Source organism: Ursus americanus, chromosome 9 (genome assembly GCF_024610735.1).
Source record: "Ursus americanus isolate L20-20 chromosome 9, mUrsAme1.1.p, whole genome shotgun sequence".
NCBI lineage: Eukaryota > Metazoa > Chordata > Mammalia > Carnivora > Ursidae > Ursus > Ursus americanus.
Window position 1 is genome coordinate 33,510,491 of NC_142135.1, and position 121,896 is coordinate 33,632,386.

The following is a 121,896-nucleotide window of genomic DNA, read 5'->3' on the forward strand; positions in this document are numbered from 1 at the left end:
GAACCTTGCCCCCCCCGAGAAAAACGTTAAAAGAACTGAGGATCTTTAAGCTGGAAAAGAGCTTAGTGGAAACATAACTGACTTTAAGTGTTTGAGGAACTGTTACCAATCTTAAAAAGACGGTCATGAAGCACGGTCATTAATATGTTGTCATAATGGTGATCAGTTATTCACTTCGTACCATGGGTCACACACCGCACAAAATGCTTTGCACGTTTTCTAATTTTATCCTTCAATAACCCCCTAAGACAGTATTATTCTTCTGATTTTACAGTTGAGGAAACTGAGGTGGAGTACTGTTAGCTAAAACTCTGTCCAAGGATATACAGTTGGTGAGGGGTGGAAACAGGACTCCAGTCTCGATTGGTCTGACTTTGGAAGGTAGAATTAGAGAGCAGTTTTGTGGAAGCTACTGTGACCCCAAGACACCGGCTGTTTGACCTTAGACAGTGTCATCTGTATGACCTGTGCTGTTTCTAAGTTGCACTTAATACGTTCATATGATGAAGTTTATTAAAACTCAAAAATGACAACATTATTTTTAAGAAAAAATTAAGGTTTATTCTTCTGTGGCCTGATCCCATTTGTGAATCTGAAACCAACAGGTGCCTTGGGCCGCCCTGGAGATGCCAGCACAACTCCAGGGATCCCATCTCTTCTGAGGCCAGGTGGGGACCCTCCCCGGCAGTCCGGTGTATACAGTAGGCCCCGCCCCTAACCTGAGCTGGGCCAATCAGGTTCTCTTTCTCAGAAATTAGGAATTTTGAAGCAGGAGAGCCAGCTCTTGCACTGTTACGTAAGCGGCAGTTCTCTAAAAATAATACGTTGCTGCTACGTGGATCCCCAATTTCTGTTCCTTCTGAAATGTAGTTGGTCAATTTTGCCTGGCATCCTCCCCCACCAAAAATAATAGTGATCATTTGTTCGTTTCAGCTAGCTCTAATTGAATTTTGCTTCTTGCAACTAAAAGAATCTTAATTCCTAGGTGTCATACTTGAGATCCCTTTATTATTCACACAAATATCAGGCCATAAGTATTCTGATCTTCTTCCCAGTGGTGACCTCTTTTATGGTCAGATCTTAAGAGCAGGAATATTGGCTTCAGTCAGACTGATTTCCTTCTCAGCTCTGCCTCTTGAAGCCCGAGTTTCCATATGGGGTAAGTGGACACTTACTGCTTTTGCAGGGGATGGAGGGCTTTAAATGAGGGCCACACGTACACAGGGCTGTTTCTGCACACACCACCCGCTTTCCGCCTTGCATTCTGTCTCAAGCCAGAAAATATTGGTTCTTCTTTATTAACTCATGGTTCAAAAAACCTGAATCCCACTTTGCAAAGACAGTCTATATATTTCTCCATGCGCTTCTCACATTTTGTTTCTCTCCCCAAATCCCAACGTTTGATTTGAAGCATGTGTTCAAGGCCTTCAGTTTCCTATCCAGGATTTCCTGGACCTTAGAGGTGTGTGTTAAGTTTCTTCTGACATAGAATTTGTGTCTTGCATGAGTCCCTAACAATAAGTAGTGGTTAATGGGATTGGAACATCTTTGGAGGTGCTTTACCAACATCCCATACATTTGATCTGGAAATAGTAATAATTACTGAGTGCTTACGATGTGCTTTGCTTGAGTTATCTTGTTTAATCCTCATGCAACTCTATGAGGTAGGTGACACCATTCTGGCCATTTTACAGAAGAAGAAAGCAAGGCTCAGAGTGGTTAAATGATCTGCTCAATTTTACATAACTAGTAACCAGTAGAGCTGAGTCCAGGCCTGTGTGCTTAACTGCTAAGGGTGCTACATTTACTGCCTTTATGTTACTTAGGACCAACTTCCTGGCCTGCCCCCAGGGAATGATGAGTCAAGCACCATGACATGCCTGTTCCTCGTGGGCCCAGAGCAAAGTTCTCTGTATCCAGGGGCCTGAGGGTCCTTACTTACAGTGCCTTGGAGCACGCCATGCTGCTCCTCCCCAGAAAGTCCCGGCTTGTGTTGCCCAGCCTGTTCACTTAGAATTACTGCTCCTTCTTCTCCTTATCTCTCTCATCTACGTGCCATCTACATCCTCAGCTTTTTTTACTTCTCCTTATTGAGCACTTGCTGTGGACCTCATGAATGTGCAGAACATAATTCACAACACATAGCAGCTCTTATTTTCATCATTAGGGTTCACACATACACTGGGCTTCCAATGGCCGACATGGCGCTGTGTGATGCCGCCGAGCCTCCGCCCTGAACCCCCTCCTACCCCCGCCTTCCTCACGGGCTCCAGCCGCACTAGTTTCCTTGCTGCTGTGGGAATACTCCCAATCATGCTTCTGCGTCAGAGACTTTGCACTTACCATTCTTTCTGCCTGGCTTGCTTACCCACATCCCTCAGGTCTCTACTCAGTCCTCAAAAACTGTGCCATGCCCTCTTCATAAATGATGTCCTTTCATCCTCAACAACCCTAGGAGGTAGGGACCATATTGGGTTAAGCCCATATGAAATTGCTGATATTTGACCATTTGACTTACAGGAAAGCAATGTCATGTTGTTCAACCTAATATTTTATTTTCCTTATTTTATAGTGGAAGGAATTGGAGCTTAAATAATTTGGCAAAGGTCACATTGTTATCAAATAGCAGAGCCAGGATTCAGTCTTAGCCCTCTCTGTGTCCCAAAGTCCACAGTCTTAATGTCTAACCATTTGCCTCCCAGACGTTCCCTGTTTCCTTCTTGGAATTTTGTCCTTCCCTGTTGTCCAGGAGCATGATACACCCTCTATTAAGCTGGGGTACCAAGAAACAGAAACACTAATATTTCTACTTTAAAAGCCCTGAGCCTTTCAGTCAACACAACACAGAGGTTGCCTGCCTGGGTGACTCATATCTCTGCTACCATCCCACTCCAAGCCCCCGGTAAGACAGCCCAGGCAGCCAAGGATGTGCTCTACAGACCAGATCTGTGCTTCCTGAAAAGTGCAGAGACATTACAAGCTATGAGGCATTGGGCACCTTGCCTGAAAACAGAAAAATGGCTCAGAAAATATGGAAGAACAAAGAAACCTGAGCACTCAAGAACACTAAGAAGGCAAAGACCTGTAACTTTCTTCTACTATAACTCTCTCACCCGCTGAGCAGAAACCTCCCTAGGTAGTGAGCCTACAGCCGGGGACCTGGGGAAGTGTGATAGTCAACATCAGAGGAGCGTACACTGTTAATAAGCACAATGTAGGGCCTTTGGGGAGCACCAACCACCATCACCTCTCGCCCCAGCATACAGGCAGTCTGAAGGCCAGATCTGGCCCAGGCTTGGTTTTGTTGCTGCCATTTTGAACATCATTGCCAGAGGCTAGTGTGTGTTACAGACTTTACCAGTTATAGCAACACTCCTCAGAAGTAAAGTGACTCCCATCCTCTGTTTAGCGCTCTGGTTTTCCAGTTTTACCTGAATTTGGGCCTATCTCACAACTCATTATCCCCCCAGGGTCTTTGATACTTTGAGGATTCTTAGAGAATGTACCATGGAGGGTCATTCCAGAGTCTAGCTCACTGCATTACTGAACATGGAAGTGCATTAAATGTTCTTACGCGGAGGAGTCACATAGTATCAGAACTTTTGCTTTGTGTTTTCAAAGGTGGCTGACAGCTGTGTGAAGGATGGTTGAATCTGGGGCAGAGTCTGAACAAGGAAGATCATTTCAGAGGCCATTGCTTTAGTCCCAGTGAGAGATGGTGTTCGCTTGGCCTGGTCTGGAGAGGCGGCAGTGGAGGGAGATGGAAAAGAACCAATTCAACAGGTATTATTTAGGTGTCTGTACCTGCTCACAAGCTGCCTCTGAGGGTGAGCTGATCAGGGAGAAGGTACTCAATGGTCTGTCCTATAATATCAACCACATAGCCAGTGGACCCAGTGACCCTAAAATCCTTCCCAACTTGATGATTCTCTGGTTTGGTATGGAATAACAATGACATGGCTATGGTGATCGATAGCAGTATACGGTGTTTAGAAGTTGTGATCTATTCCCATGTATGTGGTCTTATTTGACCCTCATAGCAACCCTGAGAGGTACACGTTATCTTTCCTATTTTAAAAATTAGAAAATCCGGGCTCAGAGAGTTTAAATGATGGATTCAAATACTAATCAGATCCAATGGCTTTTGGATCAAAGGCGAGTCTTCCAACTCCAGAACTTACCTGTTTCTTTTATCATGAGAGTAGGTAAATCTGAGCAAAAGTGCCAAGGAGACCATAAAGTTGAGACTAATAAAATCAATAAATCCAATGCTATTATTTTAAAATAAATAAATATGCATGTTATTAAATTGATGCAAGTATAATGATAACAATACCCAATATCTGAATGCTTACTATGTATTAAGAACTAATTGAAACACCAAGTATATAATCATAATTTGGTCCTCACAGGAACCCAGAGAGGCGGATACTACTATGATCTCCATATTATACTCGGAGAAACTGCAACACAGTGGCTAAATATATCGCCCAAGTTCACAGCTTGTCAGCTGTGGAACTGGCATTAAAACCCAGGTCTCTTAGACACCTGAGTCCTTTGGGGTAGATGGTCTCCCAAGAGAGAATATATACACAGGTGCTATTCTATGCATGGGAAGCTTCTGAAACTCCCTGTAGGAAGGAAGACCAGAAACTAGAATGGTGGGGGAGGATACAAGTTCTCATTGTCTGCCTTTTCTTATCATTCAAATTTTTTACACTCTAGCTGGCCACCAATACCCATTCTACCCTTCTTACTTTAATTATAGAAATCCTGAGTGTTAGCTGGGCGTGTGGGAGCCCACCTAGAAAGTGTACTTCCCAGCCTCCTCGGTAGAAGGTATGACCATGTGACTAAGTTCTAGCCAGCAGAATGAGGGCAGAAAGGATATGTGCAAATTCTGAGCCCTGTCTTTAAAAGGAATGGATAAAGATTACCCTAACATTTTTCCCTCTGGATTGCTGGGATGTAGACATGATGGCAGGAGCACAAGCAGCCACCTTGGACCTAGAGACAAAAGGAATATATTGAGAATAAGAGAGCTACCTTATCAAATCTGGGGAGTTTATTTTTCGACCTTTACCTGAGGGAAAAAAATCAAATTTCTATCATATTTGTTTATTTTTTAAAATATTTTATTTATTTATTTGACAGAGAGAGAGCACAAGCAAGGGGAATGGCAGGCAGAGGGAAAGGGAGAAGCAGGCTCCCTGCTGAGCAGGGAGTCCAATGCAGGACTCCATCCCAGGACCTTGGGATCATGACCTGAGCCAAAGGCAGATGCTTAACTGACTGAGCCACCCAGGTGCCTCAAATTTCTATCATATTTAAACCACTATACTGGTAGATCTATTTTTAACAAGCTTCTACTGTATCTAACACACATGCATATATTGCCTTTTCCAATGAGAAAACCAATTTAAAAAATCATGACATAGGGAACATAACCACAGTTATATATTTGAGACAAGTATTCAGGGAAATAGTAGTAAGTGTTTATTTTTTATTATTTATTTATTTATTTTATTTTATTTTTTAAATGATTTTTATTATATTATGTTAGTCACCATACAGTACATCCCCGTTATCTATTTTATTTTAGAGAGAGAGAAAGAGTGTGAGAGCTGGGGGTGGGACAGACAGGGAGGGAGAGAGAGAAACCCAAGCAGACTCCTAACTGAGCACAGAGCCCAAATTGGGGCTCAATCTCACCACCCTGAGATCATGACCTGAGCCAAAACCAAGAGTTGGATGCTTAACCAACTGAGCCACCTAGGCGTCCCAGTAGCAAATGTTTAAAAAATAGCTCTTCTGGGGGCACCTGGGTGGCACAGCGGTTGGGCATCTGCCTTTGGCTCAGGGCGTGATCCTGGCGTTACGGGATCGAGCCCCACGTCGGGCTCCTCTGCTGGGAGCCTGCTTCTTCCTCTCCCACTCCCCCTGCTTGTGTTCCCTCTCTCGCTGGCTGTCTCTCTCTGTCAAATAAATAAATAAAATCTTAAAAAAAAAATAGCTCTTCTGGGGCAGGGGGTGGGGGAAGCCCTGACCTGTAGAATTTTCCAATTTCCCTGGTGTAAATACTCCTCCAGGGCTGATTTCAAGCTACCAATGTGAGGTCACTGGGTACAGAGTTGGGAAGTGATGGTACACAGTTGGCTCCCAAGAGTTAATATGAGCTACCTCTAGCATACCATTGCAATGATCCCTGTAACCTTTGGAGAAAATGCTTTAAATACGAATTGCAACAAACTCTGGACATGATCAAATAGGATTCGCAGGAGCCTCTAGTGTAGATAAATTAGAAGGATTTTTTTTTTAAAGGTGTTTCCTTAACTGTAAGACATTGCTTAAGTCAGAAAACTTTACAAAACATGAAAGATAGTTTTACTTATCAAACTATGGGTTTGAACTCTCTATAAGTTTCAGACTTACTATAATGGTAGTATAAAAAGATGAAAGCTAGAAATGATGCTGAGAACACATAGTCCTTTAACAAACATTTATCATACCTGCTAGAATGGGAGGGCAAGAGGGAAATTGAACATGGCCCCTGCCCTTGAAACATTGGTGGTTTCTCTCTCTCTCTCTCTCTCTTTTAAGATTAATTTATTCATTGTAGAGAGGGGGTTCCAGAGGGAGAGAGAAAATTCTGAAACAGACTCCGCTGAGTGCAGAGACTGATGAAGGGCTCAGTCCCAGGACAAAGATATCATGACCAGAGCTGAAATCAAGAGTTTGCTGCTCAAATGACTGAGCCACCCAGGTGCCCTGAAACACTGGGGGCTTTAACAAGCAGTGTCTAGAAGTGAAGCTTCATTTATCAGTTGGTAAGATTTCTGATGGTTATACCAAAGAAGAGTATTTCTCTCTGTCCAAAACCACAAATTAAAATGAAGTCTTCCCTGTTAGTATTTTAATTTAATTTTACATGAATTCACTTCCCCTCATCATAAGAAGCAGTGGCAAGTTCTACCAAGAGCATACTCCACGGGAGGAAGTAGAAAGTGGGTACCGTTGGGGTGCCTGGGTGGCTCAGTCAGTTGGGTGTCTGACTTTTGGTTTCAGCTCAGGTCATGATCTCAAGGTCGTGCGATTGAGCCCTGTGTCGGGCTCTGTGCTGGGCATGAAGTCTCCTTAAGATTCTCTCTCTCCCTAGGGCCCTCTCTCCACAGAGAGCTCCCTCTCTCTCTCTCTCTCTCTCTCTCTCTCTCTCTCTCTCTCTCTCAAATAAATAAATAAATCCTAAAAAAAGAAAAGAAAAGAAAGTGGGTACCCTTGGGAAGGGCTGACCACACAGAGCAATGGCCATAGTTACAATGTTTTTAAACCTGAAGGACAGTGAGATTACAATAACAAATGCTGGAAACTTATGGGGCTTCAAAAGTTTCCCTAAGGAAACGGTGGAAGCCCTCTTGCCTCACCAAGTCTCACAGATAAATTTCAAAGAATCTGAGATCATAAACATCAGCTTATCAAATTTCCACAGGTCTTTTTCCCCATGAACCAGTGTCAAAACAAAAATACATCTGGGTGAAAATAGCTGAAGAAATGCTATATCATGGTCTGAATTCTTCTTTTACTTGAAACAATCCTCTACACCTAGAACTTGCTTTATTTAATCTAGAATCAAGTGTTTTAATCCATGGCTCTGACTACAAGGTCTGGTTGGGACGGGATTCATACATCAACTGAGACCCACATGAATAAATGTTACTGCTGCATTTGAAAGGGTAGGAGCCATCTCTACTCTCTAGGAGCTGCATAGAAAGGAAAGGAGAAGCATGTTGGATCCCAGGCTGTCTCGCTGCTGGTGTCTGGTGTCATTGCAGAGGTCACCTGTGGCCCAGAGTAAGTCCAGCTGGCAGATGGTTGGATAGCCTACAGGGCTACCCTGGGCTTATCTTCTTGGCTGCAGCGTCTGAGCTGTGGGGCCGTGTCTGAGCTGCCGGATTCCATACCAGCAGGGACTTATGCCACTAGTGACATCCAGCCAGTCAGCAATGAGCTTCTGGGCAATTCTTTCAAAGGACTGGATGGACACCTGGAGCCAGACTTTATCAGACTTACTGAAGTTTGACCCTTATAAACAGTTCAGTTTTCCAGAGTTTTCTGGCTTGCATGTGGTTGGAAGTGGGACTGTGCCAAGTTCTGAGTCCAGCTTTGAAATGTTTATCCTCTACCACCTGCTCCAGAGCACGAGGTGAGTAAGTGGCCAAGGCTCATGGGCTGGGTATGTGTGGGGCTGCCTGACACGCCAGGGTCACATGTCCATACAGATGGCCACCAGCCATGCTTCTGGGCTTTTAGCTCCTGACAGTTTCCATTTTGGCTCCTCTGACAGGCTGTGGTTCGGGATGATATTGGGGGACTATGTTTTCTTGTGCCTACTGCCATCAGGAAAACTGCATACTTTGTGCCTATAAACATCGTTCTTCAGAGTTCCCTGGGACTCAAGGGCAATGACAATGATAAAACCAACTTGAACAGTTTACCTGAGTTCAGTTTACCTGAACCCCAGTCAGCAAAAAATTACTATTGCCTTCTAAATACAAGGTACTGTCAGGGCACCTGCGTGGCGTCTGCCTTCGGCTCAGGTCGTGATCCCAGGGTCCTGGGATGGAGCCGCACATCGGGCTCCCTGCTCAGGGGGGAGCCTGCTTCTCCCTCTCCCTCTGCCTGCTGCTCTGCCTACTTGTGCTCTCTCTCTCTGTCAAATAAATTTTTTAAAAATTAAATACATACATACATACATACAAGATACTCTCCTGGGAAGTATGATGTGGGGGAGACACTAAAAGAAGTAAAACTGGGTACAAATACAAAGTAAAAAATGTGGTCCTTGCTTTTATGCAGCAGAGGAGGCAAGATCTGAAACAGTACTTCCTGTGTCTCTCCTCCTCGGTGAAGTCTGATCACTGCCCCCAGCTCAGTCCGAAGTATTTAGGTTAAACCACATTTGTGGATGCACCATACAAAACTGCTGTTTTTTCAGTCAAAAAGGTAGAATGTCAGCAACTTCATTTGGTTCAACCTAATAATCAGTTCTCCCAAAACACTTTGCCTATTCCTGTGTGTGTGTGTGTGTGTGTGTGTGTGTGTGCATGTGTGTGTGCGTGTGCGTGTGCGTGTGCGGTGTTCCAAGCAGTGTGCTGGCGCTGTGGATGAAAGGCTAAATCAACAAGGTCGATGTCCATGATGAGCTTGGGTCTCAGTGAGAGACACAGAGAAAATTTCATACCATCAAGCAGGGTTCGAGAGTGGTACTGTTGGCGTTTCCGATCAGGTAGTTCCTTGTCGTGGGGCTGGCTGAGTCATGCCTTGCAGGATGGGCAAGCAGCGTCCCTGGCCTCTACCCGCTAGATGCCACTGGTATGCTGTCCACCCCCTGACCCAGTTGTGATGATCAAAAATGTCTCTAGACGTTGTCAAGTGTCCCCTCAGGAACAAAATCACCCCGATTGAGAACCACTGCAATAGATGTGCCGGATGCCAATTGGTGATTCAGAGAAACTTCCTGGAAAGGATGACACCTGGGGTAGGTCTTGAATGACGTGTAGGAACTAGCAAGGTGAAGCAAGACAGAGGCCACGGCACAAGCAAAGACATGACATCTCACCTGCACTTTACCTTCACTAGGCACAGGTGTGGCCCACACATGCGTGAAAGCCAGCTTTCCAAGGTGAACTCAAACCAGAATATTAGCCCACATACGCACTCTTTAAAAAGTAGATCTTGCCAAGTCTTGGTTTCCGATATAAACTTCTTTCCATGAATTCCTCTACTTTCAACAATGCTTGACCCAAACATAGGACCTTGATGAATTAAGTGAGGTCCCTCAGAATGGTTTTAATACTTGTGCAGAAACAACTTCAAGAATTATAATAATACTATCTTCTTTTGTCAAGGTACTTTACAGGGCTTTTTTTCTCTCCACTATTTTCTTTTTGCATTAATGTTTTAAGTGCTTAAGATGTTGAATACATACAAAAGAATATTTTTTTGTTTTTTATTTTAATTCCAGTATAGTTAACATAAATACAGGGTTACATTAGTTTCAGGTATACAGTATTCCTGTGTGTGTGTGTGTGTGTGTGTGTGTGTGTGTGTGCGCGTGCGCGTCTGTGTCACTTCTTTATCTATTCGGTGCTCATCACAAGTGCAACCCTGAGTCCCCATCACCTATTTAACTCATCCCCCACCCACCTCTCCTCTGCTAACCATCAGTTTGTTCTCTATAGTTAAGAGTCTGTTTCTTGGGGCGCCTGGGTGGCACAGCGGTTAAGCGCCTGCCTTCGGCTCAGGGCGTGATCCCGGCGTTATGGGATCGAGCCCCACATCAGGCTCCTCCGCTGGGAGCCTGCTTCTTCCTCTCCCACTCCCCCTGCTTGTGTTCCCTCTCTCGCTGGCTGTCTCTATCTCTGTCAAATAAATAAATAAAATCTTTAAAAAAAAATAGTCTGTTTCTTGGTTTGTTTCTCTCTTTTATTTTTTCCTTTGTTCATTAGTTTTGTTAAATTCAACATATGAGTGAAATCATATGGTATTTGTCTTTCTCTGACTGACTTTTTTCACTTAGCATAATACCCTCTAGCTCCATTCATGTTCTTGCAAATGGCGAGATTTCATTCTTTTTTATGGCTGAATAAGATTCCATGGTGTGTGTGTGTGTGTGTGTGTGTGTGCGCGTGCGCGTCTGTGTCACTTCTTTATCTATTCATCTATTGATGGACACTTGGGCTGCTTCCATAATTTGGTTATTATAAATAATGCTGCAATAAACATAGAGGTGCATATATCCTTTCGAATTAGTGTTTTTGTATTCTTTGGGTAAATACCCAGTAGTGCGATTACTGGATCATAGGATAGACCTATTTTTAATTTTTTGATGAAACCCCATATTGTCTTCCAGAGTGGCTGCACCAGTTTGCATTCCCACCAACAGTACACAAGGGTTCCTTTTTCTCTACATCCTCGCCAAAACTTGGTTCTTGTGTTTTTGATTTTAGCCATTCTGACAGGTGTAAGGTGATATCTCATTGTAGTTTTGATTTGTATTTCCCTATGATGAGTGATGTTGAGCATCTTTTCATGTGTCTGTTGGCCATCTGGATACCTTCTTTGGAGAAATGTCCATGTCTTCTGCCCACTTTTTAATTAGATGATTTGTTTTTTGGGTGTTGAGTTGTGCAAGTTCTTTATATATTTTGGATACTAACCCTTTATCAGATATGTCATTTGCAAATATCTTTTCCCATTTAGTAGGTTGTTTTTTAGTTTTGTTGATTGTTTCCTTTGCTGTGCAGAAGCTTTTTATTTTGATGTCTCAGAAGTTTATTTTTACTTTTGTTTCCCTCACCTCTGCAGACATATCTAGAAAAATATTGCTACAGCCGATGTCAGAGAAATTACTGCCTGTGCTCTCTTCAAGGATTTTATGGTTTCAGGTCTCATATGTAGGTCTTTAGTTCATCTTGAGTTTTAATTTTGCATACAAGAGACTATTTAACATGCAAACACACAGAGTACTGATGAAGCATGTAACTTCCAGGCAGCCATAGACCTAGAATACCACCTCCACCTTTGACGTCTCCGCGTGCTCCTTCCTGATCCCATTCCTCCCTCTACCTCCGAGGGAGAAAGATTTTTTTTGTTCACATTTATTCATTCAACAGACATTTTCCTGAACACCCCACTAGCTATGGGTCAGGCTCCGTGCTTTATAGTAGTGGACAAAACAAAGCCTTCCCCTCCATAACTTAGAACACCTTCATGTCAGCCATTTCTATTTGATTTCATGGTCTTAATATTCCAATGAGATACATATAAGCAACTAGTAATTACTCTTTCCCTGGCCTGCTTCACGGATGAGGAAAGGGAGACTCAAACTATTGACTTGTCCCAGGTTATGCCATTTGTAAGTGGCAGAACTGGAGCAAGAAGACAAGTGGTTGCATCCCTCCTTTCCGCCTCCTTCCATTGCGCCACATCTTTCCTCCTCCTCTCCTGGCTTCACCTGATAGCACGCTGGGGGTTCGGCTGCTGCCAAATGCCAAGCTTAGCAGCTAATGTGAGGCAATTGCAGAGCAGGGAGGTGGGTGGGGTCCAGAGACCCCTAACAGCTGTGATAGATTCAAGACAAACCAGCCTGCATGTTGGGAGGGGAGAGTCCTCTGCAGTGAAACAGCCCCCAGTGGGGCCAGACATGTCCCCAGGCATTTGAGTCCATATCCAACCCGCATCTGAAAGTTGCACTGTATCATACTCACAAAGCCATCTTTTTGCCTTTTCCATTTGGGGAAAAAATGGTCCATGTGTGTTCCTTTATTGATTACTTAAGTTGGATAAAGTTGGGGCCGTTTATGTATGATTCAATTTCTGCTTCCCTTGTTGGTATTCTTTGGTGAAGGCCTCCAGGTAAACAAAATGACTAATGCCTTGGATGGCCCAGACGACAGGAAGACAGCTCTTGGAGGCTGCCCAAGGGTGAAGAATGGCCTCTATCTAGTGTAGCTGCTCTGCACCATAGGCAGTAACTATCTGGGGTGTTTGTTGTCTTGAGAAGGTTTGAGGACCATAATAGATTAGCAGTCATGGGCTCTGGAGAATGGAGCGGGGGCTCTTACATCACATATTTTATCAACCCTGAGTGGCCTGTGATTAGTCAAGATTAACCAAGAACCAACAAAGGCCTCAGACCAGAGGGGACTACGGCACCCAGTAACTGGCCTATCCCTCTGTGTGTGAATCACATACTCAAAGGGAGGCAAAGATCTGGTTCCCGGTTCCAACCCCTTCAAGCGAGGATATAGCATGATAAGAAAGTCCCAGCTCTAGAACCAGATGTGACCTCTTGCGACATAATAAAACATATATATTTGGCTTCTGTCTGCAATTCCTGACACAGAGCTCCTAAAACCTTTATAATCTCCTGAATGGTAAAGATGCTAGGACATCTTTTGCTCTAATATTTGGTCTTTGACACTAGTTCCTGACAGAGCTCCTAAATCTCTAGGAGTTTCCTGGGTGACGGGAGCATCTTTTGTTCCAATGAGGTGACTCTTGGTGAGTTCCTAGATAGCTTCAGGATGGGGGCTGGTGACCAGAAAGACCACACCATGATTAGAAGCTTGGAAATTTCAGCCCCACCCCAACCCTCCAGGGAGGGGAGAGGGACTGGAGATGAGTTAATAATCCATCATGCCTATGAAATCCCCCATCATGCCATAAAAATCCCTCAACTATGGGGTTTGGAGAGATTCTGCACTGGTGAACACTTCCATGTGCTGGCCACCCTAGGGAGGTGCCCCAACTCCATACGGACAGAGCGTCCTGCACTAGGAATCCTTCCAGACTTTACCCTATATACTGCTTCATCTGGCTGTTCATCTATATTCTTTACATCCTTCATAATAAACCAGTTAATGTAAGTGTTTCCCTGAATTCTATGAGAAGGTCTCAAACCTGAGGAGAAGGTCATGGGAACCCCTGATTTATGGCCAGTAGGTCAGATATAAAAATGACAACCTGGGACTTTTGATTGGTGTCCAAAGGGAATAGAGGAAGACAAGAGTTTTCCTTTAGCTCTGTTTGACTCATTAACTCAGTCCACAAATATTCATTTCATGCTCTTCTGTGCCAGGTGCTCTGCTGGACACTGGGGATCCAAAGGTGACCAAATCAGAGACCCTATCCTCGGGGTGCTTGCTTACTGTCAAGTGGGTAAAACAGACATTAAATAAATAGTAACATTGAAGTATGGTGAGGGCTATGATAGGGGAAATGAAGGATCCTACCAGAACTTGGTCACATGGGTGGTCAGGAAAGGATGGCTGCCCTCAACACTGGTGGCAGAAAAAATTGTACAATTGTGCAAAGAATCCCTATCCTCCCCTGAAGCATGTTGGTGAGGTTGTTTTGTGACCTGCCTGTGCTTGATGATACCAGGAAAGCAGTTAGAGGCTGGACTCTTTGAACTAAAGGGCAGAATAGGTACCGCGGGCCACTATGAACAGTTATGCAGGTTACGGCTTGCATAGGGGAACCAGCTAAAGGGAAAAACAGGAGGAAGGAAAGGGTGATTTTACTAATTCTGCCCAAAGAGGTCACCTTTTCCCAATTTGCCTGAAGTCCTATATTTGCCAGCAGAGAATGTAGGGGAACTGTATTTGTCAATTGCCCTGTAATCCTGGAAGGTAGGACTGATTGGATTACCTTTTAGCTGCTTTCATGGTGTCTACACCATAATATCCTTTGGATCTAAGTGGACATTTACACACTTCTTTGGATCTACATGGAAGGCTAATTCCCAAGCGTTTCTTGACTGGTCAGTCAGGGTTTATTCAGAGAAGCAGAAGCTGTGGGTTCTGGTATAAGGGATTTATGATAGGCGTTAGCCTAACTCGACTGAAGGAGAAGCTGGAGAGATGAAGGCTCAGGAGGGCCTGAGGGTCAGAGAAGGAGCCACCAAGCACTCAGACAAATGAAGTCGACCTGCCACTGTGGAGGGAACAGAAGGAGAAGCCTGTGGGAGGTCTTTTGGGGACTGTGCCCTGTGTGGGTCCCTCTCTGTAGATACGTCACCGAGCATCTGAGAAAGTGTCTGGGGCTGTTGTCAGGTCTAGAATCAGCAGTCAGTAAAAGAAGCTGGATGTGGAGTGGGGGAGAATGAGGACAAGCGGGAACCTGGCACTAACCCTAAGGACCTTCCAAGAGTAATGGCCACTGCTTCCCTTTCACCTTCCAGACCCTGTGCAAATTCCTCCGTCAGCCAACTCGAACTCAGAACCACATGGGAAAGGGGGTCCGGGAAAGGTAGTTCCATTTTAGCCAAGTTGCCAGAGTACAAAGCACCACACTTGAAGAAAAGGCCGTGGGTGAGGGCAGCTCCCACCCTGCTTTAATAAAGGAACAATATAATAAATTTAATAAAGATCCTGGCTTTAATAAAGAAACTAACACTGCAGAAGTTCCTACTTCAAAGCACCAGAGGTTCTGAGACTCACGTGTGTGGCTGAATTGCTTGCGGAGCTGTTAGAAAGACCAATTCCCAAGACTTATCACTCCAGATTCCAACGTGCAGCTGGGCGCCTGTTTCAACAAGCTCGGTAGATGATCCCGATGGGCATGAAAGCTTGAAAACCACGGTCCTCAACCTTACAAGCAAATAAATAGGTTTTTAATCAATTCAACTCAAATGGCCTTCTGTTTGAAGCCCTCAATCAATAACCTGACGTTTAGGGACACTGGGATGGTGACCCAGATGTCATCACTACCCCAAATTCCCTCCTGAGCCGGACTTGATGGGTCCTCCATCTCCCTGCCTGAGCCCTTTCAAAATCAGAGTCAAGATTCACCCCTGAACTCTTCTCGAAGGAAGCCAGGTGTGGCCGGACAGCAAGAGGAATCTCATGCTGATACTGCCAAGGGGCTGATGGATTGGGAAAGCCGAAGGTATGCTCCACCCTGCAAACAGGGTTTACTGGTAATCACACAATTGATTTATTTCATTCAGGTGATCACATTAAACAGCATGCATCTGGGGGCGCTTGGGTGGCTCAGTCTGTTAAGCATCTGCCTTCGGCTCAGGTCATGATCCTGGGGTCCTGTGATCAAGCCCTGCATTGGACTCCCTGTTCCTCGGGGAGTCTGCTTCTCCCTCTCCCTCTGTTTCTGCCCCCACTTGTGCACATTCTCTCTCTCTCTCTCAAATAAATAAATAAAATCTTAAAAAAACAAACAGTATGCATCTGACACCTTGAAGTACATGGGCATCCACGCAGGGTACTATGTGAGGCAAGTAAAAATGATAGGTGCCTGCCCTGGAGGTCAGGGATGACCAGACTTGCAGACCCTCCCACGTTCCTTGTTGGCCCTGGGGCTCTCAGATCCTCGCCCAGGCACATATCTACCCAACTTGCTCCTCCCCAGCACCACAGAAACTTTTGACCTTCCAAAGCTCCTGGCAGTGGCAGCCTCTCACTCCTTAGGGAGGTAAGGGAGGCGACTCCAGAATCTCAGAGGAGGATGGCGCAGGGCCTGAAGTGCTGCAGCTAAGGCGCAAGCAGAGCTGAGAGAAGATCTTCCGGCAGAGTTCCACAGGGTCGGAGTCAAGGCCAGCATGCACCCCTCAGATTGCCCCCTTCCCATGCCTGCCTTTCCTGCCTTTGCAAACAGAATCACAGAGGAACTGAAGCACAGTAAAATGCCCTTCTCCCCCTTGGTCAGTTTTCGCATTGCGGACTGAGCACATTGGTGAGGGGGCTCAGATCCTCACCCTGCAAACTGCCCTGACCCGCCAGGGAGCTTGTCAGTGATGCACATTCCTGAGTTCCACCCTCAAGAAACCTGACTCAATGGGTGAGACTGGGATGCTGCGTTTTCAATAGGTGTCACCAGGGATTCCCACTGAGGTGGTCAGAGAGAAGATTCTGGACAACACTGTCCTGGGCACACTGCCTGTGGAGGTGGGGTGAGCAGACGAGGATGTGCAGAATATGACTTCAGCCGAGGTGGGAAGGCAGGTGTTACACAAATGAAAAAGACTTAAGGATGGACAACATGCACAGCCTCACCTGGGTTCACCTGGATCCGTTCATCTGGGTCTGCTTTGTTCACGGTTATATAGCCAGCAGCTAGTAGAGTATAGATAGACAAGGGGGAGGCAAGCGAGGCACCCAGGGCACAACATTTAAGGAAGCTCTCACGCCCAGTTTCCGGCCCTGCATTTGCACAGCCCTAGAGAGGGCACCTGCTAAATGTTGCCCCCCAGCATAGCCCAGGCACCTGCAGCCACGCCTGGCGCATAGTAGGCACTCTGTAAATATTTGTTGAGTGAGTGAATCAATCTATTTCACAGGCATTTCCTGAGTGCAAGCCTTTACACTAGGTGTAGGAGGTTGGGTGTGGGGGTGGGTCCAGGAGAAAATCACAGCCTCAAAATGAATAGGACACAGATCTAGCTCTGAAAGAGGTTTATGATCTGGTAAGTTTGGCAGGCCCGGAAATAAAAAATGCGAGGGAACAAAGGCTGGTGGAAATGGAAGTCTGGGGGCAGCAGGGAGGGGTCTGATAGATGCCTGCCAGCCAACACGCTCCGTGAGAACAGGGACCCTGGCTCCTCTGACAGTCTCTGTTCCTGCACAGCGCAGCTACGTGGCGGACACAATATACATTTGTCAAGCGACTGAATGCTAAGTGCCAGCCCCAAAGTTCTGGAGATATACCTTGGTGTGCTGTGCAGTTTTATAACTGAAACTAAGTCCAGAAAAGCCAATGCTTGGAATTAGGTGAGGCTTATAACAAAGGCCCCACTAACAATCCAGCCTAGTGGTTGCCACACTTGGCTGATTATCCAAAACACCTGAGGAGTGTTTGGAAAATAATGATTCCCAGGCTGTGCCCCAGAGCTACCAAATCAGGATCTTTAGGGCCAGAACTCAGGGATCTGTATTTGAACTCCCTAGGCAGTTCGTGAGCACCCAGGCTTGGGAACTAAGGCCCTAATGGCTCTAATCAGGACTAAAAACTCCAGCTTTTATTATTTTTTCAAAAAGATTTTATTTATTTGAAAGAGAGAGCACAAGTAGGCAGAGCGGCAGGCAGAGGGAGAGGGAGAAGCAGGCTCCCTGATAAGCAGAGAGCCTGACGAGGGGCTCGATCATGACCTGAGCCAAAGGCAGACACCTAACTGACTAAGCCACCCAAGGACCCCAAAACTCCAGCTTTTAGAGAGCACTGGACCCCAGCCTCCAGGAGTGGCCACAGCCCTCACACAACCCCAGGCCAGGTGAGGAAGCAGAGGCAGGCAGGGCAAGGAAGGCAGCCTGCCTGGGCTCAAACCCAGCTGGATGACTCATTTTGGCCTTTAAAATTATTTATTTAATAGAAATTAGATCAGAGTATTCATGATTAGATTACTAATAATTATTTAGCGTTAATATAGTAACTATTAATATATAACAGTAGATAATATTATTAAATTAGATCAGCATGGATCATAGTACTGGTGATTATATTAGCTATACTTATTGGTTATTAATGTATTAATTGTTATTGATGCATATATTAGATAATTACTGTAATTAGATTATTAATAGTTATTAGATTATTAATGTATGCTGGAATGCATTTAATGGTATGCTTTTTTCCTTTCCCCCCTCAATCTTTTACTGTGATAAAATACTCATAAAATTTACCATCTTAACCATTTTTAGGTGTACAGTCGGCGGCATTAAGGACATTCACGTTTTTGTGCAGTCATCACCACCATCCAGTTCCAGAACTCTTTTTTATCTTGCAAAACTGCAACTCTTCACTCATTAAACAATGATTCCTTGTGCCTCCCCTTCCCCAGCCTCTGGCAACAACTATTCTATTCTCTGTGAGTTTGGCTACTCTAGGTACCTCATTGTTTCAGTCTGTTCAGACTGCTCTAACAAGACACCATAGGCTGAGTGGCTGGAATAACAAACATGTATTTTGCACAATTCTGGAGACTGGAAAGTCCAAAACCATGAAGCTGGCAGATTAGGTGGCTGTGCGCACCCACTTTCGTTCCATAGACAGCCATCTTCTCACTCTGTCCTCACGGGGCAGAAGGGGTAAGGTAGCCCTCTAGGGTCTCTCCTGTAAGGGCACTAATCCCATTCACGAAGGCTCCATCCCCATGACCTAATCACCTCCCAAAGAGTCTACCTCCATCACCTTGGGGGTTAGGTTCCCAAACATATAGATTTTGGAGGGATATATTCAGTCCATACCATTCATACAATTGGAATCATACAGTATTTGTCTTCAAGTTTCATCCATGGTGTAGCAGAATTTTCTTCCTTTTTAAGACTGAATAATATTCCATTGCATGTATAAACCACATTTTACTTATCCATTCATCTGTTGATGGACACTTGGGTTGCTTCCACATTTTAGCTACTATGAATAATGCTGCTATGAACACAGGTGTACAAATATCTCTGAGAGGCCCCACTTTCAATTCTTTTGGGTACATCCCCAGACATGGAATTGCTGGATCATGTGGTGAATCCTTTTAGTTTTTTGAGGACCCACCATACTGTTTTCCACAGGAGCCGCGCCATTTTACTTTCCCACCAATGGTGTGCAAGCGCTCCCATTCCTCTGTATCTTTACCACACTTACTTTCTGGTTTTGCATTTTGTTTTGTTTTATTTTAATTGCAGCCATCTTAATGGATGTGAGGTGGTATCTCCTTGGGGTTTTGATTTGCGTTTCCCTAATGATTAGTGCTGTTGAGCATCTTTTCATGTGCTTATTGGCCTTTCACAGATCCTTGTTAGAGAAATGTCTGTTTGAGTACCTTGTCTATTTTTTAACCAGGGTTTTGTTGTTGTTGTTGTTGTTGCTGCTGAGATTTAAGAGCTCTCTATATATTCTGGACATTAATCCCTTATCAGATATATGACTTGCAGATATTTTCTCCCATTCTGTGGGCTGCCTTGTCACTCTGTTGACAGTGTCCTTTGATGCACAAAAGTTTTCAATTTTCATGAAGCCCAATTTGTCTATTTTTGTTGTTGTTGCCTGTGCCTTTGGCTTCATATCTAAGAAATCATTGCCAAATCCAATGTGCATGAATTGCTTTTAAATTTCTTTCCATGTGTCTCAGTTCCTTCTGCTGTACAAAGAGAGGATACAGGTAGCTTGAATGAAGCTAAGGGAGGTAATCTTCATAAAGATTTAGCCCAGGGTCCGGTGGTAACATGTGGTCATTGTCGTATGTGCCTTTCTAGCAACATACCCAGCTTCTCAGTTCCCTTTTCTCTTCTCTACCAAAGCCAGAAGTAGCATCAAAGGATTGGATGCCTATGGTGGAACTTCACTGATGCTTGGAAGCCTTTGCAGGGAGTTCCATCTGGGACCCAACTGAGGCTCAGAAACCTGATTTTAGAGCAGTGCTAGTCTTACTGACGTTTTCTTTCAAACACAGCTGCACCCCTGTGCACTGTTCTCCCCTCCGGCTCCTTTCTGAGTCCTCTTCCAGCATCCCTGCTCTTCCTGCCCTGCACCCTCATCTGGGGTACCTGGACATAGAGGGGATGGGACTTGTGACTTGGGGAATAGCCAAAGCTGTGGGCCCACAGGGCAACCTCAGCGGGCCTTGGTTCCCCTTACAAGGAGGGGAGCATCCTTCATGATGCTTTCTTGGGCTGGTTTCTTCCCCCAGGTAAATGATGAGGAAACGGGGGCAAAGGAAAGCCCCTGCGTTCCCAAACCTGGAAGCATCCTTCAACTTCAAAAATAAGAAAACCCAAGGATGACCTTCTCCCTTCTACATGCTGTCCACCAGCCTCTCCCATCTTCATCCAGGGAAATGAAATTGCCAAGAGGCTCCTTCTTCCACTGTAACAAGCTCCTTCGATTTCTAAAAGGGAAGAATCAGCCAGATGGTAGCTACCGAAACTCAAGTGCCATCTCTTAGAGAACCTCTGCTTTGAAAAGAGGTCAGTTGTCAAAACAAGCTAATTCAGAAGCGCAGCCCCTGGAGGCTCTCAAGCTGTAGGCAGAGTAGGAAGGACGCCTGGGTGAGGCCCTAGAAGTGGATTAACAACCTGGGACCTTGCTTTACTTCACTCCTATTAGGAGTTCTAGACCCTTTTACATAGTTGTCTGGGGTAGGGGAGACACCCTTTGTTTTGGAGGATTATGCAAACACTTCTTCAAGTGATTTATTGGCCTGTGTTTAACCTTTACTTAATTGGTCCTAATTCACCTTTACTTATTGATGCCCAATGCCAAGAAAAGCTCTGGTTCTAAGTTTACAGCCTACTGAAAAAGTGATTAAGATGTGTAAACACAGCAGGAAGATTCTCACCACAGTTCAGGTGACAAGGGACTTCAAATACAGGAAGGGCATCCCCACAGAAAAGGAGCTTTATTTGTTTGGGGGAGGAAGCCCACAATGGCAGAACTGGGAGTAGTGGGGATGGGAGCTACAGGAAGGAAGATACCCACTTGATACAAGGAAAAACTTTTGAACAAGTATAATCATTTTAAAATAAAAATAAAAACAAAGTGCTGTGGGAGGTGGTGAGCATCTGAGCACTGCAGTGTTAAATCAAGGGGTGGAAAGATCACCTGTCAGGATGCTGGGAGGGGGTTGAGCTGAGGTCAGAGGAGGTCCAACCCAGGTCTGGGATTCTGTGATAAAGGTGTGGGCTGGAAAGCTATATATCTTATCTGGGCAGAGTTATCTTCTGTCTAGGGCCAGGGAAATGGTTTTCAGACTGGACAAAGGAGAAGGGATTTCTACCTCTGAAGACCTGTTGTAGAACATTCCCAGTTATTTCAACAGGTAGTTACCAAAATAGAGCATGCATGTGAACTTGTTTACAAAAAGGAGATGGTACTATGCACCTCAGCCACAGGGCTGCTGTAGATCCCAAGTGAGAAGATACGGGATTGGGCTTGGAAGGGAGCCTTGGCTCAATACGAGTTAGTGATTACTATTAGCATTATAATAATGCATAAAAACTAGCGGTCAGTTTCTTTCTTAGGACACAGTTATTAGACAACTAGAGAAACTACTGGAAAGAGGGGTGCCTGCCTGGCTCAGTTGGTAGAGCATGGAACTCTTGATCTTGGGATGGTGTGTTCAAGCCCCACGTTGCGTGTAGAGCCTACTTAGGAAAAAACAAAAGAAATTATAGTAATCTATGAAAATTGCCAGTGGTAGAGTATGGGGAGGGAGGTTTTTGAGTTTAGAAACTAAAATTTACAATAACTTATGTTACATGGCATATACTTTACAATGTACATTTACCTCTTTTGTGTATATATGGGGACATATGGGATAAGTATTTATATGTATATTTATATATATACTCAAGTGTTCATTATCCAATTCCTTAAAGTTAGGAAGTTGAGTAGTGAAGATATATTTTAATAAACAAATCACTTATAAAATTGGTCCCTACTAAAACATTTCTCAGCTAACACTCTTATCCTATCAATAAGGTGTATGTGAATCAGTCTCTTGCTATTTAAAAAATTTAGCCAATATAGTACAGTAAAACTGCCAAACTTGCAAAAGATGCAGGATTTCATGAAGTTGGACAAAAATACTATTGGTGAATTGCTTGCATCTCAAGCAAAGACATTGGCAAATAAAGAATTGACATTTTAAAACCAGTTTACAATTGAAAAACAGAGCTTTGAGAAAGGCGTGCCATATAAGCCCTTCAGAAGAAAATGATTTAAACATCAAAGGATAAAGAGAAGCTTTAGGAAAAATTGATAAACTTCAATATTTTGCAAAAGCAACAAACAAAACCCCAACACCCTACCTCTTCTATGACAGGGCTTTAAGTCAAAGTGAAAGTTGCTATGGTATATAATTTTGTCAGCTGAGAAAAATAACTAATACCTAATTCATTCTTTAAGAATCAGTGCAATAAACTGAGGGTTGCTAGAGAGGAGGGGAGTGGGGGGATGGGGCAACTGGGTGATGATGTTAAGGAGGGCATGTGATGTAATGAGCACTGGGTATTATATAAGACTGATGAATCACTGGACTCTTTCTGAAACTAATACACTATATGTTTATTAATTGAATTTAAATTTAAAAAATAAAATAAAATTTAAAAAATGCCAAAAAAGAATCAGTGCACATTTGCAATTATAACCTACATTTGTTGAACTCAAGAAAACATGTTTTAATATCATTTAGTATCATTTTTCAATATGAATTTTCAATCAAGCCCCCCTGACCTATTACCAAACCGTGATTCTCTTTTTAAGTGGATTCATATTAAATGTCTTTGATAGCAATTATCCCCAGATGTGGGAAGAGAAAGGGAGGGATTGTGAGCAAGCACTAGAGACCTTTCTCAACAGTTGCCCAATTTTTCAGCTAAGTAGCAATGTGAGACAAACAGACCCACTGTCCTTCCTTTAAAGTCTTGTGAAATGGAGGCAGAAAAACATTTACTAGAGAAAGCCCTAGAAAGTTACCTGGGTTCTTTGACCAGACTTGTGCTGGTCAAACTCTCCCAGAGTTTGTAGGGTGAGTCTGAAGTAGATAGCAACATTCAAGTCAGATACTTAAAGACATTTCAGGTTGACTTTCAACTGCTATTTGACTGTATTCTTAGAACTTCAGATCTAGAAAACCATTTTACAAAATGACCCCTAAGGGTCAAAACTGTTGCTTTTGGTCAAATACATTTGGAAGCAATCCTTTCATTTCATAGGTAGAAAACTAAAGAGAAAGTGAATATGTGACTTCCCCCAGACCACACTGGCTATTAATGGCTTGATTAGAATCAATCTTCTGAATCTAGAGCTGTGGTTCTCAACCTTGGTTGCACACTGGTGTCACCTGACAGCTTTTAAAACTACTGATGTCTAGGTCTCATCCCCAGAGGTGCTGACTTAATTCATCTTGAGTGCAGCTAAACTGGGTATTTTTAAGTGTTCCCAGGTGATTCTGACATCACCTGATGTTGAGATCCTGATCTTTCCTAATTTTTGCTCTAGCAAAATGACCCATATCACTTTCCACTATAGTCCTTCGTATGCTTCCACTCTTCCCTCCCAATTAATCCTTTTTCTTCTCTAGTGTTGTCATATCGTAGTAATGATTAAAGCCCAATGCTCGAAAAGGAGAGCTGTGGGACCACAGATCAGCGGGCACCTAGTCGCCTCACCTGCTTACCCTGGACAGATGGCGAATTGCAAAGCCGAATGTAGCACAGAACCAATGCCACTCTAGCAGCAGCCGTATACCCAAATTTAAGTTTAAATATTCTGCATATGCTCGGTTTTGGATTCTCTCCTGGAGCTGCAGGCAGCAGAAGGTAACCACCCAAGTCCTAGCAGATAGCAATGACTTTTGGAGCTAAAAACTGCACACTGCTGTGGCAACGGGAGCATGAAGCCAGGCCTTGGAACAACCCATTTCACCACCTAATTGCCCTTCCCTCAGCTGTGAGGCGGTCTTTTCGTTCCACTTAGCTGGGTATATAAAAATGAGTGTTGGATCCCTGCACAAGAATAGCAGTGGTGAGGGGCGCCTGGGTGGCGCAGTTGTTAAGCGTCTGCCTTCAGCTCAGGGCGTGATCCCAGCGTTTTGAGATCGAGGCCCACATCAGGCTCCTCCGCTGGGAGCCTGCTTCTTCCTCTCCCACTCCCCCTGCTTGTGTTCCCTCTCTCGCTGGCTGTCTCTCTCTGTCAAATAAATAAATAAAATCTTTAAAAAAAAATAGCGGTGGTGAAAAAGCAAACCTAAAAATTAATCTCTTTTTGAGAAAAGTGATCAGTACAAGGAGACAAACCCATCCCAGAAGCCCAAGCCCTTGCAGGGTTGGGTTTTGGGCCCACGTTGATCATAACCGTAAGCAATCTCTCCACCCCACTTTGAAGAGCACCAGGGCCAGGCTCTCCAGTCTTGTGAGAAGATCTGACCCCGCCTCTTGGAGAACGAGCCAATCAGAACAGGCCCGCTGTGGTCGGCCCTAGTGTGGTGGATTCCCATGATGCTCTAGCACAGAGACCTGTCCTCAGGAGGTCGGTGCTGATGGCTGCTTTCTGTTCCCGCCACTTGGAAAGTGGAAGTGCAGGCTTTCCAGTGAACAACCAACCAAATACCCGAACTGCTGGCCCTGTGCGCTCCAGACCTCACTGTACAGAAGGTAGCTTCCATTTTCCCCAAGACACAAGGGCCCACTGATGAATACCCACTCCTTTCCTGTGTGGGCTTTCACCTTTTCGGCGATTCGGATTTCCATCCCAAACCATGGGATTCCAAGAGTTCACCTTAATGGTATTCAAACTCTCTTTTTCGTTTTATCCAGTCATTTCTGGAGCATTCATTCCACAGTTTCTTGAAGGATAGGAAAGTAGAGACGGTACTTTAATGCCTCAGGACACAAAAACTTGAGCAACAGTCATATATTAATTTTGTGACATATCCTAGGACCGTAATACAACGCGTAATATAAACTCCCACCAATTATAGTTTTGAATTAGCTCCATAAGCTAATCAGAGGCCAGATTGCTCCACGTTTTGGTTTGGGGGTCCAGAGAAGCCATTTCTCAAAGCTTATTAGAGAGGTGCCCCTTATGTGATTAATTCTGGACAGTGGACACAGACGAAGTTCTGACCCTCCCTGAGTTTACAGCCTAATGGAAAACAGATATCCTTGAATTATAGATAACCACGCTGTGTGGTAGGTCCTGCAGGAGAAAGATGCACGATTAAATGACTTTCTAAAGTTCTCTGTCAAATCAGCGGTGTCACCCAAAGCTCAGGAAAGCAAACCCCCTGACTTAACATAGCCTAACATATCTTTGGCTAAAGTTGGCCACATGGCATTGGGACACAGTCCCTGTCTGCTAGGGACCAATTGAAGGTGAATGTTGCAAGAGGCCCCGGTGAAAGGAAGCGACTGCAGCCCAAAAGATGTCAAAGAGAGGATGTTGTGATGATGTTGTGACCTGTTGTGGGGTAACTGTGAAGAAGATGGCACCTGAAATGGGGAGTTGATTTGGGGTTAGGTCATGTGGGGCTGGATTGTAAAGCCTTTATACATGTGGTAGAGGAGAGTTTTAGGGGGTTTTGTTTGCTTTAATCTTTTTGGGTTTTTTTTTATCCCAGGTGAAGAAATTTTAGTTAGAAACTCAGTTTTTAAGCAATTCCTCATTAATCTATGCAAGATTCTTCTCTTATTTTACTTTTTCTTTTTACTTCCAAACCCTGCTTTTATTTTCCTTTGCCCCCGTAACACCCACTCATGTTTAATATATCTTTATATGTACATGTATACCTTCTTGCAAAAGGTATATCATTTTTATGCCAGTGTGTCTTTACAGAGATGATAATGTGCTCTAAATCCCACTCTGTTTCCTATATTTTCCCCTTGATGCTAGGTGTTTAAGACCCATCAAAGTTGCTGTGTACCTCTGGTTGACGCTTCTGTTACTTAGTTTTCAACAGTGTGCATCTGCCATGTTTCACTCATTCCTTTCTCCAGTGATAAGCATCTTCATTGCTTCCAATATTCAGCTACCCCAAGAAATTCCATGATAAACATCTTTACAGGCCTGTGGGAGAACTTCCTAGGAATATAGATTGCAGAGTTTTCCCACAGATCATAAGGCATGTGCATGCTTCATCTCAACAGCTGCCAGATTCTTTTCCTGAGTGGTGGCACCAGTTGGCACTCCCTCCAGCAGTGCTCCAGAGTTCCATCTTCTACATTCTCAGCTGCACCATTATCTCCCTTCTGACCTTGCCCATTCTTAGACATTCAAATACAGAGCTCAGAGTAGATGGAAACTATCTAAAGCCTTCACCTGTGAGTGCCATGAGAAAGAGGATGCTTTGGAAAAATTGTGCAGGAATGATCTGACTTGCAAAACCAAAAAATGCAACATAAACATATTCTCTGGGAAGTATAGGAGATATTTAGCATTACAAAGAAAAATATTTTCTACATATACTTTTTTTTTTTTGTACAAATATCCTATTCAATATTTGCTCCCACTTCCCATGTTTGGTTAGTTTGTATGACTTGGTTTGAAACCTGATTTGACGTGGCCATGGCCAGTCTTCACCATGGCTGGTAGTGGGAGGCAGGCAAGGGGAGGCAGAGCTAGGAGATCAGAGTGTCCCGCTGGACAGAAGCCTGACCTCACTTGATGAGCTGTGCCTCCCTCCCTATCTTTAGCTATCATTCTCCTCGTGTCGGAAGGTTGGGTGGAATATTACAGTGATAAAGAGTAACAATGAACATTTGTAGAGTACTTGCTACTCAAAATGTGGCCCTCAGACTGGCAGCTTAGGCATCACCTGGGACATCATCTTGGATCCCACTCCAGGCCCACTGAATCAGAATCTGCCTTTAGCAAGATCCCCAAGGGATTTTATGCACATTAGCACTGCTTCAGTCTTTGCCAAATATTTTCACCTAGACTGTCTTGTTTACACTCTTCCCAACACCCCTGATTTCTTTGGGTATAGCTATTATGTACTTCTCATGTTACAGTTGAAGAAACTGAGGCTTGGCAGGTTAAAGTGACTAGCCCAAGAGTACCAGAAGAGCCCAGAGCAAACAGATTTTCAAACTCTGCAACTGCTCTCAAGGTCATACTTTGTTTATACTCCCATCTCCCCATGCCCGTTTTCCCTCTTTCCAAAAGGAAAACACCCAGCAAGAGCTCATTTCAGAGCCAAACAAAAGTGGAGTGGAGGTGAAGCCTCCCAGTCTCCCCAGGGATGTAAACTGCTACTGAGACAAGAAGCAATCACTGCTGTTCAGCCTCGTTCCTCCTCCTGCTGCGTGGCAACTTTGAGTTAAGGGAGGCAGCCAGATCTTCACTGAGTATGAAGTACATGGAGATATTGGTGGGTTCCTCCCTTGAGTGAAGTGTACCAAATTCCATTTTTCCTTCTTAAAAGCAGGCCAAGCAGGGGTGCTTACTCTGGGGTTCCCCAGATCCCCAAGGCATTCGTGGGTAGAATTGAGGAGTCTGGGAACTTAGCCTTTTCTGAACCATAACTAAAGGAAACAAACCCACAGCAGCAGCAGCAGGACCTGTGACTTTGTAACTAACAGAAATCACAGATATTTTCATACTGAGTTGCAACTGTTGCACATCTCCAAAGCTCGTTTATGCTCATCGTGACTTCAGTATTAGGTATTAGACCCACACTAGATCTTGTTATTGAATGTGTTCAAGAAAGGGCCCTATATTGCTTAATGACAACTGTATTTTTTGATATTTTGGTAATAGTATATCAATATAGTGGTTTTCTTTGTGATCTTACAAATTTCATCTATGAGCATAAAAACACTATTCTGAGAAGGAGCTCACAGCCTTCATTAAACTGTAAAAGGACGCTGTCAGATTTTGGAAACTATCACATCCCTCAGTCTGGTTTTGGTTGGTTTGGTCACCCCCCTGTATGTGTTTACTGGTAGCAACATAGCACCTAAAGCCAAAAGGGACTATGTGCTTGTCTTCAGGGTTGGAAGAAAGGATTTCCTGAGAAGGCTGTACTCCATTGCACAGCCAGGCTTGGTGGGAGTGAGGGCTGAAGAACTCCAAGGGAGAACATTTATGACTATTCTGTTATTCTAGAAGATCTTCTCAACATTCAGAAGATTTCAATTAAAAATGCCATTCCACTTGCTGGGCAGAGGGACCATTAACCTTAGCTTTCTTTGGTCACTTGCTCTTCTGCAGGTTTGTGTTATGGTCTCGATTATAATCGACAAAGAAGCTGGAAGATGTTTGGCCTTTGAAAAGGAGGACCCTTGTTTCATACCCATGACATTAACCAAGATTACCAGGATTCTGAAGTCTGAAAAGGTAAGTTAGTAACTGGCACTATCCAGAGAAAATGCAAGCTCAGACTTTTAAGTAAGCTGTAAGAATTCTACCTTGATAATTATCAATGTGCAAAGAGATGTCCATGATAGATTAAGCCTTTTTTTTTTTAAGGCAGGTTACAAAATAGCACGTTTTATTATATAGAGAGAGGGGAAAGTGAGAGGGCAGGGCAGAGGAAAAGAGTCTGAAAAAATAAATATCAAAATATCAGTTGTTAATTCTGGGTAGTGGAATGATAGGAGATGTTCATCTTTTATTCCTTTTTGTATTTCTTCCTTTTTTATGATCAGCATGTATTACTTTTGTTTAAAGAAAAAGACAAGGCAATGAGGCTATTTTCACTTTGTAAAAGTCAAAATGTTTAATGACTCTTTTACTGCTAGTCGGAACCTTGCAGAGCCACTTAACCACTTACCTAGCTTCACACCTCTTAGGGAGATAAAAAAGAGCAGAATGGAAAGTGGAAAAAAAAAAATCTGTACAAAAAAAAATTCTAACATAAAGTGCTGTAATATACCATGGACTTTGTATAGTGGGTCAAATTAGGTCCCCCATATTGTTAATACACCAGGCAGCCACTGGTACATAGCAAGCCCTCCATCAAAGTGAGCGCCCTTCCTTCTTACTATTACACGTTTATTTCCATCACAGAGCACTCAGTAGAGTGCTTGGATTGGGGGGGGGGGCTATATTTTCCCTTCCAGATCTACATACTTTCCATTTTTCCAAGTTATTTCTTACTCCAGTTGTTCTTCCTTTCCTATTTCATCAGTTTTTCTAGTCCTCCTTCCTGGGCCTTTCCCCCAGCTGTTTTTACTTTTTTTTTTTTTTTTAAGTATTCTTATAAGATGAATATTTTGAACACTGTGGCTGCCACTGCAGAGCTGATACAGTCACACACCCACTGTTTCAGTTATTTCTTGTGGCACAGCAAACCACCCCAAAACCCAGGGACACTCCTACAGGCAGAAGGGGGGGGTAGTGCCTCTCTGGTGGAGGGGAGGCAGGAAATGCTGCGTGGGTTGCCCCTCCATATATCGTTCATGATTCTTTGGGTCAGGAATTCAAGTAGAGCTCATCTCTGCTCCAGGCTGTGTCAGCTGGGCCTGCTTGGCTGGTGCTGGAGGGTCCCAGGTGGGCCTGCTCATGCATCTGGAGTCCTAGGCCTGGCTGTCAGTTGGGGGCCTTGGTCTCGGTAAGGCCATTCTCCGTTCAGATGTTCTTATTCAGTAGTTCAGTCTCTGCCTAGTGGCTGGTTTCCAAGAGGGTGAAAATGGAAACTCCAAAGGCTTCTTAAGACCTGTGCATGAAGTCCCACAGCACCACCCCCCTGATTCTGTTGGCCAAAGCAAGTCACAGGGCAGCCCCCATTCATGGGGTTGGGGAAACAGATTTCACCTCTTAATGCAGGAATAGCAAAGTCACCTTGGAAAAGGTTATGCAGAGTGGAAGGGGTTGGTGTGACCATCTTTAGAAACAATCTACTCCACATAAAAAGTTCAAGATTTTATTATTCTCATTTTTATTTATTTATTATTTTTAAAAATTAAGCTGTATACCCAGTGTGGGGCTTGAACTCACAATCCCACGATCAAGAATTGCATGCTCTACCTACTGAGCCAGGCACCCCTGAGAGTTCAAGATTTTTTTTTTTAATTTTAATGAGCTTAAAAACCATGGTAATTAGTGTAATGAAAATAATACATAATATTCATTAGTCAGAGAGGATGTTTTTCCTAATCTGTGTGACACTTTCACTTTCTGAATCAGCCCTTGCTTGCCTCTCACCTCTACTTCATGTCATAGTAGGCCAAGAAATCCTAAGTTCTGGGTATGGAAGAGAAGTCCTTGTGTGTCACCCTTCGCCAGCATTTCACCACATGGCTGTTGCCTCTCAGCCTCGCTCCTGAGCCTGTAGTTCTCCAGAGACCCACCCTCAGTTCTCTTACCTCTTGTTTACTCTTCCGAGGGGATTGCAGCCACTCCTCTGGCTTCGGCTGCCACCTATACCCTGATTACTCCCAGATTTTAATCTCTGGCCCAGATCTTTCCTGGGCTCCAGACCTGAAATTCCAACTGCCTCCTGGGCATCTCTATTTGGATGTCCCACAGGTAATCTTATCTTTATATGTCCTAAGTCAGATTTGGCATTTTATTCCTTTCCACCAAAACCTACCTCCCTATGGCCTGTTGGTTGGGCAACAGGGTTCTGTTTCATCCAGTGAATCAAGCCAGGACCTGGCAATCCTCCACATCTCCCTCTTTCTCATGCCTCCTTCCAGTGAATTGCCAAATTCTGTTGTTTCCTGCTATTTCTATTCTGTTTTTTCCATGCCTGCCACTGTTTCCTTCATTTAGGCCAGCATCATCTTTGCTGCCTACATGACTGCAAAAGCCTTCTCACTGGTGTTAGACCTCCACCCCTCTGGTCCATGCTCCACACCGCTCCAAAATGGGCTTTCTATACCATCATTCCTTGCTAAAATCTGTCAGTAGGTCCCCATTATCCTCAGGATAAAAGTTCTACTTCCACATTCCTTAGCATGTCAGGCAAAGGCCCTTTGTGTTTGGGGCTGCTTCCCTTAACACCCTAAGCTCCTCATCCTACCTCACAAATCTGTGATCCAGACAGTTCCAAGCATCCTGAACCCCCAACGGTCTCTCTAGTCTCCACCTCCACCCCTCTTCTCCTCTCCTTTAAGGATCAGCTGAGGGAAGCCTTCCCTCATCCCTTTCTTGGCCCTCCTAGGACACTTGATGCACACCCCCTTTCCTAGCATTTACCACACTCTGTAGTCATGTTGGCCTCATATATTTACTTCTCCTGCCATACTGGAAGCTCCTTCCACGTACTTTTATTATTTTTCCTCAGTGTTCAGTTAGTGCCTGGCATATGGTGGGGCGATGGATGAATGGCGATGATACCCACTGACTTTAAGGAGCAATGAGAAGATGCTGTCAGTTACACCATGTTTTAATTCCATAACTACACTGAGGGCTCTTTACATGTCAGCCCCACCGCCACTTCCTTCATTATTCTGATGGAAGGAGAAATCAGCACCATCAGCAGGAAGGGTCAGCATCTGTCTGAGTACTGCTTACTATTGCCCAGAACTCTTTTTTAGTCATGCCCAAGATGACAGCTTTGCATGTGTGTTCCTAAAATGATGCAAGCTAAGGGTAAGGTATAGAAAGATCTATACTTCTGCCCTAGGTATTTGTCCACATTCTCTCTGTAACTCCTTTGGGTCTTCAAAGACAACCTACAATTTTATTTCCTCCATTAAAAAAATCTTGAGTGCCTTGTATAGAACAGACACTGGACCAGAGAGATTGTGACGTGGCCACCACCTTGAAGGAGCTCAGATCTGGGTGTAGTATGAGCAGGTTTCAATACTGTAAAATACTTCTTGCAATAAGATGTGATACATGCTCCACACCAAGCATGGAGTGTGGACAAAGTGCTGTGGGAACAGAGAACAGTGGATCCATCTTGAAGTTATCAAGGAGGGCTTCAACAAGGTGGCAGTAGAACAAAGGAAGCCAAAAGAGCCTTTCAAAGATAAAAATATACATTTCTTCCAAGATACCATGGCTCCTGTTACACTTTAAAGAAAAGCTGTATTTCACGCTGTGACCTATAAATTCCTCAGTAATCTGGCTCCTCCTGCCTCACTCTCCAGCCCTGCCCTCCGCCATCCCCCACTTCCCCCAGCACCCTCTAACCTCCAGCCACAGTGCATCACAGAGCAAACTTCTTCCTGGTAGGACGCTGTCATAGCTGTTCCCTCTACTCAGGCACATTCTCACTGAATCTGCCTGTCCTCTCACTAGGTTTTCAGCTTAAGTCTCTTCCTCAAAGCAAGATTCTCTTATCTCCTAAACCAAACCACAATCATAGGTACAATCATATTATCCTCTCACCCCATTGCAATTCTGTGTGTTGTAGTTAACTTCACCTTCATAAGTGATTTTATTTTAGGGGCGCCTGGGTAGCGCAGTCGTTAAGCATCTGCCTTCGGCTCAGGGCGTGATCCTGGTGTTCTGGGATCGAGCCCCACATCAGGCTCCTCCGCTGGGAGCCTGCTTCTTCCTCTCCCACTCCCCCTGCTTGTGTTCCCTCTCTCGCTGGCTGTCTCTCTGTCAAATAAATAAATCAATAAATAAAAATCTTTTTTAAAAAAAGTGATTTTATTTTATATATATATATAGAGAGAGAGAGAGAGACAGAGACAGAGACAGAGAGACTTGTCTTTGTCTTCCCATCTAGGCTTTTTGAGAGCAGGGACCTGGACTGTTTTGTTCCTTGCAGTTGTCGGGGTACCTAGAACACATAGTAGGTGTTCAATAAATACTTGTTGAACAGACTGGATTAATGAGAAACACAATCTTTACTGAATGAGGACGTGGCTTAGAGATGTGGAATTGTAGCATGTTTGAGGAACAGCAAGTCATTTGCTATGGCTTTGGGCAAGGGTATGTCTGCGTGGGAGAGGAGCTTGGAAGGGTCGGGAGAGTAGTTGGGGGCAGACTATACAGCTTTGAATGGAATAGCCTCTTATCTCCTAGGCAACAGGAGCCAAGGATCCTCTTTAAGTAGGGAGTGTCATGATTGGATCGTGACTTTCAAAACCCCACTCTAGTGGCAGTATGGAGAGCTTGGGCCCTAAAAATCAGCTGGGGTGGGGAAATTGCAGACTATTTAATGCAAGGGAGAGTTGATACCAACTGACCTAGAGTGACAACTGAAGGACAGAAATGAAAAGTGAGGAAAAGATAGTATAGAGGCAAAACTGTCGGGATCTGGGGACAAACTGGACCCAGGGCTTTGAGGGAGAAGGTGAAGGCTGGATGGGAGATGACGAATCCATACAGGAAGGAGCAGAAATGATTTTAGTTTTGGTAATGTTGAGTCTGAGGTGCCTAAGGAACATCTTTCTCTGAATCTCTAGGAATTGTGCCACCACCACACTGTTCCTCCTACCCCTTTTCTCTTTTCTTTCCTGTCTTGAATCACTCCCACAAGCCATGAATGCTCCCTGCTTCTCAGCGTGCTGGGGCATCATGCCAGCAGGCCCCACATTCCTGAAGAAGGGACTAGGTCCAGACCTGGAGGGGTGGCTGGCTGTGGCCACCCGAGGGGGCGGCTCCCTGACAGGAAGGAAGGCTGGCCTGCTGGTTGGGCACAGAGGGGAGCTTCCACTCCTGTAGCAGGTGCCCAAGGCCAGCTGCTCCAACCCCTCAGGCTGGGATCAACAGGATGGGACAGCCCAGGGGGAAGGAAGCCTACAGGAAGGGACACCCCTGCAGACAGAGTGGGGGCATGGGGTGGAGGGGAGATAGGAAGAGCTGCCTGGGGTGCTGAGCTGGCACCCCTCCAGCTGATTCAGGAAAGGCAGTGACAGGCGGCCATTCAATCCCCAGCCCTGGTCAGCTGTATTATTACTAGTGTTGTTGGCTACCCTGGGCCTTAGCTACACCAGAAGGAATCACTGGAAGATGTTCATGGATTTGCCAGTTTCTAAATTCCCTTTCTATGCTCATTCTGTGGTTATTGGGAAAGAAAGGTCACTTGAGTTAGCCTTTCAGTTACGAGAGGTGAGACAGCTTGAAGGAGGGGCAGTGATTTTTGCCACGTGTTCAGCCTGTCCAAAGGAGGTAAAATCTCTAGTTTGCTTTAAGCCGGGTTATCACTGCCCGACTCTCCCAACAACAGCTGCTGTGAACTGGCACCCAACGGCCAAAAGGGGGCAAATTGGGAACGAAAACAGAGTCACCGGCTCCAAATCTGAGGCCCTGGCTCCCCTCAGACCAGCTCAGGGGGTCGGAGGTGGGGTTGAGGGGATAGGAGGGCGGGTGGCACCTTAGAGGGGGTGGTGTGTCTTTGACTAGGCGGGCGTCCCCGCAGCAACCCCACCCCCAGGCGCGCCCGGGCGGGCGCTGGGCGACCCTAAAAGACCCCTCCCCACAAACAGTTTCCAGGCAGGGCGTTTCCGGAGGCCTTGGCCCGGGGTGGGGGTGGGGTCTACCTTTGAAACAGCTTGTAGACTGCAATTTAAACTTCCATCGAGCTCAAAACTCGATTCTGCAACCGAGAGTCGGCGCCACAGAAGGATAAAAACTCGGGTCAACAGCCCCTCATCACCCCATTGGTCCAGTTCTCAAGGATTCCTGCAGTCCCCACACCGTTCTCTCGGCTGCCTGGAGGAAGGATGGGCGGGGAGGGCAGGGGCGGGCACTGCTGCCTGCAACCTAGAAGGCGAGGGCGAGCCCGCGCCGGTGGCCGGGGCGTGGGCGGGGGGCGCAGGAGCAGGTGTCGGCTCAGTGACAGGGTTCCCACCCCTGCCCTCCCCGCCTCAGTGCTCCCCACAGCTCAGGGAAGCAAAACCCAGCAAACGCTCGAGAAATGCAGCTCAGTCGGTCAGCGGGCTCTGCTTTCTTGCCAGACGCCTAAGAGGACGGCGCTTCCAAATGCAAATCTCTTGGCTCGGGTGCCTTGGCTAGCAGCCGCCGCCTCCCCCGCCCGGCTGCCCGGCGTCCCGCCCACCCCGCGGCGGGCCGAGATGGGGCCCCGAGCGGAGGGGACGGGGCGGAGCGGGCATCCCTCCCCACCTCCCACGTGGGGCCGGCCCTCCGCAGTGCCTGGGCGCGCCACCGCCGCGCCTCCGGGCTAGGCCGCCGCCCGCGGCACCGCCCCCTAGGCCGGGGCGGAGGAAGGCAGGGGAGGGTGGGCGAGGGGTGGGGGGCGTCACTGAGTCAGGTGGCGGCGGGAGTTCCCTCGGGCAGGACTGAGGGAACACGCTGCCGGGGATTGTGTACACGCTCCACTGACACAAGCTTCACGCTGCCGGGCAGCCGCTGATCACGCGTGGCCCCGGGAGCCCATTGGCCGGCGCCTCACACACCTTTGTCGCTGATTGGCTGGCCTCAGGCCCCGCCCCCACCCCCGCCCGCGGCGAGGGGCAGGCGGAGAGGCTACCTGAATGGGGAGGGGGCAGACGGCGCGGAGCGCGGCGGCGGCGGGAGCGGCGTCGAGTGTCTCCGGGCGTCCGTCTGTGGCCAAGCAGCCAAGCAGCATAGCAGCCAGTGAGCTCGCCGCCGGCGGCCAGGCAGCCAACCATGCTCAACTTCGGCGCTTCTCTCCAGCAGGCTGCGGTAAGTCACCTGGGGATGCCCCTGTCCTTCCCTTCCTCACTGCGTCTGAGGGGCCAGCCCGGGCACCAACCCCGAGCCCTTGACATCAGCGGCGCCAGAGGACCGGGGCTGCATTGGAGTCGTGGGGGAGGAAGGGGCTTTCTGCCTGCACACTGGGCATTGGTGAGGGCGTGTGTGTCACGGAGTGGGTTAGGACAGGAGGGTTGGGATCTACAGACGAAGGGACAGGGGTTTTTGCTCAAGGTGCAATGAGGAGGGGAAGGGGCAGCTCCGCTGGGAGACTTGAGGCAGGTGAGGGGGAGGATGACTGGAGGGGCGCGAAGAGTGAGGAGGAGGCTGCTGCCCTGGCAGCGAGGACAGGGGAAGGTGTGGAAGGGAAGTGGCGGGGGGGTGTGTGTGAGAAGGGGGCTACCCTGCACCTGGCACCCGGGAGAGATGCCGCCGTCTGGATCAGGAATGCGACCCAGGGCGGGAGGGGGCTGCTTACTGGCATTTGAGGGGCGGGGTGTCCACAGGAGAAGCGAGGGGGCTGCCCCTCTCGGGGGTCTGAGCGGAGGCTTGTGGTACTGGGGTTGCTCAGCAGACAGCCGGGGGGCTGGAGGAGGGGGGCGCCCGGCGTGGGCGCGGAGCAGTGGCACGTGGGGCCCGGACCGCCCAGGGGGGACGAGGAGGTGCGCCCCCAGACGTCGGCAGGGGACTCCCCATCCCCCGCGGAGCAAGTGGCCGCCTTTTGAGGACCCCCTGGGAGGGGTGTAGGGAGCTGCCTTGAGGATGAGAGGGTGGAAAGCGAGAGCCAGCAGCGGGGCGGGGGATGTGGGCGGGGGGAGCCGGGGCCGCGAGACGCGGGGGGCCGCGTGTCGAGGCGGGAGCCGCGGGCCGTGGGGCCGCGCGTCTGGAGCCGGAGCCTGTGGGGGCTGCACGTCTGGGAACCTGTGGAGACTCGGCGGGCGGAGATGGAGCTGCCGGAAACCGCGGGGAGGGGGCGCAGCGTCTGCGGGAAAGACGGGGTGGTCTGAGGTCCCGCGGGCGGCGTGGGCGGGAAGCGCCGAGGGCTCGGCCGGATCCCCGGGGGCTGCGGCCGGGAGGAGGGCGGGGGCCGGGTTTCCGCGGGGACCCGGCTCCGCCTCCAGCAGCTGAGGCGGAGGCTGGGGGGTGGGCCGGGAGCGGGTGCGCCCAGGGAGCTTCTCGTCCCCGAGTGACCCAGCCCCGGCCTCCGCCAGGGGCGGCAGCGAGGCCCAGCCCCGCTGTCGGTTCCTAAGGGAACGGCGGCTCTCCGGGAGCGGGGAGGGGCGGGCGCTCCCGGAGCCGGCGCCCGCAGCCCCGCCCCTCCCCGCGGGCTCGGGCGCGCACTGCCGGGCGGTTGGCGGCGGTGCCCGCGGCCCCTCCCCCCCGGCCGGCGCGAGGGCGGGGGCCCGCGGGCTCAGGAAGTAGGTGAAAGGTGATGGCGCGGCAATTCCCAGTTCACGTTTCCTGCGCGGCCCGGAGCAGCCGCTGATCACGCTTTGTTCACATGCCTCGCCCCCACCTCCCCCGCGCCCCCGCCCTTCGCGGTCCAGCCAATCCGGGCCCGAGCCGCCGGGCAGGCTGGCCAATGGCGGGGGCAGGGGCGCGGGGACGTGCGAGCGGCGAGGAATGTTCCCAGTGACTCACCCGCGAGCCTCATTGAGGTTAGGGCGGCCCCATCCGTCTGTCCCCGCCAGCGAGGATCTCCCCCGCCGTCCGCCCCCGCCCCTCGTCTGCCTCCCCCGCCCGTGCCTCCACCCGCTCTTCCCTTTCCTGCCTCGAGCCCCACTCCCTTTCCTCCCCTCCCCGCTTCTCTTCCTGCCCTTCCCAGCTCACGCTCCCCTTCCCTGCTTGCCTGCCTTTTCTGCTTTTGCTTTTCTTTGCATTGGCGTCTTGAGGCTTTTACACATACAAGCGCTGTCCATTGCAGCTTACATAAAGGGGCGCGCGATTATGCAATAGCGTTATTAGTGAAATTTCAAAAGCGGTGGCTCCTTTTCTAAGGATTTCAACACGAAGGGTGTATGCATTTTTTCAAACAAGCATTGAGAATAATACCTTGCAGCGTAAAGAATGCTTTTCGGTATTTTTACAAGATCTCTACTCAGACCAAAAGAATAGGATCACGTTAATGGAAAATGGGAGGTGGTGGGTAGTACCATTTTTTTTTAAAGTGCAGTTTAAGGAACTTTAATATGAATCGTTGAACACTTGATAGAGGGAGTTGTATAAATAAAACTGCCAAGCATGTGCTGTCATTCTTGTCATCAAACAGTTATTTTAAAAAGAAAATATGTTCGATTGGACTACTGCAGACTCATTACAGTCAGTTTTTTGCGAATTCTGGGTAGAAGATTAAATTTTATGATTGGCCATTTTTTAGTAGTAGTGCAGTAGCTGGTCATCGTTGTGCATAGCAAACCATTGTGTTAAATAGATCTAGTGAAAAGGAACATAAACATGAAAAACCTGAAGTTTCAAAAAGCTTTGGGATTTTTCCACATATTTCACTCTTTGTCTTTACCAGAGATAATCAAGCTATGAAAGATTTCAAATAACCTAATGCAGTAATTTTAAAGAGACTGAGGATTCAATGCTGTTGATTTTATTCTAAAGTGGAAGGAGACTTTCCAAAGGTCATGCCTATATCATCAGGCCAGAGCTCTGTCCACTGCACTTTGCCTTTTTAAGAAAGTTGTGGGTTTTTTTTCCCCGTATTAGGAACTGGTATCTCAAAAGTCCTCATGCCACACCTGTAGTATTGAAAAAAGAACTTTTGTGGAGCCTTCCCTTAGTTATTTTGTCTGACCCCAGTTGCAGATAGCTACTTTGGGAAGAATATAAAATTTCTAAATCAGGTTCTTCTCTTTTTTGGATGATGTATGCATTGTTATCTTTAGCCTTGGTCTCCTTATTGTAAATAGGAGACCTTGGCAAGCATATCAGTGTTCAACTCTAAGTGTGAAAAAATGAGGAAGATTTGATTTTTACCATTATTATTAGTTGGGGTGAGAAAATTTATTTCAGAAACTTGGAAAGTTGTGCAAATTGTAAAGAAAAAAGTTGTGTGTTGCTCTGTGTGTTATTTGGATGACAAAAATATGCTTATAATCATTTGATATTTTTTTCTAGGAGGAAAGGATGGAAATGATTTCTGAAAGATCAAAAGAGTGTGTGTATTCATGGAACAAAACTGCAGAAAAGAGTGATTTTGAAGCTGTAGAAGCACTTATGTCAATGAGCTGCAGTTGGAAGTCTGATTTTAAGAAATACATTGAAAACAGACCTGTTACTCCAGTATCTGATATGTCTGAGGAAGAGAATCTACTTCCGGGTACACCTGATTTTCATACGATTCCAGCATTTGTAAGTATCATATATCATGTTTTTAAGATGAGAATGCAGATGATGGCATTTTTTGTAATTTATATAATGAACTTAATTTCTCATGCCCTTTGCCTGTATGTTTTTCTTTTCTAGTGTTTGACTCCACCTTACAGTCCTTCTGACTTTGAACCCTCTCAAGTGTCAAATTTGATGGCATCAGCGCCATCTACTGGACACTTCAAATCATTCTCAGATACCGCCAAGCCTCACATCGCTGCCCCTTTCAAAGAGGAAGATAAGAGCCCAGTACCTGCCCCCAAACTCCCCAAGGCTCAGGCCACAAGTGTGATTCGTCATACAGCTGATGCCCAGCTGTGTAACCACCGATCTTGTCCAGTGAAAGCAGCCAGCATTCTCAACTATCAGGACAATTCTTTTCGAAGAAGAACCCACATAAATGTTGAGGCTGCCAGAAAAAACATACCCTGTGCAGCTGTGTCACCAAACAGATCCAAGTGTGAGAGAAACACAGTGGCAGATGTTGATGAGAAAGCAAGTCCTGCACTTTATGACTTTTCTGTGCCTTCCTCAGAAACCGTCATCTGTAGACCTCAGCCAGCCCCTGTGTCCCCACAACAGAAGTCAGTGTTGGTCTCTCCACCTGCAGTATCAACAGGGGGAGTGCCACCTATGCCAGTCATCTGTCAGATGGTTCCCCTCCCTGCAAACAACCCTGTTGTGACAACAGTCGTTCCTAGCACTCCACCCAGTCAGCCACCAGCTGTCTGCCCACCTGTTGTGTTCATGGGCACTCAGGTGCCCAAAGGCGCTGTCATGTTTGTCGTACCCCAGCCCGTTGTTCAGAACCCAAAGCCTCCAGTGGTGAGCCCAAATGGCACCAGACTCTCTCCTATTGCCCCTGCTCCAGGGTTTTCCCCTTCTGCAGCAAAAGTCACTCCTCAGATTGACTCCTCCAGGATAAGAAGTCACATCTGTAGTCACCCAGGATGTGGCAAGACATACTTCAAAAGCTCTCATCTGAAGGCCCACATGAGAACACACACAGGTACCAATCATTTCTTATTTGTATCTTAGAAATTTAGATGAATATTTTTAGTCCGTGATCACAAATACAAACCAAGCCTGTTAAAGAAGAACTTGCTTTATTAGCCAGTTCAGGGGCTGGTATTACCAGGACAAGTTCCTACAAAAGATTTCATCAAGGTGTTTTTGTCTTAATTTTGCAAATGATTCTTTAAGTGAATATTTACTTTAGTAAAGCATTTCTAAAGTCTTTGTACCACAGTTGAAGTCAGAAAACCTTTTTGTTTTTGGCTTTTTATACAGGGAAGTTTCCTATAAATGTGACAGTGAAAGTTGAAAATAGAGCAGTACACATATTCACTTAACAGTTGATTCATTTAGTAGCTTTTGTTTTGAGAAGATTCTCTTAAGATATTTTAACATGTATGTATTTAGATACAATTTGATTTCCAGTGATTTGGTAAATGCATAGTAATGATGATCTGAATTTGTTTGTCTCAGGAGAAAAGCCTTTTAGCTGTAGCTGGAAAGGCTGTGAAAGGAGGTTCGCCCGTTCTGATGAACTGTCCAGACACCGGCGAACCCACACAGGCGAAAAGAAATTTGCTTGTCCCATGTGTGACCGACGGTTTATGAGGAGTGACCATTTGACCAAGCATGCCCGGCGCCATCTGTCAGCCAAGAAGCTACCAAACTGGCAGATGGAAGTGAGCAAGTTAAACGACATTGCCTTACCTCCAACCCCTGCCCCCACGCAGTGACCACTCAGAAGGCAAGAATCAGAAGTAACTTTGGTCACAGCCAGGAGCCAGTGGTGATGTAAAAATGCTTCCACTGCAAGTCTGTGGCCCTCCAGTGTGGGCCGAGAGCAGAACCCTGCAGCCTGAGGGGAAGGCTCAGCCTGGGTTAGAGGACAAGAAGTGCTGCAGCCACAAGCAGGTCACAGAGTGGCAGGATTCATTTCTTATCACATAAGAGAGAGGAGAAAGCTTTTATTCCTTTAAATATTTTTTGAAGGTTTCAGATGAGGTCAACACAGGTAGCACAGATTTTGAATTTGTGTGCACAATTTATTACTTCATTTTCACCATTTATACTTGAGACCAACATTTCAATGTGATTCTTCTAAAGCACTGGTTTCAAGAGTAGAGAGACTGGAAATAAACATTACGGTACAGAGATGGAGATGGAAAATTGATTTGTATTATTACGAATATTGGCATCTTTTCCTAGTTACCTTGTTTACTATTCCTAGTCTTTCCAGTCAACTTTGTGGATGTAGTTGTTAAATATATCTAGAACTAGCATTTTTGTACTTGCTAACATTTGGAATTAAGCAGCTGTATATTGCTAAAGAGGGCCCAAAGAATTGGAATCCTCAATAATTTAATTGCTTTGAAATATAGCTACAATTTTTTTTGCGTTTTTGTTTTGAAAGTTTAACAGATGACTATATTTAGGCATTTTATTATGCTTTGAACTTTAGTTTGCCTGCAGTTTCTTGTGTAGATTTGAAAATTGTATACCAATGTGTTTTCTGTAGACTCTAAGATACATTGCACTTTGTTTAGAAAAAAAAAATTTGAAGATAAAAATATATATTGTAAAGAAGGGATACCAAGAATTTTAGATAACTCCTTGGAAAAGATGGCTTATGTCATCAGTAAAGTACCCTTATATTATGAGGATGTAATGTGTGCTTTATTGAATTAGAAAGTTAGTGACCATTATTCACATGGACAGATGTTGTCCTGTTAATTTATAGGAGTTTGGGGTGGGGTGGTAGGGGGGGAGGTGGAATTGGGTGAGTAGAAGTTGGTTAAAACATTCACTTTTGTTAACAGTATTTCTGTTACATTCTGTTATATAGTGGATGATACAGTGGTAAGACAAAAGTAAATTGTTTAAAATATATAGTGAAAAATGGCACTATCTTCCCATTTAACATTTTTCTCTTGGGTATTGATTTCTGACATCAAAACTTGCTGGACCCTTCGAAAACAAGAATTTTCTTTTAATAAAAAAAACTTTGTGATTTACAATTTGCACAATATTTCTTTTGTTGTACTTTATATCTTGTTTACAATAAAGAATTTCCTTTGGTATATTTACTTGGTTGATTGCTTTTGTTGAAAACCATTCTCAGTCTAACTGTGACAGCGATCACTTACGGTACTATCCGAAGACTTAGTGTCTGAATTTCTCCAGGAGCTTCATTGAAATTTAGAACTGTAGGAGTGTCTCCTTAACATGAATCAATTTACAGAGAGTATACAGAGTGAGGCCAGTCAGTATCCACATATTCATTGAGATAATTTGCAAGCCTGCCCAGTCTAAGAAACCACCACATTTTAATCTTTAAACATTCTTCTACATTTTGATGATTTGGGATTGAAATATAGCTTTGGCTCTCAGCAAAACCTTAAGTAGCATTAAGTTAAAGGGCATACCACGGTGAATAATTACAAGCAATGAGGCTGCTGCAGCAAATGAAAAGGAGCCTGACCTATTAAATAGAGCGTAAATTACTCACCTCTGGAAGTTAGATTAACTCAGGCCATTAAGTGAAACCTTAAATGCAATAAACATACTGGTACTTAAGCTGCATGAAAGGTAATACACCTGGGAAGAGAAACACTTGCTAGTCACTTGTCAGTGGAACTAGGAGCTGTAAATGCTACTTGGTGTATTGAGTAGAATTCTGGAGATTGCTATTTTAGTTGGCTCTGAAACCCACTTGTCATGAGAGAACATCTTTCACAGTGTCCAACTTAACCATTGACCTGAAGTCTGACTCACTGTTGAACACCCATGGTAAGGGGCAATGTAATGTACTCACTTGGCACCAGTTACAAGACAAGCATCTCGGGTTATCTGTGCACCTGTTGCTATTTATTTCTTGGAAACTTAACACCACCCAAGTACAACACAGCTGCTGGGGAGGGGCCTTGCTGTTCTGCGGCTTCTGTGCTGGGAGCCTGGACCATCCTGACTCAGTACCTCATGACGGTAGGTCTTCAGAAGTGGGAGTACAGGAAGGTAGCTGACCTAGTACCCACCCCCTTATAATGACATGACCAGCAGAAATGTGCCACCCATTGCTGTGTTCCCAGTCCTAGTTGGCATCCGAGACTTCTCCTTAAGAATTTTGTAAATCAAATCTTTTTAACAGTAATAAACTTGAGTTGAATGTTCATGCAGGCTCTGATCTTGATGCAAAAGTTGCCCCCAAACAGGAACATCTGGAGCATGTAATAATGTACTAGTGTAGCTTTAACACTCGTTTTGGTGGTTTCCTGTCTAATATATAAGTTGGACTGTATGAAATCGCTGATATTCAAGCTGTTTTAACAGTTAATTCTTTTTGGATAATTTTAGACTTGGAGTTGCAAAAATAGTTTCCATTTACCATTTATCCAGCTTTCCCTTGTAACATCTTACATAGTCCTAGAACATTTATCAAAACTAAGACATTAACCTTGGTACAATACTATTAACTAAAGTATAGAACTTGTTTGGGTTTCACTAGTTTTTCTACCAATGTCTTTTTTTCTATTAGAGGACCTAATCCAGGATCTCTAACATTGACTTGTCCTATCCAGTTTTCTCAAATCTATGGTCATTCTGTCTTCTCTTGTCTCTCTTGAATAGTGCTTGTCAGTTATTTTGTAGAATGACCCTCAATTTCGGTTCTCATCATGTTTTTTCATGACTAGATTGAGATGATGTGTTAATTAGGAAAATAACCACAGAGTGATGACTTCGGTGCTTCATATCAAGAAATACACGATAATCTGTATCACTGTATCAAGGTGATGCTAACCTGGATCACTTAGGTAAGTGATGGCTTCCAAAATTTTCCACTGTAACCTATTTTTGTCTTTATAAACTACTTGGAGAGAGGTACTTTAAGACGAATAACCTGTTTCCATTTATACCTTTGCCCACTCAGTATGAGTAAATAGATCTTGCTTATGGCAGTTATTACTGTGATAGGCTAATAGCAATTTCCTATTTCCTTCATTATTTACTAACTGGAATTCTGGGGGAAAGAGTTATTCCTCCCCCGTTTATTTATGTGTTCAGTTATTTATGTCACTATAGGATTAGGGATATTTATGTCATTCTTTGAATTATAATATAATACTTATTTTGTGACTCAATTGTTCTAACTTTTGCCCTTGTTAGTTCTTTCACTATTCAACCATTTTTGATTGACAAAGATGGAAATTTCATAGAGGTTCAACCTATCATTTCTCACTGGAATGAGAGCTGTTTGATGTTAGTAATTTGACTTTTTGAAAGTTTTCTCTATCCATGTTGCTACCACTCATCTAATCCACCCTTTCACTTAAACAACCGCAACTATCCCAAACTGGTCTCATCTTGTCTCCCACCATCCAGCCTCCTCGCCAGTCTTCCGAAAATGCAAACCTGACCATGTCACTTCTCCATTTAAGACATTTCAAAACCTTCCCAATGCTCTTAGGATCAAGTGTAGGTCTTAACACGGTCTAGAACAGTCCCGTCTAATAGCAATATAATGTGAGCCACATATGTAATTTGAAATTTTCAAGTAGCCACATCAGAAAAAAATTTAAATTAATTTTAATATTTTTATTTGACCCAATAATCCAAAGTATTATTGTTTCAACATATAATCAATATAAAATTATTATTGAGGTAGTATATCTTTTTTTACACTAATCTTCAAAATCCAGTATCTATTACATGTGCACAGTACATTCAGTCAGAACTAACCCCATTTCAAGTGCTCAGTAGCTGCAGGTGCTAGTGGGGGCCGAAGGCACTGAGCAGAGCTAGAAGACCCGCGCTGCTGCATTTCCACCAACCCCGCACCACTTCCCACCTTGTTCAACACACCATGTCCAAGCTCTGAGCCTCCACCTATGTATTTCTTCTGCTGGAAATGTTTCCCTGCCCTTTCATGTTGACATTTCTGCTCTAATAATTACACTTTGCCAAAACTGCTTAATGTCTTTTTCCCTTGACTGTAGAACAAGGACCCTGTGAGTCTTGCTCACTGCTCTATCACCAGCATGTCACACAGTGCCTGACACACAGCAGGGGCTCACTAAATTTTGTCAAACTGAAAACTGAACTGAGAGGAGCTCTGTGCAACTTTAGGGAGTAAGAACAATTAAGGAGTTGTGAAATGACATGCAGGGTACAGACAAAGGCGATGACAAGCTGAAAACTGCCTTTTTCTTATTCCCATCGATCTCTACTAGTGCTGGAAGGACCTTCCAAGCTCTCAAAGAGGCGCATGGAATTTAAGTTCTTGTCATTGTATTTTTAACTGGGCAGGGAAGAAATCTGATCAAGATGGACATACACAAGGTTCACCAAAGCCCTCTCTGTGAGTCTAATTCCTCAGCCTGGAATGGCTCAGCTCTCACCCCACCCGTTCTCTTTGGAGGAAACTCAGAATGAGGCAAGGTCATCAGTGGGGATGTTCGTTGAGAGCACTGGACAGTCAGCAAAACCTTGGAGTTAAGAGAAATCTTTTGGGAAATGAAATCAAGGGACACCTTAAGGGAAGCCTTTTTTCTAGAGATGTCCCACTGATTTTGTGTGTATGTGCATATGTGTGTGTGTGTGTGTGTGTGTGTGTGTGTGAATCCAATTCTGGCATTTTTCTGACCAGCTTAAGAAGAATTTGGGAGGGGCGCCTGGGTGGCACAGCGGTTAAGCGTCTGCCTTCGGCTCAGGGCGTGATCCTGGCGTTATGGGATCGAGCCCCACATCAGGCTCCTCCACTATGAGCCTGCTTCTTCCTCTCCCACTCCCCCTGCTTGTGTTCCCTCTCTCGCTGGCTGTCTCTATCACTGTTGAATAAATAAATAAAGTCTTTAAAAAAAAAAAAAAAGAAGAATTTGGGAAAAGGCTTAGAGTTGGTTCTCCAATAGAAATGCCTCTCCTTTTCTACACAGGTAGCTGTGCCCAAGAGAAGGCGTAGGAGAAGAGCGCTGGTGGAATTACAAGACCTGAGGTATTAGGGGTCTCCAGAGAAAGAGAACCAATAAGATTTATATAAACAGATTAATGATAAGGAATTGCGTCATGTGGTTACCGAGGCTGGCAAGTGCCGAGATCTGCAGTGGGCAAGCTGGGGACCCAGGAGAGCCGATGGTACAGTTCCAGTCCAAATGGAGACAGTCTCAAGCCTCAAGAAGAGCTGACGTTTCAGTCTCAGTCTGAAGGCAGGAAAAAACGAATGCCCCAGCTCGAAGGCAGTCAGAGAGCAAGTATTCCTCCTTGCTCAGTCTTTTTTTTTGTAGTCAGGCCTTCAACGGATTGGAGGAGGCCAACACACATAGGGAGGGCAATCTGCTTTACTCAGGCCATGGATTCAAATACTAATCTCATACAGAAACACCCTCACAGACACAACCAGAATAATGTTTGATCAAATATCTGGACACTCTGTGGCCCCATTAAGATGACACACAAAATTAACCATCACACCTGAATTCTAGTTCTGATTATACTGATAACTAGTTTAGTCCTTGGGAAAGTTGCTTTATTTTTCTTGGTCTCTGCACCCACTTTTAAGAACAGGGCTGAACACACCTGTCTTATTCAGCTCACAGAGCTATTGGCAAGCTCAAACAAGGTTATGTATACAAAAGCTGTTGCGGGGGGCGCCTGGGTGGCTCAGTCTGTTAGGTGTCTGCCTTCAGCTTAGGTCATGATCCCAGGGTTCTGGAACTGAGTCCCACATTGGGCTCCTTGCTCAGTGGGGAGTCTGCTTCTCCCTCTGCCTGCCACTCCCCCTGCTTGTGCCCTCTCTCTCTCTCTGACAAATAAATAAAAATTTAAAAAAAGAAAAGAAAGAAGTTAAGAATAACCCAAAGTGGTGAAGGAATGATCACTGGTAGGCTTTTGTAGATCAGATGAGATTCTCTGATTAGACTATCTGAGCCTTGACTATCACTTTTAAAAGGTACCCTTTTATTTTGCACAGTCTCACTGAAAAGATAAATACAAGCATTGAGTGTTTATCACCACTGGACAAAGTAAAACAGTGTGGCCCTGTAACGGGAAACTTCTCCTGGGGCCATGGAGCCCGTGTGCTGCTATCAGCTCTGAAATGTCCGTAATTATGAGCTCAGCAATTTAATTTCATGGCTCTGTTTCATTAGCTATAAAATGGTGATTTTAATGCTTATCTGACCTGCTTCTCAAGAGAATTAGATCTGAAAACTGAAAAAGTAAGCAAACCAATGCTAAGAGATCTATCCCAGTACAAGGGGTGGGTACCGCACTGTCACAACTCAGATCAAATCATGAAGACAGAAAAGGCTCCAAAGTTTTTAACATGAGTTAGAAATTGTGATGGTGTGGTCCCTCTTAGGAGGGATGGTCAAATTCCAAATGTTCACAAAAATGTTCACAGTTGGAGGCTAGAAGTCTGAGATCAAGGTCTCAGCAGGGCTGGTTTCTTCTGAGGCCTCTCTCCTTGGCTTATAGGTGGCCATCTTCTTGCATCTTCGTGTGGTCTTCCTTCTATATCTGCCTGTGTCCTAATCTCCTCTTCTTTTACCGACACCAGTCATATTGGATTAGGGCCACTCCAATGACCTCATTTTACCTTATTAATTCTTTAGAGACCCCATTTCCAAGTACAATCACATTCTGAGTGAATTTTGAGGGGACGCAAAGCAGCCCATTATATTGGTCAATCTGTGTCAGTCTGTACTGTTCTGTCTTAATACACAGAAAGCAGTATTTTCTAAACTGGTTTTAAGTTCCTACTTCTAGTGTCTGGTAAATTTCCGATGAGAGCTAAGCATCTTCAACCCCCTACCCCATGTCACACAGCGACATCATGCCCAAAGCAGTGTGTCATTCCTCGCCATCAGGGAGACATATTTTTCTGTGGTGCACTCAGGTATTTCTTAGTCATGGAATAATCTTTATCCTCAACAAAGTTTTCCTTCATTACATACTTATAAACATTATTTGTAAAGTAATTTGACAATCCCTTCTTTTCTCTCAATTATCTCAAAAGATAAACTTGTTCTGCCACGGATGTAAATCAGATTCAGAATTCTCTGCCCAATCCCAGCAATATCGTGAATGGAATAGGCATCATGATGGTCTTTTGATATTCTTGTTTGGATTTGCTCATTTTTATTTTTTTTCTGAGAGATTAAATATTCTCTTCCCAAATTTTAATTTGATTCAACTAGGAAAATTCAGTCAAGGCTGGAGTCAGCCTTGTAGGTTGGAGATATAACCCAGTCCTGTTGCCTTCCAATACCATTAATCACATCCATTCTGTTCTTTGTCAGTGTGGTTCTAATAACAGCGATCTTCAAACAGAAAGGGCGCCTGGCGGGGTGCTTGGATGGCTCAGTCGGTTGAGCGTCTGTCTCTTGGGTTCAGCTCAGGCCCTGATCTCAGGGTCCTGAGATGGAGCCCCACGTGGGGCTCAGCGCACAGATGAGATCTGCTTGCCCCTCCCCCCCGCCCCAACCCCACTCTCTCTCTCTCTGGAATGGATAAATCAAATATTTTTTAAAATAAATAAATTAAAAAGAAGGGGAGCCTGGGTCCCCATCCCTGACCCCTAGAGGGGTCAGAATAGTGAGTTCATCAAATGTCTCAGGCTCTCTGCTCTTTGGACACGCGCTAGCATTGCTCTTCCCCCTTGTGGCTGGGCGGGGTCGCGCTTTCAGGTCTGGCTAATTCAGTTCTGCGAACGGAAATGCTGTGTCACTTTCTTGACCAGAGTATGTAACTGCCCATGTTAGGCCCTCCAGATCTTTCCCTCCATTATGGCGACCAGCAAAATTCCAGCTAGTCAACCTTAGCTCTGGAACGTGTATGACAAGGAGTGAGAACTATATCTTGTAGTTTTTAAAACATTATGATTGGGGGAATTATTGGTTGCCAAGGCATAAGCTTGATTTAGAAATGTATACTGACTGATACAAGCCCTTTTGTCCCATGAGGCTGCTTTGCTCCCAGGGAATTTATTTACCCCCCTCCAGGGACCATTTCACCATAACATGAGGTATTGAGGGGTATGACTTTAAAGGGAAAAAAGATCTGTTACACTTCCCCCCATGACATTGGGTGCCTTATATTTGCATAACTAAATGGGGCCACATCCCCGTTCATGGATCCTGAACAAGGAAGCTCTTCTGCAAGGTGTTTGCTCATGTCTAGCTAGTCTACCTAGAGAGAGCAAGCTGCTTTAGCACCCCCCCCCCATCACACCACCAGCACGCTACCTGAGCTGCTGGAGAGAAAGCAAAGGTTATAAACCACTGTTTGAATAGCACGATGATACCATCCTAGATAATGCACGAGACATCTTGGAATTAATGCCTTAGTTTTGAGATTCACAGGTATTTAATGGGGACAGTCTACTCCTTTCACCTGAAGCATCTTGTGTGGAAGGAGGAAGGCTGGAGGGTGGAATCCTCTGGGGAGTGCGGAAGCTAACAATGAAGGGTGAGCAGGTCTCTCCGGTAGCTCTAAGGACTAGGAGAGAAAGAGCACAGTGTAGACAACTGCTGCCTTGTGCCTGGCTTTGATGGTGAGGGTATCACAAATGCTAAGTGAGTAAAATGCTGATCCCCTTCCCTAAATTTTTTTTTTTTAAAGATTTTATTTATTTATTTGACAGAGATAGAGACAGCCAGCGAGAGAGGGAACACAAGCAGGGGGAGTGGGAGAGGAAGAAGCAGGCTCATAGCGGAGGAGCCTGATGTGGGGCTCGATCCCAGAACACCGGGATCACGCCCTGAGCCGGAGGCAGACGCCTAATGACTGTGCCACCCAGGCGCCCCATCCTTCCCTAAATATTTTAAGAAGGCAGAGTATCATGACGGCCCAAAGCGTGAGTTCTGGACGGTCGTTGACTTGCAAATCCTAGCTCTACCATTTTATGGCTTCGCGACCTAGGGCAAGCTCGGATTAAGTATGAAGACGAAGTGAAGTAGCATCTATAAAGCACTAAGCATGCCTGGCACAGACTGAGCACAGCCTGGAAGTGTGGATGAGAATGGTGGTATTCCACATTTCAGATGCCCCAGCCGCAAGGATCCTGTCCGGACTAGATCACCTATTTGCTATCTGTACCTTCAGGGGAAGAAAGAGGGGGTTCTAACAGAGGGCTTTAGAGGCATTTGGACTAAGGGAGGACTTCATAGGCATACAGTTTTTGCAGGACACGTGTGCTCTTTAGTCATAAATTCCAGGTTGGGCCAGACAGCGGAGTCCCTGCTTTGAGCTGGAGCTACAAGCCAGCTTCTCCCCAGGCCTGTCGCTTGGGTGAAGAGGTGTTTAACCTTTTTTTCTGAATCTGAATGTTTTAGGGATTGTTTGGTTTTGTGTTCAGGCTTTCCTTGGCAGCTGTGAAGTAAATCCTTTTCAGCAGGAGTAAGTGTGGCTGCTCTCAAACCACCCTGCGTCTCTTGGCCAGTGTGCGGGCAGCCTGGGTGGCCTCGGCGTAGCCACTCGTCACTGTGGGAGAGACTTGGAGCAAGGACTTGGCCCCGGTGCTGGCTCCTCTGTTCTGGTTTGGCTGGCTCCACGCGGCATCTGCCCAGTGGCCATGTCTGGGATAGGGATCACAGGGAGGATTGACTTCCGACTTCTGGCTGGGCTGGTTCTAGAAGATTCAGCCCAGCCCCAGGCTACAGGCCCAGGGAGCCCAGGCCAGCGGGAAGATCCGAGTGAGCGTTAGGGCCCTGTCCCACCCTCCTGTGTTTGGAAAGTTGAAAACATTGTGATCTTGGGTTCAAACCATGGTTTTCTCACTGACCTAATCTTGGACATATTGTTCAGCTTCTCCGAGCCACATTTTTCTCATGCATCAAATGGACTGATAGTAATACTTATCTCGAACACATTTGTTTTAGGGACAGGCGGATGTACTGTGTTTGACGCGGGAGGCACGGGAAAAACTGGCACTGTCACCTGCACTCCCGCCTCCCTCCCCGTTGCAAAAGCATCGTGTCTGGGCTCATTTCTGCTCACCTTACTTCTCTCATCTCTTGTCTAGAAATCTCTCTCTCTTTTTTTTTTAAGATTTTATTTATTTATTTGACAGAGATAGAGACAGCCAGCGAGAGAGGGAACACAGCAGGGGGAGTGGGAGAGGAAGAATCAGGCTCATAGTGGAGGAGCCTGATGTGGGGCTCGATCCCATAACGCAGGGATCATGCCCTGAGCCGAAGGCAGACGCTTAACTGCTGTGCCACCCAGGCGCCCCTAGAAATATCTCTTTCCTCTACACACGCAACTCTCATCCACTATGGAAGTCCGTTTCCGAGCAGGAACGGGGAAGGGCCCATCCTGAAACCCCTTGGCTCAAATCTGCATGAGTTCACCAGGGCTGCCGTAACAAAGCACCACAGATCGGGGAGAAACCGAGGTCCCACAGTACTGGAAGCTATAAATCAGAGATCGAGGCCTTGGCTGGGTGGTTCCTCCTGGGGGCTTCTGTGCCACTCAGCGGCTGCTGGCGGTTCGCAGGCAGTCTTCGCCTTCCTCGGCGGCACCCGGCTCTGCTTTCATCTTCACAGGGCGTTCTCCCTGTGTGCGTGTTTCTGGGTCCAAATTCCCCCCTTCTATAAGGACATCAGTCGTGTTGGATTAGGGCTGACCCTCACGACCTTATCTTAACTATATCTGCAACAACCCTATTTCCAAATAAGGTCCATGCACAGGTCCTGGGGATTCAGACCTATGAATTCGGCAGTGATTGGGGGACACAAATGAACCCATACAGGACCCAGCTCTAAACCCGGGGATTCCTCCTCGGGATTCCTCCTCAGGATTCCTAAGGCAGGCCTCTGGGAACCAGGGACCCCACCTGCTTTCCTCTCCTGGGCCCACGCCCCCCCGCCCTTGGTCCCTGCTCATTCTGGTTTGGCTGCAGACGGGGACTCTGGGGCTCCCCTTCCCTTTCTCTTTGCTGTCCCCTATGAAACTCACAGGAAAGGCTTTCCATGCAATTGAGTACTGAGAAACAGGTGGCCGCTGACAAATCAGGAAAGGTCTGAGCCCGGGGAGCAGCTGGGGATCCCCACAGAAGCACACTGGACCCCTGGATTCCCAATGTCCAAGCTCTCTTCCCTGGGGAGGAAGTAATATATAGAGTGGGTGGTATAGGTTGGCCACCCTGAAAACCACTTTCCTCCAACCCTGAGATTCTTTTGGAGAGGAGAGTCCAGGGTCTCAAACCCAAACATCTGTTGGAAGGGTGGGGTGGATCCTATAAAGGACCCAAGCCTCACGTGTAGGAAACAAGCAGAGATGGCCAAGGTACCAGTGTTGCTATGAGGAAAAGCAATTTTCAGAACAGTCCTATTTTTTTAAAAAGCCGGAAATCTGGATTCTTTTTTATTGTGGTAAAATATATGTGACACAAAATGTTACCGTTTTAACCATTTTCAGTATACAATTCAATGGCATTGAGTACATTCAGGATGTTATGCAATCAACCTCACTGTCCATGGAAATTCAGATTTTTGTATCAAACGTCCTGATTTTTAATTTTGGCATCTAATTCATATAAAAATAAACCCTTTATGTTGGCAGGTAGCCAATTTGGAACTTCTAGGCCCAGGAAGTGATTATTTGCTGTTTTGGCCCTGGGATGGAACGGATGCCAGGGGCAAAGGCAGGCCTCAAACACTGGAGCCCGGAGGCACAGCCTGGTGGGGGGTGGCCTTTCGGAGGAGCGGGCCCCTCCAGAAGCAGCTGCCAAGTTCGTGGGCACAGCTGTTAGGTAGGAGAGCACCGAGGTTTCTTGTGCGGAGTGGAGGAAGGGGGCCCCTGAAAGGATTGACTTCATGTTTCTCCCCACCTTGGCAAGTAGAAGCCAGAATGGATTGAATTTGATAAAAGGTAACCTTTCTTGCATTCCTAGAGTCCTGGGGGCAGTTTGTAGCAGTTATAGGTGTGATGTTTGCAGGCGTTCGCACTCGGTTTCTCATCTATGGCTCCCAGCTCCCCTAGCCCCTCCTGCTCCCAAGATGGTCCCTAGTGGCCATTGGAACCTCTGTCCTCCGTGATTATTTCCAAGAATGGGGCTCATCAGAACTCCCCCTCTCTTTGTGTCCTGCCTAGAGAGAAGCCTCTGAAGACTTATCCCCTGATGCAGTCACGAGGCAGGGAAGCCAAGGTGTGGGGTGTTGGCAGCAAATACTTGGTCCAAAGGCACAGTCTGGGCAAAGGCAGAGTGTCCCCCCCAGAGGGTCTCGGAGGCTGGGGGAGAAATCTAGCATTACAACTGAGGCAGACCAGATTTTGGAACAAAGACTACAGCAGAAGATCAGAGTAAAGGAGCACAGATGCTCCAGGAGGATGGGGGTCCAGACCCCAAGCCTCCTGAGCTGGGAAAGGATGGAATTTGAGCAGCTCTGGGTTTCTGTCCAGTGGGTCTTTGTCCCCACTTGGCCTATTCTGATCCTTCCTCCAGGGGGGCCAAGACCATCCTGGATGCCACACCTTCTTGCCATGCTTATGCTGAGCTCCATCCTTTCCATAAAATTTTCTCAGGAGTCTCTGCCCTCCCTACCACGTTTCTCTTTCCTGAATGTCCACTGTCCTAAGCTCCTCAGCCCCTGGCAACACCCTGTCCTGACCTGTTGCCATCTAGGCCCATGACCTGTCACCTTCTCTGGGTAGCTTCAGTGTCTGATGCAATGTTTATCTCACTCCCTGCACAGAGCTTTGGGCTGGACATGTATGGTGTTGACTCAGCCCCACTGAGTTGCCCAGGACTCTCCCTCAACTTAACCTTCTTGAGGTGAGGGATTTATTGCTAGCACAAATGACCCACCAGGACTTCTCTGGACCATAGACTTCCAAGAATATTCTCAGGCCAGACAAGTAAAGGAAGAGAAGAAGGGAAAAGAGAGAGGAGAAAACAACAAAACCCTGGATTCCAAAACCCTGGAGGGGCCTGAAATCTCCTCCACGTGAGCTGGGAGCGGAGCCGCCTTCTGACTCCACCACTGGCTGGCATCCCTCACCAAAGCTGTCCTACATGCACGGGGCACAAATGGAAGATGATGTGACGTCTTCTGTATGGCTGACGTAGACTTTTTTCTGACATCGGACCTGGCATTTCCGATCCTTACCCTCGGTGACCTCTGTCTCCATGGACTCACTCTCGGGGAGCAGAGCTTCGCATCCCGCTAGCCGCTGGGGAGCCCACTGGAAGCCTGCCAGCCACATAGTTTCCTGCTTTCAGCGGGGGTGGCTGGGAGGCTGGGGGGCGCGTGCGTGCGTGCGTGTATGCGTGCGCGTGCGCGTGTATGCGTGCGCGAGACTGAAACACGCTGTGTGGCGAGCAGCAATACGGCATTTTGCTTTCATTCAGCTTCGCAAGTGTTTCTTGTGGTCTTACTCTGCAGGTATGGCTCCCAGAGTTGGTGTTCTACAATACAGATCTTACAAGCCACTACCGAGAGTCACCCCAATGTCCACAGAGTGGGGTTCAGTCTTCCCTCAGCGTTCGGGGGACTTCACAGCCTGACCTTGGCCTCCCGGTCCAGCAGCCTGCATGACCACTGCTTCCTGATCTGCAGGAGCGGGGGTGGAGGGGAAGACGACGCAGAGCGTCCAACAGAGCATATGCCTGCCACCAAGGAGCTCGGTGCTGGGAGGGAGGCCTTGTCTCACCTCCAAGGGTCAGGTTTACATGGCCGAGCCCCGCTAGAGAGCAGCTTACGCTGCACTCCACGGGAAGGAGCCTGGAGGCGGACAGGGCCGGGCGGAGGTGCCCAGGGCTCCAGCTCCTCGCTCACCTTCCTTCGCTCCGTTCTTCCTTTCCTGCTGTTCTCAGAATGAGCCTGCCCTCCCCTCTGCCCTCCTGGCCCGCCTGCTGCTCCTTCCCCCCAGCGAGCCCCACGTTTGCAGTCGCTGGGGAGGAGAGGACCCGCTCAGCGGCACACTGTTTCCACCCAGGAGAGGCGGAGACCGGGATGCGTCCTGGCTCCCAAGTTGGCCCAGCCTGGCCTCCACTCCCTCGCGCCCCGTCCAGGAGCAAGCGGGAGGTTTGGGGGCCGTGGGAGAGACCACGCTAAGGGGTGTGTGTGGGGGGGAGAATCTGCCAGAGGGTGGCTGGGTGCAGACTAGGCCCCTGGCCCCAGTTTTGTTTTTTGCGTTTGGAGGATTAGGGTTTGCTTCTCGGCTTCCCAGTTCTGACAACAGGACTTTCAGTGTATTTATAGATGGTCTGTCTTTTCAGAGGCAGACGAGAATTACAAACTCCACAAGACTGCTGTGCAAACCAGAATGCCAATTTATTGCTTTTCGGGGCAGGGGAGGGGGTCGTTAAGATAACTCTGGCCGCTGTACAGATACATCCAGAAGGGAGGTTTACTGCAGCTAACAGGGCTTCTGGCCCACAGGTGTTCCTGCTCCCTCCGAAAAGTGAGGCAGGGACCCAGGCTCATTCCGTTGGACCTCTGAGGGCTTGTCTCGGTGCCAGCCAGCCAGAGGGGCACGAGCAGGGAAGACTGCCCTCGCGAAGGGTTTAGGGCCTGAATTAGTGCCTAGGGCTCCCATAACAGATCACCACACCCTCATGTCTTAAAACAATAGAAGCTTATTCTCTCACAGTTCTGGAGACCGGAAGTCCAAAATCAAGGTGTCAGTCTTCATTCCTTCTGGAGACTCTCAGGGAGAAGCTTTTGCAAGCCTCTCTCCCAGCGTCTGGTGGCTGCCAACAATGCTTCGCATTCCTTGGCTTGTGTATGCTTCGCTCACTCTGTGCCTCTGTTTACTTGGCCTTCGCCCCTGTGTGTCTCTCTGCGACTTCTCCTTTGCTGTCTCATATGGACACTTGTCATTGGATTTAAGGTCCGCTGTAATCCAGATGATCTCATGGATCCTTCTGCCGAATAAGGTCCCTGGGACATAAAAAGAAATATATATTTGGTCTCCATCCCTAGTTCCTGACAGAGATCCTGATACCCTTATAATTTCCTGAGTGATAAAGATGTCAGAACAGCTTTTCTTTTAATATTTGGTCTTTGACCCTAGCTCCTGACAGAGCTCCTAAATCTCTAGGAATTTCCTGCGTGACAGGAGCATCTTTTGTTCTAATGAGGCGACTCTTGGTGATAGCTTCAGGATGGGGGCTGGTGACCAGAAAGACCACACCATCATTAGAAGCTTGGAACTTTCAGCCCCACCCCAACCCTCCAGGGAGGGGAGAGGGGGTGGAGGTGAGTTAATGCTTACGTGATGAGCCTCTGTAAAAATCCCTCAGCTACAGGGTTTGCAGAGTTTCCAGGTTGGTGGAGTTTCCATGTGCTAGGAGGATACTGTATCCCGACTCCATGGGGGCAGAAGGTCCTACAGTCAGGACCGTCCTGGACTTCGCCCTTTGTACCTCTTCATCTAGCTGCTTGTCCGTACCCTTTATTATATCCTTTATAACATTTCCCTGAGTTCTGTGAGCAGTTCCAACAAATTCTCAAACCTGAGGAGGGGATTGTGGGATTCCCCCAATTTAGAGCTGATTGGTCAGAAGTATGGGTGACAACCTAGGACTTGGGATTGGTGTCTGAAGTGGGGTCAGTCTTGTGGGAGTGAGCCTTCAACCTGTGGAGTCTGTGTTAACTCCAGGTAGTCAGTGTCAGGACTGAGTTCACTGAGAGGAGACCCAATGGGTGTCCACGGAGAAGTGGAGAATTGTTTGGTATGGGGACCCCATTGGGGTCAGAAGTATTCAAGTCTTTCTTTTGGTCACATCTGAGGTTCTGGGGAGACGTGAATTTTGGGGAGACTCTGCATCCCACTATGGAGCCTACGTGGATATGCTGCAGCTCTTGTGCTCACTTTCCACTGGCCAGAAATTAGTCCCATGGCTGTACCTAATTATGAGAGACACTGGACACTGTCATCGAGCTGTGGCCAGGATGACTAGGAAACTGGTTTGGGGACCAGCTACCAGTTTCTGCCACATGGGGGAGGGTTCTTGTCCAGGACCCAAAAGCTCAGGCCTCCGGGGGAGGAAGGACTCCCCCTGAAGCAGAACCAGTAATATACTGACAAGATCTCTTATCTAGTCCCCTTGTCTGTGGCAAACACTGGCTGATCTGCCTCAGACATTTTCTCTTTGATTCGCAAGTTTCCAGGTCTGTTGCAGGTGCTTGCAGAGCACCACTCGTGCTGCAGGTGAAATCCTTCAAGGCCCTAGTGTTCCAGAACACCTGGGTCCATTGCAAATTTTTCCCCACCCTCCAAGGCAATCTGGCCCTCCTCTTGTTTGTAACTCTTGTCAGGGGAGAATACATCTTCCTCATTGCAGGTGCTTCCTTCGCGGGACAGTGTTTCCTCGGACCGTGCGCTCCTGGTAACCCCCGTCTACCACTTGCTCCCTGGAAGGAGACGAGACCCATCAGGTTGGTGATTGTGGAAGGTGGAACCCAGGCTCTTCCTCTATCCTTTTTCTCGGGTGCTAGTTTGTTTGTTTCTTTCTTTCTTTCTTTTTTTTTTTTTTTTAAGATTTTATTTATTTATTTGTCAGAGAGAGATAGAAAGAGAGAGCACACAAGCAGGGGAAGTGGCGGGCTCCCTGCTGAAGGGAGCCCGATGTGAGACTCGATCCCAGGACCCTGGAATCATGACCTGAGCCAAAAGCAGATGCTGAACCAATGGAGCCACCCAGGTGTCCCTTGGGTGCTAGTTTCTAATAAGGAATGCAAGTTATCTTCTGTTCCTGCAGTTGAGTGTGCAAGCCTGCCTGATTTGAGGCTTCAGAATTAGGAAGCCAGTTTGCCTGCAGATATCAGCCAGATGTTTCAATATCAACTTAACAAAGATGATATTTTTAACGCTAAACACCTTACTCTTTTGTCATATTTCTCATTTGGTTTCGCATCAGGCTGGGAAGACGGGTGCTGTTGATTAAGACTTAATATCCCCCGCACCCCTGCTATAGTCTTTTTTACTTCATGCTACTTAACTGGATACATTTTTATTTTTAAGGGCCTTGCCCAGTGCCTGACACAGTCAGTGTTTGCATTTGTTGAATGAATAAATGAAAACTGGGAAAATGATACACATTACAGAGAAATATCACCTCTTTAAAAAAAAAAAAACCAGGAAACTGCAAAAATGGGACATTAAAAATTCCTAGTTTTCTGGAGCATAATTTGGCAACATTTATCAAGAGCCTGGAAAATGTTCCTACTTTTAACTCAGGAATTCCACTTCTAGGAATTTAACCTATAGAAATGGATAGATATGTACAGAATTGTGTCCAGCGATGTCAGCCCCAACATTATTTAAAATGGCAAATGCTGAAACAACATAACCATATATATTATCTCCAGGAAAACCAGGGAATCAGGCATGGAGGAGGTCAGAAGTAACACTCAGAATAAGCCACAGTATATCTAATGAAGACACCCCTGCTGACACCCCTGGGCACAAACACTGCAGCTAATGCTGTCAGCACCACAGCTGCTGAATGGCAGGGTTCTGGAACCTTCTGGAACCTGTTGGAGCTGTCACCCCTGTCCCACCTTAACCAGCTGGAGGCCTGAGATTCCTGCTTCTTCATGCTCCAGTTTCTGGGGCAAATTCAGCTCATTGGCATGGCCCAGGATATGGGACCACATTCTCAAAGCAAGATAGCCGGGAAAAGTATTCTCTCCAGCTTCCCTTGTGGGAGGCAGGTTCTATCTCACTGGGTGGAGAGTAGCTAGACGTAGGAAAAGGGTTCAGATACAAAGCGTACTAAGTGGTCCACAAAAATGGTGATTATCCATTACAGTGTCCCCTCAGGGCTAGTGAGTACATTATGGTACATTCAAATAATTCCATTCTATGGGAGTTTCTAAAAATCATGCTTTAGAAGCTGTAATGACCTGAGGAACGTAGCATTATATACAAGTGAAAAAAATTTGAGTTATAAAATAGTGTGACCCCAAATACATTTTTTAAAACTTGACGGGCATAAAGCAGAGAAAGACAATTATATGATTTCTCTCATCTATGGAACATAAGAACTAGGAAGATCGGTAGGGGAAGAAAGGGATAAAGAAAGGGGGGTAATCAGAGGGGGGAGTGAAACATGAGAGACTATGGACTCTGAGAAACAAACTGAGGGCTTCAGAGGGGAGGGGGGTGGGGGAATGGGATAGACCGGTGATGGGTAGTGAGGAGGGCACATATTGCATGGTGCACTGGGTGTTATACGCAACTAATGAATCATCGAACCTTGCATCAGAAAAAAAAGAAAGAAAGAAAGAAATGGCAACTCTGCAACATCTTTAACAATCTTACATTCCTTCAAGACTTAAAAAAAAAAAAAACAACTCGACGGATATGAAAAGGGAACTATATACAGCAGAATGTTAATAGAAGGACTCTGGGTGGTGGGACCTTTGTGAGGGTTTGTTTTTTTTTTTTCTATTTTATACTTTTCTGGGATTTCCAAAGTTTCTAAATGAGCATGCATTTTTTATAATTAGAAAATAAGTAATGCAAAGATTTTAGAGAGACTAGAAGTGAGCAAAACAGAAACAGTAAGAGAAATATCTTAGTAATCAGCCTGTCAGGCACACACTAGCACTTCACTTGGAAAACACTGACTGCAGACTTCTATCAAAACTTCAGACCCACCATCGTCTCTAAGTCTGGAAGACTGTAGGCCTTCATTTTCACTAATTCTTATCTTGTCAGTTTTGCCCAGAGGAGGCTCTTATCTAGAATAGGCCTGGGGGGCTGTGTGGAGGTACCATCCTCCACGTTCCCCAGGGAACACAGTTAAAAAAAAAAATTTATATATATAAATACCACAGGTGAGGGGAGGGCACCTGGGTGGCTCAGTGGGTTAAGCATCTGCTTTTGGCTCAGGTCATGATCCCAGAGTCCCCAGATTGAGTCCTGCATCAGGCTTAGCAGAGAGCCTGCTTCTCCCTCTGCCTCTTACCCCACTTGTGCTTGCTCTCTCTCTCTCAAATAAATAAATCTTTAAATAAATACCACGGGTGGCCTTTGCGGGGGTGGGTGGCAGGGCCAGTTCTGGGCCAGAGGTTTGGCTGTGGGAAGGGTGTCAATGTCCAAGTGGGACACAGGTGGAAATGAATTGATTGCTCCGATGTGAGCCCCAAGACATTTTCAACTAGGGAGCCTTTGGTGTGTGAAAGAAAAGGTCAAGCTTTCAGGAGTTTGAAAGACGGGATAAAAAATGTGACAACTGAAGGTGACTTAAAAACAAACAAAAAAACCAGCTAAAAGCAAAAGTGGGACAAAAATCAAAATTAGGCTAAGAACATAGAGCCAAAGGTTACTGGCATTGAAGAGAAGGAAGAAAGAAACCAACACTTACTTGTTGAACATTGCCAAAGTACCCAAGAGGACTAAGAGCTTTAGGGTATATTTATCTTCTTTTAGTGGGTTAATCACTCTGAAGGGGCCCCCAGTGTAGCGTAAGCCAAGGGCTTGAGGGTTTCAGACACCATTTTCCTTTCAAAGGGCTTCCAAATTCTCACCACTAAAATCCTTCGTTTTTGTCAAACCACAGAAACCAGTGAGATCTCCAGAAGTATGTTAGAATGCCTCTTCATTGTTCACTTCAGTTGGAGGGGCGTCTTAAAAGACAGATTCCTGGGGGCACTGAACCCACTGGATGCTCTGAGGAGAGTCTGGAGATTGGCAAACACACTCCCCAGTGAGGGTTAATGACGGTCATGTTTGAGAAGCATGTGACCAGCTGCCTCCCCAGGTCTTCTGGCCGGGCTCTGAGCAGAGGCACAGACCTTGGTCCTCTCAGCAGGTCTGTGACCTTGAGCACTCGCTCCACCTCTTTGTCCTCTCAGATACCCCTGTACTTCCTGGAGGACAAAATGAGATAACAGAGATAGCAGAAATGAAAGTGTGGTGAAAGCTAACTGCTCTCTGCAAAATGAGGCAGTGTGACCACATCAGATAATTTCATCAACTTAGACAGTCCAGAACTCAGTGTTCTGGGGGGGGCCAGGATGGGGGAGCTGCTGTACTGCATCAACCAGCTAGAGCTGGCTCAGGAAGGGCCAACCTCGCTCCTGGGAAGGCTGGATGGCAGCTCTGTGTGGTTCAGTGGGGTTAAACCTCTGGCCTCTCTTTGGGCTGACCCCAGCACCTCCCTCCTGGCTCAGGGTGGTGTGGCTGTCTGCAGACCTGAGGTTGGTTCCTGTTCTGTCAAATTCCAGTCCTGAGAGCCCAATGTGGTTGGTCTGGCAGTTTGTTGGAGAGAGAAGCATCTGACTGCAGGGTGGCCTTGCTAGGCCCTGGGCCAGGGCTGGGGCTGCTCAGATGTGGCTGAGCCGTAGGGCAGGGCAAAGGAAGGCAAAAGAGGCAGAGACGCCAGGCCCCACATAAGAAGAGTTCAGGAGGCCTTGCCCTGGCCTAGGCAGGCCTGAGCCTTCCAGGAGACCCTTCTTCTGCGAGCTAACTCCCACCCCAAATGACGGGGATATAGCTCCCGGTATTCATTCATCCATCCCCTAAATGACTGCTGATCACTTACCAGTCACAGACCCTGTGCCAGGCTCCAAGAAAACCACAGCGGACAACACACCATTCCTGTTTCAAATTGCTTGCAGTTCAGTGCTTCTTACCCTTGAGTTTGGATCTAAATCCCTAGAGAGCTTGTTAAAAGGGCTGATTCCTGAGCCCAAGCCCCAAGATTCTGACTTAGCAGGGCTAGAAGGGGGACGAAGCATCTTTTGTGATTCTGCTGGGGGCGGGGGGAGAGGTGGGGATCTTGCCACCAGGCTTGGAGAAACACTGCTCTAGCCCAAAACTTTGAGGAAGAACGAGGTGAGATGAAGCCTTGAGAATGTTGCATGTTCCACGGGGACCACCCATAGGGTCAACTTTGGAGGGGGAAGGAGAGGGTGCACCCTGTGAACAAGGCTGTTTGTTGGAAGTTGGGGAAGCACTTTTTCTGGATGGGGTTACCCACCTTCCACCAGGCAAGTCCCTTGCTAGCCAGCCTCCTTCCTCCTCGCATTTTCAGCACCCTGTGGGGTGAGTGAGATGTCTTGCCTGGCTGGAGGCTCACTTGGACTGGATTCCCCTGGAGTTTGTAATTGTCTACAGCCGGCCCAGCTGGTGCCTTTTGGGTTATTTTCTGGGTGCCTTGCCCCTTGATTATTTTCCATCCTGGTTTTCTGGCAAACTGTGAATCTGGGTAACTCTGTACTTCTCATGCATTCTAGAATTTTATACAACATGTCTGGATTTAGATTCAGAAAGCTACTGTAATTAACCCAATCTACCCTCTAATCCATTTTAATGCAGAATCTGGATTAGGAGACCTATTACATGCACTGTGAAGACTCTATTCCCTGACCACCACCCACCCCCGCCCACAAGTTTTGAAAGTTTTATTATCAAAACTAGAACATTTCTTTAAATGGAAAATAAGCAGGTTTAAGAAAAATTTTAGTCTGGGATGCCTGGCTAGCTCATGGGTTAAGCATCCGACTCTTGATTTTGGCTTAGGTCATGATCTCAGGTCTGTGAGATGGAGCCCCAAGTCAGCTCCGTGATCAGTGGGGAGTCTTTTTCTGTCCCTCTCCCTCTGCCCCTCCCCCTACTTGGGTACGCATACACTCTCTCTCTCTCCCCAAAATAAATAAATCTTTTTAAAAGAAATTTATTTGTTTGAGAGGATAAATCATTTTTTTAAATTTTTATTTGAGAGGAGAGGGAGCGAGCATGTTCAGTGCTTGAGAGGGGGGTGGGGCAGAGGCAGAGGGAGAAGCAGACTCCTGGCTAAGCAGGAAGCCTGATGTGGGCTTGATCCCAGGACCTGAGCCCAAGGTAGACACTTAACTGACTGAGCCACCCAGGTGCCCCTAAATAAACAAATTTTAAAAGAAAAGAAAAATTTTAATCTGGAGGAAAAGAGACTAGGGTCTTGAGTCTTGTGTCCAGAGTACATTTGTATAAGATTTTTGCTGTGCCTGGGGCAAGGGTCTCCAAGGATCTCAATGTTAATTATTTTTAAGGGTTTTTCTAATACCCAATAAAGGGAGGGGGCAGTCTCTCAAAAGTTTCTAGAAAAGAAAATGAAAGAAAAGAATGAAAAACAAAAAGTGAAGCTTCCATATTTAGAAATGTTTAGATGGTTTGTTGTATCATTGGAAAAATAGCACTAGTGTTAACTACAGTGATTTGGAAAGGATGGAAAACAAACCAAAGAGGTTCTATGCCTGGGCTCCCCTCAGGCTCCACCACTTACTACATGACAGGCTTCCTAATTTCTGAAAAACTCAGCTTCCTTACTGGTAAAATGAGGATATGAAGACCAGCTTATAAGTTGATTAAATGAGATAATTTGTGTAAAGAGTTTAGTGCAGTGCCTGACACAGAGATGTAACAAATCAATGCCTACCATCCTTATCACCATCACCACCCTCATCACCACCCTCATCCTCATCTTCATCCTCATCACCATCCTCATGACCATCCATCCTCATCCTCATCACCATCCTCATCACCACCCTCATCACCATCCTCATCACTATCCATCCTCATCACCATCCTCCTCACCATCCTCATCCTCATCACCATCCATCCTCATGACCATCACTACCCTCATCACCACCCTTGTCACCACCCTCATTACCATTACCATCCTCATCGCCATCATCTCTCAATGTTAGAGAGTCCACCACTTTGCTCCTATAGTGAAATGTAGCCACTCTAAGGAGTAGTTTTCTCTTGTCCTTAAGGTAATAGGCCCTTTAGTTCTGTCATTGAGCTAAGCTTTTGGGGATTTTTTTTCCCCCAAAGTGACATTTATTGACTAGTGTAATGCCAGGTTCTGAACTAGGCACTTTAGCTGCCATTTCTCTTTTCATTCTCTCAACACTCCTATACGGTTAAGTTCTCCTGTTGTTAACGTTTAGTACAGATCAGGAAATTGAGTCAAAGAGAGGATTACAATTGTCAAGGTCACACAGCTATTAAACGGCAAAGCTCTTTAATTCAGGTCTACTTGAATTATTTTGCTTGAGGAAATACTTCACCACTGTGAACTCTGATCTTCATCTATATAGAAAATTATAGAATCATTGTTAAGAGCAACTTACGAATGATCGATAAATTACTCAAAAATTGAAATTATTCATTTCATCTTGAAGATGCAGGATTGTTATGAGATTTAAATGAGCGATCATATTTTTATAAAGCATCTAGCATATTATAGTCATTTAAGAAATGCCAAAGTCCTCTTATTTATACCTTAGTGTACCACCCCATCCTGGACCTGCCATGGGGTATTAGGAGTAAGTGTAGTATTCATTTCTTCACTGAATGAACCTGAGCTTCCTGAAGGGCTTCTAACTGAGAAAGTGTCCTCCAACTCTTGGTTGCCCGCCCTGTCCCACAGCAGACCCTTGGGATGGCAGGGCCCTAGGCACTGCTGGTCCCCTCTATTCCGTGGGGTCTCTTGCCAGAAGACTGCTGGAGAAAATGAGGAGCAACAACGAATATTTGGAGGGTTGAACAGAGGTTGCAGGAGGGGAAAGGTTAGAGGGAGCAGATGGAAAAAACCAAGGAGACATAGAAGGAAGGTGAAGGCCATGGCCTGAGAAACAGGGCTTCTTCCTTTCTTTCTGCTTACGTACTGGCATGCTCCAGGTCCTGGGATGCCTTCATGCTGTCAGTCGGGACCCTGTCCATTGCAGCCTTTCCTCCATCTTCCCTCTATCTGTCCCAGTGGCCTCACTCTTCAGGTCCCAGTTACCAGCTAGCACTCGAGTAGCCTGCCTATCACGTTACTTAGGACACAGGCTGGGCTGCTGCAACAGGGGGCTGGGGTTTAGTTTCCTCACAGAACGGTTCGGCACTCCAGGGTTGGTGTGGGGCTTGGTAGTGCCAGAGGCCCGGGCTCCTCCCATCCCGCTGTCCTCCCACCCAGCTGCTACCTTCCCTGCACAAACATGGCTCAGCCCCAATCCACAGCCCATGAGGAGAGAGGAAAGGGAAGCATGAGCTCCTTGCTTTGAAAGCACATGATCTGAGAGTTGCACATCCTATGCCCTCTGACCCTGCTGATCACAGGGATTTTGTAGTATTTTGCTGGGGCTGTCATAAGTACCACAGACTGGGGGGGCGGGGGGGCTTAAACCATGGACATTTGTTTTCTCCCACTTCTGGAGGCTGGAAGTCCAAGATCAAGGTGTTGCCATATTTGGTTTCTCCCGAGGCCTTTGTCCTGGGCTTGTGAATGGCCATCCTCGCTCGTGCTGTGTCTTCACATGGTCTTTCCTCTGTGCATATCACTGGGACCCCTCTGTGTCCAAATTTCCTCTTCTTATAACAACACCAGTCCATCTGGACTAGAGCCTAACCTAAGGGCCTCATTTTCATTCAGTCACCTCTTTAAAGGTCCTATCTCAGTCACTTTCTGAAGGAATGGGAGTTAGGACTCCCAGCTGACAAGCTGGCCCCCTCCTTCCTGCCTGCGCCCTGGGCCTTCTGCCTCCACGCCGATGCTTAGGCGGTAGGTGTCCCTGAGGACATCTTCCTCCCACACTGAGCCTTGCCATGCTCCCCACCTCCTCCCTCGGGTTCTTCAAGGTCCTAAGTGCCATGTCCTTGATAAAAGTTGTCCTTTTTAAGTCCCCATAAAATGTCATTCCATTTCCTCAATCATGCATTCGATCAGCACATTCCTGTGACACCCCACTGTGTGCAGGGCTGGATGAGAGGCTGGGTGCCCCAGGGAAATGAGAGTCCCTGCCCCTCAGTGCTCACAGTCTGGCCACAGAGTCTTCACCGCTCTGCTCTCCTCAGCGTACAGGACGGATCGCGCTCAGTTTCTGAGGGCCCACTGTTGTGCGTCCCCTCTACTCTCCACGCTCTACTGCAGGGTCCTTCCCTTCTGACATGCATCAAGCAATCCGCAAAACCTGCTGGCGTCCGGAAATTCAGCTCGATGCTGATACTATCTACCTGGAGAAATAGGCCCTCGGGTCAAGGACTTAGTCCACGGGTCTGCCCTGCCGTTCATGTCAGACCCTTGTCAGGAGCCCAGATTATCCCCTGTGCTTCTGACCCCCTGGCCATAAGTCCCAGGGTTCCATGACCCCCTCCTCGCGTTTGATTAATTGGCTAGAGTGGCTCACAGCACTCTGAAAAGTTCACTTACTAGGCTACTGGTTCGTTACGAAAGGATATAACTCAGGAACAGCCAGACAGAAGAGAGGAATGGGTTGAGGTACATGAGAAGGGGTATGGAGCTCCCCTGCTCTCTGAGTGTTTGGCCCCCCTGTCCTTTTGCGGTTTTATGGAGGCTTCATTCCATAGGCATGACTGATTAAGACATTGGCCATCGGTGGCTGATTCAACCTTCAGCCCCCCTCTTCTCCCCAGAGGTGGGGCAGTGGGGGTGGGATTGAAAGTTCCATCCCTCTAATCAAGGTTGGTGCCCCCATCCTTAGGTTACTAAGGGCTTTACAAAAGTCACTTCCTTAACATAAGGTGTGGTTGAAAGGGGCTCGTTATGAATAACAAAATAACAAAAGATACCCATTTCACCCTTCCGGCTCTGGAGCCACTTTAAGAACGAGGAAGAAGAGATGCCTCCTTGGCTCCTATCACTTAGGAAATTAAAAGGGTTTTGAGGAGCTCGTTCCAGAGCAGAAGACCAAGTATACGGTTCTTATTAGAAATCACGATATCACAAATGCCTAGGCCGAACTTTGCTGTGTGAGGCTGCTGTTTACACGCTGGCTTTCTCTCTTCTGGAGTGGAAGGGCAAGGTCCAAGGATAAGCATACACTATGAGCTGTCTGAGTCAATAACATTTAATTTTAAAAAGTAAACTTGATCCACTTCTGGGTATATGCCCAAAAGAATTTAAAGCAGAACTCGAGCAGATTTTTGTACATCCACGTTCCTAGCAGCATTATTCACAAGAGACAAAACATAGAAATGACCCAAATGCCTGTGGATGGATGAATGGATACGTAAAAACTAGTATATCCATACAGTGGAATAGAAGCCGTAGAACGAGGGGAAATTCTGACACAAGCTACCATGCGGATATACCTTGAATCCATTATGCTAAATGAAATAAGCTAGTCACAGAAGAGTAAGTACTGCATGATTCCACTTACACGAGGCACCTAGAGTAGCTGAATTCGTGGGGCGCCTGGGTGGCTCAGTCGTTAAGCGTCTGCCTTCGGCTCAGGGCATGATCCCGGCATTCTGGGATGGAGCCCCGCATCAGGCTCCTCCGCTGAGAGCCTGCTTCTTCCTCTCCCACTCCCCCTGCTTGTGTTCCCTCTCTCCCTGGCTGTCTCTCTGTCAAATAAATAAATAAAATCTTAAAAAAAAAAAAACCGAGTAGCTGAATTTGTAGATACAGAAAGTAACACAGAGGTTCCCGAGGGCAGGGGGTTGGGACAGGGATGTCAGAGATATTGTTTCATGGGAACTGTTTCCGTTCAGGAAAATGAGAAAGTTCTGGAGATGAATGGTGGTGACAAATGCACAACAATGCAAACGCATGTAATGTCACTGAATCGCACACTCAAAAGTGGTTAAAACAGTGAATTTCATTATGTCTTTCACCTCCCCCCTGCCAAGGAAAAGTAAAGCCGGTAAGGTGGGCGTCTTGGGAAGCACCCCTCTCCCATGGCCAGCCCAAGCCCGCTTCCTGTCCGAGCGCCGTGGGAGGGTTACCCCTGCACGCTTCGGTTCGGTGTCAGCCCTGGAGAATCGGGGTTATGATGGAGGAGAGGAGCGTGAACAGCTACTTCCCGTTCGCCTGGAGACATGGGTGACCCGCTACCAGCTGCACTCACAGAAAGCAGAAAAAAACACATGAGCTTCAGTTGTGGCAGGAAAATTTACACATTTTTTCCTAGCAGTGTATTTTTTTCTTTAACTACTAGAACAATCCGTCGACATCAAAGACGCAGAGTTTCTATTGGTACGAAGGACAGAGTCGTCGTCCTGGTCCCGGCATCCCGCAGGACGCAGTGCCTTCTTGGAGCCCTGGGGTCCGACTGTCAATAACCTTGTGGCTCAGCCCGCCCACTCCCTCCAGAAAGATCAGTGATGGACCGCAATCCTCCCCGGGGCTTCACCTGTACCTCCCCCCGTCACAGGAAGGACCAAACTTTGAATCCAACTAGGTAGGTGGTGGGCAGGGAGGACCCTTCTTTGAATACGTTTTATTTTTTTTAATAGTAACTTGTTATTATGTTATGTTAGTCACCATACAGTATATCCTTAGTTTTTGATGTAATGCTCCATGATTCGTTATTTGCATATAACACCCAGTGCACCATGCAATATGTGCCCTCCTTAATACCCATCGCCGTTTTAAAGAAACATGGGCACCCTTTCTTGATGCCTTGCTGACCCCTCAGGGAGGGCTTTGGCCGCCCCAGACTTGTTCTGTGAGCTTTCATAAACCTTTGATGCAGCATTGACTTCCAGAGCTGGCCTGGCCCAGCTATTTTTAGGAGAACTTCTGACCCCCGTCTAGCTAGGAAGGAGTGTCTGACAGCCCCCAGCTGGCTAGGCCTGGAGGTAATGAATGCTCCTGTCACTTTCTCGTCCGGGGTTGCTCTGCCTAGGATGCCTCTTCATGCCAGAAACCCAGGATGAGCTCGTCCCGTCAGAACTTCTCCTGCATGTTAGGGGCACACTCCTGTGCCCACTGGGCTAGGTGAGGAGTCCTGTTTGGCTTGATCCCTCACTGTTCTCAATCTTCCAACTTCCTGGAACCCAAAGTATGTGGAAATTAGGGATTTCCTGTGTTTGTTGGAAGTAGCCACTATGGAAGGCATCCTGGTCCTATTGTAAAGGAATGAATTATTAATGGAAATGAATATGCCACATGTGGTCCCACACATGGTGAGGTTTAGAATGGAAAGGAGTGAAAAGCTCGTCTTCCTGGGTTTAAACCCTAGTCGTGTCACTTACTATGTGACCTTGGGTAAGTTATTTGACCTCTTTAGCCTCATTCTCTGTATCTGTAAAATGGGACTGCTAAGTAGGTACCTCATTGAGATATTGTGAGGCTTAAATGAGATATTACATATAAAGTGCTTAGCAGGGTGTCTGGAATGAATATGTTAGTTATTGTAATTGTTATTTTGACATTCAAGCAGAAGAGTATATTCATACCTAACTTTCATTCATGATATTTTCTAAGACACGTTCATGCCCCTGTCTGAGGAGGCAGTCAGAGGCAGAGAACTTGAAGTTCTGAACCTTGCCCTCCAAAGAACACAGATCTAACCCAGGACTCCCACCACCACACCACTCTGGGAGACCAGGCTGGAGTGCTCCATATTCCTTAACCTGTTTTACATGGCTCATCTTTAAAGGCAAGACAGATTTTTGTGAATGAGAGCCTTCTTTACCAGTGCTTGGAGCCGGCTTGACAGAATGCGGGGATGTTTGTCATACTTTGGCTGTATACAAAGGTCAAAGTTTAGGATCCTGGTGTGAGATGTTCACATAATACAGAACAATACAGAGAAGACCGTTTCCATTGATGTGACCAAATCATTTCAACAACTGGCTTTTACTCTGAAACCATGAATAACGGTGCTAGTTAAAGCTGTTGCTTGGTGACATGCCCACGGGTCCATGTGGCTACTACTAACTTTATAGGACATCTTTTTCTTCTTCTTCTTCATCTGGTAAGGTTAATCCATATTTAGCAATAGGTTAATCTCCTTATGTAAGCGTCACCCCGAAAATCTTCCCAAACATTCACACTTCTCATCATTTTCCGCAACTGAAGTGTGTAGTTCGTATGACCAAACCTACGAGCATGACTTTGGACCTCATTTTGATGTTTCTGGTGTTTGAAATGCCCTCTAAACATCAAACCACACAGTCTGATTAATGTCCAACATTACACCTTACAGATCGTTAAGTATTACAAATCCTAATTGAATGTAATTGTGCCAGTATGATTTCCTATAGCATCCTCAGTTTTCCCTTTCCTTTCATGGGACTCAATTATTACTCTATATCTAGATGATGCTAGTGGCCCCTTGCCCCTTTAGAAGGCCCTTCGTATACTCTAAATTGCCCTCCTCCCATCAAGAGTAATGATGAACTTGCCCTGAACCGCATCTATCTCACGCTTGTATGCAATGGCATTCATTTCACAAATTGGGAATGTAGCGGGGATTTGTCACCTCTGTTGGCTCTGAATTCATTTAAATTTTTTAAAAAGCATCTGATTTTCCTTAGGAAACCACGTATTCCCCACTCTGAGTGCATGTGGTTGGAGTGGCTGAATCCACGACCCCACTCCCAACGCCCCCTCCCCTCTGCTCCATGGGCCACTGTGCAATGCAAGCCTCAACTGGCTGTATAATCTACCCCTAGGTGCAGAGATGGGCAGGAATGAGTGCTTGCTGCAGATGGCCCCATTAGACTTAGTGTAGAGAGGTTTACTGGAACACTTGTAAAAAGAATCTTTGTTTCCCGGGGCTGGGGGTGGGGGTCCAGATTTACTGGAATGGGAACCTGGAATAGCTGGTGGCCCTTTCATCTCTGAGTGGGAGGAGCCTGTTTAAATGAAACTAACACAGAGAAAGTAGAGCCAAAGGACAGAGATGGAGAGAGACCAAGTCCTAAGGACAGCACTGGAGCCCCTGCAGATTCCCTAAATTTTCCTCTGGACTTTGGTTATAGGTACTAATCATAGAACCTTTTTTTTTTTTTTAACTTAAGTCAATTTGGGTTGTGTTCTAGATGGGTGAATGAATGAATGAATCTGGCCACACACCAACAAACACCAAGAATACCTGCTACCATCCCAATCGGTTTGTGTGCCATGGCCTTGTAGAACATTCTGTCATTGAACCTCAGTGAGACATTCCCATGTATGGCTAGTCATTGTTAGTTGCCTGCCCACCTGCCGCTTCTCCCGTCCCCTCCCTCCCCATTTCTTGTTAACAGGGCAACCAGGTTCCAGCCTGCAGGGATAAGTCATCATTGCTCTCTAGTGTGTGATCTCAACAGACTGCACATGACAAGACTTTTAGGATAGCTGGTCCCCACTCATTAAAAGACAGTAGCCATTTTTGACACCTAAAAATGCCGTCTGCACTCTCCACTGTCCTCCCCCACACTTTCAAACCCCTGTTACTCCTTTTTGCCAAATACTCATTTTCCCAAATTTCATTATTTCTTCATAAGATATAAGAGGAGTGAAGTTCTGCTAAAAAAATAAAATTCTTTCTGGTCCCCACTCTCTTTCTTCCTACTTTGAATACAAGGGTGTGGGGATGTGATATTTGATGAGTCAGCAGCCATATTTAGACCATAAGTGTATTCCTTTTCTAGAGGTTCTGTAGCAAATTACCACAAACTCAGTGACTTAAAACAACAGAAATTTATTTTCTTGTCACTTTGGAGGCCAGAAGTCTGAAGTCAAGATGTCAGCAGGGTTCGTTTCTTCCAGAGCCTCTGAGTGAGGATCCATTCTGTCTTAGCCTCGGCTAGCAATCCCTGCAGGTCCTCATGGACACATCACTTGGATCTCTTCCTCTCTCTTCACAGCGCCTCTTCCCCTTCTCTTCTAAGGACACTTGTCATTAGATGTAGGGTCCATCCTAATTCGAGATGATCTCATCTTGAGATTAATTATATCTGCAACGACTCTTGACTCTTGATCCAAATGAGGTCACAGTCACAGGTTCTGGGTGGACACCTCTTTCATGAGGCCACCATTTCACCTGCGATAATGAGGTAACAAATCGAGGACAGAAAGTCAACGTGTGAGAATGCCAGAGAAGACTGTTAGAAAGATCCAGGGTTCTCAATGAGATTATCCACTTGTGGATGGTTCTTGAACACTTGTTCAAGCCTAGAGTTTGTCACCTCCGAGGCTTATGTCAATTAATCAAGAAGTCTTAGAACAGTTCTTCCTCAGACAGGTCTCTGCCTGAAGATTTCACTGTAGTTCATTTGCGGCTTTCACCTAACAGTCAATTTAGTGGAACCTGGCAGATTCCGCAGTAAGACAGGGAAATTCAATTTAATTTAAATTACTCCTTTCGGTGGATGAGGAATGGTGTGAGAAACAGGAAAAATAAGGGCACTGTATCATTCAGTGTTGATTTATTTTGACTGGGAATGTTTAATTTCAATTATTCATGGTAAAATTTTGTAGGCAAGCAGCTAATGTGTTCTAGGAAGCTGTGTTAAGGGAACACATGAAGCCAAACTACAGCTTGTGAGCTTGCAGTCCTCCGCACAAAAGCCTTCCCTGGGGTAAGACCTGGAAGAAAGGAGGGAAGAATTAAGCCCTTCCTGCAGTCAGGCAGCTGGCATTTTTTTGTTTTGATTCTTTTAAAATCACCCAAGTAGCATGTATATTGTCTTTGTCTTTTTAATTTTTAAATTTAATTTCTTTATACATGCCTTAACATATGCAAAGTTTGTCCAGATGTATGAGGTTCCTCTTTGTTTTTCTTTTGCTTTTATTATTGGCTCCCCCTGCCCTCTCTGGTCTTCTGGTCTTCCCTTCACCACATGATCCCTAACCTCTACCCCTAACCTCACCCCTGTAACCCCTGTTTACAATTATGTGTCTGTCCACCTCATTCCCCATCTACACACATACCGTGTGAAGCTCTAGCCAGGCCTGCCCACAGAAAACTCCTCCATGGCCATGAATTGTAAAGTCCTGGATCCTGCAAATGCAGACACAGATAACGGGAAGCCACACAACCTGAGACTCAGGCACCACAAAGGGGAGTCCCTCAGTGTGGACAAGCCAGCAAGGGTCAGCTCTCAGGCCCTGGATGGTGGGCCTGGCTGGCAGAGTTTGCAGAGCACCAGAATGTTGAGTGATGTGTGATGTAAGCTGAGATGCTGGCCGGGCCTTTGGGGGTGAGGGGGCGGTGGAAGGCAAAAGCCCAGGAAGCCTCTATTTTGGGTGGCTTCCTGCCCTGGCAAACCCTGCAACTGCCCTCTCTCAGATGTACTCTCTGTGCTGTTCTCATCTACTTCTTAGACTCCATGGAGCTTGGAAGTAGAACTGAGCTGGACTCAAGGGCTTCCTTTCCGCCATCTTTGAAGCCAGTTCAGGTCTTCTCAGATTCCGGTATAAGGCCTAAATACAGAGGAGTGCCTTTAAAATGAGTTTGTACATCAAAACTTGGATTCGAGTATTTTTTGCATTCTTCTGTATCTTCCTTCTTGCTCAAGGAATCCCCGTCAGTGTAACGGGTGTGGTGCTGCTGCATTCTTCTGTAGTTGTGTGGTTTCCACGCCCCTGCTGATGAACCAGCATCTGGGGCACTTCTGGTTTTTTCTTTCTCTTCCTTTTTTTCCTCTGTTTTTTCTTACTGTTGTGAAAATTTCTGCCGTAAACATTCTTGTACGTATATCCTGAGGCATGGGTGCCTCTACTGCTATGGAATGGACTCCCAAGAATAAGATTACTGCAACATGATGAACCTTGAACATATGATACTAGGTGAGAGAAACTGGTTATAAATAATCCCATATATTTTTTTAAAGATTGTATTTATTTATTTGAGAGAGAGAGAGAGAACAGGAGAGAGCACAAGCAGGGTGAAGGGCAAAGGGAGAAGCAGACTCCCTACTGAGCAGGGAGCCCGATTCAGGTCTTGATCCCAGGACCCTGAGATCATGACCTGAGCCGAAGGTAGACACTTAACCAACTGAACCACCCAGGCACCCCAAAAAATTCCATTTGTATGAAATGTTCAGAGTAGGCAAAGCCAAAGAGACAGAAATAGGTTATTGGTGGTTGCCTAGGGGTGGGTGGGAGAAGAGAATTGGGAGTGATTGCTAATGGATGCAGGGCAGGGCTGGGGTTCCTTTCGGAGTGATGAAAATGTTCTAAAATTGGTCGTGGTGACGGTTGCACAACTCTGAGTATACAAAAAACCATAGGACTGTATACCTTAAACGGCCGAATTGTATGGCACGTGAATTTTAGCAAGAGAGCTGTTATTAAAAAAAAAAAAAGAATAAGATCACTGGATCAAATGTGTATATATTTTTATTTTAATAGGTGCCACTACTCCCCAAAGAACTGTAGCTCTTCCCATTTCCAACAGCACTGTGAGAACACCCTCTCCCCACAGTCCACCAGCAACAGGCCTTACACTTTTTTCCAGTTTCACCAATCTGTGCAGAGAAAGTGATTTCTCATTTTTACTTTAATTTTGTTTTTGCTGAGTGGGTATTCCAATAATACTTAAGTATACACAGTAACAAGTACAAGTTCCCTTTCACCTCCTATGTCACTCCCCATTCTCCCTTTTCCCCAGCCCCTGGCAACCACCAATCTACATTCTGTGTCTATGGATTTACTTATTCTGAATATTTCATATAAATAGAATTATACACTATATGACCTTCCGTGCCTGGCTTTTTTCACATAGCATTTTTTCACTTCGTATTTTTGAGATTTATCACCATTGTAGCACATATTAATACTTCATTCCCTTTTATGGCTCAATAATATTTCATCGTATGAGTAGACCACAGTTTGCTTATCCACTCATTCATTGATGGGTTGTTCATACATCTTTGAACTCACACATCACTCATGCTCATTGAACTAATGCTCATTAATGATGTACCTGGAACTGTTCTGTTGCTTTAAATGTAGAAACTCATTTAATCCTACAGCAGTCCTATGAGGTAGGTCCCTTATTCTACCTTATATCCTCAGTCCCAGACATCACTGAAGCACTAAATTCACCAACTCTCAGTTTGCCTACCTCCTCACTTCTTATGCTATATGATACAGCCCTTATTGCTTAAACCATTTTGAATTATTCTATTACTTAGAGCCAAAAGCACCCTAATTTGTCTATAATCACCATCTGCCTTCCATCCAGCCCCACCTAGACTCTAGGTTCCATGAGAGCAAAGACTGTGTCGTTTGAGTTCATCAGCTCTTGGCCCAGTGCCTGGCACATAGGAGTTGCTCCACCAATATTTGTTGAAGGGTGAACAAATAAAGTGCTTTGAAATTGAAGCTAAGGAAACAACAGTTTTTGGGTTGAGTATTGAGAAAGTCATCTTCATCAACCTCGGAGATGAATCTGAAAGTGGGTGTCCATTGGGTGAGAAATGGCACTCCTGCAGAAGGAAAAGTCTATGCAAGCGCGGGACCTGTGAGCCTGTGCGGCATGGTTCCAGCACCAGGGAGTGGGTCTATGTGAATTGAAGAAATGGGAAAGGCAGGAGATGAGGTTGGAAATGTTGGCTCAGATTCCAGAGTCTAAGGAATGCCAGGCAAAAGAATTTGGATGTTCTCCTCAATGGCTGGGAGTCATTGAAGAGTTCTGGGCAGGAAGACATGTGTCTAGATCAGCAGTGTAGAAAGATCCATCTGGAAGCCGTTCAAAGGATGGGTTGGAGTCTGGAAAGCCTGGAGGCAGGAAGACCAATTAGGAGATACATTTTTAAAAAGATTTTATTTATTTATTTGAGATACTTTTTTTTTTTTTTAAAGATTCTATTTATTTGTTTGAGAGAGAGAAAGAGAGATCACAAGCAGGAAGGAGAGGGAGAATGTGGGGCTGGATCCCAGGACCCTGAGATCATGACCTGAGCTGAAGGCAGACGCCTAATCGACTGAGCCACCCAGGCGCCATTAGGAGACACATTTATCAGGTCCATTTTTGCTGCAATTAGCAAAAATCCAATTCAAATGGCAAAAAGTGGAATGTACTGGCTCACTGGCCACAGGAAGGGCAGTTGTATTATTGGACTTCAGGAACACCTAGAACCTGGGTCTGGATCACTGCCAGGTCTTCCCTTAGCTGTCCTGGTCACAGTCAGAACTGCAGGTTTCATTGTCTGCCTGGAGACAAGTTCCCAATGGGAAAGGCTTGAAGCTTCCCTCTAGCTGAAGTTGAGGCTGTTGCCCTGGGCAGGAAGAGAAGCCCAGTTTCCACACGGCTGCTACCCCCCAGTGGCAGCCTCCCAAAGAAATACCAATTGGAACTTTCCACCTGGCCTTGACTTTGGGTGGAAAGAAGGCTGGGGGAACAGAGATGATAGTGTCCCTCCTGGTTGACAGGAGGGCGACGTGGTTGTCCTCAGCTCACCCTGTTGTGGCTACTGGCTGAAGGCCTCTGGCAGGCTGGCTGGGGCTGAGGGGTGAGAAGGGGCGCTCAGCCAAGAGAACTCACGGGGACTGGCGTCTCTGCCCGGTGTCTGTTAGCAGAAGCATCTGGCTGAGAGCTCAGCAGTTCCACCCAAGGCCTGGGAAGCCAAGGGAGGGGCAGGACCCACTGCATTCCCCCAGCCCCAGGGGGAGGGAGAAAGCCAGAGGCCTTCCCCAAACCTGGGCCAAGAGAGTCTCTCTACTGGGAGAGGAAAGGCCCCAGACAGTTTAGGTGAAAGTGAGGTGAAGTTGGTGGGGCTGGGTCGGGGGTGGAGGGGGATTGTTTTAAAGCATGGGCCTGAGCTGCCAGGAAAAGCTTACCCTACCTGGAAGATCCAAGGAGGCTCTTAGTGGGTCAGACCTTTGGGTTATTTTTAACTCTGGATCGGGTTACAGAAAGCATTTAGCCTGCAGTCTGCACAGCTCTGGAAGGCAGACCACTGTGCTGGCGGGAGCTGGCGAGAGCGGGCCCAGCAGCTGATTCTTCGGTCACGCTGACGGGAACAGCTGCCAGCACCGGGGCTAGCCGAAGTGCAAACCCACAGCGTCCTGAACCACAGCTGCGACCTGCGTCCAGCTCGTGCCATGGGCCCCCTTTCCCCTCAGGAAGTTTTGCACTTTAGTAAGAAAGTGCTGAGAGAGTTAGATTCACAGCAGGAGGAAGGAGCGTGTAGGGCAGGGAGTGTGGCCAGGGGCAAAGCTCAGGGCTATCCCTCAAGGACGAGTCATCTGGGCACATTGAGGCAGGCTGGGTCAAGGGCCAAACAAGAGTCTATAAGCAAAGGGCTACAAACGCAGAGAAGAATGGGTGTCTGGGGTGGGGGTGGGGTGGGAGCGAGGACTCAAGGCTGGGACGCAGGAGGAGACAGCAACCCCTTGGAGGATGGGGAAGGTTTGCCAGGCCCATGGGGAATGGGGGGCACAAAGGGCTGCAGAAGAAACAGCCTGAGCCAGAAACAGGAGGGTTCTGGGCCCACTGGGGAATGGTGAGATGTTCTTCTACCCATAGTTTATGACTCCAGGAGTCCAGGAGAAAATCCTGGAAGGGTCAATTGTAATTGCCTGTCAGCGAATTTGGACTTTGAGCCATAGGTGGCAGGAGTCAAGGAAGAGTTTGAACAGGGAGTAATGTGGTCTGAGTTACACTTTACAAATGCTTCTTGGAGGCTGTGGGTAAGGCGGGGCTGGAAGGGGAGAGCCTGGAGGAGGAGGGAGTGGGTGGGAGGCTGGTAGAGCAGCTCAGGTGGTGGGAAGAAAGAAACAGGAAATAGACAGGAGCCCCTATCTGGGGGTTAGAGTAATGTGGGAGCACAAGGCACCAGGGCACCAGGAGGGGAGTTGAAGATGCTACCGGATTTGGGGCCTGAGGGACCCGGCGGGTGGATTCTCCTCCAGAGGATGGGGAAGGCAGAGGGAAGTTGTAGGGAAAGCATGCAGGTTGATCTGGGTGTGGGGTATGCCCGGATGCAGTCAGGCTAGAGCCTTGGGGTCACTGTGTGGAGAAGTGAGCTTCTGCAAGGAGCTGGGGCGAAGTACCCAGGGAGAGAAGAGAGAAAACGAAGACAGGGAGGCTGGCAGAGACTGCTCACTGTTACCAGGATCCACCGTCCCTAGTTTGAGCTGGACACCTGGCCATTCAGCTTGAGATGATGAGTCCCAGGTTCCCCCACAGCTTGCTGTGGCCACGTAAGCAGGTTCTGGCCAGTGGGATGTGAGTGGAAGTGGTGACGTGTGCAACTCCTAGGTCATGCCTTTTAAAAAGCAAACGGTTTCCTTTCTGCCATTCTCCTTCCCTCTTCAGCAGGCTGGGACACTGGGAGGCAACTCTGAACACGGAAACATGGGTACCCCAGGGTGCCTGGGTGGCTCAGTCGGTGAAGCATCTGCCCTCAGCTCAGGTCATGATATCGGGGGGCCTGGGATCGAGCCCGGGGAGTCTGCTTCTTCCTCTGCCTCTGCTCATTTCTCTCTCTCTCTCTTAAATAAATAAAATCTTTTAAAGAAAGAAAACACAGATACGGCTCCTAAGGATGGTAGAAGAGCAAGGCAGAAGGAAGCCCGGCTCCTGGATGTTCTGTGAAACATGGTGCCTCCGCGCTCCAGGCTAGCAAGTGAAGGGGAAACACACTTCTCTCGTGTTGGGGCTGCTGCTGTCGCTTACTCCGGGGAGAAGGGCAGGGAGAGAGTGGCTTTTTGTTATAGCCACTAAGCCTGTATCCTAAGTACTACTGAGTTTTCGTTCTGTAGAGAATAAAACTCTGAGAGATGCCAACACCGGTGAGGTACCACTGGGGAAAGTGGAGACAAAAAAGAGAAGAGAAAAACCAAAGAAGCAAACTGTTAGAGAATCCAAAGGAAGGGCAAGCAGGGTGAAACACAGCAGGAAAGGCCACAAAAACCAGGATCACCGGGAGACTGATTTGGCGAGTTCAGCAAACTGATAGGGGCTTCAGTTAGGCGTAGGAGCTTCCACCAGCAGAGAGAAGAGTAACATTTCGCCCATCTCCGGGCAGACTTTGTGTCAATGTGTCCCTCATTTGGACATTTTTAGTTCTGCATTGGCCTTTTGATTAAGAAAAAAAAAAAAAATCAGGGTCGTGCATGCTTGTGCTCATGAAATCATCCAAGTGTGCAAATGGGTGCTTACCTGTATGAGTCATGATTTCTGCGGTATCATATGCTGCCAAAACAAAATTTTTTAATATTCAAGTGTTTATGTTCATCAAAGAATGCTCACTTTTCTTATCAGTTGACTTTGTAATAGTAAAGAGTTACACAGGCTGAATTATAACGTTGGTGAACTAAGCTGCACTAGCTAGGGCTTTTTTTATTGCAAGTGAAAGATGGTAACTCAAACCAAACTTTTTTTAAACAGAAGGAGAATTCACTAGCTCACCAAACTGAAAAGGTCAGGAGTAGGTCTGGCTTCAGGCACGGTTTGATCAGGGGCTCCCATTTTGTTACTGAGACTCGGGTTGTCTCTTTCTTTCCCTCAGTCCTATGTCGGCTTCATTCCTAACCAAGCTTCCTCCCTGTGGTCACCAGATGGCTGTACTGCTGCTCACATATCCCCCACTTCAAGCGCGGGGAAGAACAGAAGTGTCTTAGTGAGAGGCCCCAGCAATTGCATTTAGGCTCTTATTTGGTCATAGGTACAATGCTGAACCAATCATACCAGTCTGAGGAAAATAAAGTATTAGCTGTGCACCTTGGGCAAGGGACTTAACTTCTCCATTTTTTAGTTTTCTTCTTTGTAAAATGGGGGAAAATAGTACTTATCTGATAGGTTTGTTATGAAGCTTAAATAAGTTAACATTTAAAAAGTACTTAGAAGAGCACCTAGCTCAGCATAAGCACCATGTAAGTGTTTATTGAACAGATCTGTTGACCAGGCCTGAGTCACAAGTCCCCATCACTACCCCCTTAGACCACAGTGACCGTGTGGGAGGAACGGCAGCTGTGGGACAAAGGGGAAGTGGATCCCGGGGACACAAGTGACTCCGGTTCTCCAGAGAGCTGGAATGGCGGGAGTTGGATGAGGCAGACGGATAGATTCGGAAAGGTGGGAGATTCTGATCCGGGAGGGGAATTTCAGGGTTGGAGGCTTTAACAATGCTACGGTTCTGTGATGCAGAGGCTCTGTGAGCGGTTGTATTTTGGGGTTGCTGAAGTAGAGGTGGAAGGTAAAGACAACTAAAGGGCCAAGTTATCTGAAGATTTATCTGTGACAGTCCTTGGAGACCTTTATCAACTCAATTGGGCTGAATTTTCTAAAAATTATATTTTTAAAAGAATGTTAGTTTTTAACATTCTAGGTTCTATACCAAAATATTTTAGGCTAAGTTTTAAATAGCCCAAAGCCAAAGCATCTTTTTTTTTTTTTTTTTTTTTTTTTTTTTTTGGTAGGAGACTTGCCCTTATTCCTTTTTCTAGTCTCTTTTGTCCTTTGAATCAATTTCATAGGATTTTAGGCCCAAAGAGGTGTACGAGGTCACCACCAGCCCAGCTCCTTCAGGCCTTGAGGGTAAAGGGATTTAACCTGAAATTGAAGGGTGGCGGGAGGCCTTATTGTGGGATTGAGGGCCGCCATCCCTAAATGCCCTGTCCCTCCTCTCCCTCTCCTGGGCTTTGTCAAATAGACAGGAAGAACAACAGCAGTGAAGTGAAGCATGGGTTTCATGGCCAGTAAGATTAGATCAAACAACTCAGGACACTTGGGGTGGAAATGGGGTTTCTTTTCCTCCCCTCTCAGGGTTGAGCTGTCCAGACTGGCTAGCACGAGTGCCCCAGCATAGGCTTGCGAGTGGATGCATGGCTCTTGGCTGTATCTGAGGCCGGGCTGGAACCAGGCACATGGAGGCCTGGGGAGCAGTCAGAGCAGCCCTTCCTCTCCAAGGGAAGGGAGAGGGTCTGAGTTTGCTGGCTCAAGTATCCCACTCACTATTGTCTTTATGGTTCTCATCTCCTTAAGCTGTGTCCATGGAGAGTCCTCTGAGAACCTAGATATTCTTCTGTCAAAGCACGGAATCCTTCTTGCATTTTTGTTTAGAAATCCAATTTGGGGAGGACTCCACCCTCCTTCCTACATTGATTCCTACTGTTTTCTCTTTTCTCTCTTCATGTTAAAACGTGCCTAATGGGGCAGTGTAAGGGGTGGGATGTTAAAAGGACAGCACACAGACCTTGACTGAATCCCAGCCACGTCCTAACCATGTGACTTTTGGGAAAGACAGTAGACCTCTCTGAACATCAGCTCTCCTTTCCGTAAAATGGGGATCACAATGGCAGTTACTTCGCGGGGCTGTACAGGGGGTGGGGGTGGAGGGTTACATGGAATAATGTTTGCAAGGTGTCTTGTGCATCCCTGGAACATAGTAACATATCAGTAAATGTGGGTGATTGTCTTACTTCCTAGAAATCTGTGAAAGATTTGCATGGAAGGCTCGACTGGTTATGGCCTCACACCCTGTCTTCACTGGACGGCTCTCCCCTGACACATGAGTCTTTGTTTTGAAGAGTCTCAGCGGTGTGGTCTCTTGTGGGCTCAAAATTGCTTTGTAGCCTCAAAATCACTTCCACAGCAATCTTGTTTGCCCATCATTAATCCTGTTTTTAAGCAGTTTCCTCTAGCGATTAAAACAGAAAAAATGATGTGAGGCAAGTTGGCGAGTGTGTGCCCCACTGAAAGCGGTGGTGAGATGTAGTGTGGACTTTTTATAAGTGTTCGTATTGTTTGTTTCATAATAAGCAAGGATTTGATAGTTGGATCATATTAATATAATAAAATACATTTATATGTTTCTGAAATGAAAGTATAATCCCCATAAGCTAGTTTCTATGTAATTTCCACAACAGGAATGCACTTAGAACCTAAAAATAGAAACATTTAGAGGTCTATTTTTATTGCTTGCTTTCGTTTTTAGTCTGTCAAACCTGAATTTTATTTTAGCCTTTACCTTGTTTAAAATATTTTTTAGACATTTTATTTATTTATTTGACAGAGTGAGAGTGAGAAAGCAGGAAAGCGGGGAGGGGCAGAGGGAGAGGGAGAAGCAGAAGCAGACTTCCCGCTGAGCAGGGAGCCTGACTAGGGGCTCGATCCCAGGACCCCGGGATCATGACCTGAGCCGAAGGCAGACACTCAACTGACTGAGCCACCTAGGTGTCCCTCAAATATTTTTTATGAAGCTGCAGATGTTTAAATTTTATATTGTGAGGCTTGAGATGGAAGCCAAAGAAATAATCTTCTGTGAGCAGATTTTTAGGGAGACAGCTTTATTTCACTTGGGTATTTTCTATGGCTACAAACTGAAATCCAGGACCTGGGCTCCATGTTCTAAGAACCAGGTAGTCTTTCTAGTTACTTTATCTTTGAACTCAAACTACTTAACTTTTATACTAATGGGAAAAAATAGTTCAAGAAGCAACTCCTCTCCCTTAGCATTGCATAACGGCAATTAACGTGCAATTTACAGCTGTAGGTAAAAAGAGAAATCCATCCCTTCCTCAAATATGAAGAGCCAGGTGTCTTATGTTATAGGCGAAACTTAACACCATTTCACTCTATTATATTTTTTGCTGTTTATAAAATTATCTTATCCTTTTCTGACTGACCCAGAATCAGTGCTTTTCAGGCAACTTGAAAAACAGCATTATCTTTTGAGCTGATCCTAAGTTTTGAAATAATTCACCTTTTAAAAATCTTTCCTTCAAAATCGACGACATAACATGTGACTCAGAAAGCAATAATCAGAAATACACGTAGAGATTTCATACAGAGATGTTGTTTCATCACAATGAGATGATGTAACAAACACAGTTTTCATTTATTACAGGGAAAAATTGCCAGCCACCCGGATGTTAGGGAAAGGTAATCTATTCCTACCAACTAAAGTAGCTGTTACAAATAATAGATTATGTAGCATGTTTCCTTTTTATTTTCATTATTGGCTCCTTTTTATTTATACATTAACTCAGTACAAAGTGTGCTGACTAAAAAGCTTCACAGCACAAACCCTACACGGGAAGGCCTGATTTTTAAGGACTTTACTCCTAATCCAGTGATAATCGAGAAAGGAAAAACGTAAAATTCAACATACAGCTTGACCTCAGTCACATGTATTTCTCTGGGGTAATATACCATAATAATGCAGGCTGCCTCTGGCTGGTAGAATTCAGATCGTTTTTCATTTTCCCTCTTTCTCTTACTTTCCAGCATATTCCAGAATCTCTATAATAAGCATGTAAACTTTCATCATCAAAATGAATAAAAGGTAAAAATTTGAAAAGAAAAATATCTAGTAGAAAAGAAAAAGACAGAAAATACAAAGGCCAAAGCATTTTTTGGATGTTGGGGAGAAAGACCACACCCGCCAGTGAATGTGTTTTGGGCTGTTTTATCCAAACAGCCCTCAGCCCCGGGATGGTTTCCGATGTCATGAACAAGCTTTGTTCCACCACTAAAGGTGCTCACGTGTCAGCCTGGCTGCTGCGATGTGGCTCTTCTCAGGCAAGCCGTTTCATCTTCAGGGCCTTACTTCATCCTTCCGAAGGATGGGGTCCGCACAGGGTCAAAGTCCTAAGATTCAATTTCATATAATCTAATGTGTATTTTTCTAAAACCAACTGTTGAAAAATATTCCGCTTTGGCTAAGAACGTTGAATTCTATTGCACACACTTGCTTTCTGCCAGGTCCTGGGATGAATTGGACATAGTCAGGCAAGGAACGATCCCGGCTTTAAAGGCATTTACCATCTGATGAGACGGCCAGATAGGAACAGTGCACGGGGATGTGTTAAAAGGACCTGCCGAGAGCTGAGAGCACAGAGATGGGCCTTCAGACCAGTCCTGGGCTTGGAGACATTCTCCCCGAAGAAATGATATTCAAGCTGCATTGTAGAGAAAAAATAAGGACGCCCGAACCAGGAAGGTACAAATGGCCTTCCCTCCTTGCGGTACACTGGCGGTGCTTGGGGAATGAGAGTGGTCAGTTTTAAAATTCAAGGAATTCAAGGCCAAGAGACTTTCTAGTGGTTACTCTATAAGGCCAGTGAGTAGTTAGTACGAGGTAGAGCCTGTCATCCGTTGTGATGCCTCTCAACATCTGGGAGGACAGGAGACACTCTTTCTTTCTTTTAATTAACATACAGTGTTGGGGGCGCCTGGGTGGCTTAGTCGTTAAGCATCTGCCTTCAGCCCAGGGCGTGATCCCAGAGTCCTGGGATCGAACCCCACATCAGGCTCCTCCGCTGGGAGCCTGCTTCTTCCTCTCCCACTCCCCCTGCTTGTGTTCCTTCTCTCCCTGGCTGCCTCTCTCTCTGTCAAATAAATAAATAAAATCTTTAAAAAAAAATACAGTGTTATATTAGTTTCAGGTGGACAGTAGAATAATTCAACAATTCTATAGGTTACTCAGTGCTCACCATAAGTGTGCTCTTAATCCCCTTTATCTGTTTCACCCATCTCCCCTCCCATCTCACCTCTGGCAACCACCGGTTTGTTCTTCGCATTTAAGAGTCTGGTTTTTTTGTTTCTTCTTTCTTTGTTCATTGGTTTTGTTTCTTAAATTCCACATAGAAGTGAAATCACATGGTATTTGTCTTTCTCAGTCTGAGTTATTTCACTTAGCATAATACCCTCTAACTCCATCCATGTTGTAAATGGCAAGGTTTCAGGGTTTTTTTATGGTTTAGTAATATTCCATTGAATATATATATATATATATATATATATATACATATATACCACTTCTTCTTTATCCATTCATCTACGGATGGACACTTGGGCTGCTTCAGTATCTTGGCTATTATAAATAATGTTGCAGTACACATAGGGTGCATGTATCTTTTTGAATTAGTGTCTTCATATCCTTGTGTAGATACCCAGCAGTGGAATTACTGGATCGTATGGTAATTCTGTTTTTAATTTTTTGAGGAAGCTCCATACTGTCTTCCACAGTGGCTGCACCAATTTGCATTCCCACCAACAGTGCACGAGGCTTCCTCTTTCTCCACATTCTTGCCAATATTTGTTGTTTCTTATCTTTTTCATTCTAGCCATTCTAACAGGTGCGAGGTAATATCTCATAGTGGTTTTGATTTGCATTTCCCTGATGGTTAGTGAGGCTGGGCATCTTCTCATGTGACCATTGGCCATCTGGTTGTCTTTGGAGAAATGTCTACTCAGTTCCTTGCCCATTTGTAAATCAGATTATTTGGTTTTTGGGCGTTGATTTATATGAGTTCTTTATATATTTTGGCTATTAACCCCTTCTTGGCTATATCATTCACAAATATCTTCTCCCATTCAATAGTGGCCTTGTTGTTCTGTTGATGATTTCCTTTGCTGTGCAAAAGCTTTTTATTTTAGTATAGTCCCAATCATTTATTTTTGCTTTTGTTTCCCTTGCCTGAGGAGACATATCTAGCAAAATGATTCTATGGCTAGTGTCAAAGATATTACTGCAAAAGGGGCACCTGGGTGGTTCAGTCGGTTAAGTGGCTGCCTTTGGTTCCGGTCGAGATCCCAGGGTCCTGGGATTGAGCCCCATATTGGGCTCCCTGCTTGGTGGGGAGCCTGCTTCTCCCTCTGCCCCTCCACTCCTGCTCCCCCTGCTTGTGCTTGCTTTCTCCCCTCCCCACTGTGTCAAATAAATAAATAAAATCTTAAAAAAAAAAAAAGAAATTACTGCAAGAGACACTATTGTTAACAGGAAAAAAAAAATATCTGACTTCGAGGGTAGTCCTTAACTTTTCCCATGGAAGCATTTTAACATTCCTACCGAGAGACCACCTTCCTTTCGGAGTCTTTGCCTCTCTGATATCCTCCCCATTACCTTTCTCACTGACCAGGCTACCACCATCACCACCGTCTGTAAGACAGCCTAACCCTCCTCTTGCTTAATTAGACCTCTCAGAGCACGACTTGCATGAACTGGGCCACAGAGAGCTCTGTGAACCTGCCCTGTATCTTTGGACACATGCCAAATGCCCTTGCCCTTTTCCCCATTGATAAGATATAGAGAGAACAGTAATAAAAGCTGGATATTAAACTAGGCCAAGACACTCCCCACTGGTCCTGTGTCCAGCATGCTCGGAGAGACGGGTGGCCGATTAGTTATGCAGAGCCCCCAGCAGGTGCTGGTTTACCAGGCAAGGTTTCCCTCGGTGCGCGCCCGTGCATTTCCCTCCGCTCTCACCGCCCTAGCCCACTCCAAAATAGACACAAAGATTGTGTGCAGCCTCTGACCTCAGTGTGAGTCCTGCAGGCTTGCAAGAGAGCTGCTCAGCTCTCAGAGAACGGTTCAGACTAGGGCTGTGGGAAAGGAGAGGAAAAAGGGAGGCAGAGGAAGGGATGGAGTGGCTGCTGTTTTTGAAATCAGGGCATGTGGGAAGGACACATTGCCTCCAAGACAAGTGGAAGGAAGGGAATGATCTTGGAGATGAACGGCCCTCGGCTGTGGTCCCCTCAAGGGTCCCTGCTGAGGGAACAACTGTAATACTCAGGCTCATGCAAGCTGCTGCTTCTCATCAGCCGCAAGATGTTCAGTGCGGTGACAAAGGTCTCTTCCTTGCTCCCGTGACAGTTCCTTGCCCGCATTCCTGAGCAGGGGCAGCTTTGCTGGGACAGACACTGCGTCTGCTCACTACAGGGAGCTTTGGCTGCAGGGTATAGGAGGCTTCGGAGGGGAGGGAGGAACAGGATGAGACTAAACAGCCATCCTCCAGTCCCTCCACAGAGCCCTGTGTGTCCGCCCTGCCTCCCCTTCCAAAACCTGGTCTCGTGGGGGCAGTGCGAACAGACGTTGTAGTCAGATTCGTGCTCAGATCCCAGCTCTGTCACTTGCTGGCTGTGCCATTGGGGGCAATTTACTCTCTGAACCTTGGCCCCCTCACTTGACAAACAAGGATGCTAACACCCCACACGGTTGTTGTGAGGACGAAGCGACGTTTAGGACATTTACATCAATACATGTTCTTCCTCTAAGCAGGGCCCCTTGACTGGCCTTCGAATGGCTCTTGCTGCTCCAAGGAATGCAGAGAAATGGTGTTAGGGTCACGGCCACCTAGAAGAAAGCAAAGCAGAATTTCCTGCCTCTTTCCTCACCCTCAAATAAATCCAAGATTCCTCTTATTACTTGGAGTGGATGCTCGTGGATGCCTTTCTGAGCATGATTCAAAACCCAGAAACTGTGCAGGGAAGCAATGGTCAATCTAACTATAGAAAGATAAATATCTGCCGGGGGAAAAAATAGATGCAGTGACAGAGAGATGACACGTTGTGAACATTTGCGACCCTATCCAGAAGGGCTAATTTCCTTAATAAATAAATAATTCCTATAAATCAATAAGAAGAAAGCTAACCACCAAATCGAAATGGTCAAAGCCTTAGACGGTTCCCAGAGAAGAAATACAAATGGCTTTTAAGTTGAAAAGTTGCCCACCCTCCCTCATAATAATATAAATGTAAATTACGACTACAGTTAGACACCAACTTAAAATCTTCAGACTGGCAAAGATCAACTACTTTGGTAACACTGTGAGTGAAGGTGTAAGGGAACAGCTTTATATATATTGCTGGTAGGGGTGGAAACGGAGTCACTCTCTTAGGGAGACTGGTCTGATAATTCTGTCAACATTTAAATTTCATATACACTTTGATTTAGCAACGCTACTTTATGGATTTATCTCGTAGATGCATAGCTATAAATTACTTAAAGATTGGCAGCAACTTAAATATCCATAAATAGGAAAGTTGTTAATGAGAATATGATAATGGCACGTAAGCAAGTGCAGGGTTAACTATATGTGAGGAGAGGGAGACTTTGCCAAAGCAGAAAAAGATGAAGAGTGTAATGTGTGTCTGGGGTGTGTTTTCTCATTCAGGTTTTGACAAAGTAGTATCGTCCCCATTTTACAGCTGAAGAAAGTGAGGCTCAGAGGGAGGTAGGCAGCTAGGCCTGAGTCATCACATAGTCTGTGGCTAAACAACAGAAGCTGGCCAGGTGCAGGGCTATCTGGTCTCTCTGGTAATGAAATCCAGGTTCTTCACACCATCCCTTAGGGCCTTCCCTAACCTTGTAAGCAAGGGACTTTCCTACCCTGTTTCCTACTTCTTTCCTTCAGATACTTCCACAAACAAGACTGAACTTTTGTGCATTTCTTCACACACGTCTTTCTTTACTTTCCCACACATCTCTGTGTCTTTGTTCATGCTGCTTAGAGTTCTGGATGAGCCGGATCAAATGCTTCCTCCTTCAGGAAGCCTTCATTGGTTGTCCCAGAGAAAATCAATCTTTGCCTTTTCTAAAACCTCTAGCACTTTATCCCGTTCAGAAATCCTCGGAGGGTGGGTTCTAGAGGGAGTAAGACCAAGGAAGGGAGAAAAGAAACGAACAGTTATTGTGAGCCTACTTTGTGCCAGGCACAATGCCAGTGCTTTCACACGAGTCTTCTCATCTAGTATGTTAAGTATTTATGATTGGGCCATAAAATCACTGAGGGTAGGATCCATGTCTGATTGATCTGGGCACCTCTCCAAGGGCCCAGCACAGCTCCGTTCCTTCAATGCAAACGATGTTTGAGATTCTACGACATGTCAGGGACTGCGCTGGGTCCTGGGGAACCAAAATGAACAGGGTAAGCAGAGCGGAGTGTCAGGCCTCCAGCTGCGGACTAGCGGGGGAGGCACTAAATCATATTTGAACATTGTTCATGAGGGAGCGTGGAAGAGGTTCGTCGGCTGGTTGGATGCGGGCGTCTGCTTGCATCTGTCTGATGCCTACCTTCACTTCAAAACTCGCAAGGTTCATCATGAATCCAATCCTGTGACTGCCCATCTCATGCTCAGTGCTGCGGTTACAAAGGTCTCCCTCTCACATTGTCTAGAACTACACTGTCTGATGCCGGTAGCCAATAGCCACAGGTGGGTATTTAAATTTAAGTGACTTATAACCTCAGAGAGGTGGGAAAGGCTGAGAGGCCGGTAGCAGCATCCAACATACTGCAGAGTTGCAGATAACTAGCTGCTTCCCTGAGAAAGCAAGCACCCCCTCTGCTTGGAGCCTCTCTGATCCTTCCTACTGCCACCACGATAGGCAGCGGATCCAGGCTCCTACATGGTGCGAGGCTTGCCAGCAACCCAGCCGGGCCACCCCTCGAGCGTGGGACATGGGGCCACAGAGGACTTTCAACTCTCACGGCAAGCCCACCAGGGGTGCAGCCAGGCGAGGGGCACCCTGAGGCCACAGTGCCCCTCTTCCTTCCAAGCACAGGACAGAACCTCAAGGCAGGAGTGGCTTCCACGCTGGCTCCCCTTGCAGGCTCGGGCCCTCCTGCCATTCCCAGGGCTGAGGCCTCCTGGGGGCTGCCTGGAGTCAGCAGGAGCTCCTGCAGCTGCCAGCAACCCGGCCTGTTTTCCTGCCTGGGGGTGGGGAGTGGGGCAGAAGAGCCTGGCACCCCCGTGGGAGTAATTTCCCTCTCTCCCTCTCCTGAGAAGGAGACCTTCTCAGCCTCTCCTCCCCAGGGACGCCTGCTCTGCGCCATCGTTGGCCCAGCCTCTTGGCAGTTTCAACCTGGCTCGGAGTCCAGAGCCAGCCACTAGAGGGGAGTGAAAACCCTCTTTTTCATCCTGAATAAAGTGGGTGAGAAGGACAGCTCCCAGGGTGCTCCATGCTCCCAGCCCTGCAGAAGCAAAAATAAAGCAGAAAACATTTAAGAGAGAAATTAATGCAAACTCTATTTTCATGTGTTATATGAATTTCCAGGTAGATGTGAATCTGAAGAAATCCCTCAGGAAGTCAAATAAGAAACCTCCCAAAGCAAGATGTTTCGTGCCCGCTTATTATTGTGGAATCTGTATTAGTAAATTCCTCTGATACGTATCCTGCACAGCGCTGACAAGCGAACAGCATTGCAGTAGAATACTGTTTGTTCTCCAGGAGCTATTTTCCAAGGAAGGACCAATATGTAGGTTTCCTTCCCTCCCTTGGCATTCTGCAGTCTCTTTTATTATATTTGTCACATGGCTTAAGAACTAAATTTAGAAATGAGACAAAAATTCAATACCTGCTTCAGCTACTTCTTGACAATTAGCTGTGTTCTGTCTTTTCTACCCACGCCAGGGAAAGCCGTGTCACTTTGCGATCAGGCCCTTTTTGTTTCCACACACGAGCGCCCCCTAGTGGTGACACCGAAGTCTGACCAGGGACATCACCTTTCACCTTTGACCCAGCAAGCTGGGGGTTAACTACCAATAGAACTGAAAAACTCCCCAAGCTGCTTTTCTGTCTGCCTTTCGGAATATAATCTGTATTGCCATGTACTATTTTTTATCTCCAATGTGTTTGCATATCTTTGGAGAGAAATAAGTTCCATTCCTTATGAGGCTGTTCCATTTTTTTCCCGACAGGCAAAACAGCACAGAAAAATTCTTGCGTAAATCCTGAGAGCTAGATTGCACAGTGGCATTTTCAAAACAGCCCTGGAAGGGATGCATTACTCTCCCTATGTTGTAGGTGAAGAAAGGGGAAGTGTCCCTGGAAGTGTCTCAGCCAAGGCCACACAGCCATTCCCCCATGAAGCCGGGATTGGAAACCTGACTGCTTTGTTCTCCCCTCTGATGAACTCCTGGAGGACAGAAAATGTGTTGGGTCAGAGTCTTTGAAACCCTCTGGCACCTGGCCCCACCGCTGGCACATCCTAGGCCCTCAGAGCACTGGAGTAAGAAGAGGGTATGGAATTCCCAGAATAAGAGAGGGGTAAAAGAATCAACAGGCCCATTATGGAGTCCCTTGTGCTAGACCCACGGCATTAAACTGGGACTTAATACCTCACCTAATTGCAGTTTCAACCCTTCCCAGGAATGTCATCTTAACTGGTCAGTCTGGAATTTCCTGGTTAGCACTGGTAAGAGAATTCAGCAATTAAGGAAGGTCTTTTTGTCCGCCAGAGGGAGGTGATCTTGCCCAAAATAATCTTTTTCATTTTTTATTTTTTTATTTTTTTATGACTTCCTTGTCTTGCCTTTAAAAACCTTTCCCTATCTGTAGCCCTTTGGAGCTTCTTTCGATTTGCTAGATGGGATGCTGGCCTGATTCATGAATCATTCAGTAAAGCCAATTATTGTCTTGAAAATTTACTCAGTTGAATATTTATTATTTAATAGGAGAGAGATCAAGAAATTACCAGACCCCTGGGACCTGAGGGATATATTGTGCTTTAGCGAGCTTGCTGGGGGCTGGGGGGTGGAATACAAGGTCTGCTGGCCTCTCATTCCTGCCTGTTCCTTGCTGATTCCATTTTGCCATCCTCAGCTCCGGCCCAGGCCACAGAGAATGGAGGCCACACACTGATGGGACCGGGTGGGGGCGGGGAGGCAGAGAGAAATCCAGGGATGTGCCTGGACTTGCCTGCGTGCATCTCAGCGGATGACAGCCCTGCTCTACCGGGAGCCAGGTGGGTTTCTTACCTTCAGCCAGGACTGAGGTGGTTTACTGAGGACCTACTTGGTGCCTCTGATGTTTGGCAGTTATTTTATTTAGTGCTCTCAAAACACAGCAAGGCTATATCCTGGCTACAGTAAGAAAAATGCATCAGAGAAACTAGTTACTTGTCCAAGGAACAAAAAAGCTTTTTTTTAACCTTCCTTTGTATACATAGTTCCCAATTTAAATGTGTTTTTATAAAAAGTGGATGTAGGGCAAGGAAGTGGAGAAAATGTGGAAATTTTACTGGGAACTGTGGTTGAAGGGGGCAGGGGGTGGGGAAAGGGTTTGCTTTGCTTTGCTTTGTTAGAGAAGAAGAGGCGTGTGTTGGTGTGGGACTGGGGAGGCTCTAACAGGGAGAGAGGAAAGGATCTTACCAGAGAAGGATGGTGGGTTTGGGGTGGCAGGCTTGGGAGTTGGATAGCGGGAACAGAACCCAGGTGCCTGGGAAGGTCTCATGGTGGCCCGGGCCACTTCATCTGGCTTGCTCCCAGCTTCTGGCACCGGCTAGAATTGGGAGGGGGCAGGCAGGAAACCGCTTATTCTTTCTCTGTCTCTAGGGGTGTTTTACCCACTGGGGGTGCCTCCTCCCACTTTCTGCTTACCATCTTCCAAGTCAGTGTGGGCCATGAGCCAGCAGCACAGGCGTCGCCTGTCAGAAATGGAGAACTTAGGGTCCCCTCACCTGCCGAGTGAGAATCTACAGGTTAACAAGAGGCCCAGGTGACATGATAAACAGTCAAGTTTAAGGAGCTCTGGCTTACAACTCCCCACAGCCCCCCAACTTCCAGCAGCATCCCTCTTTGCTGGGTCACCTTGCCCCTCCAGACAGATTCTTCATGTGTGTCCCTTTTTAGGCCCCCCAAGTCCAGCCTCCTTCCACCCACCGACACCTGGCCCCTGGGAAACGTGTGGGGGGGGGGGGGACTTTTTCCTCTGCCCATTTTCGGTTCTTTGGCTGGGGCCCTTGGAATTAGACTGACAAAAGACAGAATAATTACAAAAAACAAATAGAAGTTTAGTAACAGGTACATTTGCATGGGGAGCACTCAGCCATGAGTAACTCCGAGGGGTGGTTAGAACTTGGACTTATACAGCATGACAAAAGAACAAGAAAGTTTTAGATAAGTGACGAGACAAAGGAAAAGAATTTCGAGCTCCCAGGGATGGCAAATTGTGGGAAAGCATATATACGGGGAAATAAAGGCTACTTTTAGCAAGGTTTGCTACATAGACTCCTTTGGTGCTTATAAGAGTCTAGAGTTATCTCCAGTGATTAACTTCTGTCCTTCCTGGTAGAGAGGGCAGGGGGAAAACCTTTACAAATGTCCTGCTTTTAGGCAAATAGGGGGGAGGGTAGGGAGCTTTTCTTGTATCTGCTTCTTCTCAATTGCCTTTAGCTCAAAATAATCCTTATACCGAAGTGACATATTGGGGATGGCATGGTCTGCTATTCTGCACATGCTCACCTCCTGCCCTCTCAGATCTGCAAGCCTGGTGGAGCCACCCTTAAGCAGAACGGCTCCCTTGTAGAGTTCCCAGGTGGGGTCAGGTACCAGCCACTCTTCCCCCAGATCCAGGGGACACACTTCAGACTCTCTGAGTGTTCTCTCAAAGCTTCTATAGGGAAGGAAAAGGTTTTCCTTGACCCTCTTGGGGTACCAGCTAGGTCTGAAAATTAAACTGACAAAGACATGAACAGGAGGAAAAACATCCAGATTTATTTGTGGTGAGTTTTATGTGACATAGGAGCCTTCATACGGAAATGAAGACCTGTGTATTTTAATGCCACGTCTGATGAAGGGTGGTACAGATGAAGTTGTGTAGAAATACGGTAGTATGACGTAAGGGTCGTGAACGGGGTGGGGGGGCTGTTTATTAGGGTTCTTGTCGGTGTTGAAGGGGAGCAGATTTTGCCACCCCAAGATATGCTGCTTTGGCATATTGATTATTTTAAGCTGGTTGTTTTTAAGAAACTGCAGACACATAATAATCTTTGAAAACTGAGCCGTTTCCCTTTCACAAGGGACATTTAGATTTAGAAGAGGCATCTCCATTAGTAAGGGCGCCTCCCTGTCTGTCAGAAGGCGACAGCTTAAATCTGCATAGCAACCTTGTCCTTGTTCATTGTGCTTTTCCTGGGACTCTCGCATAACGGACTCCTACCCCAACATCTTCCTTTGTCTTTAGCTTGAGATGGTACTTAAGGTGATGGCTTTAGCCATTTTGGAGAGTTCCCTCATTGTCCTGGGTCTCTCCCATGTATACTGGAGGTATACATGTTATTAACGCTTTGTTTGTTTTCGTCCTGTTGATCTGCGTTACGTCAATTTAATTACCAGGCCAGCCAAAGAGTGTAGTAGGGAAGATGGGAAAACTTCGAGTCACTACACGAGGACACTACAGTGTCCTGCTGTCTTCAGATACTAGGATGCTCCTTTCCTCCAGGGGCAGGGAGGGCTTTAGGACTGATTCAGAGAAGGGCAGGGAAAGGTCAAAGTGAACTTTTGGCTTCTGCTGTTTTCGCATACACCTCCAACTTAACATATCCAAGAGGCTGTTTCAAACACTTAACCTGAAGAATAAAAATACCAGTTATTTTACCAGCAAAAATGAGTTTAGTTGGGAATAGCAGAGGTCTGCAATCTAGGATGAGCAAGCTAAGGCACAACCATTGGCAAGTCCAGAAAACAAAGGTGAGGAATGCTCTTTTATGGAGGAAAGGAGAAACTGGAAAGGCTGGTATAAAGGAAAAGTCCATTGAGTAAACTAAGAGTTTGAAGAGCAGTGGCTTTTTGTTGGGACAGTGTCTCATTGGCTGGGCTGTTGCTTGGGAGAAGAAAAGCCCTTCTTGCTCTTGCTGAGAGAGGAAAGGGGTATGCAGGTGCCAAGTCCTCTCCTGTTGGGTCTGGGATTGACAGTGAAGAGTGGTAGGTTATGAGGGCTCCCCCTGCTGGCCTCCCAAATCCATTCTAGATGAGGTTTCCTTTTATTAATTTTCACCCCAAAAAAACCCAAAAAACAAAACAAAACAAAACAAAACAAAACAAAACGAATTTCAGCTGAGTAAATCTGAAGATCTAATTGACCTTATTCTATGATTGGCAAATCGGACAGCATCCCACCTAGCAAATAGAAAAGAACTCCAAGGAGCTCTACTAGACCGAAGGTTTTTTGTAAAGGCAGAGGGGAGGTGGGACAAAAGTCATAAACAACAACAGAAGGATGATTTTGGGCAAGGTCACTCCCTTTAGCAGAGTGGTACTAGATGATGGGGGAGGGGGTTCTTATCAGGTGGATCACCTCATGTGCTGACCAGGAAATTCCAGACTGACTGATTAAGATTACATTCCTGGGAAAGGTTGAAACAGCAATCACATTAGTCATTAAGCTGTGGTTTGGTGGTATGGCCCTAGCACCAGTGACTCCATTTTGAACCTGTGGTTTTCTTCTTAACAATGCCAAGGTGCCATATTTTGGGGTAGCATGTCCTGAACTCCATCACTTCCCACACTAGTTGAGGTGAGGTGAATGTATTCGCACACCAACATATATCTCTCTTTATGGAAAGCCTCACTACCACCTGCTTCCATGACCAGTGAACCTCCAGCCTTCTTAGAGATTAAATGAGGTCATAAGATGGGCCATGATCCAATATGACTGGCATCCTTATAAGAAGTGGGATAGGTACCAAGGCTTGTTGCATAGAGAGGAGAGGCCATGTGAGGACACAGAGGGAAGGTAGCCATCTGCAAGCCCAGGACAGAGGCTTCGGAAGAAACCAAACCTGCTGACACTTTGATCTTAGACTTCCAGCCTCCAGAAGAGGGAGAAAATAAACCTCTGTTGTTTAAGCCACCCCGTCTGTGGGACTTTGTTATGGCGGCCCTGGCAAACTGATATACTGTGAGTCAGCAAAGCACAGCTTAGCTCAGTGCCTTAGGCTTAGGCTCTCTCCCAAGGCTGCAATCAAGATGTCGTTTCAGGCTGCGGTCATTTCAAGGCTTGACTGGGGAGGATCCACTTCCAAGCTCACTTTCATGGCTGTTGGCAGGCCTTGGGGCCTCACTGACTGTTGGCCAGAGATGTCAGTTCTTTGCCAGGTGGGCCTCTTCGTAAGGCAGCTCACAACACGGCAGCCAGGTTAACTCAGAATGAGCAAGGGAGCCTAACAGAAGCTGCAGTCTTTTAATAACCTAATCTCACAGTGACATCCGTCACTTGTACGCTATGCTATTTATTAGGAGTGAATCACAAGGCCTAGCCCACACTCCAGAGGAGACAACTACAGAAATGCAGGAGGCCCAGGAGATGAGGATCAGGGGGAGCTATCTTAGGGGCTGCCTGCCTCTGTAGACTAGTACTCCGCTTTAGGACTGAGGAGTACTTAGCGCCTTTGGCATTGTTTTTTGTCTCTGTCTTCAATCAAAATGTGGGCAACAAGGAAAGGACCATGTGACATCCTGTTACACTAGTGACAAGAGAGAAGACAGAGAGTGTGGATACATATCCTGGTGGATTTGGTGGTAGGAAAGGGAAAGATCTGAATGGTTCTATTTTCCACAGGAGTAGGAAGTGTGGTCATTAGCTAGAACTGGGACTGTGAAAGGTGTGAAACCTTGGCTACATGTACAGCAAAGACTCACACTCCCTCACGTTCCCCTTCCATATTATAGTGTTGCCCTGCCAGGAACTACATATCCCAGACTCTCCTACATCTAGAGGGGACCACATGACTAGTTGCCAATCGTCGATAAGGAGAACCAGTTTGTGGCATTTCCTGGCTAAGGAAGTTATGCGTTTCTCCATTTTCTCTCTCATATATATGCACAAGTTGTGGGGTGGGTCTGGAGAACTTTAGGGCTCTAGAAGAGAGGAGCCACAAGATGAAAAAAGCACCTGGTTCCTGGAAGCCATCTGCCAACCAGAGAATTCCTGTCCCGGACTTTTAAGTGAGCAAGAGATAAACTTATTTTCTAAGCTACTGAAAATTTGGAATTTGATTGTTGCATTACTCTAGGTAGCATTACTCTAATCCTGGTGTGGTAGATTTGAGAATTGGGAAGCAGTATGAAATACTGGTATTGGTGAGTAGGCACAGAGGGAACAGATACTCTCAGTGGGACAAACCACCACATGACAGGACACAGGACAAGGCTGACCCACTCAGATGTCTCCAGAGTCAGAGATGGGCCAAGGAAGGGCAGAGCTGCTCAACAGAGGCTGCAGGCCAAAAGACTCCTCAACCCTCAATGCCCCGGACCCTAAGAGGAGGGTGCCCTCAAGATGACTGAAAATGGACTTCCCACCACCCACATGAAAAAGGAGTATGAAAGTGCAATGACTCGCCCTCCATAAATATAGGTGTGCCAGAAACATCCCACATTTTTACTTTGAATCAAATTTAGTTTCTAAGCCTCCACCCTGCCAAACTGGGTGGAAGGTCAATTCCAGGCGTTATTGGTGCTCCAGCCCTCTCCCTAATGTTGCATAGTATGCAGGAGGCCAACATGGTGTTCCAACCAGGCCAGGCCTATCGTCTTTGATTCAGGGTGATCAGTGCCGATACTCTTCAAGTGAGCGCCCCAGGTCCTCTGCAGCCCTGCTATATTCTCTGGGCAGTTGTAGGAATAGGACCAAGTCCTTTAACACTTAGAAAGCCACCAATCTCAGGAATTTCACCTTATCTCTTTCTACTGCCCAGGACCCAGTCTTTTCCCCCTGCCATCTTTCCCCTGGAGCAACTCTGTTATACGTCTTTGTCCTCTGCCTTCCACCGTCCTTGATCTTGTCATCACGAAAAACAAGCTGAGTGAAAGTTTCAGGCAAGTCCTAGAAAAAATTTAAATTCTTCCTGTTAGTTACTGTCCTCACTAAATAAGAGGTGCCACCACTCCATGAATGATGTCATTTCCATAGTCCAAACATAGACCTCAGGCTTAGTTCACAAACGTTTGTGGACAAAACTGAGGATGCCAGCGGTGGCCGCGAGAATGCATCACTCACGCCCAATGGCAGGGAGCGCAACTGACCAACAGCCTCAGAGGCGCTCTGAAATCTTTCACGTGTTCACACCAAGACCACGCCTCCCAAGGATGCTTCCAGCCACTGAGGGAGCGGGCCCATGGCGGGCGTGGTCTCCTCTACCTGGAGCCTGGTTTGGGAACTCCCTGACAGCCGTGCAATCCTTCCTTGGATGCAAGGCAATCCTAGTCAGCCCCGACCCCGACCCCCCAGAGTGCCTTCTTTTCCTCTCTCCATCACATAGCGCCGGACCCCCATTATGGTCTGAAGCCAGGCTCCCCCAGCCTCTTCCGACTCCCTCTCGGTTTTCTCTTGCAGATGTTTCCCCAATAAATTTCTCGCACCTTTCTTCATCTCACATCTGCTTGGCAGAGGACCCAGCCTAATCTGTTCTCCCCATTCGGTACACTCACTTTACTTTTTATAAGTATATCATGTATTTAGATAGCAAATATTAGTCAAATGTACTTCCTGTATTTCAACTGTGAAGTGCTATATACAAGGATAAATGTTTTAAGTATAACTGTTAAGACTTCTTCGTACCTTGAAGAGTTAACTCTTGTTTCAACTGCATTTTAACATTGATTTTTGCTAAATGTGGCAACTGCTACTATTCAGTCTGAGCTTTAAAATCTCAAGTGGCTGTTGAGTTCCCTCATGGCCCTTAACTCTCCCTAGAAACTTTGAACTACTTAAAAACAAAAAAGTCAATGGCATTGAAAATACATAAAAGCAAGGTAACGTCATTCAGAGTAGTGTAGAAGACACAGGAAGGGGATTTCCCAGGATGCCATCATCCTAACACAAGAGCTGCCATTTTAGGGGTCGTGTCTCCTCCAGTACCTCTCCTTCTCTCCAGGGCCTACTCCTCTCTAGATGGTTGTTCACAGAGCTGCCTGTGGTCAGCAGGAGCCTCAGGTTCTCAGACCTGTGAGCACATCAGAATCATCTCTGGAGCTTTTAAAAATGATTAAGACCTGGGGCGCCTGGGTGGCTCAGTTGCTTAAGCAGCCAACTCTTGGTTTCCCCTCAGGTCATGATCTCATGTATCATGGGATTGAGCCCATCAGTGGCTCCAGCTCCTCTTGGAGTCTGCTTGGGATTCTCTCTCCCTCTCCTTCTATGCCTCCCACTTGGACACGCTCTCTCTCTCTCTGTCTCTCCCTCTCTACAATAAACAAGTAATTCTTAAAAAAAAAAAAAAAAGAAAAGAAAGAACAAGAAACGGCGAAGCGCCAGGCCTGAGCGGGCTCTCACTGACCGAAATCTTCTCTTCTCCCGTTTTGGAGCCCAGGTGCAGAGCTGAATTGGTCAGACTCTATCATGTGTACCACTTTACCAGCACTGGGTTATTCAGAGAGCCTCGTTTTTTACTTTCTTTGACCTCTTGGTCCCTGATCCCTATCTCACCCCCAAGTGTACCCCATGGGCATTATGTATGTTCTGAAGTCTGCATACATGCTTATGAATGTGTAATGTTCTTTGGGTGTCTGTGTTCTTAATGTAGAGTCATAAATTTCATGATTTCTTACCTTTTCCCCCACTATGTTTTAAGGTTCTGTCTTTATTGACATGTGAATATCTACTCATGCTTCTCATTACTGCACAGTATCCCCCACATTTTGCTTTCCATCTCCTAGAGATGGACACCTGTGTTGCCTTTAGCTGTGCTCTGGCCCCCGCTGTTCTGCAGCGAGCGCCCTTATGCATGTCCCCCTGTGAGCCTGGGTGAGAAGCCCCCCTGGGGGAGTGTTCTGAGTGTCCTTAGCTGATTCTTATCTGATGCAAAGCCAGGGTTTAAGGACAACTGCCATCCCTCAACAAACTTTATGATCTTTGAAGGTTTTCTTCACACTTATCTCCTATGGGACGAACTCTTCCCCATCTGAAGTCTGAAATACTTGGGCTACTTTTTTAAAAGTTTTTATTTATTTATTTATTTATTTATTTATTTATTTATTTATTTATTTATTAGAGAGAGAGAGAGAGAGTACGCATGAGCAGGGGGAGGAGAAGAGCAAGGGGCCAGAATCTCCAGCAGACTTTGGACTAAGCACAGTGGGTTACCTTTTTTTTTTTTTTTTTACCCCATAAAAATCTCTCTTTAGGAACTCAAAATACTAAAGTAAAAGTGATAGATATCTTAAATGTGACCCTGTATTTATTTCCTACCATGGCTCTAGCAAAGTACCACAGTCTCGGTGGTTTAAAACAGCACAAATGTATTTGCTTACAATTCTGGACGTCGGAAATCCTAAAAGTAAAACATCAGCAGGAATGTGTTCCTTCTGTAGACTTTGGGGGAGAATTCATTTCCTTGTTTCTCCCAGCTTCCAGAGGCCACCTGCATTCCTTGGCTGGTGGCCCCTCGGCTCACATCACTACAACCATTGCTCCATCCTACCCTGGATGGGACCCTCCTGCCTCCTTCTTCGAGGGACCCTTGTGATCACATTGGGCTCGCTAGGATGATCCAGGATACTCTCTCCATTTAAAAATCCTTACTCACACTTGCAAATGTGACTTAAAACTTTTTGCCATGTAAAGTCACATATCCCCAGGTTCCAGGGGAAAGACTGGTATCTTGGGTGGGTGGGGAAATCACTCTGCCTACTATGTGACCATTACCTTTTTCATTTTAACTTTATTAAATTTCTTAAAATTAAAAAGTAACCCACACTTGTTTTGTGTTACAAACACTACAGAGCGGTATAAGGAAAAAGATGATGGCTCAGCCCACCCTTTCCTAATACTCTTGTGAGTAAACAACACTGCATCCATTTGGAACACTGCATCCATACCTAACCTCATACAGTCTGCCTGTTGTGTTGTGTGGTATGGAACCAGAGCCATAAACATGAATCTGCAACTTTTTCCTCTTCATTTGTCGTGGAATCTGTCTAGACCAATCCATAGGGACCTCACCCATCATTTATTTTAAGTAGCTATATATTCCACAGGATGGGTAAACTGTAACCGATTCAGCTATTCCCTTATCAGGAGGGATTCAGGTGGTTTTCTGATTTCCACACCTTCAAATCAGGCTTCAAAATGTGTCCTTTTGCTTGCATGCACCAGTGCTGTTATTTCTGGAAGATTCCCTGAAGTGGAATATGACCTCCAAAGATAAGTGCATTTTTAGTAGACAGTGCCAGATTATTTTCCAAAAGTTTTAGTAATTCACACTTTTCCCAGCATGAAATGAGTGTGTCCACTTTATTGCAAAACTGCCTCTCAGCCAGAGTAAAATAGCATCACTCTCTATAGTTTATGCTAATTTGATGTGTGAAAAAGAGGACGCCATTGTTTTGATCCACATTTCTATGAAGACCGCAGGCGTTGCGATGTTTTGTCCATGTTTATTGACTATTTGCATATTCTTGTCTACAAATTGCCTATTTGTATTCTTGCCTATCATTTTTGAAATTTTTATTTTATATTATTATTTTATAAAGCACTTTAACAACAGTTTTAGATTTGCAGAAAAATTGCGAAATTGGTTCAGAGAATTCCCATATAGCCCAAACCCAGTTTCCCCTATCAATAACATCTCACATTACTACGGTACATTTGTTACAACAAATGAACTAATATAGATACATTTTTATTAAAGACCATACTTTATCCAGGTTTTTTAGTTTTTACCTAATGTCCTTTTTCTGTTCCAGGATCCCATCTAGGATCCCACTTCACAGTTCGTTGTTAGATCTCCTTAGGCTCCCCTTGGCTTTGACAGCTTCTCAGACTTCCCTTGTTTTTGACCTTCACAGTTTTGAGGAGTACCAGTGAGGCATTTTTTAGAATGTCCCTGTACTGAGATTTGTCTGATCTTTTTCTCATGACCAGATGGGTATTGGACCACATACCGTCAACATGATTTATCACTTTTGTTATTGACCTTGATCACCTGGCTGAGGTTGTGTTTGTCAGATTTCTCCACTACAAAGTTATTCTTTCCCCCCTTTTCCATACTGTGCTCTTTGGAAGGAAGTCACTAGAAACAGCCCACACCTAAGGAGTGGGGAGTTATACTCCACCTCCTTGAGGGTGCAGTCTTCATGAATTATTTGGAATTCTTCTGCATGAGAGATTTGTCTCCTCTCCCTCCTTTAATTATTTAATCGTTCATTTATATCCATATAGATGCATGGATACTTACTCTACACTCTGGGTTTAATCCAATACTACTTTACTTATTTTCGTTTTTCATATTGTTCCACGTTTGACCATCGGGACCTCTTTCAATTGGCTTCTGTGTCCCTTTGACGTACCCCCAACAATGTGGTTTTTGTTTTTTTGTTTTTATGAGTACTTCCTTCAGCAACCACGGTCAGAGCATAAGATATACTCATTGCTAGTTGGGTGTTGCTGCTTCTAGGTCTTCTCAGCTGACAAAGCAAGGAAATATATGTGTGCTGTACAAACCAGTGTATATATACATATCTATAAATAGTTCTATATGAATAGGAGTTCATTTCTATGCCTGCAACTCTAGTCCACAACCAAATGGATCATTCTAGTCTCCTCCCCTAGCTTATTCATAAATGACCACTCCAACAGTGAGAAGTCTGGCTCCCACCATCCACCAATATTTATTCAACTGTTCATTTCCAGCATATGGGTATAACAGTAACAGAATTGTTAACCCTGTCCCCTGATGGGAAACAACTCCATCAACAAGAGTACAGTTTTCTGTACAATTCTTTTTGCCTTTAGTTTTATAATTCCGCTTGTTTCCAAAGCTACTTAGGTCACCACCTTTTCTCCCACCTACTTCAATGAGATACTTTAATACATTTGTAGTACAGATTCTTTTGTGACAGTGTACATTCTATCCTGGTAACCCTTGACCTCCTAAATGTTTTTTTTTTTTTAATTCGTGTATACTGGTTCACTCTTTGTGCTTTAAAGTTCTGTGGGTTTTGATAAATGTATAGTGTCCTGTACCTACAGTCACAGTACCATACAGAATGGTCTCACCACCCTGAAAAGTCCCTCTCCATCTATCCAAGCCTCTACCCCCTCCTACCAACCCCCTGACAATCACTCTTTACTGTCTCTCTAGTTTGGTTTTACCAGATCTCATATCACTGGAATCATACAATAGGTCACCTTTTCAAATTGGCTTCTTCATTGAGCAATATGTATTTGAGTTTTATTGTCTTTTTGTTACTTGATACTCTTTTTTTTTTTTTTAAGTAGGCTCCACACCCAGCATGGAGCCCAATGTGGGGCTTGAACTCATGACCCTGAGATCAAGACCTGAGCTGAGATCAAGACCCGAGCTGAGATCAAGAGTTGGATGCTTAACCAGCTGAGCCACAGGTACCCCTGTGACTTGACACTTTAAAATATATATGATCTATCACAGAATTATATCCTGTTCTGTGGATGTACTGCAGTTTGTTTATCCATTTGATGTCCTGTTCAAGGACATCTTAGCGGCTTTCAGTTTGGGGAGATTATAAATAAAGCTGCTATGAGCATTCTTTTTGCCCATTTTTTGAGTTGCTTGTCTTTTGTTTTTCAAATTGTCTATTAAGGTTATATACTTTGTCAAGTTTCAGCTATTTTTTCCTAGCCTATTATTTTCCTATTGACTTTACAATTTTTGCCTTGATATTTAAAAATGTAATTGAATATATCTGTATTTTTTGTTATGGCTACTGAATACCCTGTCTTTTTTTCTTCTTTTTTTGAAGTATTATCAAATTATAATTACATTTTTAAAAATAGAAGTACAGTTGACATACGTTTTAATCTCAGGTTATAACATAGTGATTTGACATTTTTATACATCATGAAATGTTCACCATAAGTGTAGTCACCATCTGTCACCTTACAAAGTTATTACAATACTATTGACTATATCCTCTATGTGGTACTTTCCATCCCCATGACTTCCTTATTTTATAACTGGAAGTCTGTAGCTCTCAATCCCCTTCACGTATTTTGCCCATTCCCCCCACCCCCACCTCCGGCGACTACCAGTTTGTTCTCTGTATTTATGAGTCTGTTTCTGTTCTGTTTGTTCATTTGTTTCTTAGAGTCTACATATAAGTAAAATCAAATGGTATTTGTCTTTGTCTTTTGTCTGATTTATTTTACTTAGCATAATACTCTGTAGGTCCACCCATGTTGTTGCAAATGACAAGATCTCATTCTTTTTTATGGCTGAGTAATATTCCGTTGTGTATATATGCCACATCTTCTTTATCCATTCATCTGCCAATGGACATGTAAATGCTTCCATATCATGGCTATTATGGATAATGCTACAGTAAACATAGGGGTGCACACTTCTTTCTGAATTAGTATTTTCATTTTCTTTAGGTAAGCCCTGGGTGGCTAACCTCATTGGACCACATCACTGGGCTCCCTTGCCTTCTGGTCTCCTCCTGTGGTTGGCCAATGGGATGTGCCCTCAGGGAACTGGAAGTCGGGAGGACAGAGAGGTGAGTTTTTATTTCTCTCATGCCCCACCTGCTGGCCAGTCCTCTTGGCAGCAGCTACATGCTTCTATAACCCCTTGTCCAGGGCTCCAGATGTCATCTGGACACCAGTGGTCCCATTTCTTCCCTGCTTCTGCAGGTCAGGTTGAGAGCAGCTTCCCTCTGTTGCTAGTTACCGTAGGCATCAACATCCCTTTTTACTTAAGTCTTTAAAAAATCCCAGCTGAGTGTTGGCTCAGTTTCCTGCCTGGACTCTGACAGGTCCCTAAAGGGCAGGAAATAGGGAAAGCAGCAAAAGGAGCTTTGAAGGATAAGGGAGCTCCTCAGAAGAACTCACACAAACCCAGGAGGAACACTTCTTATTCCTCTCATTCGTCCACTGAGGGAAAGAGGACTTAGAAAGAACTTGTGTGAGACCTGCCAACCACTGGCCCGCTTGAGTCACCCCAGCTACCCCGCAGCTAGTGCCTCTGTCCTCTGTGTGCCCCTCAGTGCTTGGTTCTGTCTCAGTAGGAGTCCTTGATAAGGTGTAATTATAATTTACCTCTTCATGTGTCTCCCACGCTGGAATGAAAACTCCTCAAAGGCAAAGATTTGGTTGTGGACCATGTGTGCATCCTGCCTTGCTTCTCTCGGCTGCTGGGCACAGAGCGCGTCCTTGCGTGGGTTCACATGAAGAAGGAATGAAGGCTGCTCCCACAGATGGACCCTATGGGCCCACTCGTCCAGAATCCACCCCTTCTAGAAGGTAGATCCACCTCAGAAGGCCCTGGCCAGGCCCTGAAGGCTAAAAATATTTGACCCTGATAATACGAGAAGGTGACTAAGCTGCTGACTCAGGAAAACCAACTTCCTCTTCCAAGACAGTTGCCTAATCTATCATCAAGTTGTTTTGCCCAGACACAAGCTAGTCTCAGGCATTCCTGCTGCCTTTGAAAGCTTCTTCAAGGGCTGCCAGTTTGGCTCAACTGTCTTTTTTTGCCTTTATTCTGTTGCTGTTATCTGAACGATCTGTCCCAGCCCCTTAACACCTCAATCAGGAGACCCTGACCACACACACACAGGCAACACGCATGGCCCACACCCTTCCATTCCCAAACCAGGACACCGTCACTTGGAATCTGGGCTGTTCCAGAAACTCTGTGATATATACTCATTATATTTATAGAAGCAACGCTAAGCCTTGATCCATTTTCAATTCAAATGGCTTTAATAACCACAAACATATGGGAAAAAAACTGGCAAACAAAACTTATTTGTGTTTGACTGTAGTTGTTTTCACAGGCATGGTGACCATATTCTTATAATTTTCTAATGCAGTATTAATTTCAAATGTTCCATGAGTGGAAATCTTTTTAATGCTGAATATTATGACTTTTTAATATTGTTGTATTGCTTTCGATAAAAGCAGTTGTTTACATGTATAATAATGACATTTTCTACACCACTGTAAGACTTTTTCATCTAAAATCACTGACCAGATGACCAACCCTGGAGTCATCCCAGCCCAGGTGCCAGATAGCGAGTGAAGCAGCCTCCAGAAGATTCCAGCCATACCCTGTCTGAATTTCTTACTTATGAATTAATTCAGGAGTGTAAAAAAATAGAAAAACCAGGGTACCACTCTTTTCAGACCATTTTCCTTAGGTTAGTGTGTGCAAATGCAGTTATCACTGAAGTTTGAGCTGAAGAGAAGGGGTATCTTCCCCCAGAACCCTCCAGACTCGTCATTCCAGGTACTCCAATGCTTAGTGGTCCCCATTCTACCTAGAGCAGAAGTAATTCCAACCAGCAGGTTTATGTTCATGCCTCTGGGGGTGCTCCCTACTGTGCAGAGAGAAAGATGACCAACCAGAAGAGGTTCTAACTGGAGGATCAGTTGCCTCAGGGACAGTGAATGCTGGATTTCAAACACCCTTTTGACATCCTAGTTCTAGGACTCTTCCTGTTATGGGCACGTTTTCTGAAGCACACCCAAGGCCCTGGCATCATGGGCTTCATCACCTGTCAACAGCCAGGTTTATGAGCCTTCAAGGCGTAGTGCTACACCCGCCAAGTTTGCTGACCTCTGTGTGACTCATACTGGTGCCAGACCTTGGGAGTGATTAGGGAGAAGAGTACGCACGTCTAATTGTCAATTTTCGTCAGGATCCAGAGGCCTAAGCAGTGATGTATTTTGTTTTTGTTTTATAATTTCAGGGACAGGAACCAATACTTACTGTACAGCTTCAGACTGGAAAGAAGTGCTTCCAGGTCAGCATGGAAAGCAGTTGCCCCCTGAGGGTAACTTCTGAGTTGATCTTCCAGCCATGATCACAAACCATGTGACCCATCTAAGAGTCTGTTGAGAACTTGCTATGATACATGCCAACAACCCTACAAACTTTGCTTGACTTCATCGAGGTCACCCAGCAAGACTGTCCCTCCCTTCCTTTGGTTACAAACCCACAGTTTCTTCTGGTTTCAGTACCAATTTGACCTTAACTTTCAGGGTAATGTCCTCAGCCAAAAGGCTAAACTGGACTGTCCCTACCTTTTCCAGTCTGTGACACTCATAGGTTTGTATGGGAGAGAGGGAGACAGAGAAAGAGAAACAGACAGAGAGAGACAGAGACAGAGATGGAGGACTTTTTGTGTAGGGAAGAGAAGTTGAGATCATTTAAAACTACTTATTCCATCAGTTCTGGGGACATGAACAATTTGTAAATAAGATTACTTTATGACTGAAGAACAGTCAACTAAGGATCTTTGATGTCATTTTAGGGAATACTACATGAGTTTTAAAAGAAGCTCTCAAACAGTGTGTGGTAGCCAGTGCAGTCCCCTCAATCCTGTATTTGAGAAACTTTTTAAGTATAATGCTGTTAAGCAGCTCTTTGGCTCCGGAATGTACCCTGTGTTCACTCAGAAGCATAACTACTATCTTCGGCTTTCGTTCTAGAATATTTACCCAGCATGTGTATAAGAAGGTGGCATATTAATATGGCCTTTCGTTGTAACATGCTGGACAGTGAAGCAGCTCAGAGGCTCCCTTGTCTTTCAGTTACCCCCCAGGCCAATTTCTTACCTCTGCCCACTCAAGAGTCTCCCTGCCCTTCCCATCTCCCACCCTGGTGGATGAAGGAGGGTGTTTCAGTGGGACTTGGAGCTGCAGAGCTGTCTGAGCCCCAGGGGTCCATCCGACCAGGGATGACCATGGAAAGACAATTTCGAGAACAGCAAATATTTCTTCTTCTCCCTCATATCCACTTTCTCCTCCTTCTCAGGAACCTGATTCATTCATGGAATGAACTCTGCTTTCTGCCTCTCCTCTAGGATGCAGACAAGACCCACACCCAAGCTCTGCCTCCTCTGGCCACGTCACCTCCCAGCCCTCCTCTCTGAACTGAAGGCACTTTGCACCTACGCCAGACAATTTAGTTCTTGATTCCACACTGTCAAGTGTCTTGACAACTATATCATGGGTGTTAGTCTTGTCTTGGCTAGGAGAAGCTCCTGGAGAGGAACTGCTCCTTGATAATAGCTCCTGGCACTGTGCTTTGCTCATAGCAGGTACTCAACAGATAAACATTTGTCTTTATATCAAGTCTTTCCCTGTGAGGCTGGTGAGCAGACTCGGGCAACCAACCCACTACAGGCCAGGCTCTGAGCTGAGGGGTGGCCTCCGGCTTCCCCTGAAGCATCCTGCAAGGCAGTGGTGTCAGCACTGCATTCCATGCAAACGCCCAAGCTCTGGAAGGCCCCTCTGGCCTCTCCTAGCCCTTGAAATTCAGTTTCTTTGGCATTCCCTTCTTCCCCAATCCCTCCACACTACCCCTCCTTGAATTTAATTTGAGGCCTTTGTGAAAGGGTTGTTTTCTTCTCTCTATCCCTGATGCAGAGCACAGTCCCTGGCACTTAAAATCATAAAGTCTGCGGGGCTCCCCACGCAAGGGCAGACGGGGCAGGAGATGCCATGGACCCAGCCCCGGGTGAGGGGCCCGGCTGATGCCTCCTTAGCCGGAGCTTGGAACAGACTCACAGCCAGCAAAGTGAGTTCAGTGGCTGAGGTCACATACCCTGCCCAGGGGGCCTCATAACCCAATTCAGACTACTCTTCCCTGTCCTCTTTAAAAGAAATCATAAAGACTCACTGGTTGAATGAATGAATTTCTGGGCTAACAGGAGGGTGAGTACGGGAGTGGGGGAATGAAGGAATGAACAGCTGCCAGGAGCGCCTTCCAGAGGACAGAGATTCCTGTTTGTCTAAGACCCACGTGGGATTTTGTTTGACTCCACAGAGTGACATTTTTTCAGAATCATTTTTAAAAATGTGTAACTTAGAAACTAGAATATTTATAAATGAAGTTATGGCGAGACGCTTGTAAGGGTAACTCTACAATTTGGTTCACACGAACATACTTATTTATACCTGGTTCCTAGGTAATAAATTTTTGAGATGTTCAATGTTTTTTATTCACCACCTGTATTAGAGGGCCATTACTTCCCTCAATTGAAAGCAAAATATGTCTGCCATCACCATCAATATTCTTTAACCTTGAACTTGAAGGAAGCTTTTAAAGAAAAAAGGCTGGGAGAGCTTTAAGATCCCATGCAGAGTTTCTCAGCCTTAGCTGCATGTTTCAGTTACCTGGGGAGGCATTTAAAAGTCTTGATGCCCAGGCTGCACCTCAAATCTATTACATTAGAAACTCTGGAAATGGGCCCCAAGCATCGGTATTTTTTTCTTTTTTAAAAAAGGCCTCTTTTTCCTTTCTCTTTTTAATATTTTTTGCTCTCTCTCTCTTTCTTTTCTTTTCTTTGGTTTGGCAACCATATTTTTAAAGCTCCCCCAAGTGATTCCCATGTGCGGCCAAGGCTGAGAACCACTGCTTTAATCCACATGCAGCTAAGACCATTGAAAGACTCACTGTGCAAACATGAGAGTTTTATGTTCCCTTCACGAGTCAGCTCAGAAACTGGCTAGTGTCTCATTCTGACCCCTCCCAACAGGTCCTCCTTCCTTTACACTTATTTCTGTCGTGACCATCATGGATGGCTCATGGGTGTGTCCGTGAGGGTCCACCTTCAGGTGAAATAGGTTATCATTTTGTGATACACTAGCATGATGTGAAAGCTGTAGTTTTTTACTCATGAACTTTGAACTGAACTTCTGTGCCTACAAGAAGTTTCAGGGCTTGAGAAAAGCAGATATTTGAAATCAATCACAAGGAGGTTGGAAAACCAGCCTGAACCAGGGCTGGCCATTCCCCCCAAATCATAAAAATGTTGAGAAATGAAAAGCTGTCTATGGACACCCAACCTTAAGTCCCTGAACGTGCTTCCCCCCACTCCCGTGCTTTTGCACTCTCATCTGTTGACCCAGGAACACCCCAGCTCATTCCCTGGGCAGAGCACGCGCCTTAGTGTTCCCCACTGTGATAGGTTTGCAAAGTGCTTGCCTTCACTGGTCTCCATGTCTGCCTAACCAGTTTGGTTTCTGAGCTAGGCCATGGAGATGGCTTGGAAAAACTGTCTGGGGATGCCCACCCAGAGAGTATCTTTTCCTGGAAGTTGGCGGTAGCTGGTACGGGGGGACACAGGAGGCAGAACTCCCCTGCTGCTCTTCCGTTCCTGGCCGTCAGTTCTCGAGATGCCCACTAACCGGGCCGCGCTCCCGCACTGGGCTGAGCCAAGAGACTTTCACACACCACCGGCGGGTTGCAGTTATGTATTCAGTTTCCTAGGGACTTGCGTACCACGGGCGGTGGGAAGGGGAAGAGAAACACTGGAAGAGCTGCCTGGCTGGAGTACGGGTTTTCCACTAAGTCATGGGCTCCTACGCTTTACAAAATCATCTTTCTACAGGAAAATCTGCTCCCGCAGGGATAGCACGGGCTGCAGGGGTCACAGGGGTTACAGGGGTTGCAGGGGTTGCAGGGGCTGCAGGGGCTGCAGGGGCTGCAGGGGTTGCAAGGGTTGCAGGGAGACGTGCAGGGGTAGCATGGAGACTCGATCTTGACGCAGCTGCCCAGCCCGTAGGAGTACGTCACGTCCTTCTCATCCACGCAGGGCGGCAGGCTGAACTCTTTGCAGATGTTCATGTAGCTGTACTTTTTCGACCCGAGGCAGTCGTACCTGTTCTCCCGCTCGGCCGACACGCACACCTTGCCGTCCTTCACCCGAACTTTGACTTGATCAGGCTCAAAGCCGCACACGTTTACTGATCCTAAAATGTTACTGCTACAGCAAGAGGAGGCCAGAATTCTGTTTGTTGTTCTTCTCAGTCTGGAATTTAGAAAAAGGAAAGGGTCTCAGACACAGATCTCAGACACTGCTTGAGAAGCAAGATTTTGATCTCTATTTTTTATTACTATTATTTCTTAAGTAAGCCCTTGGCCCAACTTGGGGCTTGAACTCACGACCCGAGATCAAGAATCATGTGCTCTAGCCAGCGAGGTGCCTGATCTCTATTTTTTTAAATAGCAAAACTAAACACTAGCCATTGTGGAAAGTCAAACTTTACAGAATTGTATAAAGTAAAAAATGAGAGCCCTCCCATGTAAATCACACTCTCCCACACGTAAACCTCTATTAACAACAGATGGCTGCTTGGCCTTCCAGAGCTTTCTCTTGCATTTGAGTCCCAGGTCCTTCTCTTATTAATTATGGAAACTTGCCTCAGTTTCCTCATATGTAAAATGGAAATAATAATTATAGGGTTTTCGGAAGATTAGATGAGATTATGAGTTTTGCTTAATGCCATCCTTGACACATTATAAATCTTGCTTAATTATTACCGTGATTATTATTAGTACTACTATTAAATGTAGACTCTTAAGACTTTTTTTTAAAGGGGATCCAACTGATAGATGATTTAAAATCTGCATGTTAAAGATGTTTGTCAGCCTCAGAACCCAACCCTGCTACCTGCAAGCCTGGTGCCGCCACTGGGCCATTCCACAGACACGGCCTGAAAGCTCCATCAACAAATGACAAGGCGGAAGTGCCCAGCGGGCTCTGTCCCCCAGGGGCCTGCCTCCTTCTGCTGCTGTGAGGCTGCTGCAGGTGCTGGATGGCTGGCACTGGCAGGGACAGTCAGCTTGGAGGGGCCGAGCCGGGAGCTGGATCGGGGTCCCACCAGCTCTCCAGGGCTCACGGTGCCCATCGCTAGTCCCTCCCCTGCCCCCATGCACTGGCTTCGTGTTGACAGCTCGAAATCAGTCATGGGGGGGTATTTACACGATGGAAATTGGAAAACACTACAAATCAGGGCTCTTCTCCTTCTCCACCCCCCCCCCTTTGCTAGTCGTCCAATACCACTGTCTGCAGCCCCTGGAGGAGCAAACACAGGTCCCCATGGGTCCTAGAGAGCTGCCTTGCTGCTGCTCAGCTGTCCTGTGTGAATCCTTCACAGTCGACGAAATAACAGCAGCCGCTTACACCGCTTGAACTCTTGCCGTATATCGAGAAGTAGTAAAGCCAAGTGCCTAAGAGCACAGGTTCTGGAGCCAGAGTTTTTAGGTTCAAGCGGTGGCTCTGCCATATAGATAAGTTACTTAGCTTCTCTGTGCCTCAGTTTCCTCATCTGTAAAACTGGAACAACAGTAGTTGCCTACTTCTAGGGTTGTGAGGCTTAAATGAGTTAATGAACAGAAAGTATTAATAGTAGCGCTTGGCACACAGGTTGGGCAGCCTGGCGTTAGCCGTGCATGCTTGGGCCTTCCTTAGGGTCCATTTCTTTTCTATTTGCTGATCTTTCCAAAGACAACCTAATATTCTGAAAAGGTCTTTTTATCCCTTAACAGGAAAAAAAAAATCCGTGTTCTAAAAGACAGTCCTGGCAAATCTGCTTGCATCTCTTGGCCCCCGAAGGTAGGTCTTGGAGTGTGTGATTTCTAGGCCCTCTTCCAGTTTGACAAATCTGAAGTCTGCAACTAGATGATTGGTGTGAGATACCTTTTTAATTCTTCCCTTTTATGCTGAATTTTGTTTATACTCTTCTTTTTGTTATATTAAATTATATGAGTTCATTGCAGAAAACTTAGAAAATATACAGATAGGCAAAAAGATGGAATATTTTGTAAAATACCCATAATTCTATATAGCATTTAACATTTTGGTGTTAGATTTTCTTCTCTGTATTTCTACATACACATGTAGATTCTTGTGTGTGTTCTTATGAAATCATGCTATACATACTGCTTTGAATTTTTACTTTTCACTTGATAATCCCTAACAAGATTGGTTTAACAAGTGTGAGGCCTTATAACGAAGGTTACAAATCAAAACTCATAAGAGGCTAATTACAAATGATTAAATGGAATAATCTCCTAGAAGACATCGCGGCCAACAGAAAAAACTGTGCAAGGCACCCAGAGGACTGTGACACTCAACTTCGCTTCCACCTCCAGCCCCAAGGAACGTAGGGTGCATGGGGCACCGATGTCTCTCATGCCCGGAGTGTGCCAGGATACCCACAGGCCATACTATGGAGAAGGGAAGAGAACCAGACTTTAAAAAAAAAAAATCTTTATCTCTATGGAACAAAAGAAAACAAACAGGAGAAAAATGCACTCTATCTTCCCTGGATGCACAGAAAACAGCTCACAAAGATGGCCCGTGTCCTCTCTGGATGGTTCAGGGCCTGGAAGCCTGAACAGCAAAGCCAAGAGGGGAACAGAGTGCAGAATGGGTGCACCTGGATCTCTCAAGAACCTCCCATGGTGTGGACATGGGCTGAGAATGAAAGTTGTTCTGCTTAGCTCAGGCCTTCCCGCTGGAGATGAAAACATCACACCCTGCCATAAAGGGGGCTGGGCCTCACAAAACAGGGCCGAGGACCCCAAGCGGGATTGCTAGAACACCTCACTACTGCCTTACTGATTCCGTCAAAGGCCTCCTGCCCTTCACAGGAGATGGATCTGAGAGCCAGTTCTACAAGTCAAAGCCAGCTTCCAGATCCTTCTCCTCCTGTCAGCAGTCTAAGTCTTGGAGTGCAATTGCATGTGTTGTCGTTGTTGTTGCTGTTGTTTTGCTCAGGTCCCCCCGCGTCCTCTGGGTCTGTCACTCTCACCCCTTTGCCCCTGCAGCAGCTGCATAGACATCTTGCTAACACGAGTCTGCAGGAAATTGCCTATAAAGTCTTGGCCAAGTTAGGCATCTTCTTCCTTTGGCTTCTTGGTCAGGGGTTATCAGTGGGGGTGTGTAGGTTTAGGAGAAATTGCAGGAGCCACATTTTACTCCTCAGCTATAACTCTGAACTTGCAGCTTGGCTCCTGTCTGGCGATGTACCTATCAGCCTGCAAGGGAATTTCCATGGCTCTGTGGTGTTCTGGGCAAAGGGAGATCGCCGCCTGTAACTGTTATCATGAGGGTGACGCTGGACCACAGTAAACGTAGGGAAATCAGCCCCTCGGTTCGTTGCGGAAGCCTCCCAGAGAAGCTGAGGGAAAGCGAGTGACCGACGTTGTCTGTGTCTGGGATGCCTGCTGCCCTCCCCGCGGCAGCTGAAGTTCTCCTGAACGTACCACCAAGCTCCTGAAAGTGACCCACCCTGCCCATGGCCATGATGAGCTCGATCATCAGCCATGTTCACAAAGGTATGAATGAGGTCCAGCCTGGTGCTAAAGAAAATGATGAAGATGTCAAAGACGCCTAGCTCTGCGCAGGAGCAAAGGGAAGTAGGTCTTCTTGTAGCCATCCTTAGAGGACTTGGCTTTTTCTCCTAATTTTAGACCCTTTCCAAAGACCCACTAAACTCCATTTTTCCTTTCCAACTCATCTTTCATTTTTTCTTCTTTTTTCTCCCTCTTCCCCTTTCCTGCCTTGTCTCTCTTCTGACTTTTGTTTGCTCCTGAAGAACAGCGTTGCTCGTCACTGGTGGGAGCAGAGTCGCAGGTGCAGGTGCATTGGAGTCCCCAGCGGTGCCTTAGATCACAGGTGGCTGCACCCCACCCCCAGTTTCCAATTCAGTGGGCTGAGGGTGGAGCCAAGAATTTGCATCTCTAACAAGTTCCAGGTGATGCTGGTCCAGAGCCCACTCTCTGAGCACCGCTGACCAGGTGGTTAAGCACATGGATTCCAGACTCAGGCAAACCTGGCTTCAAGTCCTGGCTCTCTCAGCTCCTAGTGGTCAAGAACATTGCTCCTGAATCTGTTTCATCATCTCTAGGACAGACAAGATGTTACAAGGATCAAAATGAAGATGGAATGTGGCACCGAATTTTCGCTCAACAAAGGTAAGTCTCTTTATCAGGCTGGACCTAGCTCCACCTTACTCCAACTTCCCTGTTGCCTGAGGCTTCAAGTCACCAAGTTCCAAGTCCTGTATCATTAAACAATAAGGTCAAACCAAATAATAGACATGCTTTGGCTTAGTTGGGCTGCCATGCCTACCCCTGCCCCACTGGGGGGGACTGGGCTCCGAGACCTGGGGGTAGGAAAGGATTATGAGGAGAAAGGAACAGGGGGCCACACTCACTTCCTCTCTTGCAGGGACGCTGAGGGAGAGAGTGCTGTGCTCTGCCCTGTGGGTCAGAGCTTGGAGGGAAGGAGAGATTTCCCGAGGGCTTAGACCTGGGGAGGTGCTCCTAGATCCCCTGAGACTGACAGTCATCAGCCACACCAAGTTAAGAGTGAGTCAGTGAAAACGTTAGTCTTAGAGCATGAAGGAAAACAAGGAAAGAAAGGAGAGGGCAGATTTTTGAAGTTTGCAGAAGATGGTGCCCCTCCTGTGTGGGGATTTTCGAGGGAATTTCTCACTGAGATTCAGACCAACCATAGAGAGTTGGGTGAGTGAAGGGAAGCGCAGTCTCAGTCTGAGTCTCCAGGTATTAATTAGTAACGGGTGTGAGTTTGAGCCCAGTGAACCCCTACAGCATGGCTTAAATCAAGCATTTGTCTGCAAGGACTAGCGCCGCCGCGGGAGGGCGGGGGCAGAGCCAAAAAGGAGCATCCATTCTTTAGATAACCAACTCCTCTTCGCAGGGCCCGGGAGGGGCTGGCTTTTGTTTGTTTATACCCCTTCTGTACAGAGGATCGGGAAGGCCACAAAGCGTGGTGGTGAGTCAGGGGCAAACTTAAGACAGGCCAGTGGTGGGGCCTCTTACAAAGGAAGCCAGACTCCATTCCCGCAGTCCCTCTAAATCCAGAAGAGGAAGGAAGAGTCAGGGGGACCGCTGGTGCTTACAGTGCAAAGTGTAATTTGGGGAGGAAAAGAGAATATCAAAGAAGCTAAAAAACAGAAGTACTTACTTGAATCTCTACTAAGGAAGTTACCGCCAAGGTGTCTTTTGAAGCAGCTGCTAGGTACACAATGGGAATGGATTGGACCTACACCTAGTCTAAAAACACACACGTACATCAGTCAAATAACATACACTCAGGAATGCTCAAGCAACGTAGGGGAGAAATGTCAGCCAAGCCTTCTTACTAGTATTAAAAGAGCAGATTGACTCTCACACAGAAAAACAACTGCAATGGGGCTGTGGCAGCTATAGACCAGGGAATTTTTCCCATTGGACAAACAGCCTGGCATCTGAAAGGATGTGTCCTACCTAACGAAACTGGTAGGATTATTTAAAGGGGCAGAAGGTCATGTGAATATGATTTCTAAACTCACAAGGCCTCGGGCAAGTTTTCACACCAAAGATTGTTTAAAAAAATTGAATCAACATGATATTTCTGGATCTATTTAGTCATGGATTGGGAGCTAGGTGAGAGATAAGGAAAAAGAGGCATTTTATTGGAATAAAAAATAGTAACAGTAGGAGTCTTCCGGGACTGGGGCTAGATCAGGGTTTAACATTTTCATCCATGGTCAGGAAAATTGAATATTTAGTTTGCAGGTGACACTAAGCCCTCCCGGATAGTGAAATGTCAAGCTGTCAAAAATAGAGCATAAGAGGGTTTCACAAGGTGGTATGAATGGGAAGAAAGTGGCCGGGAGGAGGCACAAGAGGGTAAGCCTGAGGTCATCTCCAGAATGGACTCAGAATTATCAGTTCAGAGAGGGGGGAATCCACGTAAAGACATGACCAACTTCATATACGGCCTCAGGCAGAGGAAAAAAAAAATCAGCAAAAATCCAGACATTGTTGAGAAAAATATCACAACCCATAGAAAGCAATATCTCTTGTATAACCCACACTGCTGAGAATTAAGCTTGAGGTTGGGTCGACTGCATGACAAGAAATAGGGACTCCTGGAGTTGGTGGAGGGTGCCTGGAGGGTGAAGAACAGAGAGGCATTCTCCTTGGAGAGTCTGGAGAGGAGGGACAGCCAGGAGACAAAGCCTGGAAGGACTTGGATCAAGGGTATTCAAGGATTCAGAGGCACAGGGACAGTGGATATAGGCCTGCTCACAAGTAACCCTTCTCGTAGACCAATTAAAAAAGGAATCCCTGACTCAGGGGGCAAAACTTACTTATGTAACTTGATACTCTGAAGGGTAAAAATAAAAACTCTTTCAAATTGAGTGTAGATGAGTTAATAGGCAATACCCATCCCAAACTATTGAGAGAGGTTCATTCCTGACCTTTGGTGACCAATGACTTAGACAATAGCTGCCCTATTGCTTCTTCTGGTGGAATATCCTAGTCACTGTTATCAAGTGTCTGTCTCTGTCTCAAACTCTCTATTTTTCCATCCATCCATCCATCCGTCCACCCATCCATCCACCTACCTATTTGCCTACCTACCTACCCATCTACCTATTTGATCTATTAATCTACCATGGGGATAGGAAGGATGTTGTTTAAGGACAGAAACTTGCAATAAGTCCCAGAGATCTAATGCACAGTATAGTGAATATAGACAACAGTATTATATTATAATCATCAGACTTGGTAAGGGACTAGAATGTAATTATTCTAACCACTAAAAAGAAATGATAATTATGGAACATGATAGAGGGGCTAATTATCACTACAACGGCAATCATCATAATATATTAATGTATCAAACACACTATACACCTTAAATTTACACAATGGTATATGTCAAGTATATTTCGATCAAAAAAATCTATCATCCATTTGTGCCCATCTTGTTAAAAGTAGTAGCATATTAAGTCGTTTTTCTTGCCTCTCTCACTCAATACATCGATGCATAAAATGCTTCATCATTCTGCTTTACATCCACCTAGTGTCCCAGTGTATGGTTTATTTATTTATTATCATAAATAAATGTATTTAACCAGAGGACAGTTCTTTCAATAATTGTTTTCATCAACTGTACCAGACTAGCTGGCATACAGTGGAAAGGTAGAAATGGAAAGCTTTCTCCAGGCCATCAAAGGAAATGTAATCAAACAAAATTGTAAAAAGGGGCTTTTAAAATTACCCAATTCAATTAAAGCCCTCTCAACTCCGTTCTGAAAGCTGCGACTCTCGGTTCTAAGGTTCCTGGGCACAACCTTTGCTGCTGCTCGAGGGAGAGGCCGACATAACAGGCCCTACCCCAGATGGATTTTAAAGCTGCCTGGAGTTGGGGAACGGGAGAAGGGTTCTCCTACAAAACCCAGGGAGCGCCTCTGTTTTCAATTTGCTCCCCTGCTCTTAAAGCCTCTGGCAAACATTAAGGATTTGATCAATTGTTATTGCTTCTCCTGTAGTCATTTCTGTAAGCCCAAATATACTCAAATCACTTTACTCATAAACAGAAAAAATGTTTAGTTTGCTTCTTCCAATAGCTTTTTAATGACACCCCCTATTTCTTTCCCTCATTAAAGCCACATTATTTATCATGTTGGCACTCCTGCTACAAACCCACAACCACCTTGCCAATCGACATCATTACACTGTCTTTGGAGAATCTCACAATTCCCGTCATGGACCCATTTACTCTTCTTTTCTTAAATCTTTGCTAAGTCACCGTAGTCATTATCTGGAGCCCTTTCCATCTTTGTTCAAGTATCCACTGCTCCGTCTCCTCCCCCACTTCGACTCATAAGGCTTAATACAGCGGCTCTAAAAATCTTAAAAAGTTCTCTTACTTGGCGAGCTCTCTCTTCTCATCCTCTATGGCTCTGATGGCTTTCCTCTCCAGACTTCTGAGCGACGGTCGCAGGCAGTAGAGCTTGACGTCACACAGGCAGCACGGGTAGAGGTCGCAGAGGCCGCAGGAGCGCGCCCGCTTGGAGTAGCAGAGGCAGTAGGGGTAGGGGTGCAGGTCGCAGCAGCAGTAGGGGTGCATGTAAAGATCGCACAGACACCGCGTGCACTCGTCAATGCATCGCAACTGCCTCAGTTCTCGGTCCACCTTCTTGATGTCCCTTCTGACACTGTCCAAAAGACAACTCAGTGCAGCCATTACAGTCACACCTTATTGTTTTGTGAGTACCTTTGGGAAATGGCACTCAGGGGGAAAAAATTGTTCTAAGCTCTTCTCAGAAGTTTCTTTTAAAAATAAATGAGGCACACATGGTTCACTTACTTTAAAGCTTGTGTTCTGTGACCTCACCACCCTCCAAGTATGTCATAGTCTTCTGGTTACCGCGTGAACTGTGCACAGTCATGGTCTCCAGAGACCCTCCTTAGAGTCACCCAGCTACTCTCAGAGCCATACTAACGTTGAGATTTCACTTACCCTGAAGTCGGGGGGGGGTGTCCCTCGAGCATTTACAGCTCTTTGGGATTCATGGTCACAGCCTTCAGTGTCCTCGGCCTGCGTATGTCCTTAGGACTGGCTATGACCGCCAAGATCGCAGGGTGGGGGGATGGAAGGAGCTGCTCTCCAGCTCTCCCCGCTCCAGCCTTGCCTTGACCCTTAGCCTTGCCCCTTCTACTCAGAGTCAGGAGTCATTCTGGCTCCTAGTCTATATGTAGAAAGCTCTCTTTCTTTACAGAGCTTTCTTGTGTTCTTACCAAGTCATTTTCAAGTCAGCCTCGGTCCTTGACCTTCTTAGCTCCATCTCTAAGTCCTGCCCATTCTTTTTTTTTTTTTTATAAAGATTTTATTTATTTATTTGAGAGAGAGAGATAGCTGAGAGAAAACACAAGCGGGGGGGGTGTGTGGAGAGGGAGAAGTAGACTCCCCGCTGAGCAGCAAGCCCGATGCGGGACTCGATCCCAGGACCCTGGAACCACGACCTGAGCCGAAGGCAGACGCGTCCTGCCCAATCTTTGCTATCCGGCATCCTTGTTGTCCTGGAGCTTCAGTTCTCCAGTGCCTGGGGTCCTGCTCTTAAGCTCCCATCTCCCAGTGCTCAGGGTCCTATTGGTCACTTCCTCCCAGCAATTTCACCACCGGTCTTTTGTCCAAACCTCTAGAGGCCTTGTCCCCAAGTGCTTCTCAAGTGTTGCTCCTTGATACTCTGACAGCCAACTGTCTGAAGCTGCTTAAAGCCAACTACCTGAAATCCTCACCTAGGCCAGTTTCCTGTGCTCCCAGCTGGATCAGTATGCTGGACCTGGGGCTCAGCCTCAGCCTTGGCTCAGGCACTTCTGCTCTGGGCCAGTCCCTTTAGCCTGCTATCCAGCTCTCAAATCCCCTTTTTGTGGAGTAAGGCATAGGGTACTTGAGGACAAGCAGTTGAATGTGGCACCGGAGGAGACAAGAGCCAGGTTTGAAGGGACTTGTGGGCCAACTAAGGGGTTTGAACTTTATTTTGAGCACAGTGAAGAATCACTAATTTTCTTTTCTGTTGAGAGAAGTTGAAAGGTAAGTCCGAAAGATAGATATATACAGCCCCCAGCACTGTAAGGGGACAACAGTAGAGATGACTTCTGTGGGAAAGAAAGGACAGTCAAAGACTGGAATGGGGTCATGGCCATAGGGATGGCAAGAAGGAACCCAGTGGGATCCCCTTCCCCTTACATCCACTCAGACCCATCCAATCTATTCTTCACATTGCAGCCAGAGTGATTTTCATGTATGAATCTGTCACCCCCTACCCCCACACCCTTCTCTGTCCTCTTAGAAAAAGGACCCAAATCCTTATAAAGTGCTGAACAATAGGGCCTCCGCCTCCCTCTCCATCTCCTCCCCCATTATTATTCCCGTAATTCATGATGCTTCAGCCACAATGGCCTCTCTCAAAGTCTTATCATTTCACTTCATTCTGGACTGGTGTGCACACTGTTCCATCTGTTTAGAAATTGAACTCCCCAGCCCGTGCCCTTGATCTAGTAGTAGTTAACTCCTGAGGCATTCTTAGATATCCTCTTAAATGTCCCTTCCTCAGAGAAGCCTTCCAGGCCCACCTGACCACATTTTATAACTGCATATTCCTTTTACAACATCATTTGTCTGTCTCCCCAACTAGACTGTAAGCTCTAAGGAGGCGGGACCTTGTCTATTTTTGCTCACCATTAGATACCTAATGCAATGCCTGGAGCATAACAGGGGCTTAAAAGTCATTCACTCAGTGAACAAATGACTGAATTAAACCGAACTTAGTCAACAGAATGTGGATGAAGTGAGGCAAGCAGCAGTAATGCCTCCTAGGTTTCTACTTGGCAGAATGGTTGCCATTGACTGAGGAAGAAGAGTAAGTTTAGCAGACATGCTACATACAAGGTATTACTGACAACTTTCATGTGGAAATGTTGAACAGCCTGCAGATAAGTGGGTCTGGAATTTAAAAGAAAGCTGGGCCAGAGATATAAATGCAGGAGCCACAAGTTCATACCCCATTGGAACCCTGGAGTAGACAAGATCATTCAGGAGAAGGAGTAGATTCAGAAGAGAAGAGGGCTCAGGTACAATCCCAAGGAACAATAACAAGAAATGGAGGAAGTGAAGGGGCTCATGATTACTCATAGAAGGAGGAATCAGAGAGGTGGGGGCCTCCTGCACCACAGGCTCTTGTGACCAGACCAAGCCTAGTATTCCCCAGTGTTCCCCAGCTGGGACCCAGGGGGCCCCTTTCTGTGCAGATGAGGTGTCCTTGTACAGAAAATAAGTTTCCCTGGAGGTATTAGAATGGGAGGCTGGCCCCTGACTCACATTGGATATGGTAAAGCAAAAGTGAATCATCCTTCTCTATAGACAAATGCTTACATCTTTCAAGAGGGATCCCACCCAATTCTGAAGAGCAAACTCTGTTAATAGGAATATGGCCCACTCTTTCCTGGGAGTTCACTGAAGGAATTATACAGATTTCTTTAGCTCCAAGTGATAGACTTCTAAACTCTTATATCACGATGAATTCTATCCCTTAGCAAATGTCAGCAAAGGTTAAAACAAGCAAGTTTTTGGTCTTAGACTCTTAAATACACAGGTTCAAGAATTTAAGTACACGCATCTGTATATACATGGCATGTTACACAGAAGGTTACAGCTTTATTTTAGCTAGGATTCTTCCATGATCCTATCCTCCTAGTGATTTTACTCTTCACCATAAAGCATATTCTTGATATCATTTCAAGTGACTTAAAAAAGATAATATCTCCTTTAAAGATCAGATGGAAATGTGACCTATCCATGTCAGAAGGAGATTGTAGAAATTCACCGATTCTACAGAAATTCACAGGAATGATCTACTCACTGTCCCCTGAAACGTACACACAAGGAGCTTCCATGGGCTCTCACATGGAGATAGGGGCCCTTTCTTACATAGAACTCTAGCTCTGGAGGCTCCCATCCCCCCTGGCTCATGCCCAGATAGAACCACTTCTGGGATGGAAAGCAGGCCTTGGCAATTTCCCAGGCTGGGCAAAGTAGATGCTTGGTCCTCAGTGTCGGTGAAACTATGAGGCAAGGAGGTCATTCTACCTCTTCCACCAGCTGGACAGTTACAGGTCAAGTCCATTCAATGGGCCTTTGTTACAAAGATGCTCCTCTGTCAATCATCTGATGGATATGCGATACTTACCCATTGAATACAAAATCCTATACATGATGAGTTCTCAACTAGTTAACAAGAATTCATAGAAGGTGAGAAACCCCTCAGAAATTAGCTGTGGTTATCTCTGAGAAGTGGAATTATAGATGACTTTTTAAATTCTCTTTTCTAGACTTTTTTGGTGATTTTTTAAGTGTCTTCAATGATGATACTGCCAATTTTAGAATGAAACTTTTTGAGAGTGTACTGTCTGTCACACTATCAGCTTTGCACTGAATTGCTAAGCCCACCTCTGGCTTCTGCCTCTAAAATCCAAGTGGGCTTCAGGACCACCCTCCAAGGGTTGCTGTCCAGGAAGTCCTCCTATAATGGACATCCACTGTTTGGTTGAAGGTGCCTATCATCCAGGGCACCTTCTTTTGGTTAACTAACTATCTGCCCTCTGCCATTAGGTACTACCAATAAAGTTGCCCGGTCAAGGGGGAGGTACACAACCAAAGATGGCCAATCCAACTCTCTTCTGAGAATCTGATCTTTCACAGGGAGACTAGTGACAGCTGGAGCTGACAGTAGACCCTAAAGAGATGATACCTTAGTTACCTGCCCTATGCTGTTGTTTTCAAA

General features: G+C 46.1%; 2 protein-coding genes, 1 long non-coding RNA gene and 1 other non-coding gene across 5 annotated transcripts; 3 read left to right on the plus strand and 1 right to left on the minus strand.

Annotated features, from left to right (window-relative positions):
- The first annotated feature begins 35,132 nt into the window (after positions 1–35,132).
- Positions 35,133–42,001, plus strand: KLF10 (KLF transcription factor 10). Its single transcript, XM_045805835.2, has 4 exons — positions 35,133–35,520; positions 38,656–38,889; positions 39,004–39,916; positions 40,396–42,001. Exons 1-4 carry the CDS (start codon positions 35,485–35,487, stop codon positions 40,653–40,655), a joined length of 1,443 nt encoding a protein of 480 aa, XP_045661791.2. The 5' UTR covers positions 35,133–35,484; the 3' UTR covers positions 40,656–42,001.
- A 15,016-nt stretch (positions 42,002–57,017) lies between these two features.
- Positions 57,018–105,759, plus strand: LOC148109443 (uncharacterized). 2 transcript variants are annotated; one of them, XR_015725635.1, is made up of 5 exons: positions 57,018–57,299; positions 67,803–68,045; positions 102,253–102,378; positions 103,387–103,508; positions 105,705–105,759. It is a non-coding gene; the product is annotated as an uncharacterized LOC148109443 (long non-coding RNA). The 2 variants fall into 2 exon arrangements; XR_015725636.1 differs by having other exon boundaries at positions 102,256–102,378.
- Positions 105,760–107,346: 1,587 nt separating this feature from the next.
- On the plus strand, positions 107,347–107,593 carry LOC148109444 (Nuclear RNase P). The gene has a single exon (XR_015725849.1).
- A 1,737-nt stretch (positions 107,594–109,330) lies between these two features.
- ODF1 (outer dense fiber of sperm tails 1) lies at positions 109,331–117,797 on the minus strand. The gene is made up of 2 exons (XM_045805635.1): positions 117,481–117,797; positions 109,331–109,772 (listed from the first exon to the last, which is right to left on the minus strand). The coding sequence occupies exons 1-2, from the start codon at positions 117,795–117,797 to the stop codon at positions 109,331–109,333; spliced, it is 759 nt and encodes a 252-aa protein (XP_045661591.1).
- Between the last annotated feature and the right edge of the window lie 4,099 nt (positions 117,798–121,896).

Excerpts from the sequence above, each read along its gene's own strand:
- ODF1 (XM_045805635.1), bottom strand. The coding sequence starts at position 117,797 with ATGGCTGCACTGAGTTGTCTTTTGGACAGTGTCAGAAGGGACATCAAG. Across the intron at positions 109,773-117,480 it reads GAGAAGAGAGAGCTCGCCAA|ACTGAGAAGAACAACAAACA; the intron begins GTAAGAGAACTT and ends TCTAAATTCCAG.
- KLF10 (XM_045805835.2), top strand. The coding sequence starts at position 35,485 with ATGCTCAACTTCGGCGCTTCTCTCCAGCAGGCTGCG. Across the intron at positions 35,521-38,655 it reads CTTCTCTCCAGCAGGCTGCG|GAGGAAAGGATGGAAATGAT; the intron begins GTAAGTCACCTG and ends ATTTTTTTCTAG. Across the intron at positions 39,917-40,395 it reads CCACATGAGAACACACACAG|GAGAAAAGCCTTTTAGCTGT; the intron begins GTACCAATCATT and ends TGTTTGTCTCAG.